General features: G+C 42.2%; 1 protein-coding gene across 10 annotated transcripts; it reads left to right on the plus strand.

Moving 5' to 3' along the window:
• The first annotated feature begins 8976 nt into the window (after window positions 1–8976).
• fli1 (Fli-1 proto-oncogene, ETS transcription factor) lies at window positions 8977–93503 on the plus strand. Of its 10 annotated transcripts, none has more exons than XM_078530886.1 (10): window positions 8977–9094; window positions 9746–9829; window positions 16006–16211; window positions 17827–17981; window positions 18433–18636; window positions 34136–34204; window positions 67676–67738; window positions 70386–70445; window positions 71733–71780; window positions 91525–93503. In XM_078530886.1, exons 2-10 carry the CDS (start codon window positions 9791–9793, stop codon window positions 92052–92054), a joined length of 1374 nt encoding a protein of 457 aa, XP_078387012.1. In that variant the 5' UTR covers window positions 8977–9094; window positions 9746–9790; the 3' UTR covers window positions 92055–93503. The 10 variants fall into 10 exon arrangements, with proteins under 10 accessions (XP_078387012.1, XP_078387052.1, XP_078387002.1 ...); XM_078530876.1 differs by lacking the exon at window positions 8977–9094 and adding an exon at window positions 9326–9572; XM_078530926.1 differs by lacking the exon at window positions 8977–9094 and having other exon boundaries at window positions 9323–9829; window positions 16006–16170.
• The last annotated feature ends 50676 nt before the right edge of the window (window positions 93504–144179 follow it).

The following is a 144179-nucleotide window of genomic DNA, read 5'->3' on the forward strand; positions in this document are numbered from 1 at the left end:
CAGAGAGTACCAAAGAATCAAATTCAACGCAAAACTTATTTTTTGCATTAGAAATTTGTGATACTTACCTGCATGGTTTGTCTTTTGGCTTGTGTGCCAAACTTTGCAATAGGAATTGAACAACAGGATTCAGTCACCTGTATTAACGTTACTGTGCATTAAACCTTATGTATGGACCGAATATAGTGAATGCTAAACAGGATATCCTCCTGGACTAAATATAGTGAAACCCAACGGAATTCCTACATGTACTCAGTATAGTGAATTCCAACAGGGTTTCCTCCTGGTTGAGTATAGTAGTATAGTAAACTTCAAGTATCTTTTGGAGCATGGATTCACCTATATCAGGTGATTCATTAAAGTTGAGTCTGGAGACTGAATGGCTACACAATATCACATTTCCAGATCATTAAATCTGACAAAATATAATGTCGCAGTTAAAAATTCAAGAAATGTGATCCTCCTGTTAACAGGCTGGATGTGCAAGGCTTTGCCTGTTGGCACAGTGGCTCAAATTCAAAGCCCTGCAGCCACTAGCTTTTCCATAAATTACCCGATAGATAAGACTGTGCCAAGACTTTTGCAATTCAGTGTCTTCACATTTACAGTGGATTTATAGCTGCATCCTCTAAGTACAAACTCATAGCAGGCATACTTATGCACCTGAATATATGCTCACACAGCATCCAAATATATGCATCGGAATCTACATCACACACAAGAATATAAAATATAGGAACAGGAATACTGTACATCAATGAACACAGCAAAAGTAAATGCATGATTCAATTCTGGAAAGGCCCAGCGAATCCAGTTTCACAGCCTAATTTGGATCAATGCTGGATGAGCCACCAATTTTGTTATGATTATTCTGGTGTCCAGCAAACTAACAGAACTGAATTTACCAAATGATCTCAACAAAAAAAACAGTAGATGAGAATTCACTTTTTATATCTTTTATTTTAACAATCAAACCAAAATCAGCATAAATTAAACATGAATTAACAGGCAAATTGTAGTCAGTGTTAAGTATAACACTTTAAATCGCAAGTGCAACAAAGATCGATCTCATGGATTAACTAGACAGTCCACTTAGCATATATAGCACCATTTTCACCTACAAAATCCTTCAAAGGTCTGAACTTCTTTAGGTAAAATTTTAATTCATTTTCTTCAATGCTTTAGCCACCAATTCCTATCTGATGCCAGCTTTACTTTCCTCCACCCGAGTTCCATGGGTATAATTTTCACCAAAAGGCCTCCTTGGTCTTCTTTTCCAACTGAACTATGACTTTCTTCTCTTTCTCAGCACACCTGGTTACGTGGGCCAATTTTGGCATCAGCTGGTGTCATGTGGGCCTTTTTGCATCCCACAGCCTGGGTCAAGAGATCACCGATCCCCCAAACACACTATTTCCCCTTGAGGAATCATCTCCAACTACTGCCTGGCAAGTGCTTTTGAGCCCTGGGTCAGGGACCAGCACAAGTGGCTGTGACTGCTGCCTCTAGGCAAGCTCCAGCTGCTCGCTCCTTAGCACATGCGCCACTGCCACCTCCAGCCATTTGGCTAACTCACAGAATGGTGCTGATTCCAGCCCACCAAACACCATCATAATATCCACTCACAGCAGCCAAACATACAAACATCAATATACAGTTGCTCAGCACCCAAACATGTACACCTGAGTATCACTCACGCAGCATCCAAAAATATTGTTACGATCCCTTTGGGGAATAAAAAACCAAAATAACCAAATTTATTGAATGACCATCAAATGAAGAAATTACCAACAAGATTCCATTTTTTGTAGCTTTTACTTTAGCAGAGATCAGAATCAACACAAATTACAAATGAATTAAGAAGCATATGATAATTCAAATAAAAATGTAAATTTCACTTTAAATAGTTAAAACATCAAAGATACATTTTACATGACCACAAGCATTTTCTTCACTCCCACACAAATGCGGCATTACATAGCTGCATAGTTCCACAATATGCTGCTCTTTATTCAAGCAGGGTAGGTCAAGAGACCTATCTGACAACAGCTTTCACTTTCAAGTTTCATGGGTAGGATTATCATCACTAAGGCACACTTCTATGAATCCTCTCTCTCTCAGGTCACAACAGTCCTACTTGTGTAACTTTCCAGAGTTCCTTTTTAACCAGCCAACCAATAGTACCCAATTCATGGTCTGGTCAATTCTCAGAAAGCATCCAGCTTTTTAGCTCTCTGAGCTATTCACACAGCTTTCCAGATTTTAGGCCTTTTAGCCAGCTCACACAGTTTCACCAAGAACTCTTATCTTCTTTTCTGCCAAACAGAAAAACTTCTTCCTGAGCGATTTGCTTCTTGTCACAAACATTAACTGTGTTCCTCTTTCTTTCTCTGTTTGATTTCTCTTCTTGTCTACATCTGTGCACTGATCGCCTTCATCCTCCAGGTCATTTTCTTGTAGCTCTACTTTGTGGCTACAGCTCTCTTTTGAATCTGGCTACATGGCTTCCTTTTTAATTTCCTTCCTGTTAGTACTGCTTCCAGGTCAAGGGTTGCCAGGTCACATGAACCAATGTTTCTTATTATCCCAAAAAAGTTACAATTGATTCCTTAATAATTAATGCAAACTCTTTAAAGTTATACTCAAACATACTTAAAACAATAACAGATTCCACAGAACTTTTAAAGAAATTACAAATTATTCTTAATGTATGCTTCTGCATCAAATGTCATCACACTATACACACTTGAATAACACTCACACAGCACCCAAACACATCCAAATATCACTCACTTAGTACTCACTTATATACACACACCCGAATATCACTCTGAGCATCCAAATATATAGACACCTGAATATAAACTGGCACTGCACCCAAACAGATACACACATAACATAGAAACTTACAGCATCCAAACAAGCACACACAAATATTCTCTCACAGAGCACCCAAAAATACACACATGAATACCCACTGACACAGCACTCGAACATATGCATTCCTGAATTTCTACTCACAATATCCAAATGTCCCATCAATAAACACTGTTACAATCCCCATGGGGATCTGTAAATTAAAAGAAACACATTTACTGAACAACTTCTGAATGCAGAAGTTACCAGACAAGATTTCAGCTTTTATAACTATTTTGACATGAATCAGAATCAATGCAAATTAACAAGAAAATAATGGTCTGTACAAAGTATAAATCACACATGGAATAGCAGATTATCTCAAGGAGATTGTAGGCAGTCTACTCCACATATATGGTCCCAGTTTCAGCCACACACTTCTTCCAAACAGTTCTTTTTGGAACTTTCTGAATGCTCAGTTCCTTTCCTCTCTTGGTCTCTGTTCTTGGGCCACATGGCCTCCATATTTTAACTTCCTTCCTGTAAGTACTGCTTCCAGGTCAAGTGTCACCAGGTCACATGAACGAGTATTATTACCCAACAATTACAATTGATCCCATTACAAGAGATACAAACTCTTAAAAGTCCTTTTCAAACATTTTTTGAAAAAATCAATTACAGATCCCCCAAACAGTTTAAAGTAATTACAAGTTTTTCATGTTGATACTGCTTCAGAGTCAAAGGCCATCACACTTCAGTAGGCTTCTGTTTGAGTTTTTCTCCCCATGGCAACTGGATCACATGGGCATGTCTCCATGCTGAAGTGTTTTTTTCTGGAATTCTCTATTTTGCTTTGTGTTAAAGGTACATTTCAAAGCAACCATCTTGTAAGGTTCAGCATTAATGACAACACTCACAGATATACACATATACATCCAAATATACATTTACACAACACCCAAACATATACACACACAAATATAAACTCACATACCACCCAAATATACGAAAACCTGGACATATACTTACATTACCCAAGCATATACATGTAAATATACATTCACACAGCATCAAAACATGTATATATACAGAAATATCCCTCATTCATCTCCCAAACATAAAAATACTCATCCAGCAGCCAACCATTTATACATCCGAATACACATTAACACAGGAAAGAAAAACTTGCATTTATAAAGCACCTTTTGCAACCAGCCTACATCTCAAAGCGCTGTACAACCAATGAATTACTTTTTGATGTATAGCTACTGTTGTGATGTAGAAAACGCTGCACCCCAGTTTGCGCACATCAAGCTCCCAGAAGCACCAAATATGATAACGAACGTTTTAATGATGTTTTTTATGGCCTTTTTTAATTACATTGATTGAGGCATAAATGTTGACCAGAATACCGGTCCTGCTTTTCTTTGAAATAGTGCCACCATTGATCTTTTACACCTACCTGAAAGGGCAGACCAGGCCTAGGTTCATCCGAAAGACACACCTCCAATAGTGCAGCTTTCCTTCGGTAACGAACTCGTGTCCCAACCTCAGTTTTTGTGCCCACGTCCTGGAACAGGACTCGAAAGGGAATCTTCTGACTCAGAGGCGAGTGTTCTCCCAACTGAGCCATGGTTGATACCGCATGCAAACGTGGCGCAATTTTCTCTGCCCTGCGAATTTGAGGGTCAAAGGAGCCGGAGAAATACGGAATAGCTTCTTCAGGAAAGCTGCCGATGCACTGGCATAGCAGGGAACTTTCTCAGGGGCCACCTGGGAAACGGATCACAGACAAGAGGGCTGCCAACTAAGACACTCAGGATCCCAACATTTTCAGTGATTTATTAGACAGACCGGGTGCCGAGAAATCCAGATCAGACCATGGCCGCAAGAGGAATATGTTTCAAGAGCAGTGAGGTTTAACCCCTCTGTGCAATATTGCGTGCTCTTCGGATAGTCACATCTATGGTACTTTGGCCATATTGGAATCTGTAATAGGAAGTTACTATCACACCTCACCATTTAGATATTAACATGAAAAAACATATGTTTCTATCACAGAAGCGGAATCAATATGCTTTGATCCAGGGAATTACAGTACTACGGCAGCATTGATTGACACGGCCTGGGTTTGCTTTGTCCGTGCAGCTCTACGGTTCGATGAGATTCAGTACACAGAAAGCTCTGTTTCGGGTGAGCATATACTTTGAGGATGAGACAGTGGTATATAGCATATCCCCATTTAGTCCAGCTACACGGGTCATCTCTTGCTGTTGTGTTGGCAATGTTAGATGGGTAACATCACTCTGCACCCGGCGGGCAGCTCCTACATCAGTTCCAAACATTTCTTATAGCTGAATTCAGGATTTGCATTTTTTTTTAAAAAAAACACTGGATTCGGGAAATTAATACATTTGCAAACCAACCGTATTTTGTTCTTTAGATGGCTTTGCACAAATTGGTAACTTTCTTTGTCTGACGCAGGTAAGTAGAATATTTAAATAAATGCCTGGGGATTTTGTTTAGACTTGCAGCCAGTTCAGCGGCCTCCGTTTCAGGTGCCAGTAGATTATAACCAGCGGAGTGTTGCCTAAAACATCAGGGATACACCAACATAAACAGAAAATGCTGGAAATACTCAGCGAGCCGGGCAGCATCCGTGGAGAGAGAAACAGAACTAACGTTTCAGGTCGATGGCCTGTCACCAGAAATACTAAAACTTCAGGCTACCGTCTTCCTTGTCAATTTGGTAAAACCATGTATGGAAGTAAGGAGCTGCTTATAGTCGGAATGGTGCAGGTTGGAGGGGACGGGGCAGGCTGTGTTATTTAAAGTTCTCCTCCTGATAATCATCAGCCTTCTGTTACGATATATCTTTCAATTTGAATCTAACATATTTCAATACAAGTTTTCTAAAAATGGATGCAATTTCATTTGGTTCTTCGCCTTTGTACCAGCTCCACCAGTCCTGTTAGTTGAATTGTAGTATAATTGCGGACCGGGCCGACCGATATTTCTTTAAATGTTCGTTTTTATGAAATGTTTGTCTCCTGAAGCATTAGTCTGTCTTTTTCACTTTTACATCCAAGTTGGCTTACCGAGTATTTCTTGTATGTACTATTATTTCATATTTTCAACGTGTTTATCTTTTGATTTGTACCATCTTTTTGTGAAAGATGGACACTTTGGTCCGTTAGAAGAACGGGCTCTGTGAGAGGTTTCCCTTACGGGCATGTCGCAGTTTGCTGGCTTAACGAGTCTATTAAAGAGAAATAACTTTTAGCTGGAGCACGGTTCATTGACGGTTTCCATATACATTTGGATTACAAATTATCCTAAGGGACAACAGGAGGGTGGTGGTGAACGGATGTTTTTTTCTGACTGAATGAAGTATGCAGTGGTGTTCCCCTGTGGTTGGTATTACCAGTACTTGTATTATGTATAAATGACCTGGACTTGGGTTTAGAAAATACAATTTAGAAGTTTGTAGATGAAACAAAACATGGTAATGTAATGCTAGATAGTAACAAACTTCAGGAGGACATAGATTGGTGAAATGTGCAAACACATTGTAAATGCAATTGAATACGGGTAAATGTGAGTGTGAAGTGATGCACTTTGGGAGAAATTACATGGAGAAGCAGTATTTTATTAAATATATTCCCTAATCGCCCTAGAACTGAGTGGCTTGCTAGGCCATTTCAGAGGGCAGTTAAGAGTCAACCACATTGTGTCAATGCGTCAACCACGTTGTGGGTCTAGAGTCACATGTAGGCCAGACCAGGTAAGGATAGATTTCCTTCCCTAAAGGGCATTAATGAACCAGGTGGGTTTTTTTTTTACAACAATCAATAAAAGCTTTCAATTCCAGATTTATTGATTGAATTTAAATTCCACCAGATGCTGTGGTGGAATTTGAACCCGTGTCCCCAGAGCAGTAGCCTGGGCCTCAGTTTTACTAGCCACTAACCACCATCTCCCCTTCAGTGCAATAGTATGAATCATATTATTTTGAGGGACTGTAGGAACAGAGGGACACGGTGGTGCATATTCATAAATAATTGAAGCAGGTGAGGCAAGTTGATAAGGCTGTTATAAAAGATTATGGGAGATTTGACTTTGTAAATATGGACATTGAATACAAAACAAGGAGGTCATGCTAAACTTTTACAAGGTACTGGTTAGGCTTTGACTGCAGTACTGTGTAAAATTTTGAAAACCACATATTCAGAAGGATGGCAAAGCCTTGGAGAAGTCACAGAGAAGGGTTTTCAGGATGATATCAGGGATGATGGGTTTCAGTTACGGTGATGAAGTTGGAATTGTGCTCCCTCGAGCAGAAAATGTTGAATGGACTACCTAGTGATATTAAAAATCATATGGGGTTTTGATAGAGCAAGTAAGAAGAAACTGTTTCATTTGACAAATGGCTTGAAAATAAAAAGTAGCTAAAGATTTGAGATAATTGGCAAAAGAACTAGAGTAGAAATGAAAATAAATTATTTCTCATAGAGGGTTGTTTAAACCTGGAAAGCCCTACCTGAAAGAGTGCTTGATTCAGATTCATTGGAACTTTCAAAAGGCAATTGGACGTGCATTTGAAAAGAACTAATTTGCAGGGTTATGGGGAACAAGCGGGGCTTTGGGATTAAATTGGACAGCTCAGTAAGGCACGACAACCGAAAGGCCGCCTTCTGTAAGATTCTGTAATTCTATGATTCACAACTTTCTTCAAAACAGATATACTACTTTGCGAATTTCCTCTTCCCCAAACTACAATAACATATTTCTTGTTAACACATGTTACCGCTTTTTGTTTATATAAGATTCGAGTGTGCGGTAGATTGTGTCTGAGAACTCATGCGCCAGATGCTGTATCTCAAATTCAACTATTCTTATATCAACTATTTACTGAATTTCAATCGAGTTTACAGTTTAGTGAACAAAGAGTGAATAGATGCCTAGCAATGATACTGTGAAAGCGATGCAGTGTGAATACTATTATTGAATTGACTCGTTTCCCTTCACTCGGTGTGGGAGTTGGGGGGGTGGGGGGTGGTGGAGGAGGTGGGTCTGTTTGTAAGCTTGGTGTCTCCGAATTTTTTCATTGCATTCTTTTATTTCAATGGTTGTTAGATTGGCAGATTTAAAAATCTGCCGGACCTGGTGGTATTGCTTGTTTTCATTAGCTGCAGATCTCGGCTCTGCTCCAGGTCACGGCCTTCACTCACTCACTTCAGTCATCTATCCATTAATTTGCGCGAATGAGTCTGTGTGTGTGTGTGTGTGTGTGTCTGTTGCTTGAGCAAAACCACACATCAAAAACCTAAAGAAGTAAAATTATTCTAATGTATAACGCATTATGAATATGATGTGATTTCTGAAAGAGTGAGGTGAGCGTTCTTTCTCAATAATACTTTCGACTTCCTTGTAAAGTCATGAACTAGTTAACTTTGCATTGCCCAGAAATTTAAATACCTTCATCAGTTCCGTTAGTGTATAATTGAACGGTGGAGCTGAACACAGACAGAGCGACCCGTCTGGCCCCTTTCACCCCGACTCTTTATATGTTACTGTTCAGAGAAAAATGTTTCAATATGCTTGAGTCTGGATCACCGTGGGGGAGGGGAGACTGGCCGACTTAAAGAGTTCATGACAAAAAGAGGATAAATGAATCCTAAATAACTGTTTACAACATAACTTGGTGTTTTCTCTTTGTTTTGTTGCTAAAGTTAGGACTGGGTCTTTTAAAGTTAAACCCAATCCCTTCTAAAATAACTTCGATTTTGAGTTGAAGTGACGGACGGAGCTGGAGCTCCACTCAGCGTCGCTTCTTGGTTTAGCTCCTTTCAAAAAAGTATGGAAAAAATATCTGATAGCTTTTCCCCTTTGGGTCTATGGTGAAAATTTAAGGAGGGGGCATTATCCACGGGGATGGGCTTCAGATTCAGTCTGACAGAGGAGGATTTCCATTTCACAGTCATTAATTAAAATTAATCTAAGAAATTGATCAACTAAACTAAGACTTAAAAAATAACGGACTGTTAATAATAATTCCCAGAGGCTTTGCTGAACTCGGTCTGTCTGGAGTTTCTGAGGCCCACAGTCCCCACTGTACCACAGCATGGACTGTCTTGTCAAGACTTTCCTACAGACAGTGTTAGAGTAGCAATGGGCTGCTAACCCTCCTGTCTCGCTAGGATCAAAAATCCGACAGGTCTTTTGACCAGCGTTAAGGGTGAGTACGTCTTTTTCCAAAGAAAAAACCCTAACATATTGAAATGCGACAGGATTAATAAAAAAAACACGAGCCAATGAGCAGTTGAACAAAACTTTAAAACGAAAATATATCAAATAGTGATGGGGAAGGGCTGAATGAGTCTCTCTGCTTAATGGACCCAAAAGAACAATCCGGGAAGTTCTGGGAGATCACAGAGAACACGAAAGTGAAGAGAGGAAGAAAGTCAAAAGGAATAAGAGGGAGGGAGAAAAAGAGAAGTTAAGGAGTAAACCGAGGGGCGTGGAGGATATTAAAGGAGAGAAAGAATTGGTGCTACAGAAAATATTAACCCTACAGCAGAGAAACAAGGAAGGAAGGGGGCCTGGGTACAGAGACCGTGATAAATAGACAGACTGGCGAATGGCTAATGAAGCAGCGGTGAAACAATTCTTGAGCAGCATCACTTGTAGGAGTGTCTGTTGTGGATTAGGAGAAAGTAATTTCCTATTTGAGTGAATTTGGATGTATTTTATGTCCGCGGTGTGCGGTTGGACATGGCCAGGCAGTCGACAGGAAATGTAGAGGGGTCAGGGTATGGTGGTCTGGGTGAAAGGGGCACTGACTAAACCCGACTGCTGTGTGCACTCTCAAATGTGGGACTCCTTTCAGTAGGTGGACGCAATCGGAGCGGGACACAGGGCAGCTTGGAGGAAGATGTTTCAGACTGTTCCGGACACCTCGTCTTACGTAAAGGTAAGATTGAGGCTGCAGTGTTCCAGCAGAGCCATCCAGTGACCTGAGACTAAATTCATTCGACATGCCCAGAAAGTGATCTTTATTGATAGGAAGTACTGAAGATCAATTGGAGCATACTGGAAAAAATTTGTCCCTGTTTCATTCGCAGTTAACTTCTTCTCTCTGATTGAATTTCCAACTGCAATTTGCTTAACTCCAATGGTTCAGATACAACTCTGTCCACCTAATGTGTTGCACTTTCAGAAACTGACTGAATCTGAAAAGCAAAACCCGGCCTGCCATTTTGGTTAAATACTGATGTTATTCGTTCCTTACCTTCCACGAAATCCTTACTTTCGCCCATTTTACCCTTACTGCCGAGATATTACCTGTTGGGAATGCCGCCCCCTCATTCCCAGCTGGAACCCAGGTCTGCAATGCGGCGTGTAACTTCTAAAAGGCGATACCCAGCTGGATTCATGAAAAGAGTTTTAATAGTATTGGAGATTCTCATTGTCGCTGTTGAATCTCTCTTTCCCTCCCTGTTTATCCATGTTTTTAAGTCTAATATAAATTTTAAATTCCAAAGTCCAAGTTCAGTAATAGATATGTAATTGAAACGAAGACTAATTAACCTAGCATAATAATTCTATTTTGCTCAGAAACTCATATTCTGTGGCAGCCACACTTCGGGCCTAGTCACAGCGTGTGTGAAACTAATTCAATATATATAAAACTACAGAAACGAGTTTTGAATGTTATCTTCGGGATTGTATATAAAGTGAATGTGGAATGACTTCAAATCTGCTTTGAAAGAGATTTGAAGCTGGTAGGGATCGGAGAGGGGAATCCGCGGTGGTGAGCAGCTATACGAGTTTTCTGTTTTTATAGTCACATGGCCAGTGTCTCAACTGTATGTCTGTAGAAAGTGTCTAGCCAACTCCAAGCTGAAATCTTCTTTGCTTCCTCCTTTACCCCCTTTTGGGCAGCGGATTTCTTCATAGGACCCAGACGTTTTAAATGCATTGAATCCCCCAAAGTCGAACAGACAGGCTCCCTCAGACGGGAGAAATCCACCAGACGTTAATGCAACAGTTAAATAAATCATCTGACATGAAATAAAAAAGCACATTCGTAGCGCCCACCTTTGATTCGTTAGATCATGTAATAAGGTCACTGTGGATATGATTTGTGTATGTACCTAATGTAAAAAATATGAGCTTGCGCTTTTTAAAATTTAATCTTATGCAAAGTAAATATTCTGTACATTTTGCATTCATTGGGGCGGTTTGTAACCTCTATGTCGTGCTTTTTCAAAGTGAAAACCGTGCAGTTACAGGTGTGCAGAGGTCTGGATTTATTTATTTCAGACACTGTGGGCAGCTAACACTCAATCAAAAGGGAAGCAATATCACAGAGGCTTAAAACGCGCCTCAGATTTATTAAAGACCTTTAGAAAACATTTATGTCTCTAATATTCTGCGACGGTATTAAAGAATGGAGTATGCGGGCCTCGGGCTTGTACCTAACGCCCTTGAAATAGCATATTTTTTCATCCAGTCATAACGTTTGTGTTATTTCACAAAGGCTGGTTTTCAGACAGTCTCCAACCAAGGGGGAGAGGTCTGCGAAACTGGAACAATTCTCAGTCTGTTCCCTGCTCACTCTCCTAGCCAGGGTTCAACCAAAGCTCACCAAGTGAGAGAGACTCAGCGTCAGAGAGAAAGCCCCCTCCATGGGGCTCACATGGGGTAATAATCGTCCCCTTTATTATGGTGCTCTAATTACAGCTCCAACATTTATTACTTTCTAAAGATAGCTATGTATTAATTTTAAGCACTCCGAGACAAAACCCGAATCAGGCAAGAAAGAAATACTTTGCACTTATATTATGATTCATTCAAGCGCATCCAGGTCTTCGTTGCAGACTTGTTTTGCTAAGGTCAGCGGAGACTAGGAGTTCTCCAATAAAAATAAATCTCAAATTAATTATGGCCCCGAGCAACGGCCCAGACAGCTTGCTTGTGTGTTTGGAGTCGCAGATTTTTTCCCCTTTCACCATTTTCCGTACGGCCCTTGTAATTGTGGGAATTTGACCGCATTCTTAAAAAGCAAAGTTGATCAGGTTGGTTTTATTTTAATGTCTAATGTTGTCGCCATCAGTCCCCAGCCCCCTCCCCCCACCGCCGCCGAAAAGTAAAATGACATATTAAAGTTCACCTCCATAACTGGCCCATAAATTACACGTAACCTTCTTGTTGGTTTCAAGCTTTTAACACATGCATTACAAGTTCAAACTCTTTCCCCAGGCATTTTTTAAAAAATCACATGCCAGGAGCAACCTGAGGATTTGTTTGCTGTGTTCCAAATTGTCAGCAAATATTGATGTTTATTTGCTTGGTCTTAATTCCAATGTGATGACTATCTAAGTTTCAGGAGCCCCGACTCTCTTTTGGGGCCCAATCTCACCGTTCTCACGATCTGATGTATCTGCACGCATGGGTCGTGGTCTGTATGTATAGTAGCTGCAGTCGGGTTGGGGCGGAGGTGGAGGTGGGGGGTGGGAGCGTTGGTGGCGTTGGGTGATGGATGGAGCCTAGTGCAAGGGCTTCATGACTGAGAGGTAGGAGGCAGAGGCTAGATACCTCGACAGTATGGTCCCGAGAGACAACAGGGAGGATTCCGGGTGAAAAATTGGATTTCTTAGGACGACAGAAAATTCGGTGACTGATCTGGTATGAGAATCTCCGTTACCTGGAGAAAAGATCATTCATTAGAACTCTGAATAACTACATGTACAGAAAACAAACGAGAAATAATTAAAACGTTCTGTTGATCAACAACAGCATTCCTCTAGACTCGGAAAGTGCCGAAATGTTCCTGCACGTGTATACCCAGGTTTAAACACTTTCAAAGTGACTCATTCCAGCAAAACGTTCTTTGGGGCTTAGGATACGAGGCCAGGTTTCAGTTAATGAGAAAAAAGAAACTGCCCTCAGTGTATGTACAGGAGCGAAACCTACAATTACCGGTGAAAATAACCCCATTGGCGAGCACACCACGACTCCCCGGCGGTCTCCTCACGTTCCTATCTGCAGCTGCACTGAAATGCTGACTGGATTGATGAGGATAATTTCAGAGGGGGGAGGGAACTGCAATCTTAACTCGCCAATTTAGTCAAGAGAGAGAAAAAAAAACGAATACGGGGACTGAGGACCTGTGAAAAAAACGGGAGCGCAACGTCTGGACTTAACGGGAAATTTCAAATAAATACATTTAAATCAATAAAAACTTCACCTAACCAGGTAAACTCTTCATTCTGACTTATACCTTTTCAGTAAAAGTTTCTACCTTTAGGTTTTATGTAAAGATTACCGATGTAACACTAACCGGCTGGGATGTGCACTGCGTTGAATGGTTAGGTGGTGACTGCCCGGTTTTGTATAACTTATAACTTTCGGTTTTGCCGAAAACGGTGTGTTGTTTGAGATTATGTCGAGGCTGGGATTCTCATGCTTGTCTTTTTATAAGTAAATGCCAGCGTGTTCTTCAAACAGGGCGCAAACAGATCCAGGTAACGCCAAACGTGTCAATGTTAAGGGGAAACTGCAAAATTACTCTGTGACATGAGCCGTATCCACAACAAGCGTTGATGTTTTATTTTATAACTAAAAGAAAGGGACGGGTGTGTTTGTGTGTATGTGTGTGTCGATGTATGTCTGTGGAGTAAGAACAGAAAAAGCTGAGGGTGAGGGGCGCTTCGACAGGAAAACGCGTTTGAACCACGGAAAAGAGAATTCGCTATTGTTTCTTTTTCCTTATCTTGACGGCCAAAATATCCTGCTTAAACAAATGTGTAATGAGCCCCCACCATTGGTTCAGCGGCTTCCTCTCGGACGGCTGACTTCACTTCCCAAAATTGCCAATCTTTCATCCGGTTACCTCGCCTGTCCGAGCAAGAATTGCGGTTGTAATTACCTCCTGTCCGTGTCATGTTTGGGATATTGTTCCGATTTGGGGAAAAGGGAAGAAATCGGGTGAAATGGACGGCACGATTAAGGTAAGGAGAGCAGAGGGGTGGGGAGTGCTTTAGAGGCTGTCCGTCCCAGGCGTTTCGCTCCCGTCCCCTTTCCTTGGGGGTGACGCGACTTTTTCACGAGTTTCCAAACTAACACAGTGATCCGATTTGTCAGCTTTCCATCTCCTTCTAAATTTCCTTTTCCTTTCAAGCGTTGAGGCCGCAGTCGGAGATGCAGTTTCAGTCAGTGGGACGCTTGAGCTAGAGAGGGTTGTTGAGGGAGCCCTGGTGAGTGTTACTCTTTCTGCACCACATTGACTTTGCTTCTGTAAGTCACTTGGATGGCATTGTCCCAAAGTGGACGCCGCTCGGACTGTGGATACTCTGTAAACCTGGCTAACACTAACCCGAGATTAAGCAAGGAGATTGAGGGGTCCAAAGGGCGGGGGGGGTGGGGAGGTGCTCCTGAGGGGACTTTCAGTGCAAGGGTGGCAGGAACTTGCCCGCGGATCGCCCGGACTTTCACGAACTGCGCAATGTCGCATGGCACAGCGCCCGACAGCCACTCCGCAACTTTGTGAGCCTCCTGCCATCTCCAGGAGCAACAAGCGTGCGGCGAACACAACTCAGCAACCATGGAATGAACCAATTAATGTGACTAGAATGTACTAGGATGTCCTTATAACGAAACCAATCGTGTAACTTTCCGGTCTGTTGTGCTGCCGGGACCTCGCAGCTCATTCCGTTACAGCACGTTCCCTCCATCTGTAACTTTCAGACAGAATTTATTTCTCTCACGTGCTTCAAATGTGTCTCCAGGATAGCGATCAGAGGGTCCCATAGTCTATAGAATAAAATAGGACCCACTTTAAAATAAACAATGTTACAGATTGGTGAATTCACAACGGGAGAGGGAGGTGAGCGCTCCAACAGCAAACCGTTTAAAATGAAGGTTTGATTGATTCATAACTGAACACCAGGTTTGTCATCAATCCCCCTCCCTTATCGAGCCAGCATACACTTCCGCTCTTTACACTCCTGTTTCCTGACAGATTTCCTTTTCCCTTAATACAATAAAGATGAAAAACTATAGCTTCTTTTTCCCATTGTTCTCTCTAAAGGACTGTGATTTATGTTTGTGTTTAATGTTTGTCATTTATTTATGTTTTATGTTACTTATTCTGGGCTGGACTGGGGTTAGACCACTCTCCCCTTCTTTCCCCTGGCTCTACCCTTTCGTCGAACCCAGTGCGCCTATGGTTTCTGAGAGCTGGTAAGTGCAAACAATTGAGGGAAAATAAGCCGGCAGGACCAGAGCATGTGAATGATATTTGCCACTGCCCCTGGCTCGCCCTCTGCAGTTGTGGACAGAGGCGGAGGCTACTGACTCCCACAGTAGGAAACAGGACAACAACAACCGCTCTCCAGCACCTTTTAACCTTCGGATCTGCTTCAGACCTTATCACTGTTGCTGCTTCTTTCAAATGCTGCGGATCTATTCAGTCTACAGGCTGCCACAGACACTCATGATTTGCCATTCACACAGCATTTCTCCCAACTGTGTGGAAATCCCGATCATTCCCAGAGATTTCTGGGGGTTTTCTGAAGAGTTGATCTGTGGCAGCGGCGCCATGATTCCATATTTCAAACGCAATATTCCTACAGTCGGTTACATTATTGTCCCTTTCAGTTTTAATTGAAATACCATGGCCCCTCAGTTAATAATGATTCATTTAATGGTGTGAGCTCCAAATGATAGACATCTCACACCCATAAACACGCACCTCGTGCCCCCTCACCGGTAATCAAATACATACACAGATGTACTGAAACCCCAAATCCTATATGTCATATAACACACACACACATTATATATATAACTCCTCTATAATGTGACGGTGGATTTAGAAATAGATGTGCATGATATAGATCAACACACTTACTATTTTATGTGATTGCATAGTCGTAGTGAGATAGAGTGATTTTAAACAATTAACCTGTTGCTATTACGATAACATATAATCTAACTTTATTCTGGAGAGGAGTGCTGTATCATGAGTATATTGTCCAGTGTGGATCTGTCTTATGTTAGAGGGTGCAGTTTCTGGAGTTGTGTTTGCTGTCCGTACCTATAACTCTCTCACTGTTTGCCCTCTGTTGTTCCCCCTGTTTTCAGGAGGCCTTGTCGGTTGTGAGTGACGACCAGTCCCTGTTTGACACCTCGTACGTGGCTTCACACCTCCCCAAAACGGATATGACGGCTTCAGCTGCCGCCGACTATGGACAAACGCACAAAATTAATCCCTTGCCTCAACAAGAATGGATCAACCAGCCTGTCAGGGTTAATATCAAGAGGGAATACGACCATATTAACGGGTCCAGGTAACATCGGATCAGACAGCCCTTCCACCCAAGGCAGATCCCCCGGGCAGAACGGGGGCAAGAGGGCATCATACACTCGATACGTTGCATTCAGCCCCACTCAGCATGTTATAAATGCCCCACAGTCCTAATGTAATGCTCTCCGAGAATTCCCTAGCCTCGCCTCATCTCTTCAGATCAAATGACCCAGCGATGTTTGTAAAGAACAGCACTAAACAAGAAACAAAACGGCAAACACTGTCTTTGGGACACATATATAACAAGTATATTTCGATACATAACATTAAATAACATTTAATAAAGTTCAAATAACGTTTAGAAATAGCATTTGAATACTGCCATTGTATTTATAATACAACACACAAATGACTAGCAAATACTATTTTTGCACCCGACTTGTTGGTTATTCATTGCAGCCAACACGAGCACAGTGCAGAGTGAGTAGGCCCTTCGTGCTTCCCGGGGGCACCTTGCCTCTAGCAACCCCCAGTCTCCGGCATTGTCCGCTGGGAGATGCTTGGGGTTTGATTGTGATCTGTTCACTCTGTACCCAAAGGGAAGGGTTGCCTCTCGGTCTGTAGTGATGGCGGGTGATAATGCTAATCATCTAAATGAAATGTCTTCTAACCACAACTCGTGTGCCTTCTGTGCGTGTCATGGTTCAGATTTGTCCTGATGGAACTGTGTAAGATGCGATCTATTATTATGGGATGTGGCTCATTTCTAGTTGGCCGGAAAGGACGCCGTGGCCTTTTATACAACTGAGTGGATTGCTCGGCCATTTCACATATGGAGTCATATTTAGGCCAGAGCGAGTAAGGACGTCAGGTTTCCTTCCCAAAGGACATTAGTGAACCAGTCGGGTTTTATAACAATTCGACAGATTTTACTGATTCCAGATTCTTTTAAAATTAAATTCAAGTTCTCAAATTGCAATGGTCGATTCAAACACACGTTCTTTGGATTACGAGTGCAGCAGTATAAACAGCCACTACACTACCGTGTCCCACCCTCTGCAAGACTGCACTGAGACATTTGAAAATCTCGGGTACATCTTTTCCTTTTTGCCTCGACTTTACTTATTAATTCACTTTCTTTTCTTGCCCACCTTTCTCAGTCTCTTTTAAAACAATTGACATGTGTATTCTAATTGTGTACCAGGGTTGATTTTGTCAGGACACAACAGGTCTTGTATTTGGAAAATCGGAAAGGTAGGAACATTGAAGGTTAAAAGCACAACGAGCAGGACGCTTCGTTTAACTAAACTGTAAACCAATTTAAAAAGACATTTCGTTTACATCTAACGCACACAGGAAATCTTGTCCATTTTGCTTCAGGAGATGCCATGTATGCAGTATTCATTTGAACAATGGACAACCTGCTGTTGACCAATATACACAAAGAGATGTAATTAAAGTGACTCACAATGCCGAGCCCTGGTAACTGCTGCCCATATTTTCAGAGGAAGGTTGTTAAGAGAATGGTACGTTCTAATATGTCCGAAAGAATGTAAGCAAAGGGCGAGGTAGGGGAATGGAGAGAACTAACTGCTGCACCTGTGGCTCTTGTATCAGTATCTTCCTTTCTCTGACGCCTCTCTTCTTAACCCTGACAGAGATTCACCTGTAGACTGCAGCGTGGCCAAATGCAATAAGCTGGTGAGCGGCACCGACACCAACCCTATGAGTTACAGCAGTTACATGGACGAGAAGAACGGACCTCCCCCGCCTAACATGACAACCAACGAGAGGAGAGTGATCGTCCCGGCAGGTAACTAGGCCCCTTGGGGCCCGGGTGAGGGTGCAAAAGGTAGCATCGTGGTCTCTCGGTCCAGCTAGGGCCGGACCTTCACATGAATGGAAGCCTCTCTCAACATATACTCACAGACCCAGATGTGCTCCTATCTGCATTTTTTAAAACTGTAATAAGTTGAAATACCAGTGATAAGACTCGACCACATCGCTAACGCTGACTGAATTTGATCCAATTATGCACTCAATTGCTATTACCAGAAATTAGCCGAGTCGGTTGCATACATCTGGATTGAGTAAATCGACTGCTAAAGCGGCTGGTGGGAGCTAAGCCTCAGCATTTACTGCATGTAGAAATGACACTGTCCCTTTAACTAGAACAACGTGTGGATTGGGGAGTTAGTTTTGTGGAGTCGGTGCGGTTTGTTCAGGATTCTGGATGAGTTACTTAAATGACTGCTGCTTTGCAGATCCGACTCTTTGGAGCCAGGAGCACGTCAGACAGTGGCTGGAGTGGGCCATCAAGGAATACGGGCTGCTGGAGATCGACACGTCCCTCTTTCACAACACGGACGGCAAGGAACTCTGTAAAATGAACAAGGAAGACTTTCTCCGCCTGACCTCCCTCTACAATGCCGAGGTCCTGCTCTCACATCTCAATTACCTCAGGGAAAGTAAGTGCGATTCCAGTTCTCACCATCAGTCTAACTGAAAGTGTCAGTGAGTCAGTGTTGCTAGAATTAGGGTTGTCAAGATTTAACTAAAGTGATGTTCACTTTTTCTGGATTTCATGAATGTCAGTAAGAGTGTAATATACTCCTAGTTCTTAGTCGCCAGCACTTCCCAATATAATTGTATTTAACCAATTAGAAGAAAAAAGTGAAGCATTTCACTGACACGTCCTGTGTGGCCCTAATGTTTTGAAATGTTTATAGCTTTTAAAGATGTTTTGGTAGTTTCAGTGCGAGTTGCAATATGTCTGTTCAGGGTCTTTGAGTGTCCACTTGATGCTCAGTGAATCTCGTGTCTGTGGAAAAATCTCACATCACATCACTAGAGTTTCAGAAACTTTGAATCGATGCCTATTGGATTATTGGGCATTGTCGCGGGAGGGAGTACTGTACCTTCCTTTCTGGTGTAAAAGCGTGTGTGTGTGTTTGTGTATATGAAAGAGTAGTGCTGGTTTGCAGGCTGCTTATATTTTCATTGTTACTGTAACTTTTTGAACACATTGCCTTATTTTCGATCTGATGCAGTCATGGTACCTGAGGGAGCACCCAGGCCAGACAGGAATTTATTATACCAAAAACAGGAATGTTCGTTTCTTGTATCAATCTATTGATGCAATAAACCAAAACAGTCTGATCAAGAATTAATCAATTCAATTTCACTTTATTGTCCACACTGAAATTTATATCGGGTACATTGCTTGTTCGTTCAAAAAATAAAAATGAATAATAACAATAAAAAATACTCTATCATAGAGATCTAACAGTTAATTAAATATGTGTTAATAAAAACTATTCCAACGTATGAATCTAATCAGTCAGTGAGCCCCACCCTGAGTGCATATCCTCGTCCGTACATCAAACTCCTATTAAAAGTTCGTATAGAGAAGGATACAAACAAGTTCAGGAACCAAAAATAAAAACAAAAAACTACTGCGGATGCTTCAGGAACCGATTTGTCCTGCATCTGAGGGATTGTAGCTTTTTCCCTGAACAGTAATTCTGAGACAACGGGTGATTCTTTCTCATTGTTCATGACACTCTTTACTTTCGTCAAAATTCTTCGAGAGCAGATTTCATCAAGAGAGATCTGCCCATCAATTATCCTTCCTGCCTGGTTCAATAATCTCTGTACCTTTAAACAGTTTGCTTTCCTTAGACAGCAGTGTAAAGTGCCATTTATATATAGGCTGCCGCTGCGGTAAATTATGCACTGCACCAACAATGCGACATAATGTATACTTATGCGTTATATAACTATGCTAATTTATTTTATTCAAATGTAATCGAATAAATATAATTAGATAACTACACTGTACTGGAATGGATTGGCGAATCATTCGATTCCTTTATCCTTTGCGTGTAAAAGGAATCTCTCTAGGCCTTGCCTTCGCTGGTTATGGAGAGGAGATGCTGAATTATATAAATGAAACATATACATTCTATATTACATTAGCTTTATGTAAGAAAGCGGTATGGGATGGTCGAGCCACAGACAGTGCGTGAATCTCTGTCTGCAAGAAGCTGAGGAAACGAATCCCCCTTCCCCCTGCATCATTCCCCGTCCTGAATATTACAAAACAGAAAACTCGGTGCGATTATCGGGTGAATTATTTCCTTAGCCCTGAGCGAAGATGAGATCTTCCGGTGTCTGCAATGACGTGGGTTCTCAGATTTTGAAAACCTGGCTTGTTTTCTATGCTGTGTTCAGCTATGAATTTCTGGGTATTTTCTAACCCAGAGAAGTTATAGACAGAATAGGAGATTTTCCGGAGTTGGTTTTAATGGAGTTAGAACTGGGCTCGATGGGATGAAAGTTCGGGATAAGCAGATTAGACTGCCCATAGGGTCCTTCATATATTTGAGTTACAGTTTAAAAATCCCGCTTTCAAAGTTTGATTTTAACATGGCTCCCGGTGACTTGCGATGTTGGCTAGCCACTATGACCCCTCTCTGTCACTTTCTATCCTCTATCCCTCACATGTTGCTTACTTCCTGACATATATTTAAGTGTAGATGGGAAGGGATAGTGGGAGTGTAACTCCTACAGTGGCCAATGTCCCTATTCTAATAGATACCACGACAGTTGTTTGGTTCGTTTTTGTGTTAAATACCTGATCCTAGAGATTCCAATCCTGAATGGTTCGGAATTTCTAAGCGAACGTTTATTTGTGGAAAATAATAATAGAAGTGGAAGAGATTCAGTTCCAGATATGAAATATTACAGTAAATGGTGGGTTACATTCTTGCTGCTCTCCATTACTCAGGAGATGCACAGCTTGTATGGTGCAGACATTCGGCAAGGTGCATGTTACGAAAGGTTTGATGATGCTCTGGGAGGCTTGTTACAGGATCTGGAGACCAGTCTCCTTCTCTGGGCAGTGTCAAAGCTCGTGCGGGCAGCTTGGCCATAAAGGCTGTAAGTTTAGTAACGATGTTCGTTGTGTGTTGCGGCCCTCTGAAGGACCAGTCCCACACCTGAGGGCTTTCTCATGGAATTACAGCCCAGACGTGACGTTGGAAATCCACATCACTCAGACGTGAGGATAGTTGGTGTACTCGGTGCGGGACTGGACACCCTTAAACCTTCTTTCCCAGTTACTTACATGCCAGAGCCCATGATGGCCGCTATATCGTTCTGCAGTTAAGCCCGAACTGCCTTTGTGTTAGTGTATCCCATAGAAGGATGGAAATTCATTCTCAGAATGCCTCTAAAATCCTAAATAAATTGGGGTTTAGGGCTTGTGAGACTTAAAAGGTTTAAGATGAGAAAATATGCCATAGCACCAGAGAATGGACTTTGTTCGGACTATACTGGAGCACATCCCACCTGGTTTTCCCAAAGTATTACAGCTTCAATTTGAAGCGATTTTATGATCACAAATCCTACCGGGGAGCATACAAGGGATGAGAGTTAATTAGAGTAATTCTAGGCATTTTCAAACTAAAGCTGGGATTTATCAAATATATTGAGGTTTACATCTTGTTCAATGATTAAGCTGAGCGACCAGACAATCCTCTGGTTAAAAAAAGTTAATAAATCCTCCTGCCCCTATAGTTAGCCCTTAGGGGCAGGGTTTCCGTTGTCAGCTCCAAAATATTAGCTGACCTCCGCCCTCTACCCTCCCCCACACCCAATACACAAACACACACATGCATACAAACATACTCACAAAACACACATGTAATAAACACACATGCATGTGGCGATACACACAGCTACACACTCTTACAAACACACACATAGGTGCCCATCCAAATCCACACATACAAACACAAACATACACTGACATGGAGTTCAGGGACCGCCTTGATTCCATTCCAACTACGTTAAAAATCTAATCCAGTGAAATCTTCCAAATTATTACAGAATTTAAGAACATTTTAAACCAATATAAAACGATGCAAAATGTTAAATCAACATAAAATGAATAAGATTTGGTGGACAGTTTTTAAAAAGTTATTAAAATATTTGGACTAATATTTAGTGTCTGAAATGTATTCTTTACGTCATATTCTGCACAATGGTTAGCGTTGTACAAACACTTCGTTTACTAAGATATGCAAAATTTAATTGAAATACAAGTCTTGGGTAACTATTTTAAAAAGTAGTAGTTTCGGTTTCCCTGGACTAATCTTTACCTCCTATCTGGCAGATTAAGCAACACATTGGCTCCTTGTAACCGTACTCTGAAACACTTCGCTGCAGAATTCGCTAGTGTACTCTGAAGTTTAGTGTTCCCCGAAATATTGAGAATCTTCCAGCTTTGCAGCTCTATGTATCTCTGTAAACATCATCTAACTTGGAGAATGTGGAATGAACTCGGGTGGGGGGGTGGGGGTGGGGTGGAAGCAGGAAAAAAGGAAAGGGATGAGAGGGGAAAATAAACTAAATAATAAGATTAAAGAAACCAAAGGAAGAAAAATTCATTGAGGCTTTTGAGGTGACGTCTGCTCTCGCGTTTTACTCAGACTCCATTCTCTGCACCAGAGCCAAAGTACAAGCAGCAACTTTTCAGTGCTGTAAGATTGTCCTTACACCCGAACAAGGTGAGGAGAAATAGGCAGATCAGCCCCAACCGAGAAGTCACACACACAGGGTGGTGCTGCAGAATAGGAACAAGTACTGCATTGTACGCGAAGCGGCCTACGACGTTTTCGCCACGCGATAAGGCACTGTGCAAACGCTGTTCTGATGCGCTCTCCGTGCCTCAAATGGGCAAGATTCATACTAACGCCCTTTGTTTCAATGTCTGACTGTTATAATACGACGCTGCTGTTTGCCAAACTCTGTCTCAGGTGTCCCAGCGTTTGAGTGGCTTTAAGTGATACCAGCTGCCTTTTTGCTTGCTCTCTTCTATTGTATTTACTTTAAAGGTGATTGTATTTCGCATTATTGCTGGTGCACGCATTGGTTAAATGGTCTGAGTCTTCTCCATCTTTTGAGGCATATTATTTGTAGATTATAGTGAAATCCAATGATGTTCGGAATTAAATATTAGCAGAGCTGACGCTTGTGGTTCCTGATCTGAGGGTGAGGATTGAGGTTTTCATCCATGGTATCTTCTAAACTTTAAATATGTTAGATCTTGGGCTTTTTTCCGCCCAGAAGTAGTCAGGGCCTGCTGTTCAGTTCGCTCGCTATTGATGTGCGCGGATGAGCCACGCTTAACAGATGTACAAGTTCCCGCGTAAACCCCACACTTCTCCACTTCTGCTGACATATTTCTTCTCAGCTGTGTCCCCTAACCTGAGGGTCATTTAACCTGATAAAACAAAACGAATCAGTGAACGTCTCAATGTCAGTATTTTCAACATGAAATATTTGATAAAAACTCATTATAATCATAGTCTTCTGAGATCTAATTTTAAAGAGACGGGACCGGTCAGCTACTGGGAGCTCGACTCAATAGAAGGAGTGTACTCCCTGGAAAACAAAAAAAAACTTAGTTAGGGAGAGAGGTTAATTAAACAGGGCAGAATCATAAGTTTTCACATCTGGTGTTGTTACAATATTATTCTGATAGTTCTTTCAGTAAGTTTAGTACTACAGAGGCTCCAGTTGGATTGGCTTCATTTAAAGGATCAGAGCTTTTGTAGAATTATATTCATAAAAGATTTAGACTTGGTAAAATTCAATTCAAAATACATTGTAGAATTACATGTAACTCTAATTGTAATTACATAGAATTGTAATTGAGCCCAGCAGATCAAAACCAGTGTTTGTGCTCCACAGGAGCTACCTCCAAGCTTCCTTCATCTCACCCTGACAGCAAACCCTTCAGTTTCTCTCTCATGTACTTCCCTAGCTTCTCTTTATCAATACCAGGGAATATTTTTGTTTACCTGGATGTTCTTAAGGTGAATATGATGTAGTAATTGGGTGCTCCTCTCTCTCTCCAGCATGAAAACCTGCTTCTCTAAGTAAATTCTTACCCTTTATATTGGTGACAGCTCCTACACCTAATCTATTTTAGATTGGAACTGACTGCCTTCCCCACAGTGTAGCTCTTTAATAACTCCTCCTGACCTCAGCCAAGCCAGCTTTCCCTGATAGTTGGTGACTCACTTGTTTTGGGCCCAAAGGCATGATAGGCTGAATGACTTTCTTCTGTGCTGCCATATACATTGTGATTGCTGTGTTATTGGTCGATGATCATTTTGTTATTTAAATGTTTATGTCACTTGTCTTTTAAAGGGGCTATTTTCCCATTTTATTATTCATCAATCGCATTACATTTCTCCTCCACCACATTCCAACCAAAAAAATGTTTTTTAAAGTCCTCCAATGTGTGGATGCCAAGACAGCTCTCTATCCATTCCATTATATCTACTTAAAGCTAACATTTACAACTAAGAGACATGTTAAAAATTAAAAGGTCATGGAAAAAAACACAAAACTGTTCATGGGTTTGTTCATTCCAATTTTCAATCATGACAATAACTTGCCACCTTGAGGCTGATACAGGAAAACCAAACATCTCAGACTACAATTTCCAGTGCCAACACATGGCTCCATGCTCACAATCTCTCTAATCTCTGTCTCTGACCCCTCAGTAGCTATAAAGTTCCACAGTTCATTCTGTCTTCTTACACCTTACTCTGTTTGCTGCTTGCTGTCAAATTTACTTACCAATTTATTGGTCCATTGACTCTATTCTCCTCTCTATGTAAAAAAGGTTCCAGCCTCACACTCCTGATCTGAGCTTCACCCCCCATAGCTCACCTCCGAGTTGAACTCTGGGCCATTTAATGTTCTTGGCTGCCTGCTGCCATGAATGTGTTACTAGATAATCTGGGAATGTGGATCAGGCATATTAATTGCTTTGATAAAAAGTTGAAGAGATTCAATTCCAAATTATGCTGTTTAAATATATAATTTTACATGCTTTTAAAATAGATTGGTGTATAAAAAGATGATTGTGATTTTCTTCTGGATATATTTTGAAGTAAGAGGAGGAATCAGGATGGATTTATATCAGTACAAAGGAAACTGATGGTTGCAAATCAAATTCTAAATATAAATTGATATGAAACCAAACAAATAACCTAGAATATTATAAATTATTTTAATATTCTGTTACATATTTTACAATTATTTTTCATATTACCTGAGGCAAAATCAGATTACTTGTAACAGTGATTTCATATTTCGGCCTGAGATGAGCTTTTGAACTCAGATCTCATCCATCACAAAGACCTTCTACTTCGCTCCATAACATTGTCCATCTTCACTCCTGCTTCAACTCATCTGCCACTGAAACTCTCATTCATGCCTTTGTTACCTCTAGAGTCAACTACTCCAATGTGGCTGGCTTCACAGCTTACATCCTCTGTAAACTTGAGTTTATCCAAAATTCTGTTGCCCATATCCTAACTTATATCAAGTCCAGTTTTCCCTTCACCCTTGTGTTTGCTGACCTATACTGACTCCCAGTCCAGCAACACTTCAATTTTAAAATTCCCATCCTTGTTTTCAAATCCCTCCACAGCCTTGCTAGGAGGTCTTGGGCTCAGTAGGTAGCACGCTGCTTCTGAGCTGGAAGTTCTGTGTTCAAGTTCCACTCCAGGACTTCTTAATGATGGATGGAGTTTTCATGATGTAGTTCAACAGGTTGATATCAACCTTCCAACACTTGCCCACCATTCTCCAAAGTGGCGGGGTGGGGGGGGGTGGGGGGTTGGGGGGAGGGTGGGGGGTGGGAAAGTGTGTGTGAAGATAATAAACGTAGTCTTACCTTCCCTTTCTCTGTAACCTTCAGCCCTACCATCTCACGCTATCTATGAACTCCTCTTATTCTAGCCTTTTATACATCTTTAATTTTTCACCACATGGCCATGGCTTCAGTTGTCTAGGCCCTTTGTTCTGAAATTCCCTTCCTAAGCTTCTGCACTTCTCTCACCTCCTTTAAAATGCTCCTTAAAGCTACTTCTTTGACTAAGGTTTATGTTCATATCTCCTAATATTTCCTTACATGGTTCAGCATTACATTTTGCTTGATAACACTCCTGTGAATTTTCTACTACATTAAAGCACTGTATAAATGGGACATGAACAGTATCACAGGGCATCAACTATTCCATAAATATTAGCTTAGAAGTCAAGCTGTATGCTTTCAAGAAGTTACCTCATTTGCTATTTTTACACAGGTAAATCTATTAATTCTGCCCTAAAGAAATTTCATATAATAGCATTAAATATTTGTACCTCAAAATGGCACAGTGCCACTAGTTTGGAGTTAGTTTGGTGAAAAGGTTGCTGTGCTAACAAGATACACCTGTTTGAAAGTCTAGTTTTAGCACATGGTTTTGGTCTTAATTGCTGATTACCATAATTTGAATTTGCCTGGAGGTGTTAATTCAAACCCATGCAGGTTTAGCATTAGATGCAATTTTCATGGAGGAGTATTTGTGGAGTGGGCTGGCTGACACACAGTGACAGGTTTCAAGATGGCTTAGGAACTGAGTGAGAGAGCACACAAGCTCTCAGGTATGGCAAGGGAGATCTCAGTGGAGGAGGAGGGGTGTTCTGTACCCACAAGGGGGCAACAGCCCACCTTGCTCTTCTATTTCCCTTGTCTCTCACTCCTGAAGCAGCTGGCATTGCTCTACCTACCCTCATATCCTTCCATTCATGACCAAGCAGTCTCTTTCAATTGGTGAATCCTATAAGGTGCCCAGTAAGGTAGGATAGAACAGCACTAGGTGACATCCTCTGAAAATTTGCAGAATAAATGTTAATAGAATGTTGGTGGAGTTAGAAATGACACCTTATTTGACTATGGTAAAGGTAAGTTATCCGTCCATATCCTTCTAGACCTGTCTTTACACATGTTCCTCCAATGCTTCTCTGCCATTTTTCAGCAGGGGGGGATTGCACATACCTTGTTCCATTCTTATCTATCTAATCATAGCCGGAGAATCATCTGCAACGGCTTCTCCTCCTGCTCCTGAATCTGTACGTCAAACTATTCTTGACCTCTTCCTATTTCTCATCTACATGCTGCTCCTCAGTGACATCATCTGAAAACGCAGCGTAAGTTTTTACATTAGCCAGCTCAGCATTACCACCACCTATCTCGACTCCTCCACATTTTTCTAAATTTTCAGACTGCTCGTTCAACATCGAATACTGGATAAAGAAAAATTTCCTCCAACATTGGGAAAACCGAAAGCATAGCCTTTGGTCCCTGCTACAAATTCTGTTCCTCAACCACTGGCTCCATTCCTCTCCCTGGCAATTGTCTGAGCCTAAGTCAGACTGTCACAACTTTTAACCTAAAATGAGCTTCTACCCCTGCACCCGCGCCATCACTAACACTGCCTATTTTCACCTTGGTAACAATCTGCCTTTGTCTCAGCTCATCTGAAGCCCTCAAGTATACCTTTGTTATCTCTAGACTTGGCTATTCCAGTACACTTCTGCTCTGACTCCCGCATTCTATCCTCCATAAAATTAAGATGACCCCAAATTCTGATGACCATGTTCTTACTGGCACCAAATCCCATTCGCCCATCATTCCTGTGGTTGCAGGTTAACTAATGCCTGGATTTTGAAATTCTCATTGTTGTTTTCAAATCCTGCCATTCCCTCAACCCTCTCTATCTCTGTAATCTCCTCCAGTCCTACAATCCTCCAAGATAGCTGTGTTTCTTTAATTCATTCCTCTCTGCCTCTTTCCTCCTTTAAGATGCTCCTTAAAACCTATGCCTTTGACCAAGCTTTTGGGTTGCCATAAAGTCATGGCTTGGTGTCATATTTTGCTGTGAGAAGCCTTGGGACATTTTATTATATTAAAGTAACTACATAAATGCATGTTGTTATTGTTGATGAAGGAGTGTCCTAGAAAGTCTCCTGATGTGTTTCAAAAGTCCTTTTCAAATCTCCAGCAACAAGTGAACAATTAAATGTGATATACTTTTAAGTAGTGCTCAGAATTCTCGGCAATGACATGTTTACTTCTGTTTAGCTAATTGCTGTTTGAAGTGGTGATTAGATGAAGTGTTATGACTCTTTTTGTATAAACCAATTAAACTAAATTAACAAATTAAGGGACAAATCAAAAAGCAGAATGAAGTGTTATGGGTGCAGCCTCTTTAATAACTGCTAGCAAGAATTTTAATTGTTAACCAGTAATAATTCTCTGGGCAACTGTTACTGGTACTGGCTTCAACTTGTATAGCAATATGGGAGTAAAGCCCTTGCACTAAATGCAGAGTAAATCTTCACTGCACTCAAGGCTGCATCTTTACCTTTTTAGCACTTAAAGTTGGTTGGTTCCACTTTCGGCATTTCCAATGTTCCATGAGGTCTTCACAATGCTGGTTGATCACTGTTCATATCAACCAACACTTTTAAATTTGGTGGGTGATTTACAGCTGGATGCACCTCCTGCCACTGTTTTTTAGCACCTAAAATATTAGGCCAAAATTGCCCTTATTATCTTCTATTGCCGTGCTTATAGTCAGTTCCAATTTCAGTGTGTGTTCTACATGAGAAGATAAATCAGAGGTGGAAAGCAGACCTGGGATTTAGAAAGAATTCTGTGAGAGTTATACTTAGAGATAGTGAAGTAAGTGTGTTTTGTTTCAAGCAACAATTATTAGGTCAGTCCTGCCGAACAGTCATTCAATACAGAATAAATTGAATCAGAGGCAGAGCATTCCCAGACAGCATTACATCAGGACTGAGGCAAATTTAATGAGTTTTTTTTTAAATTTAGCTGGATCTCTATGCAGTCTAGGAGGTGTGTGATATCCCTATACTCACATATCACCTGGGTGAGCTGCCAGGCATAGAAGGGGCCGACTGACCGAATGTTACTGTGAGCTACTCATTCTTTTCTTATGTTCAACTGATGGGTGAGTTGGCCCTCTCTAGTTGAAGCATGCACTTGACAATTTGGAAACAATACTGTAAGAGATCTGCCCAAAATACTGCTCAAAATTAGTGGGTTCTGATGAAAAAGACAAAGAGAAATAGATATACAGAGGGAAGATACATAAATAAATGAACTATTTAAAAAAATATTCTTTTCCCATATTTTGATTTCATGTTGCATTATGATGTGTTAGTCACACTCCCCCTTCTGGACAAATCTGGTAGTTATATTGGAAAACCATCGATAGAGATTTCAGTCAGGTTCCATGTCTGGAAGCCATTTCACTGTCCACTGGGAATCTAGGCTAGAAAAATCTGGAGAGTGTTGCAGCAGATGGAAGATTCACGCTCAGAGGTGGGAATCTGTGTGTGGAGCCGGAAGAAATGGGAGAGATACTAAATGAATACTTCTCATCAGTATTCACCAAAGAGAAGGACTTAGCGGTCGATTTGTCTAGGGAAGAGTGTGTAGATAGCCTGGATCATGTTGAGATAAAAAAAGAGGAGGTGTTAGGCGTCTTGAAGAACATTAAGGTGGATAAGACCCCTGGGCCAGATGGGATCTACCCCAGAGTACTGAGGGAGGCAAGGGAGGAGATTGCTGTGGCCTTGACAGAAATCTTTGCATCCTCACTGGCTACAGGTGAGGTCCCAGAGGACTGGAGAATGGCCAATGTTGTTCCATTGTTTAAGAAGGGTAGCAGAGATAATCCAGGAAATTACAGGCCGGTGAGCCTTACGTCAGTGGTAGGGAAATTATTGGAGAAGATTCTTCGTGACAGGATTTACTACCATTTGGAAGCAAATGGGCATATTAGTGAGAGGCAGCATGGTTTTGTGAAGGGGAGGTCGTGTCTCACTAACTTGATCGAGTTTTTCGAGGAAGTGACAAAGATAATCGATGATGGAAGGGCAGTGGATGTTATCTACATGGATTTCAGTAAGGCCTTTGACAAGGTCCCTCATGGCAGACTGGTACAGAAGGTAAAGTCGCACGGGATCAGAGGTGAGCTGGCAAGATGGATACAGAATTGGCTTGGTCATAGAAGACAGAGGGTAGCTGTAGAAGGATGCTTTTCTGAATGGAGAGCTGTGACTAGTGGAGTTCCGCAGGTATCAGTGCTGGGACCTTTGCTGTTTGTAGTATACATAAATGATTTGGAGGAAAATGTAACTGGGTTAATTAGTAAGTTTGCAGATGACACTAAGGTTGGAGGAGTTGCAGATAGTGAAGAGGATTGTCAAAGGATACAACGGGATATAGATCGGTTGGAGACTTGGGCGGAGAAATGGCAGATGGAGTTTAATCCGGACAAATGCAAGGTAATGCATTTTGTAAGGTCTAATACAGGCAGGAATTATACAGTAAATGGCAGAACACTTAAGTGCATTGACGGGCAGAGGGATCTGGGTGTACAGGTCCACAGGTCACTGAAAGTGGAAACGCAAGTGGATAAGGTAGTCAGGAAGGCATACGGCATGCTTGCCTTCATTGGCAGGGGTATTGTGTATAAAAGCTGGGAAGTCATGCTGCAGCTGTGTAGAACCTTGGTTAGGCCACGCTTGGAATATTGGGTGCAATTCTGGTCGCCACATTACCAAAAGGATATGGAGGCATTGGAGAGGGTGCAGAGGAGGTTTACCAGGATGCTGCCTGGTCTGGAGGTTATTAGCTATGAGGAGAGGTTGGAGAAACTCGGATTGTTCTCACTAGAGCGACGGAGATTGAGGGGCGACTTGATAGAAGTTTACAAAATTATGAGTGGCATGGACAGAGTAGATAGTCAGAAGCTTTTTCCCAGGGTGGAATAGTCAATTACTAGATTTAAGGTGAGAGGAGAAAACTATAGAGGAGATGTGTGGGGCAAGTGTTTTATGCAGAGGATAGTGAGTGTCTGGAATTCACTGCCAGAGGAGGTGGTGGTGGCAGGTACGATAGTGGTGTTTAAGAGGCAGCTTGACAAATACATGAATAGGATGGGAATAGAGGGATACAGACCCTGGAAGTGCAAAATGTTTTAGTTTGACAGGCAATATGATCGGCGCAGGCTTGGAGGGCAGAAGGGCCTGTTCCTGTGCTGTACTCTTCTTTGTTCTTTATTCTTTGTTCTTTGACTCCCTATGGTGCCAGATATGACCCAGTGATGACTCTCTATGGTGCCAGATATGACCCAGTGATGATTCCCTATGGTGCCAGATATGACCCAGTGATGACTCCCTGTTGTGCCAGATATGACCCAGTGATGACTCCCTATGGTGCCAGATATGACCCAATGTGACTCTCTATGGTGCCAGATATGACCCAGTGATGACTCCCTATGGTGCCAGATATGACCCAGTGTGACTCCCTATGGTGCCAAATATGATCCAGTGATGATTCCCTATGGTGCCAGATATGACCCAGTGATGACTCCCTATGGTGCCAGATATGACCCAATGTGACTCCCCATGGTGCCAGATATGACCCAGTGATGACTCCCTATGGTTCTCCTTTACTGCAGCACATCTCCAGACAGCCAGCCCAAAATAGCAGTATCCATGGGTCAGGATCAGGTTGGCCCAGTTTCTTAGTAGTGGGTGTTGACTGACTTGGATAGGAAATTACAATCTCACAGAATTATAAAAATAAAATTCAAATAAGCATTTAAGGTGCAGCATTAAGGTAAGTGTTGTGAGCATCTACTTTACTGTCAGTAACATTCCCCAGACTCCAAAATATGGCCTCAAATGAAACAAAACACACTCCAGCCAGAGTTACAATTTATTTCTACTGTGCAAATAATTCTACGTTAAGTGATTGGAATGCACTGATTGAAGTGCTGAGTCAAGTGACTGTTGTAGTAGGTCCTAGCTCTCCAGTAACTGTATTAATTGTGAAAGGTGCAATGTGGAGGTATAATGATGTGTAAGGAATTGTGGAGATCTAAGAGGCAATTACAAGCTTTAGAGTGGAGTTTCCGATAGCTTTTAGCCTGAGGTCGGTTTGATGTATTATGGCTATCTGCTCAGCAGAAGTGATGATGAATAAATCAATATAAATTCAAGAGTGGGTAGGGGAGCAAGTGTTGTCATTGGCCATTTGTGGCGAGTAGTTTTGTCAGTTGGATTAAGTGATAGCTGGGATCGAGCAGGCTAGCTCGATCATGTAATGCTTGGTTTATTATGCAGTGATAACAACAATTACTCTAATCTTGCCAAAATGGGGCATTTTTTCCATTCACTAACTTTTTTATGTGGAAGGATACATATAGCAAAACGTGCATGTATGTGCCTCTGTCATTTCCAGTGGCTGTATGATGGAGTGTGAAACAAGGTAATTTACTCAGTGTCCTAACTGTCATTACCTGTGCAGTACTCTGTACTCCTTCACTTTAACTCCTTTTTGAAAAAAAAACCTTCATTGTATCATACCCAGTAATCCTGATGTATTGTAAATGTCTTCATGCAAATGCTAAGGTGGCTTAGGAAAGAAAGTTAAATTACCTTTTATTTTAAAACAAGACGATTTACCCAATGGAAATTTGTTTAGCAAAAATAAATAGAAAAATTGATTGGGATTCAGGAGATGAGGGTTATTTAACCTGGTATAAACCAGTTGATGCTTTACCATTGGTAAGTTCTCTGATGCCTGTGCTAGTGTGAAACAGCAGGGATGTGTAGTGTCAGATAACCTGGAACCACAAGTGATTTCAATGAAGGCTGAACAACAAAGCCAGAAAAATTGAAGGGAATTCTCTATTTATTTAAATATCAGCCTGCTTCATTTCTTTGGTAGCCCTCTCAATTCAGAGTCAGAAGATGGTGAGTTGAAGCACCAGACTAGAACCTGAGTAGGCAATATAAGCTGATGGATCAATAACAAAAACAGAATTACCTGGAAAAACTCAGCAGGTCTGGCAGCATCGGCGGAGAAGAAATCAGTTAACGTTTCGAGCCTTCATGGCCCTTCGGCAGAACAGGCCATGAAGGCTCGAAACGTTAACTGATTTCTTCTCCGCCGATGCTGCCAGACCTGCTGAGTTTTTCCAGGTAATTCTGTTTTTGTTTTGGATTTCCAGCATCCGCAGTAGCTTTTAGCTTTTTGTTTTTATCTCTGATGGATCAATGCATGACTGAGGGTGTGTTGCATTGTTGAAGGTGCTGCCTTTTAGATGAAACACGATTAAACCCTGTCTCCTTGTTCAGGTAAACATAAAAGATCTCATAGCACCCTTTGAAGAAAATCAGAGTTTTTCCAATGGCCTAATCTACAAGCTACCCTCAACCAACATCAGCAAAGCCGAAATTGGTGAAATTGGTCTGTGCCAGTAGCAATTAAATAACAAATCGTCAGCCCGTTCTACAACATCCAGTTTTTGTTTACATTGATTTCAACCTGGAACAGTATAAAACAAGTGGCCAATTTACTATGAACTAATTTCGTGCTTCTAGCAGAGACCAATTTTGCTCCATTAACAGCTTGTTTGTATGATATTCTTTTTCTGGAACTTTACTACATGCAAGTGGGCTGCATTGAAAATAAAGTAATTTCTTGATGCGAAGCACTTTGTGACACCAAAGCCATGTGTAGGATGCTGTATAAATACAGCTTGTTTATTTTCATCTTGCGACTTAAATTTTTTAAAATTATAACATAAATCTAGATAAAGTACAAAATCATAGGTGGATTATAGTTAGTCTCCTAGATGATATTTATCATATCACATTGCTTGCCATTGCATATCTGACTTGACACTTGTAGTACATTTTAAGCAGGTAAAATAATTTTAAATAGTATTTTTGAAGCTTTAAAGAAAGCCGTTTAGTAGCTTTGTGGCTTTATGTTGTCATCTGTTGAAGCACTGAGACTTTTTTGATTTCTGCCAGCAATTGCCTATGCTGTATCAGCGATGAGATGTTCATGATTTGCAAATACTATGAAGTGTTTACTCAGATGTCGACTGCATGCAATCAGTGTGGTCCTGCCAATTTGGGAAGTTTTACAGGATGATACTGTAACCAACTTGCATACTATTGGATATTTGTTGTAGGCCTTTAATTAACTGGTTACAATATCTTTTGTAGGTAGCTCTCCATTAAGCTATTCCACGTCATCTCACAATGATCAGTCAGCACGTCTCCCAGCCAAAGAAGGTGGGTTCAATTTGCTTCTTTTAAGCATTTTTGTAAGTGATTTTGAAATAAAGCTGAAATGGACTTCTGGCTTTGTTAAGGGTGAATGCAGTATCCCTGTGTTAAACATAATATGCACTATTTCATTAATGTCCACATGTTGTTTTGTCAAAACAAATCTCCAGTTAAAGAAAACTTCAGCAGAGAGTCTAATGTGCAGGCTAATTTCCAACATCTTCATTGTGCTTAAACCATGGATTCACTGTGGTAGATTCTCAACTTACCACCCATGTATGAAAACTTACACCATGGATCATTCTTCATTATAGAAACTGTCTGATTTGTATTAGAAACATAGGACTGGATTTTATGCTCCCCAGCTGGTAGGTTTGAAGGTGACGGTCACATAAAATCCATCGGCTGTCTTTCCTGCCACCTTCTTACCTGCTACCAACATGTCTGAAAGTTTATGAGGGGTGGGGAAGGTGTCAGACGGCCTACCCACCCTTAGGCCTATTGAGGCCCTTAATTGGACATTTAAGGGCCTCATCCCACCCCTGCTTGTATTTTTCTCATGGCAGGGGGAGGCCCATGCCATCCAAGAATCCTGACAGATTTTAACTGTGTGGGTTGGTAACAGGGGGTATGTCCTTTGTGGGTCCCCTGGGCCAATTGGAGACACCCGCCCTAAAAGTCACCCTCCCCCTTTAACTCTTTCCCTTTCTCCCTGGACCCAGTCCTCACCCTTTCCTTTGCTGAGACCCCCAACCCTGGACTCAGGGCTCCTTGGTTTGATGGGACTGGCTGTAATCCCAGCAATGGCCACCACTCCCAGCTGGTGGTGCTGGGACTACAGAGCTGCTGGCCATCTGATTGATTGGTAGCTTTCTAATATGGAACTTCCTTCTAAGATAGAGGTGGAAGTCTTGCCTTAAAGCAATTAAGGGTGATGCCCAATTTAAAAAAAACTGACCTTTTCTTCAGAGGGTGACTCCATGTTGAGGCATCCAATCTTTCTCCATCACAAATATGCAGCTCCCTCCTTGGCTGATGGGACTGCTGCTGTGTCAGTGCTTGCTGGTCTTCCTTTGGCCCTCCAGCCTTCAGAGCCCACCTAAAGATGGCGAGCCCATGCCCTACCATTAATTGGCCTGGCCTTTTAAAAATCCAGGTGGATGTGTCTGGAATGTGCCGTGTGGGTTCCTGACCCAGAATTAAAAGCGCCAGCCTCAGGAAATTCCAGTGTGAACAATGTAAATTTATACATTATTTCATAAGTTGGATAGCAAAAAATCTAGCCTTTTGAATAAGGATGCTGTATACTCAGGGTTTAGGTGGGGCAGTGAATAAGCATGCAGATTTCAGCCTTGGAGATATGGGCCCAGAATTTCTTCATAGCTCTTCCTCCCCCACTTCAAACTTATTGGAAGAGCAAGAAAAATCATATTTATGCTCACAGCCCTCCCACAGTAATAGCTGTGTGGGGGCAACATGCTATGGTTGTATAATCATCCCAGAATGATTGGATGAAAGTACCTCTATTTCCTTTGGTTTTCAGGAGAACTATGTGAATAGATGGTGCTGGTGGTATGTTATACATTACTCAGGGGGCTTATGTTGCTGTGGCAACATGCACTTTTTACATGCATGTCTGGAGCTATAGATAGTGATGGTAGAGACTCCATCACATGGTTAACCAGAAATCTCTCCTGCTCTTATCTTCTTGGCCATCAAGTCCTAGGCTTCTGACGCAGGGGTAGGGATGCTACCCACTGCGCCGCAAGGACTTTGTGAAATAGATGAAATGTGGGTCCACAACTATAAATAATCAATGATGGCTATTTTGTTTAGAAAAGCTGTACAAGTAGTTGATAAAATCATAGAATAGTACAGCATATAAAAAGAAGCATTCGGCCCATCAAGACTGTTTCTTGAAGAGCAATCCAATTAGTCTCACTTGCTGGCTCTTTCCTCATATCACTGCAAGTTTTCTCATTCAAATATTTATCCAATTCCCTTTTGAAATATTGAATCTTTTTCTATATCCCATCAGGCAGTGTATTCAAATCCCTAACCACTCATTGCGGAAAAAAGTTTTCCTGTTGCCTCTGGTTCTTTTGCCAAACACCGATCTAATTATTGACCTCCAGCCATTGGGACTGTATCTTGCATCCACTTCCATTGGAACTCTTTACTTTACTTTACAGAGATGGATGGAGCACTAAGCAGGGGAGTCAAAAACTAAGTTTACAAATATATGAGGGTAACTTACACTCCCCTATGCTGATTTCCCTAATCTTAATGAGCAAATTAAAATGACTATGATTAGCTTGGCAAGCACAGATGGATGAGTTAGTCAACTTGGTAGCAGTCTGTGTTTACATATTTAGGATTATTTTGACCAAAGGATGAAAACAGGCTACAGTGCTAATACGTCATGCCTTTGTAAATAAAATACCACACAATTTTGGTCCTAATTACTGAATACCATAATTTGAACTTGCCTGGAGGTGCTAAACCAGAAACTTGCATGTTTTGCACTGAAGTGCTGATTAGACATTATTTTCATGGAGCAGCACATGTTAGCTCCATACATCCACTTCCATTATAGATGTGGAATACGAGCTCTGGCTGGTACACAATGACACATTGCAGGATGGGATTGAAGGAGAGGGTGCACAGATTTCCAAATGCAACACTGGAATTTTTGGTGGAGGAGGTTCAGAGGAGAAGGGATGTCTTATATCTGCAGCAGGGAAGGAGGCCACTCTGCCCCGCTTAGCCTGGCCTTATGTCCTCCTCCCAATCCTCGTCTAGACCAAGAGTACCTCTAGCAAGATGCCCATGACCAAGCTGTGGGGAGGCAGTGGTGTAGTGGTATTGTCACTGGACTAATATTCCAGAGAGCCAGGATAATGCTCTGGAACTTGGGTTTGAATCCCACCATGGCAGATGGTGAAATTTGAATCCAGTAAAAATCTGGAATTAAAAGGCTGATGATCACCACAAAACCATTGCTCACTGTTGTAAAAGCCCATCTGGTTCACTAATGTCCTTTAGGGAAGGAAATCTGCTGTCCTTACCAGGTCCGGCCTAAATGTTACCCCAGAGGTTGACTCTTAAATGTCCTCTGAACAAGGGCAAATAGGGATGGGCAATAAATACTGGCCTAGCCAGCAATGCCCACAGTCCATGAATGATTTAAAAAAACACTCCCTTTCTCTTGGTGACTCTTATAAGGTTTAGTAGCACAGCGCTTACGCTTTTTAGATGGCATCTTTAGCAAATTTCTAGAATGAATGTTGCTTGAGCGTTGGTGATATTTCAACAAAATGTCCCAGAAAATGTCACAATATATTTCAGAGGCCCTTAGCGGCAATGAACATGAAATGGTGTGTATCCCTTTAAGTGGCACTTGAAATTAACATCAACATTGATGCCCTAAGTGGTCAATGTTAGGAGGGTGGTTGTTGAAACATTAGCCACAAAAATGATGTGCATCCTCTTTAATGAGTGCTAACAGGCATTTTAATGGCAATCAGCTGTTTAACATCCCTCTGGGTGGTTGTTACTTATGCTGGCTTCAACTCCTTTACCAAGATGGCATCTTATGCTAAATGTGTGCTAAACTAATGTTGCAGCTTAAGATCCAATTTTGGCTACTGCGCAGACTGTTTAGCATCTGAGGTACATTTAGTGAAAATCACCCCCACAACCTTCAATTAACTTTCACTACAAAGTACAATTGAACCAACACCAGGTGGCAGGAAGTTTGTAAATACAAACAATGTAATATTGACATAGAGTGAAAGACACTGAAGATCTGAACAGAGGTCGTGCAGTTTAACACAAGTGATAGCACAGCCAGTGGCTGCTTCCTTACAAATAGTTTACATTATGGTAGGGCATCTAACAATGTGTGTTATTACAAAAATAAAAATACCTGGAAAAACTCAGCAGGTCTGGCAGCATCTGCGGAGAGGAACACAGTTAACGTTTCGAGTCCATATGACTCTTCAACAGAACTAAGTAAAAATACCAGCATCTGCAGTTTTTGTTTTTATCTAATGTGTGCTATTAGTTAGACTTACCCTGGTATTTTAAGGTCTTAAATGTTTTTGTTTCACAAGTTGTTGAATGGGTGAGCTGCTCATAGCACAGTGAGGGAAATGGGTACCTGGGATCTGAGTGAACGGGGAAAGAAACTGTGCATCTCCTTAACTAATCAGATTGAAGCAATATGAAATTAACAGCATAAGGACTGAGAAGGAAGTGTAAATTAGAGAGGGCGAATTCAATGTCAAGCTGTCTTGTGGTGCAGAAGCTCCGGGTTTAAGTCTTGCTTAAAGACTTAATAGCCATGGAGTATGTGTTCATAATGTGGCCAAGTGTCACAGGTCAACAGGTTGTAAATCCTTCCAATATACCTGATGGCAGGTGGTAAGAGTAGGAGAATTTCCTGGTCAGCCATACTGCAGTACTTTGCCAAGCATAATCATAGTCTAATCAAATGGAAGTACATGGTTGCCAATGCCCTCTTAGGACATGATACCAAAAGGAGAAAGAGAAATTCACTGTCTAAAAAGGCACATAAATAGAGAAAGAAAGATTGGATGCAAGGAGTTAGAAAAATTAAAAAAAAAAATTGACATTTTAACATCTCCAACAAGAATTGAAATGCAAGGAATGAGATTCCAAACTTGTAATAGTAATTTTCATGGCTAGAGAGGTTGATTAACAGTAATTAACATACCTTACATAATTAGAGGTGTACTTAGACTGAAATGGAAAAGGCCTAACTTTCTGTAGTAAACTTAGTTTGTGTTTAAAATGCAAATAGAGCAGCTTCATGAATTTCAGTGGTGAGTCAGACAGCAAGATGCTATTTTACAAACCTAATGGTAGAGTATATCAACTCCGATAGCAACTTTTTGGACATCTGTCTGTAATCTCACATCAGCACTTCACCTAAAGTTTCTATACCATTTGCACATAAACAATAGTGAAGGCCATTAACCCCATTGTTACCTTTGTTGTGATTACCAGGCCTGTCAGTAAACACAGTTGTAAACACATGAAGCTCCCCTTAATGGTTAAATTGGGAAGTGCACCACTTCATGGGGTGGTGCTGCTGAGCTGCACACATCAGAAGTTCCCAGGATCACTTCCTGGTCTGTGCTGAGATCGCAGATATGCAACAGGGAAGTAATTGGCAATATCAGTCGGTCTGAAGTTCACTTGAGCTGAAGAGGCCCAATTTAAGCAGGGTTCCCATTCCTGATCACTAATCAATGACTTTGCTGTAAAGTGGACTTAGAAATTGGAATGTGATGCTCTCCATGTAGAATAGCCCCACAACACTCACTTGCTTGACTCACTCGTGAAAAATTGTCAATGTTCAAGTCAACAGAGCGTAGCAGGACCCATTCAAGAGCATGATCATCGGGATAAAACACTGATGGTGAGAGAAGTAGACACTTCTACTCAGATCGACAACAACAAGGACTTGAAGACCGTCAGCAGTCATTTTTGTCTGTAAATTTTGGAACAATTCAGGATCCCTATTGAAAAGTACCAAAAGACTGCGCACTGCTGCAGTTCTCCCATCTCAGTAGTGTAAAACTGAGGCTATAGCCAATGCAAAGCTTAGTTAGTTGAACTTTCAGTTGCCTGTTTCCCTGATACATTTAATCAGAATGTGGCACGCTTTGCTCCTGATTATCTCACAAAAACTGCAAGAGTCACTGGGGATGTAGATTCAAATTTACTCAACACTAGGAAACAGTAAACAGCTTTAAATATAGCTTCCCTCCCAAGACAGATAAGTACTGGAATGTGGTCCCTCCGGAAATCCCACCCAGCTCTTTAGTCAATGTTTCTGAGAAGTCATTAAGATTCAGATCATAAACATTTATATACATCCAGCAGTTAGAACTCTTCTTGAATGCAGGTAATTTGCTTGTGTGATCTCTATTGCTCTTGTGCTATTACAGTAATGTTGCCAACCCTCCATTTTTGTCCTGGAGTTCCCCAGGATTTATTTCTTGGACATTGCAGAAAAAATTATAGGGGCGTTAAAAATGGTATTTTTTCTTTCATTTTCGTGGATACTTTCATCTATTAGTTATAATAATATTAGAAATGGGAGTTAAAAGCTGTTTGACAGGGTGGGTGGATGGAGGCAGGAAGATCATGTGATGAAATCTCTAGGAATATGTCCAACCAGAGTTGGCAATGCTTTGTTATGGTGAAGGGAGCCTATCACTATCGATCTGATGTTCAAGGATGAAAGTACCAGGCAAATTACATTGATTTCTAAGTCACTTGGCACATTGCCCCATGACGAGTGTGACTGACAGGACTGAGGTCAGTCTACAACTAGCAGCAATGTCCCAATGTCTGTGAATGACATATATTGTAGCTGGTCTATGGCAACCACAAATCAAAACAATATTATGCTGATATTCAGCATCTGGATTGCACCACACCCCTCCTTGTGCAGAATTATTTGCAGAACACACTGACTAATGTTTTCTGGTTCTATGGGTGTGGGCAGTGCTTTGATACTCAGTCAACTGGTCATTTTTCACATGTGAATAATAAAATGATACAGCATGGGACAAGACCATTCAGCCCATCATGTCTCTATTGGCTCTTTGAAAGAGCTACCTAATGAGCTCCACTCCCCTACTCTTTCCTCATGGCATTGCAAATGTTTGAAATTTAGGCCCAGATTTTTGCTCCCGGGTCAGGTGCGCAGAGTCAGGACATTTTGTCGCTCCGCCAACCAGACCTTGGAAAAAGAGACCCAGAAGGTCAGATTTTTGTTCCGAGGTGGCGGGCTGGATTAGAAGTTGGACCTACCACCCTGGAACTGCCTCTCTGCTACGGCACTTTGTTGAAGTTATTAAAAAAATGATTTCAACAAAAAAATATCCCTCATCACCCCCATGCCCACAGGGCTGGGCTCTAGATTCAAGCCTCTGTATTTTTTTGCAGATGGAGATTGACCTTTTTTTGCCTTTATTCTTTCAGCACTGCCAAGGCTAGCATTTGCTGGCCATCCCTAATTGCCCTTGAACTGAGTGTCTTCCCTGGCCGATAAGTGCTCTGAACCTGATGGGTTGCATCCTAGGATATTAAAGGAAGTAGCTACAGAGATAGTGGATGCACTGGTAGTTATCTTTCAAGAATTCATAGATTCTGGAAAAGCCCCAGAGGATTGGAAAACTACCAATGTAATACCCTTTTTCAAAAAGGGAGGGAGACAAAAAACAGGTAACTATAGGGCAGTTAGCTTAACATCCGTTATTGGGAAAATGTTAGGGGAGAATTTTCTTCCCATTGGGGGGGGTTGGGCGGGAGCGGGCGCAGGCGGGCGCGCAGCCAATCGCTGCCTGCGATCGGCTGTGTGCTGCCATTTTGCATGGGCGGGCCAATTAAGGCCCACCCAGCATGACATGCACCCAGAAGCGCTGAGCACTCCCTGTGTGGGCAGGGGGAGGAGGCTGAGTCTAGGCATGCACACGAAAGAGCGCAGAAATCTCCCTGAGAGACAGAGCTGCATCAGGCAGATTAGTTTGATTTTGAAAAATTTTAATAAAGAAAAAAAAAAATTTTTAAACATGTCCCCTCAGGTGACAGTATCACATAAGCTGGGACATGTCAATAAATTTTATTAAAATTTTTTATTAAACTTTAAAAACCTTCATGTAACCTCATCCCGCCCGTGGATGAGGTTTCATGATAAATGCAAAGGCCACCTGGGCTCTTCGCCTGCCCACCAACAGGTCAGTTAAGCACTTTCATTGGTTTTTAAATGGCCTCAATAAGCCTTTGACAGTTCGGCGGGCGCGCAGCTGACTCCGCTGCTCGCCCGCCGAACTGAAGATCTGAATGATGTGCGGTGATGTCAGTGACGTCACCATGCATAATTTTATGCATCGGTGAGTGGGGCCCGCCTTCTTGCCTTAGAGTCTATTATAAAGGATGTAATAGCGGAGCATTTAGAAATGCAGAATATAATCAAGCAGAGTCAGCATGGCTTCATGAAGAGGAAATAATGCCTGACCAATTTGTTAGAATTCTTTGAGGAGGTAACAAGCAGGATAGATAAAGGGGAACCAGTAGATGTAATGTATTTGGATTTCCAAAAGGTGGTTGATAAGGTACCGCACATAAGGCTACTTAAGAGCCCATGGTGTTGCGGGTAGTATATTAGCATGGATAGAGGTTTGGCTAACTAATATAAAGACAGAGAGTTGGGATAAGGGAGGCATTTTCAGGGCAGCAATCTGTAACTAGTGGAGTGTCACAGGGATCACTGCTGGGGCCACAATTATTTACAATATATATTAATGGCTTGGATGAGGGAAGTGAATGTACTATCACCAAGTTTGTGGATGACACAAAAATAGGTGGGAAGGCAAGTGGTGAGGATGATACAAAGAGTCTAAAGAAGGATATGGGCAGCTTAACTAAGTGGGCAAAAACTTGGCGAGTGGAATGTAATGTGGGAAAATGTGAGGTTATGCACTTTGGCAGAAAGAATAGAGGAGCTGAATATTATTTAACTGGGGAAAGACTGCAGAAAGCTGCAGCACAGAGGGTTTTGAAGCATGTGCATGAATCCCAAAAAGCTAACATACGAGTTCAGCAGGTAATAGGGAAGGCAAATGGAATGTTGGCCTTTATTTCAAAGCGAATGGAGTATAAAAATAAGGAAGTCTTGCTAAAACTCGTTAGGCCACACCAAAATACTGTGAACAAGTTTGGTCCCCTTATCTAAGGAAAGATATATTGGCGTTGGAAGCAGTCCAGAGAAGGTTCACTAGGTTGATCCCAGCTATGGAGGGATCTTCTTATGAGAAGAGGTTGAGTAGTTTAGGCCTGTACTCATTGGAGTTTAGAAGAATGAGAGGTGACCTTATTGAAACGTATTCTTAGGGGGCTTGACAGGGTAGATGCTGAGAGGTTGTTTCCCCTTGTGAGAGGGTCTAGGACCAGGGGACATAATCTCAAAGTAAGGGGTTAAGACATTTAAGACAGAGATGAGGAGGAATTTCTTCTCTTAGATGGTAGTGAATCTGTGGAATTCTTTACTGCAGAGGGCTGTAGAGGCTGGGTCATTAAATATATTCACAGCTGAGATAGACAGATTTTTAATCAGTAAGGGGATCAAGGGTTATGGGGAAAGAGAAGGAAATGGAGTTGAGGATTATCAGATCAGCTATGATCTAGCTGAATGGCAGAGCAGACTCAATGGGCCAAATGGCCTACTTTTGCTCCTATGTCTTATGGTCTTATTTCAAAGGGCAGTTAAAAATCAGCCACATTGCTGTGGGTTTGGAATCACATGTAGGCCAGACCAGGTAAGGATAGAAATTTCTTTCCCTAAAGGGCATTAGTGAACCAGATGGGTTTTTACAACAATCAATTAATTTCACTGTCGCCATTACTGAGACTGGTTTTCAATTCCAGGTTTATTAGTTGAATTTACATTCCACGAGCTGCTGTGGTGGGATTTGAACCCAGTGTCTCCAGAGTATTAGCCTGGGTCTCTAGATTGCTAGTTCTAATGACATTACCACCACACCACTGTTGCTGTAATGAATGGAATAAGTATCAGAGTGGGATCTGGAGTACTTCTGCCCCCCTCCCAAGCTCAGAGTTGTTAAGGTTAATTCCAGCATCCTCTCATTCCGTTGTTTGAAATCAACTAACTCAGCACAGATCAGCGATTTAACCTAGTCTCTAAAGCTCAGAGGCTACACTAAATGGACCAACAACCCAGTGAGAAAACAGGTAAATGGATCTACAGCATAATGTTCTGGAACACTGGGGCTGGCTCTGGGGGAGATGGCACCTGTACAAGCCGGACAGGTTGCATCTGAACAGAGTCAGGACTGAGTTCCTTGAGGGGCGTTTTGCTAATGCTGTTGGGGAGGGTTTACACTAACTCAGCAGGGGTGTGGGAACCAGGAGAGAATATAGAAAGTAATACCAGGGTACATGGAATGCTGGGAGAGGCAGATAGAACTAAAATAGAAAATAGTAAGTTAATAGATGGAGTCGGAGTAAGGGAGCAAGTAATGAAGTCTAAATCAGGGTTAAACTGCATGTATGTGAATGCACAGAGTATAGTTAATAAAATTGTGGAGTTACAGGCACAGATTGCCTTATGGGATTATGATTTTGTGGCGATAACGGAGACTTGGTTTAAGGAAGGGCAGATCTGGGCATTATATACTCCTGGTTACAAGGTGTTCAGAACAAATAGGGAAGGGGAAAACAGAGGAGGGGTGGCATTTTTGATTAAGGAGAGTATTGCAGTACTGGAGAAAAAGGATGGGTCAAAGGATTCAAGGACAGAATCAATTTGGCTAGAGCTAAGGAATAAGAAGGGTGCAATTAAATTGCTCGGTGTAATATATAGACCACCAGCTAGTGGGAAGGATCTAGAGGAACAATTCTGCAAGGAAATTACAGAGAAGTGTAAACATCATAGAGTTGTTATAATGGGGGACTTTAGTTACCATATATAGCCTAAGATGGTGGTAGTGTAAGGGGCAGTAAGGGACAAGCGTTGCTAGATTGTGTTCAGGAGAATTTCCTACAGCAGTATGTGTCCAGTCCAACAAGAAAGGAGGCACTGCTAGACCTGGTCCTTGGGAATGAGGTGGACCAAGTGGATCAAGTGACAGTGGGGGACAGTGATCGTTGTATCATAAAATTTAGGATGACGGTGGAAAATGACATTGGTCAATCCAGAATAAAAATAATCAACAGGCGGAAAGTGGACTTCAATGGGGGAAGAACGGAGCTGGGCAGGATAGACTGGAGCCAAAGGTTGGCAGGAAAAACAGTAGCTGAACAATGGGCTACCTTCAAAGAAGTGACAGTTTGGGCACAATCAAGGTTTGTTCCCTCAAAAGGTAAGGGTAGGACAAACAAATCCAGAGCTCCCTGGATGACAAAGGAGATAGAAATTAAGGCTCGGCAAGCAGGGGCGGGACCCTCTCGCTGAGGTGTAAAATGACGTGGGGTGACGTCGGCGCGCATCATTCAGATTTTCAGTTTGGCGGGCGTGCAGCCGACTTAGCTGCACGTCCACCGGACTGTCAGAGGCCTACTAAGGCTATTTAACAATCGATTAAATCATTGACCTGTGCTGCCGTCCAACCTTAAGGTTGGCTGGCAGGTGAAGAGCCCAGGCAGCCTTCGCATTTTTCATGGAACCTCGTCCATGAACGTTTTTAAAGTTTTGGAAACATTTTTATTAACATTATTAACATAATTAACATTAACATGGGTCATGTTCTTAAAATTTTTTTTCTCCCTTTATTCAATGTTTTATACATGCGGGAAAGAGCACACTCCCTGACTCAGCCTACAACCCCCGCTTCCAGGTGGGTGTCACACTGTGTGGGCCTTAATTGGCCTGCCCACATAAAATGGCGGCGCTTAGCTGATCAGAGGCGCCGATTGGCTGCGCGCGCGCCCACGCCCAGCTCCGCACAACCCCCTCGCCGGGGAGAAAATTTCTCCCCTAAGTTAAAGAAGAAAAAGTGTGCTTATGACAGGTGTCAGGTGGCAAACATAATTGGTTACCAGGCTGAATACAGAAGGTTCAGAAGGGATGTGAAAAGGAAACTATGAGAAGCAAAGAGGGATTATTAAAAAAAGACTGGCAGCTAACATAAAAAGAAATCCCAAAGTGTGCTATAAGCACATCAATAGTAAAAGGGTGGTAAAAGGAGGAGTAGGGCCAATTAGGGACCAAAAAGATGATTTACACACAGAGGCAAGATGCATGGCTGAGGTGTTAAATGAATACTTTGCATATGTCTTTCCCTACGAGGCAGATGCTACCTAGGCCATGGTGACAGAGGAGGAAGCTCAGTCATAAAAGGGTTCAAATTTGATAAGGAGGAGTACTGGATAAGCTTTGGTACTTAGCTGACAAGGCACCAGGACCAGATGAGATGCATCCAAGAATATTGAAGGAAGTGAGAGGGGAAATTGCAGACTGGCAATAATATTTCAATGTTCCCTGGATTTGGGGGAGGTGCCGGAGGACTGGAAAATTGCAAACATTATGCCCTTGTTCAAAAGAGGTTGTAAAGATTTGCCCTGCAATTAGAGACCGGTCAGTTTAACTTCAGTGGTGGAGAAACTTCTAGAAGCAATTATTCGGGATAGAGTTTATAGTCACATGGAAAAATGTGGATTGATTTGGAAGAGTCAGTGTGGATTTGTTAAAGGAAAAGCCTGTCTAACGAACTTACTGGAGTTTTTTGAAGAGGTAACAGAGATGGTTGATGAGGGCAAAGCCGTTGATGTGGTTTATATGGACTTCCAAAAGGCGTTTGATACAGTGCCACACAACAGACTTGTGAAGAAAGTTATAGGTCATGGAATAAGAGGGTCAGCCACAACATGGATACAAAATTGGCTGAGGGATAGGAAACAGAGGGTAATGGTTAATGGGTATTTTTTGGGCTGGAGGAAGGTTTGTAGTGGAGTTTTCCAGGGGTCGGTATTGGGACCCTTGCTTTTCCTAATATATATTAATGATCCAGGTCTTCGTGTACAGGGGACAATTTCAAAGTTTGCAGATGACACAAAACTTGGGAGAATTGTAAGCTGTGAGGAGGACAGTGTAGAACTTCAAAAGGATATTGACATATTGGTGGAATGGGCAGATAGCTGGCAGATGAAGTTCAATGCAGAGAAGTGTGAGATGATACAATTTGGTACAAAGAACATGGAGAGACAGTATAAAATTAAGGATGCTATTCTAAAGGATGTGCAGGAGCAGAGAAACCTGGGTGTATAAGTACATTAGTCATTAAGGGTGGCAGGTCAGGTAGAGAGAGCTGTTACTAAAGCATACAGTATTCTAGGCTTCATTAATAGGGGCATAGAGTACAAGAGCAGGGAGTTTATGATGAACTTATATAAGATACTGGTTAGACCTCAGCTGAAGTATTGTGTACAGTTCTGAGTGCCACACTATAGGAAGGATGTGAGCGCATTGTGGAGAGTGCAGAAGAGGTTTACAAGAATGGTTCCAGTTATGAGGAACGATTGGAGGAGTTTGGACTGATTTCCTTGGAGAAGAGAATGCTAAGGGGAGACTTGATCGAAGTTTTCAAAATCATGAGGGGTCTGGACAGAGTAGATAGGGAGAAACTGTTCCTGCTTGTAAACGGATCGAGAAACAGAGGGCACAGTTTTAAAGTGTTTTGCAAAAGAAGCAAATGCGAGATGCGAGAAAAAAAGCTTTTTCACACAGCGAGTACTTAGAGCGTGGAATGCACTGACTGGAAGTGTGGTGGAGGCAGGTTCAATTGAGGCATTCAAGGGGGCATTGGATGATTATTTAAATAGAAACAATGTGCAGGGTTTTGGGGAAAAGGCAGGAGATTGGCACTAAGTTAAAATGCTCAGAGAGCCGGTGCAGACACGATGGGCTGAACGGCCTTCTTCTACACCATAACAATTCTGTGATTCTGTGACACAATGTATTGGAGCAGTACTATGCCACTACACAGAGAATTCGGCCACCACATCACACAGGTAGGACACTGAATGACAGAGAGGCAGGGTATTGAGTGACAGAGGCAGAGCACTGAGCGACAGAGAGACAGGACACTGAGTGACAGAGGCAGGGCACTGAGTGACAGAGAGGCAGGGCACTGAGTGATAGAGAGGCAGGACACTAAGCGACAATGAGGCAGGGCATTGAGTGACAGAGAGGCAGGACACTGAGTGACAGTGAGGCAGGATACTGAGTGACAGTGAGGCAGGGCACTGGGTGACAGAGAGGCAGGGCACTGAGTGACAGAGAAGCAGGGAACTGAGTGACAGAAAGGCAGGGCACTGAGTGACAGAGAGGCAGGGTGCTGAGAGACACAGAGGCAAGGTGCTGAGTGACAGAGAGGCAGGGCACTGAGATACACAAAGGCAGGGCAGTGAGTGACAGAGAGATGAGATGTTGAGTAATAGTGCTGAGACATTGAGTATCAGACAAACAGGATACCAATGAACAAAGAAATGGGACTCTATGACAAGGGATAAATGGGTGCTGTGTCACAGCGAGGTGAGATATTAGCAACAAGGACAGGCCACTGAGCCACCAAGTACCAAGTCATTATTTTTTTTCACATATTCATTCATGGGATGTAGGCATTGCTGATAAAGCTAGCATTAATTTCCCTTGAAAAGGTGGTGATGAGTTGCCTTCTTGAATTGCTGCAGCCATGTGGTGTAGGTACACTTACGGTGCTGTTAGAGAGGGAGTGCCAGGATTTTGACACAGTGATGATTAAGGAACGGTGATATAATTCAAAGTCGGGATATTTGATCATTATTCGGTGTCTGATCTCTGCCAACAAGTGTGACAGCAATATGCTTTGATCATTGAAAGCAGAGAACCTAGTGGAAAAGTAACTCTCAGTCCCTCTCCAGCCCCTGAATAGTAAGCAGCATTGGCTGGACAGGTCATCTGCTCATCCACAAGGCTCCTTCAACAGCACCTTCCCAACCCACGATACCTACCATCTAGAAAGACAAGGGCAACATGTTTGGGAACAGCACCGCCTGCAAGTTTCCTTCCAAGCTACACACCATCCTGATTTAGAACTATATCGCCATTCCTTCACTGTCGCTGGATCAAAATATATCTCAATATATCGTTTTTGTGATATGCTGATGACACAATGCTACTTGCAGAATTAGAAAAAGTTCCACAATATGTGGTTAGTCCTTAATATTTCTCTATAGCCCAAGTGAGCTATTCAGCTGGTCAGCTACAAAAGAGCGACTAGAAATCAGACAGTATGAGAAATAATTCCCTCTCAAACACCACCACTACCTACAGTGGTTCAAGGAGAAGGACAAACAACATTTTCTCAGGATAACAAAACAGAAACAATGGATCCAGTGTTGCCCACATCTTCTGAACAAATAAAACATAAAGAGGAGAACTCGAACCTTGGGTCTTGTAATCTTTTGTAGGTAAGTTAGAATTTTGTAGTAATCAACAGGAGAAAATACACAATATGGAGCATATCCAGTTTAAGCTGAAATGTTGTGGCTTTTCCTATTAAGTGATGTATGAACTTCCATCGTCTTGGTGCTTAAAATAGCCCAGGTGAGTACTCACCAATTATATAGTCTTGAATTTCTTTGGAACTGCTTTTGTTCTGCTGCTGTAAGTTCACTTCAAGTGTGGAAGGAACCCCATTTACATGTGCAAGCAGGTTTATGTAACAGTTCCAAAAGTGCGGGAGCAGCTTCAAAGAAATTCTGGACCTATAGGCGGGCTGTGCTTTTACGTAATATTTACTTGTGATGTATATTATGGATGGGCTGGTATTACTGAATGAACTTCAGATTCAACAGCCATACCAATAATAAACTGTAGTTCAATACATCTGCAAGCTTGTTATGTCCTTGTGATGTGCTGATGACACAGCGCTACTTGTTCTTTGAAAGAGCATGTGCTGTGGATAAAGGGGAACTGGTGAATGTACTGTACTTAGATTTCCAGAAGGCATTTGATAAAGTGCCACATCAAAGGTTATTGCAGAAAATAAAAGCTCATGGTGTAGGGGGTAAGTTATTGGCATGGATAGAAGATTGGCTAACTAACAGGAAGCAGAGAGTTGGCATAAATGGGTCTTTTTCTGGTTGGCAGGATGGGACACGTGGTATGTCACAGAGGTCAGTACTGGGGCCTCAACTTTTTACAATTGATATAATTGATTTGGATGAAGGGACCAAAGGAATGTTTGCTAAATTTGCTGATGACACAAAGATAGGTAGGAAAGTAAATTGTGAAGAGTATGTAAGGAGGCTACAAAGTTACATAGATAGGTTAAGTGAGTGGGCAAAGATCTGGCAAATGCAGTATAATGTGGGCAAATGTCAAATCATTCATTTTGGCAGGAAGAATAAATAAAGAAGCTTATTATCTAAATGGTGAAAGATTGCAGAGCTCTGAGATTCAGAGGGATCTGGGTGTCCTAGTCCATGAGTCAAAGAAGGTTCGTATGCAGGTACAGCAGGTGATTTAGAAAAGCTAATAGAATGTTTTCATTTATTGTGAGGGGAATTGATTACCAAAGTATGCTTCAGTTGTACAGGGCATTTGTGAGACCACATCTGGAGTATTGTGTACAGTACTGGTCTCCTTATTTAAAGAAACATGTAAATGCATTAGAAGCAGTTCAGAGAAGGTTTACTAGACCAATACCAAGAATGGGCGGGTTGCCTTATGAGGAAAGGTTGGATAAGTTAGGCTTGTATCTACTGGAATTTAGAAGAGTAAGAGGTGATTTAATTGAAACCTTTAAGATCCTGAGGGGTCTTGATAGGGTGGGCGTGGAGAGGATGTTTCCTCTTGTGGGAGAATCTAGAACTAGGGGTCACTGTTTAAAAATAAGGGATTGTTCATTTAAGACAGAGTTGAGGAGAATTTTTTTTCTCTCAGAGGGTTGTGAGTCTTTGGAACTCTCTTCCTCAAAGGCGGTGGAAGCAGAGTCTTTAAATAATTTTAAGGCAGAGCTAGATAGATTCTTTATTAACAAGGCAGTTGAAAGGTTATCAGGGATAGGGAGGAATGTGGTTGAGGTTACATTCAGATCAGCCAAGATCTTATTGAATGACGGAGCAGGCTTGAGGGGTCAAGTGGCCTACCCCTGCTCCTAATTCGTATGTTCATATTTATGTACTTGCAGAATTAAAAGAGATCCTACAAAATATCATAGATCAATTGAAATCTAGAACTCAGAATATGAGTTGAATATGAACACCAAAAAGACTATAAAACATTGGTAGTCAGAATGAATACATTAGAAGAAACTAGAGTGAAGATTGAAGTGATGGTGTTACACTGGAACAAGTATATAAGTTTGTCTATTTAGGACAAATGATAACAGAAGATGTTAGATGCTATGCCAAAGTTAGAAGAAGGATGAGATAGCCAGAAGTAATTTTGTGAAGATGAAGGGTACATTAACAAAAAAACTCAAGCTTATAGCAAGGAAAAAACTCATGAGATGCTATATTCTATCCACTTTCCTGTATGCCTCAGAAACCTGGACAATAAGTGGAAGAATCTATGGAAGAAAATAGAGGCCTTTGAAATGTGCATGCTAAGATATATGCTTAATATTCCATATGCAGACCATAAGACAGATGAAAAGATTCTTCAAATTGCAAGAGCAAAAAGAACTCTTAAAAGACTTGACATCCGGAAAAGAAAATGTCAGTATTTCAGCCATTTGATAAAAGCTGAAAAGCTACAGAGATCTTTTATAGAGGCAAAAATGGAGCGCAGCAGAAAGAGCGGCAACCTAGGCATAGTTGAATAGTTTGCTGACGAGCTACAGTGGATGTGTGAGAATGGCATAAGACAAACAAGTGTGACATACCACAACAGCAGATCTCCTGGTAGGAGTGACTACAAGCAGCAGGAGCATAATATATCTGCTATAAATGCTGACCTCAATTGCAAAACAATTTCCTTATAACACCATCCACTACACCCGGTTAAAATTGGTTGCACACAAGCCTCAGAACAATTTGAAACCGTGAAAACCTTTTCTTCAATGTTTGATAGTATTCCATTAGTGTAAGAGAGTTGTGATGAGCATGATGAAAGTATTATTCTGTGCTTGTGGTATCAAAGTGACTTATTGGATGTGTTAGCTGTGTCTCAGTGATATCACTTTTGCCACTGTGTCAAATATTGTAGGCTCAAGCATTGAGCATGTTATTTAGCTGATATTACAATGCAGTACTGAGGGAATGCTGCACTGTCAGAGAGGTCATCTTTCAGATGATATGTTAAACTGTGGCCCTGTCTTCCCCCTCAGGTGGATGTAAAAATCCCACAGCATTAGTTCAAAGAAGAGCAGGGGAGTTCTCCTCAGTGTCCTGGCCAAAATTTATCATGAAAATAGATTACCACAATTCATTACCACATTGTTGTTTGTGGGATATGACAATGTGCTGTGTTTCCTACATTATAACACGCACTACTGAAGTGTTTAATGGAACATAAAAAATTTTGGGATGTTCTGAGTTTGTGAAATCACAACATCTGTCTGTCTGTATCTGTCTGTTACCTACCTATATATTTACCTATCCAACTATCCATTCATATATTGACTCTGGACCCAAGAAGTCTCTGGCAGGGAAAATCCCTGCTGATTGCCATCTACTGCTCTCCTCAGTTGATTAATCAGTGCTCCTTCATGTTGAACACCACTTGGAATAAACAGTGAGGTTAGCAACGGCACAAAATGTGTACCACTTTCGTGTCCATCATCAAGAGCAGCTCAGTAGCAGCACCCTGAACAAACGGGCCGAGTGCTGATCGAAATAGCTGCCACACTAGATGTGCACCAAGTAGTGAGAGAACAAATTAGAACCACTTTACCTCATCCTCACTAATCCGTCTGTTGCAGACACATCTGCTCATGACATTATTGGTAGGAGTGACCACCGCACAAAATAGACAAAGTGCTGTCTTCACATTGAGAATACCATCCATCGTATTGTATGGCACTCCCACTGTGCTAAACGCAATAGATTCAGAACATATCCAACATATGTCAAACCTGGGCATCCATGAGGTTGCTATGAGCAACAGAATTGTATTCAACCACAATCTGTAACCTCATGGCCTGGCACATCCCTGACTCTACTATTACCCTCAAGCCAGAATTTAGGAAGGTAGAAAGCATGCCAGGAGTAGCATTGGGCATGCCTCAAAATGAAGTGCCAACCTGGTGAAGATATTGCACAGGACTCCATCCATGCTGAACAGTGGAAGCATCATGCTGTAGACAGAGCTAATTGATCTCACAATCAAGGTTCAGGTCAAAGCTCTACAATCCTGCCACATTCAGTCATCAATGATGGTGAACAATTAAACAACAAACAGAGGAGGAAGCTTCACAAATATTCCCATCCTCAATAATGGGGGAGCCCAGCACATCAGTGCCAAAGACAAGGTTGAAGCATTTGGAACCAAATTCAGCCAGAAGTGCTGAGTAGATGATCCATCTTGGCCTCCTCCTCCATAATAGGTGCCAGTCTATAGGCAAATTTGATTACCTCCAATGTGATATCAAGAAACAGTTGAAGGCAGAGGATACAACAAAGGCTATGTGCCCTGACAATATCCCAAAATAGTACTGAAGATTTATGCTCCAGAAATATCTGCGCCCTTAACCAAGTTGACCCAGTACAGCTACTATACTGGTATCTGTAGACCTGAGGGGCCTTCGTGGTTCCTTGCAGGCATTACCTGTCATTTACTAGGACCTAATCAAAGTCTGGAACATGGTCTCCTCGCGACGCAGCTCTCTGCCATTAGGGATAGTGGCTATCGTCAGAGAGCCGCTGCTCAGGAATCCTCACTTCTGCCACTTTCGGTGGCTGGCAGAGAAGAGGGCTGTGGCTGCTGGGGTGACCAGGATCAGGGACTTACTGGCTGAATGATTCCACAGACTTGGCGTGTCGTGTGTTGGTGGACGTCCGGCGTGTGGCCAATGCCATTCAAGACCTTAGGACAGTTGTGCTCAACTCCAACATCATACTGGGACTCAAGGTGGTGCAGGTGCGCAGTGATCTTCCGTCTAAGCGTACCCCTGTTCGGACGGAATTCCACATTGGCTCCAAGCCCCGACCCCTCCCTCGGGACCTGGTGCCCCACAACCTGAGTCACCTTGCGGAAACACCCTCTGTGCCCTTTAGCACAGCACAGAGGAGTTTCCTGTATGTGCTGCTGCTCACCCTTCACTTCCTTGCCCTCATCTGCCACCCGGATGTGCCTTGTCGCCATCAGGCAGTGGAGGTCCCCAGTGGGGTGCCCTCTATGGAGGTGTCCTCCCCTTTTCCATCGGGGACCTGGTGTGGAAAGTGTTGCATGCAACAGTCCCATACAATTGTAGGATGTGTTGGTTCATGGACTTCCAAGATGCCTGCATCTTTTGCAGCCTTTTTGAATCTGTGGACCACGTGTATTTGGTTGTTGTAGATTGCACCCCCATAGTTTCTTGAAAAACCTTTACTGTTGTTTTGTTTGTACTTCAGCCTCATGCTCCTGATGTACGGGCACCCAGTGCGGAGGAGAGCTGTCCCTGATTTTGTTAATTTAGTTTATTTGGTTGACTCAAAAGGGTTACAGCACTGGCATCTTGCTGACAATGTGGAAAATTGTTCAGATAACTCCTGTTCTCACAATGCAAGACAAATCCAATCTACCACTCCATCAGTTTACCCTCAATCATCGGCAAAGCATTGGGAGGTGTCATCAACAATGCTATTAAGTAGCATTTACACAGCAAAAACCTACTCACCAATGCTCAGTTTGGATTCTGCCAGGGCCACTCAGCTCCTGACCTCATTACAACCTTAGTCCAAGCATGGAACAAAAGAACTGAATTACAGAGGTGAAGTGAGAGTGACTGTACTTAACATTAAGGCAGTCTTTGACTGTGTATGGCATCAAAGAACCCTTGTCAAATTGCAGTCAATGGGAGTCATGGGGAAAACTCTCCACTGGTTGAAGTCATACCTAGCACATAGGAAAATGGTTGCCATTGTTGTAAGCCAATCTTCTCAGCTCCAAGACATTGCTGTAGCAGTTCTTCAGAGCAGTATCCTTCATCCAACCATCGTCAGCTTTTTCAACAATGACCTGTCCTCCATCATAAGGTCAGAAGTGGGGTTGTTTACTGTTGCGCAATGTTCAATATGATTTACAACTTCTCGCACAATGAAGCAGTCAGTGCCTGCATGCAGCAACACCTGAACAAGATTCAGGCTTGGACTAACAAATGACAAGTAAAATTGGTGCCACACAAGTGCCAGGGCCAGCACCAACAAGAGAGAATGTAATCATCTTCCCTTGATATTCAATGGCAGCACCACCACTGAATCTCCCACAATCAGCATTCTGTAGGTTTCCATTGACCACAAACTTAATTGGACTAGCCATATCAATTGTGTGGCTACGAGAGCAGGTCAGAGAATTCTGCAGTGAGTAACTCAACTGCTGATTCCTCAAAGCCTGTCCGCTATCAACAAGTCTCAAGTCAGGAGTATGATGGAATACTTTCCACTTGCCTGCAGTTCCAGTAACATTCAAGAAGCTTAACACCATCCAGGACAAAGCAACCTGCTTGACTGGGATACCATCCATCACCTTAAACGTTCACTCCCTCTACCATCGGCACATCGTGGCAGCTGTAATTCAGCAACTCGCCAAGGGTCTTTTGACATCACCTTCCAACCCATGACCTCTACCAACTAGAAGGGCAAGAACAGCAGATACATGGAATAGCACCACCTCGCAAGTTCCCCTCCAAATCATAGAGCAGGCTGTCTTGGAACTATATCACTGCTCCTTCATTGCTGCTAGGCCAATATCCTGGAACTCTATAACAACACTGTTGGTATACCACATGGTCTGGACCATTTCAAGAAGGCAGCTCACCACCTTCTCAAGGGTAGTTTTGGATGGGAAATAAATGCTGGCCTTGCCAGTGATGCACACATACCAAGAAAAAAAAATATTAGTTTTGTTTCAACATTTTGGACCATATTATGTGTTTATTTTTAGAATGCCAGATATATTAATAAGTGAAGCATTTATCCATTGATGTTGCCAGTCAAATGTCTGGCTCTAAAAATCTCATAGAGATGGAGATCTGTTCACCACTGTGGTACTGAGTTTAATGCTTCAATATCAAAAGACAGAGAATTTCCTGCTATGAGATCACAGGTGGAGCCTGCCAACAGCCACTGTCTCCTGTATGAAGTTCACTACTTGTTCATGAGGTCATTGGAGCAGAATTTGACAATGCCATTGGAAAGGGAAATACAACACAAAATGTCTGTTCCCAGGCTGTCTCTCAGCAGCTGTTTTAAAGTGTGCAACAATAGAGTAAAGGAGGATTGAGAGACTTCAGTGACTCTGTCGATGTCTCTCTTTTTGCCCCAAGTAGTGACAGTTTAACATTGAAATGTAAAGTGAATCCTCACTGCCAAGATTTCAAGGTTCCCATGATAGTTTATTTCTGCTCCAAAGTTTAAAACCAATTAAAATTTTGTGCTTTTGGTCAGAAAATATGTTTTCCAAATAAGCACTCATTTTTCCAATTAACTTTTATAATGCTAGTACTGTTCAGATAGTAGCATGCGCTGCTGGGTATCCATTACTTCATACCTCATAAAGAATCCCGGACACAAAAGTGGTGCCCTGAATGAATGATTCGGGGTTAGTGCCAATAGGAACTTAATGCCACATGGCAACAAACTGGTTAATGAGCTAATGTAATTCCTCTGTTAACACAAATGGTAGCCAGTTTAAACAAATGGTTAAAAGTTGAATTAAGAAAGTTTTAAGAGAACACATTTACTTACTACTGGAGAAATAAAGGTCACATGTATGTATTGTATAGCAACATTTTTCTTTACCAAACTTCCTATAAAACTTTTCTCTAATGCCCATGCTTAATCATACCCAAATTTACCCCAGTTTAGGCAAATTTTCTCTGTGGCTGGCTAATTCTAATACAAGACTGTCTATCAGACCTGGCCCTCTTAGCTGTCTGCCAACCCCTTTCTCGAGCAACCCCCGTATCACTGCCCTATCCTCCCTTTACTCTCAGTTTTCTAGCTTCCTCATTATTACTAATCCAGTTATACTACTGCAATTATATTACACCAATGTTTGAAAATTGCTCTCCTTTAAGTCTCTCTTACCTTGCTCTTAAGTTCCAGTCGGGCACTTTATGCTTAATCCAAAATGCATGTGTCTGTAAATTGAAAATAAAATAATTTCCTCTCTCTGGAATCTGGCAGGAATTAACACTAGATCCGCAATACTAATGTACACTTCTTACTAGCCCACACTCCTCAGACATGCTCCTCACTCTCCCTCCTAACTCAATGCTTTCCCCCATCCTGACTGAGAACACAGAGTAAAATCTTCCTCTCATGGTTCTGTCCTTATTGCATCCACAGCTCCAAGGTAACAAACATATTCTCATCTCTGCAATTGTTTCCTTTTTCCTGATTGTTTCACTTTCAGATAGCAGTTTAACTTACTACAGTACAGTCTCATGTATTACAGAACAGTTTCAATTATGGTGGAACAGCCTCACTGATTACTGAATAGTTTAATTATTACAAACAGTCTCCCTTATTAGAGTACAATTTCCCTTATTACTGAACAGTCTCTCTTATTGCAGCACAGTTTATCTTCTTACAGCACAGTCCTTATTACCAACAGCCTCAATTACTGCAGAACATTCTCTCAGATTACAGAACAATTTCAATTACTTCAGAATGCCTCACCTATATAACAACACACTTTCACTTATTGCAGTACATGCTCACATATATTACAATTTGAATGAAGTAATGGAACAGTGAGACCTGGGAGTGTGCATACACAAATCTTTAAAGGCTCCAGGACATGTTGAGAATTAGTCTGTTAAAAAAGCGAATGAGGACCCTTGGCTTTAGAAACAGATGCATAGAGTACAATAACAAGGAAATACTGGGTACAGTTTCAGACTCCTTACCAAAGGAAGGATATATTTACCTTAAAGGGTGTGTAATGAAGGTTTACTGGACTGGGCTGAGGAGTATGTCCTACAAAGAGGAATTGAGTCAGCTAGGCCTATATTCCCCAGAATATAGAAGAACGAGAAGTGATTTCATTGAAGGATGTATATTTTTAAGAGGTTTGACAGGGTGGGTGCTGAGAAGATATTTCCCTGGATTAGGAAGTCTATAACTAGGGGTCAATTTGCAGAATGATGGTTGGCCATTTAGAGCGGACATGAGCAGAAATGTCTTCACTCAAATGTTTGTGAATCTTTGGAATTCACTCCCACTGATAATGGTGGATGCTGAGTGATTGAGTCTGTTCAAAACAGAAATTGATGATTTTTATGTACTAAGGGAATTAAAGGGATGTAGGGAGAGTGCAAGATGGCAGAGTTGAGATAGAAGATCAGCCATGATTTTACTGAATGATGGTACAGGCTCGAGGGCTAAATGACCAATCTCTCTATTGCTTATGTTTTTGTTTTCTAAACCTTTATAAACTAATGGTTCAGCCCGACTTGCAGTACTGTGTCTAATTCTGGGCACCACTCTTTAGGAAGGATGTCAAAGCCTTAGAGAGGATGCAGAAGAGATTTACTACAATAGTACCAGGGATTAGTTATAGCTCGTTAAATTAACAAGTGGGCTGTTGAGTTGAGTGGTCAGGTGATGCCCGAGGATGCTTTTCCTTTGAGTTTTCATCCTTACAAATAGGCAGAGGTGCTTGAAACAAGGTGCCATGTGGGACACCAGGATCTCCGGTGACAATAACCCAGTGGTTCAAGTCTTCTTCAGCTCGATGGCTATCATAGAAGATGTTGGCAGTGATTTCATACTTTCTTCCAAACGCTGTCCAGAAGGAGTATTTCTGAAGTGCGGCTAAACTGGAGGTGCTGGTGTTGTTCTCAGTGGAGTAAAGAAGGTTAAGAAGATGTTTAATTGAGATGTCCAAAATCATGAAGGGTTTCCTTAGAATATGAGAAGTATAAGGGATATTAGAGAGACATCGTTTCCAGTAGCTGAAGGATTGGTAACCAGAAGATACTGATGTAAGGTAATCGGGAAAAAGAACAAGAGGCAACAGGGTTAGGAATCAAAACCAAAATACTGCAGATGCTGGAAATCTGAAACAAAAACAGAAGATGCTGGAAAAACTCAGCAGGTCTAACAGCATCTGTGGAAAGACAGAGTTAATGTTTCGGGTCCGTGTGAAGAAGAATCATATGGACTCGGAGGCTTAAGAGGATTCAATGATAATAATAATAATTCAATAATAACCTGAAGGGGAACAATTTGGAAGATTATGAGAAAAGGGTTGGTGGATGGATCTATTGGTTAGCTGTCAAAGCAATAGCACAGTCAGGAGTGGCTGAATGGCCTCTGGCCGTCCTAGTTGTGCCGTATCATTATATGCTTCTGTGAAAGTGTATGGATCAGTCCAAGAGGAGAGGGGCATCCGCCCTTTTCACTGTCCGGGAAACATCTGCCGCTCCCTGTTTAGTCCCAGGTATAAGGATTGACCATTTGGGCGAGGAATTGGTGCGGGGCAGGGGCGAGAGTATTTCTAGCAGCAAGAAGTGACGACAGCAAAAATCACATCTTCAGGAGAAGTGAAAACTGGGAAAGAATCTAGTATTTGTGTGGGATTTGTGAAAATGGAATTCAAAGTCAGACAGTAAAGCTATCAGTTTCACCAGGGGAGTAGAATGCTCTAAACTGACAATCCCCCGCGTTACTAGATAATGGATCAGTGCTTGGACTGGTCCAGAAATCTCCACAGGCTCCTTTTAGCGGGTGATTGGGCTATTAGTGCTGTTTGCAGGTGCGTGTATTGTGTCAGCGACAGAATACACACTCCACTCGCTTCTATTCAGCACGCCTTCGCTTCTACCTGAATTCTAAAATAAAAGGTGCATTACCCGGACAAAAGCTAATCAGAGTCCAACGTTTGATGCTTTAATAGGGTTTCTACAAGCCCGCGTTGTGTTGTTTGTCCAAGTGGAGGCTGAACAAATACTCCATCAGGCGGAGTTGGAATTCATGGAGTCGAGGGGGGCGCTGGCTGTACTCGCTGCGAGGCAGGTGGTGTCCTGTACAAAGCAGGAGTAATCTGCTCCACTCATTATTTACAGCAAAAAATACTCTCATTGTTTTCTTAATTAATAGGAGTGTGCGCGCGTATTGCTGCTGCTCTGTGACAGTCGCGAGTCTCAGCCAAGCAAGGATAGTGGAATAATCAGCTCCAAATATGCACCAACCCTGGGATAAGCGCTTTGCGTGCAATTATTCAGTGATTTAACTGAGAAAAGTGATAGTAACATTTATCCACACCCACTTTGGTTGCAGTTATGCCCAAAGTATTTTAAATAGGTTTAATCAAATAGCAAGGTTTAACGACCAATGTTTGTTGTTTGTTAGATTTATAGAGAATGATATCTCCTCTCCTCGCTGTTTTCCCGACTGAACCAGGTTGTAATTGATGAACTTTCCATTCCGGGGTTTGCTTCTGTTAATCCGAAATAAAGTGAAATTTCAGTTTAGCCGAGACCGGAGTGAAGCTCCGTACATTTTTCCCGGATCAGACGGAGCCGAATTGAACCACGCCGTCCCGGCATTGGACACATGGCGGCATCCCAGTGTGAGAGGAACCGATGTTGAACCCAAACTAAAATATTTAGTGCACTCCCCCCACCCCCAAGCCAAAATTAACCCCCACAAATGTGGTCTGACTCCGTGCTGTGACCTGGGTAGAATGGGGTCAGGCGGCAGTCATGCAAATTCGGGGGACTCCGAATCTGGGACAATACCAGCCGGACTCTTGCGGCCGTTTTGGAGGCAATCGCAGTTCGACCCGGTCTCCCAGATTTTGGCGCTAATCTCAGTAACCGGAGCTGGGGCTGCGCATTACTTCACCAGAGCCGTCCCCTCCATTTCCAGACACACGAACAGGTTCAGTTTCAAACACCCTGGGCCTGCTTTCCAGATCCCAAATAGTTATCGACTCGCGTTACTGCCAGCAACTGCTATCCAATTCTGAGCTGGGACATTTTGCCCAGGGCATCAGTTAAACGGGATGTCCCTGGGTTTTGTGCATTCTATCTTGTTAAACACATTGTTTTTATTTTTCTGCATCCCTAAAATATTTTAACTGGGATTGAACAGTGACACTTTCATCTCAGTGGAAACCTTTTACTGAAGATGCTGACTTTATCTATCGCGCGGTGTCCCCATGCACTAACTCCAACATGCACATTTCCTTTGTGTAGAATGGCTACAGCATAGAGGGAGGCTATTTGACGCGTCATGTTCTTGCGGACTCTGCAAGAGCAACTCAGCTCGTCCCACTATATACTATTACCACACGCTCATTGGCTCGGAGTGTTCATGAATAGAACTTCACTTAGAGGAATCCAATTATTATTATTTTATATGAAAAGTGATTGTACGTATGCGCTTGAAGATCTGAAACAAAATCAAATATTACAAGATAGTTATAGCAGATGTGATAACTCCTACCGGTTGACGCTTGGTTCTGGAATCTTTCATTGCCACGAAGAGAGAAACAGAGTTAAGGTTTCGAGTCCGTATGACTCTTCCCTTATTCCTTAACGTTATGCTGAATTGTTCCCTAAAAGATTTCCCCCAATCTATTTTACCAAAATCTCTCATAATTTTGCATCAAACCCCCTCTTCATTTAATTTGATCTAGTGTAAAAAGCTTCTCTTTCTCCAGTCTATTCTCAGAACTAAAATTTCTCATTCCTGCAAGTGTTTATTTTCTGTTTGTTTTTTGACCATGCCTGTTCAATATTCACATAGTTAATTGACAAGAAAGTGTTCAGCTTTCAGCGCCGAAGATTCTCAATGTGCAGGTTCACTGAGAGGATTGGAGTTTTACCACTTTATCCACTCAGTTTCATAGAATAATATAGCGAAAGAAATCAGTATATAGCATCTTTCACAACCTCAAGGCGAATCAAGCAACTTTGCACTCAGTTAAGTACTGATTAAGTCACTGTTTTAATGTAGGAAATGACAGCAACTTTGTGTACAACAATATTCTACAATCAGCAAGTGATAACGACTAGTAATCTGATTGGGAAATAAGTATTGGCCACAGCAGGGGTTGCTTACTTCTCTGCTCTTCTTCTAAATAGTGTCAGGGATATTTTACATCCATCTGAAGGGGCAGACGAGGCCTCAGTTTAAGTCTCAACTGAAAGCTGGCACCTCTGACTATGTAGCACTCTCTCAGTAGTGCATTAGAATGCCAACCTAGAATTTGTGTTGAATTCTCGAGAGTCAGACATGAACCCACGTCCTAATGTGACTGCCTGTTGGGTGAGTGCTGGGTCTAGATGTAAAAAATATACATCAGAATAAGGAGAGAGCTGCTACTGACCCACAGCTAACACCTTACATTCACTCTTTGGATGTTTCCCCAAAAAGCTGTCTCTTTGACATTATCCATTTTCCTGCTCTTTTCCTATGAACTCTTCTTTTAAAAAAATCACTTAAAAGTTATGAATTTTGCTTCACCCACTGTTTCTGCTTGGAAATCCCACGTACAGATATTTAGTATTTAAAAAAATCCTCCTAATCTCTCAGCAGGCCTAGCAGTATCTGTGGAGAGAGAAACAGAGTTAAGGTTTTGAGTCAGTATGACTCTTCTTCCCTTATTCCTTAACTTTATGCTGAATTGTTCCCTAAAAGATTTTCCCAAAACTATTTTACCAAAATCTCTCATAATTTTGCATCAAATCCCCTCTTCATTTACTTGGATTTCCAGCATCTGCAGTTTTTTTTTTTGCTTTTACCCCTTTTCATTTAATTTGGTCTAGTGTAAAAAGCCTCTCTTTCTCCATTATATCCTCAGAACTAAAATCTCTCATTCCTGGCAAGCACTTAGTGAATCTGTGTACAACCTTAAGAATGAGTGAGAGCAAGGGTCTGTCTGCCTGCAGCTCAGTCACATTACAGAGTCTCATTGACTTTAAGTTTGGGTCTCTCAAATGTTCTTTCCTTTCATTTAAATTTATCTTGGGCATTACTCGCAAGGTGGCATTTATTGCTTATCTCCAGTTGTCCTAGGAATCTGGCAGTGTGGCTTATTTTATTCACAGGACAGTTAATCAACTAGAATGGCATTGGACTGGAGTCACATGTAGGTCTCACCAGGAAAGGAGGCTTTCTTTAAAGGACACCAGTGAACCAGGGGGATTTTACCATAATATATCTTCAAACGTTACTCTTATTGATACCTGACTTTTATCACAGAATTGTTGGGCACAGAAGGAGACCGGCTCTCTGAATGAGCAATTCACCTAGTCCCATTCCCTCGCTTTCTCCCCGTTGCCCTGCACATTCTTCCTTTTCAGATAGCAATCTAATTCCCTTTTGAAAGCCTCGATTGAACACTCTCAGACAGTACATTCCAGATTCTAACCACTGACTGCGTGAAAAAGTTTTTCCTCGTGTGGCTATTGCTTCTTTTGACAATCACCTTAAATCTGTGCCCTCGCCTTCACGATAGTACCATATCTTTTTCTATACAAATTTAAAAAAATCAAATTCATAAACTGTCATGATTTGAATTTATGTTCTTTGGATCACCAGTCTATAGCATAAACACGACGCTACCCAAAACCTACAGTGCCCCAGGACTTAAAAGAGAGTGAATTTCATTTGATCATAATTCAGCCCCTTCCAACTCCAAAATAACTCCGAAAGCTAAGGTTTTTTTTTTGCCATTCATTGCAATTGCATTGTATATTATAGGGACGCAGTGAGGCTGTGAGTCGGGATGGAGGTGTCTGCTGGCCAGAGACAAAGCACAATGGCAGCAAGTCGGAACGGTTCTGCCCTATTTTGTGTTTTGTCTGGTTTAAATACTCGACTGCAAACTTGCGCCATGTAAAAATAGTGAGAGAGAAGGAGAGAGAAACAAAGAGAAGGCTGTGTGCGAGCCCACGGCTCAGGAAGCGCAACTCTTTGGGGACCCCATACAACCTCTGGAGCCCGTGAATCAGGCCAGTTTGGGGGATTGGATCTGATGACTTTCCCGGGGCACTTTCCTAGTGATTGCAATGCGACTGACAGAATATTCTGTTCAATGTTAGAAGCCGACACCGAACATTTTTAGCTTGATTTTGGTGCCTAATAAAACAAGCTGAAATATATTAAACAAAATGATTTATTGCATTCCCCTAACCAATATTTACTCGACTAAAGAAGATATTTATTTGAATTAAATACTTTAAATATCCGTTTTCAATAGTTGAATCTCACGGAGCAATTTTATATAATTTATTGAAAATTCTAAACTCATATTACAATTTGGTCTATATCATATGGGAGAACTTGAAGAAGTTGATTAATTTGTAAACACCTTATATTCTCTTTTTGTTCTGATGAATAGCTCTGAATCTTTCCGAATACAAGTGAAGCAAAACACAAATCATCTTTGGGGAAAAATTCAGAAAGTTTTTTTAACGAATCACGAACTAGTTGACTTTTTGGGTGCACGCCCAATAATTATGCAATTGTACACTGTCAGCGTGTTTACAATGAAATGATTAAATCCCGGCCATTTCCTAAGTCTTGTTTGTGTATTGCTTCTTGCAGTCTGGCTACTAACTAATTATTTAAACCCGTGACCTCGCCTCTTCTTGGCCAACGTACAAAACCTCAGCCAGTAAATTTGAACAACGCCCCCTTCTAGCTCCATTTAAGTTTTCCACATTTAAATAATTTTTTTGAAAGGCCACAGTTTGCTTTGGAGAGCTGCGGCACATTCCATGCCTTCATTTATACAGCTGACCTTAAACTTTCTTTTCGGGAGTAAAACAAACTTAAACATTCACAAATAATCATGTGTAGATACTTTAAATACTGGCCTAACAACAGGCTCAGTGTACGCAGTTGATTCAAATAGTGGAGGTGCAGTAGTTTACAGAGTTAAATTAGGGACTGCTGGTCTGGTGCCTGATTTCTAAGGCATAGCATCATGCAACAGAGAAGGAGGCCATTCAGCCCATTGTGCCTATGTGGCTCTTTAAAAGAGTTATCTAATTAGTTCCACTACCCTACTGTTTCCTTATATTCTTGGAAATTTTTCTTTTTCAAGTATATACCCGATTCCCTTTTGGGATTAACGACTGAATCTGCTTCCGGCAGTGCAATCCAAATCCTAGTAATGAGCTATGTAAAAAAAAAGATTCTCATCTCCCTGAGGCTGTACTCAACTCTACCTCACCACCACTTCTCCCGACCCCTCCAGTGTCTCTAAATTATCAGACAGCTTGTACAACACCTAGTATTGGAGGAGCAGAAATTTCTGCCAATGAAGCATTGGGAAGAATGAAGCCATTGTCTTCAGTCTCCACTACAAACTCTGCTCCTTCGTCTCCAACTCCAGCCATCTCCTTGGCAACTGTCTGAGACTCAACTAGACTGTTCACAACCTTGGTATCATATGTAAGCTATGCTTCCAACCATAAATATGCACCATCACTAAAATTGTCTATTTTCAGCTCATGAACATTGTCCCAAACCACCCTTGCCAAAGCTCATCTGTTACTGAAACATTCATCCATGCCTTGGCTATCTCTAAATTTGAATATTCCAATGCATTCCTAGCTGGCTTCCCACATCCTACCCTTGGTAAATTTGGAGTTCATCCAAAACTCTGCTGCTCATGTCCTAAATTTATACCCAGTCCCATTCACCCATTGCCCCTGCCCATCAGATCCAGTTATGCAATGTCTTGATCTTAAAAATTCTCACCCTTGTTTTCAAATCCTCAACCCTGTGTACCTCTGTAAGTTCCTTCAACTCACAATCCTCCCAAATGTTTGTGCTCCTCTAATTCCGACCTTTTGAACATCCCCAATTTTATTCACTCCACCATTGGTGGCTGTGCCTTTATCTGCCTAAACCCTAAGCTCAGGAATTCCCTCCTAAACCTCAGCATCTCTCTTTCCTCCTTTGTGATAATCCTTAAAACCTACCTCTGAGCAAGCCTTTGGTCATCTTCTCAAATATCCAGTGTTCCAATCTCTCCATTGTTAATGTAATCCATACCTTCCTGGATTTCAGATTAAAGTACAACGCAGTGAATGGCCAATGTTGATTTCCATATGAGCTCCTTATCAAAAAGACAGAGTGACTCTGATAGGTCATTCACTGATTATATCTTGCTGCAAATTTCACAGTTAAATATTGAATGGATGCTTTGAAATCAGTCAGATTCTTTATAAATTACTGTGTGGAACTGCATTGCAACCCAGAAGAAATCAGTGGAACTGATGTAGCAGGAGCAACAGGAAATCTGGGACCTTAACAAATGATAGTAAAAACAGTGTATCTCCTTAGGCAATGAGACTTAAGGTTTGAGAAAGAAACAAAGGAACAATGGAGAAGGAAATTATGTGAATTAGAGTCAAATCAGGTACAGAAAGAAATAGAGGGGGAAAAATTAGATTAAAACGGAGTGAAAAAAGATACAGAAAGGAAAAGAAAGGAAAAAAATGATAGTTAAAAATTCTCTAGCAACAATTTACTATGTGCAAGAATTAGATTGAACATTTTAAATTGTTCTCTTTCTAGATCATGGAGTATGATTGGCACTGCATTTATTATCACATTGTTAAAAGAGTGTTAATGCTTTTAATTGCCAGACTTACATTTCTGAGATGAGGTCAAGGGATTTTTAACGTGTAATTTCAGCAGATTCTTAAAAATAATTGGGAAGCTAAACCAAGATGCCACTTGAGGAAAAAAAAACATCTTGCTGCATAAATCAACCGCAAGGTTTGAAGATTCATAACTCAAGGCATATCTCTTTGTCTCCTGAATTTGATGGATGATTTACAAATTTTTCATAGCATGCATTATTTACATACTATTATTTTTCCAGCAAAATCCAGAAATTTTAAGTGGCACTGTGGCAGCAGCATGAAAAATGGCATTAATTCTGGAAAGTGGCGATTGGTGTTATTTGGGTGGATGTGTGGAGCTATGATAAGTAACTTCTCACTGTTTTCAGTAAAGTTAATGTTTTTTATTGATGAAAAATTTCTAACAAAGTATGACATGGCAAAAGTAATGGAGAGGATCACACGCTCTGTAATTTCTTCTTTTGTTGTACCGTTCAAGAGTCCTTACATTGTAGATGTGCCACTATAGGATGATGAGTTTATTTGTGCAGTAAAATATCAGTGTATCACACCATACTGACTGCTGCTCACACTCATGCCAGCGATATCTCATTAGACTAACTGCTCATGCTTAAACCAGCCTGTGTAGGGACTAGAAGATTTTATGCAGATATATAAGAGTTTTTGTAACATCAGCCTATTGTCCTGCTGACAGGAACAAACTGACGGTGTGTTTGAGGGAGGGAAATCTGTTGTTGCTGTGGTCTGGGTGTTGTATGTTGCAGAATTAAAAAAAGAACAAGCATTTCAGTACTCTCCAGTGCATTGCAAAGCCAATGGAGTATTTTTGAAATGTAATCACTGTTGTAATATAGGAAGTGCACCAGCCAATTTGTGCACAGCAAGGTCCCATAATCATGAATGAGATAAATGAGCGGATAATCTGTTTTAGTGATTTGCAATATCGCAATTCACATATAATTTGATGACCCACTGAGTCCTGAAGCTAGCCTGTTAATCCCATTTGGCATTTGTCCAGCTCCAGAGTAAATAGGCTACAGCATTGACAAAGCTGGAAGCTTGCATCAAATGCTGGCCTCTATAATTCTGTTGGAATGTTGGTAAACTAAGAACTGAGTTGGTCCAGGATTGATAAATTGTTGGCTCACTCAACTCAGTCTCTTGTTTCTTTTAGATCCATCGTACGATACTGGCAGGAGATCTGGATGGGGCAATAATATGAACAATGTGACAAAAAGTAAGTACCTTTAAATATTTTTAAAATGATTGAAAAATGAGGATTAAGAGCCAATAATATAGGACATCAGCAAGTTTGAACAAAGTTGAAGTGCTGATTTTCTGAATGCACACCAGTGGCAGGAGTCCACAGTTATTAGGAAACCCTGGAGGTGAACAGATAATATTTCGGTATGTGTGCTGACAAGGGAGGCTTTCCATATGCAATTTCAAAATGTGGTCTCAAGAATATTGACCAAGTGAGACAAATCTTGGGTTTTACAGAGGGAAGTCAAGAGTTTTGGTCTGAGATCTTGAGAAAAAATGTATGAGTTTGAGATGGTGCCATGAATTTTGATTTCAACACAGTGAGGATCTTATACTGGTGGAGAAAATAGGAGAGATTTTCTGGCTCTGTATCCAAGTGTACTGGATTCATTGGGCATCATTTATGTTGGAAATTTGTGCAGGTCAGATTGCAACCCTGTAAAAAATCCACAGAATTCCATGATATTCACAATGCCCAAGTGATCTATATGGTGCAGGTCCAGGAAAATCTCTGTTGGAGTGTGGAAACGGTATATCACAGTTTATGAAGAACAAGAGAGGAAAGTTGAGAGGAGCACTGACTGGATGATGTGAAAATTTCTGAGTCATTGGGTGGAATATTTGGTGAGAAATATGTCTGGGCCCATTAAGTGACACAGGAGGCCATGCGTCAGTCTGGCGCAAAAACCTCCTGCAATTAAGTCAGAAGCTGAAAGGGGCTGATGCGTGCAACACATCCACTTGCAGCAGGATATCAATGAGGTTCATCAATGAGCCACTTGACACCAATTATCCCTGAGCCCACCAGAATTTAGTGGTGTCTCAGGGATTAAATGGGAGCTCTCCTGTGCTTCCTGAAGGCTACTCAGCAAACCTTGTTGGGGCTGCCTGCGACCTTGTAGGAGGGGTTTGGTCCCTTGTCCACAGGGACTCAGTGCTCAATTGAAGTACCTTGCTTTGGGAAGTGTGGGGGTGGTGGTGGCTGTTGAAGCCCACCATCCCCTTGCCTTTGACTCCAAACCCTCCGTCCTCCCCTCCAATGACCCGCTCCCTGCTTCACCCATCCTGGCCCTCGTATCTCTGTCCAGGGATGCAGCAACAATCTATGAATGGCAGCCCTTGCTGTTGGTGGGCGGGGGCGGGGGTGGGGCGGAGGGGGAAGCTAGTGTGGTAGGATTTCCACCCCTTGGGTCCTAAATCCCAGGGAAGGCCAATCATTTCACCAGGAAGTTGATGCAGCTTTCCCACTGGTTCTCCAACCAGTGGGTGAGACCCTCGCCATCCACATAAAATCCCAGCCATTAACTTTCAACTCAGAATTTAACCATAATAGTGAAAGCATCCTCTAAGTCTAGCTGTAATTACTACATATTTAGGAGCACATCCAATTTACAGCCATTATAATCTTAGTTTAGTGTCAGAATTATTTTAAAAATAAGAATTAAAGAATAAAAGCCAGTGAACTTGTAATGCTTCCAAACCAAGCTATTGTATTATTATAGTGCTGTTCTATAAATTTTAACATGTTCTCTTTTTTATGTTTCCTTTTCTGCTTAACTGTTCCTGTGTATTTAATGTGATGAATAATTAAGATAGCTGACACTATATTGTCTTCTAAACTTTCTGCTGCATTTTCTGCCCTCCTCTCTTGAAGACAGCTCATACTGGGTGCAGTTTCACAGATGCCAGTAGCTCTCAAGCATTTTGCCCAACCTTCCATTCTTCAAGAGTTTAGTATTAGTTTGACATATAGTCATGAGATATTCCATAATCAAGCATGATTATGCATTATAGATGCAGGAAGGATGTTCCCGGTGGTGGGGCAGTTCAGAACCAGGGGTCACAGTCTGAGGATACGGGGTGGACTATTTAGGACTGAGCTGGGGAGAAATTTCTTCACCCAGAGAGTGGTGAGCCTGTGGAAATCGCTACCACAGAAAGTAGTTGAGGCCAAAACATTGTATGTTTTCAAGAAGAAGTTAGATATAGCTCTTGGGTCGAAAGGGATCAAAGGATATGAGGAGAAAGTGGGAGCAGACTATTGAGTTAGATGATCAGCCATGATCATAATGAATGGGGGAACAGGCTCGAAGGGCCGAACGGCCTACTCCTGCTCCTATTTTCTATGTTTCTATGATCCAGTCCAATTCTACCCACCTACAATAGATGCTTGAAGGCCAATTATAGTGTTCTTTTTGCCGTTAGCTGAGTCATCATAGACCAGAGATCAATCACACGATCTTCTGGATCTATATGGCTCTGGAATGTAACGGTTTTGCATTTAGTTCTGAGTTGTAAAGACAGTTGTCTCATTCCAAATTTTACTGGTTGAGAAGCACATTGATGATAAAGTGCACGGATAGTGGTTAGTTTCTAAGATACGCATTGGAACAAATGTTTTTCAAAGGTTAGATGATGAAAGATTCTTTAGCCCATCCACTCTTCAGAATGCCAACCCTACCACCTTCTTAATACAGTATCGAGCTGTTTTTCAAATGAATCCCATCTCCTGGCCATTTGCACCCTTCCTTGCAACCCATTGCAAATGTTGCTCGACCTCTTTGCAAAGAACTACTTTTAAGAATAGTTTTATGAAATAGTTTATGAATCTATTTTTTCAGCTTCTCCTGGAGCAACGCAGAGTGTGACTAAGAGTACAGAACAGCCTCGGCCCCAACCAGGTAATAGTGAGGAGTGAAGGAAAGATTGCGATGGATGTACAGATAGTTGTATAGATATGGCAATGGAAAGAAATAGGGATGAGATGTAAGCGAATGTAGAATATTCATTCTACATATCCTTCATTTATTTCCACTTTCTTCCACACATCTCTCATCTCATTTTTCGCTGGATGCACATCCAAAGGCTTTAATTTTCCTCTGTGCTGCTCTGTCCAAGTGGCCAAAACAGTGTGTTGAAAGACGACCTCAACAACTGACCCTGGTGCTGATTCTCACTCGTGCTCTTTCGAACAGGAATCACCGGACAGCAAGCTAAGACGAGAAACCCATTCACCAATTAATGATAACAATTGTTGCCTCCTCCCTATTCATCCTCCGGCTGAGATCAGCTGACTGAGAACAGACTAACGATTGATCTGGGCTTTTCCAGATCATTTACGGCCCATAACCTTCTTGGAACTGTACCCGCTCTGCCGCCGTAACTTTGCTGGAAGTTGGTCGGAAACCGGAGTGGCAGAGTGGGATTAGTTCCGAAACCGGCAAATTACGTGATACTAGCATTTCGGCAATGAGTGTATATACGCCTGTTCTTTTAAGTTTCATTTATTTCACAGCTTTATTTATTTTTAATTTGGACGCACTGATCAAAAGATGTCATGTGTTTTCAATTTTAACGATGAGAATAATGTCGTCTCCACTCAGCCAGGGAATGTTTTCTTCCTTAAAATCAACTGCTCGCAACCCGAGTCATCTAATGGGCTGGGCCAAACATTTCCATCAGCTCCGACTTTCCCACTTTCAGAGCACCAGCCCTTGATGGGCTGAGAAATAAAGAGAGAATCTTATCGAAAACTGAAAAGATGGCTTTGTGCACATGGAATCAGACTTGTTTCATGCAGGCGTATAGATACTGTAATAGAAATCCGAATGTTTGTGTCTGCTGTCCCGGTGTTCAAAACTGCCCGCAACCTCCTCCAAAAGTAGACTGTCAAGTTCAAAACTGGATGTGTAAACTCCCACGGCAGCATCAGTATCTCTCTGGTGTAATCGACATGTACCCGGTACATTCTCTGAGGCAGTGTGTGCACGGCAAGGAGCAGAGGCCAGAGTGAATTAGAGGGTGGGTCTGAAGGAGGGCAATTTTGACATATTTCTTACAACTTTCTATTTAGATGAATGCTTGTTATAGAATTCCAGCATTTGATTTGAACTTCCTTTTAATTTAAATCCATTTTTATTTAGTTTTCCATTCTGGTGAATACTGAGGAGAGTGCTTCTGTATTTCAGATCCTTATCAAATTCTAGGACCCACCAGCAGCCGGTTAGCCAATCCAGGTAAGATGATGAATTGATAAAAGGATAAAATTCTGCAAAAATATATGTAGAATGTTGTTGAAGTGTAACCTGTGTTCACTATTTGTACTGAAATTATAAAACAAAATGTATTAGCAGTATCACCAGAGACAATGCCACTGGACATACACTCTTGGACTTAAAAGGCACAGGCTGATCTATGTGCTATTTGCTTTCTGCTATCTCTGCTCTGCTATTTATATCAAAACAATCACCAGAAAATTCCATCACTTGGCAAAAGAACAAAGTGCTTTTCAGTTCCTCTTTACAATCATATGTAGAAAACATTTATAGAAAATGGTTTTACAGATGTTTAATAACAGGGCAACATATTTTAAAAACTGAAAGGATATATTGTATTCCAGCAAATATGTTGAGTTACAATCTGTCTGGTTCCTTTGATTCAGAACTGTATAATATAGTGAATTGTAATGTGGTGCAGCTTTGTAATGTGGCACAGAGTAGTATGGTGTGTGTTACAGTGCAGCATATTACCGTGTATATTGCAGTGTGGAATTGCAGTATATTGGTGTGGTACAGTATATTGTAGTATTGTGTCATATATTATGTAGAATCATAGAATCCTATAAGCACAGGACATGACCTTTTGACCTGTAGTGCCTGTGCTGGATATTTGAAAGAAGTACCCGATTTGCCTAATTTTCCCACTCCTCCCTTACATTTCAGTGCAGTATTGAGGGCGTGCTGCATTGTTGGAGGGGTTGTCTTTTGGATGAGATATTAATCTGAGACCCTGTCCGCTTTCTCAGGCGAACAGTGTGTACAGTAGCCTGCACCATCTACAAGATGTGCTGCTGGACCTCACCAAGGCTCCTTAGACAGCACCTTCCAAACCCATGACCACTACCATCTAGAGGGACAAGGGCAGTAGACACATGGGAACGCCACCACCTGAAGTTCCCTTCCAAACCACTTACCAGCCTGACTTGGAAATATATTGCCGTTCCTTCACTGTTGTTGGGTCACAATCCTGGAACTGCCTCCCTAACAGCACTGTGGGTGTACCTGCAGCACATGGACTGCTGCAGTTGAAGGAGGCAGCTCACTACCACTTTCTCAAGGGGAATTAGGGGTAGGCAACAAATGCCGGCCTAGCCAGCAATGCCCACATACCATGAATGAATAAAAAAATCACAAAAGATCCATGTTCAAACTACATTTCAAACTACATGGATTTAAGGTCTTTTAGGAAAGGTGCTATATAAACGCAAGTCTTTTTAAATAACAGTCCTGCAAATATTTCCTTTTCATGTATATACACAATTTGCTTTTGAAAGTTACTGCTAAATCTTCACCCACCACATTTTCAGATAACGCATTCCAGATCATAACAACTCATTATATATAAAAAATCTCCTCATCTACCCACAGGGTTATTTGCTGTTATCTTAAATCTGTGTCATCCGATGACAGACTCCGATGTCATTGAAAACAGTTTCTCCCTATCTATTCACCAACAAGCTTCATCATTTTGAACACCTCTATCCCCTTAACCTTCTGTGCTCTAAGAAGGATAATCCCAGTTTACCTAGTCTCTCCACATAATAGAAGACTTTCTCTTCCCTGATGTTATTCTAGTAAATCAACTCTTCAGCCTTTCCAATGCTTTCACATCTTCCATAAAGTGTGGTGAGCAGAATTGTTCACAGTACTCCAACTGAGGCCTAACCAGTGAGGTACAATAATTTAGTGCAGTGCCGTTTACTAATGTGGTTAGTATTTTAAAGTGGTGTAATCAGTGTAGTTTATCAGTTACTTCCACCTCCATAACATCAATCATCTCTGCCACTGCTTCTGAAAATCTGCTGTTGAAAGCTCCATCCATGTATTTGGTACCTTTAGACAGGACTTTTCTAATGCTTTACTGACTGGTCTCCCACCTTGCGTCCACCATAAACTTGAGCTTATTCAAAAATCTCCTGTCAAATCCCAGTATTCACAAATACCCTTCACCCATCAACCCATTGCTCACTGACCTACATTACCATCTGGTCCAGAAATGCCTCGATTCTAACATTCTCATGCTTGTTTTCAAATTTCTCCATCGCTTTACACTCCCCTACCTCTGTAAACTCCTCCAGCCCTGAAACCCTCCAAGACTTTGCACTCCTCCAATTCTAGCTTCTTGCATATATCTGTTTTTCTACACTCCAGCATTGCCTGCGTGGGCTTTCAGTTGTGTAGGCCAGTTGCACAGAAGGACGATCTAAGTCCAGGAAACCAGAATGTAGAAGCAGCTTGGGTTGAGATGAGAAATAATAAATGCAAAAAGTCTCTTGTGGGAGTGGTATACAGGCCCCCTAATTGTAACTACACAGTAGAACAGAGTATAAAGGAAGAGATAATGGGAGCTTGTCAGAAAGATACAGCGATAATCATGCAGGATTTTAATCTACAGATAGACTAGAAAAATTGGATGGGCAAAGCTAGCCTAGATGAGGAGTTCATAGAATGTTTTCAGGGTAGTTTCTTGGAATAGCACATTTTGGAGCCAACCAGAGAGCAGGCTATACCAGATCTGGTACTGTGCAATGAGATGGGATTAATTGATAACCTCATAGTGAAGGCACCCCTGGGTCCCTTCAGCGATCATAATATGAATGAATTTTACATTCAGTTTGAGGGAGAAGAGTGGGTCCAAGGCTAGTATTTTAAACATAAATGAGGGCAATTATGACGGCATTAAAGCAGAGCTAGCTGGGGCGAGCTGGCAAATGAGGCTAAGGGAAAGCTCCACAGAGATGCAGTGGCAGGCTTTTAAAGGGATATTTCAGAATACACTGAAAATATACATTCCAATGAGAAAGGAAACATCCAATGGGAGAAACCACCATTTGTGGTTAACTAAAAAAGCTAATGACAGTGTCAAACTTAAAGAAAAAACATAATTGTGCAAAGATAGGTGGCAGGTCAGATGATTGGACAGAATATAAAGAGCAGCAAAGAATCACAAAAAGATTAATAAGGAGGGAAAATTAGAGTACGAGAGAAAGCTAGCTAGAAATATAAAGATGGAGAGTAAGAGTTTCTATAGATAATTAAATAAAAAATAGCTAACAAAGTGAGTATTGGTTCTATAGGAAGTGAGTATGGGGAATTAATAATGGAAAGTAGGGCAATGGCAGATGAATTGAATAAGTATTTCGCATCAGTTTTCACAGAGGATACAAGTAATATCCCAGAAATAGCTGTAAATCAGGAAATGGAAGGGAGGGAAGAACTCAGGAAAATTACAATCACCAGAGAAGTGGTAAGCAAATTGTTGGAGTGCAGGTTGACAAATCTCTGGGTCCTGATGGACTTTATCCTAGGGTCTTGAAAGAAGTGGTTAATGAGATAGCTGATGCATTGGTTTAAATTTTCCAAAATTCCATAGATTCTGGGAAGGTTCCATTAGATTGGAAAATGTCAAATGTAACTCCTTTATTCAAAAAGGGAGGGAGACAGAAAGCAGGAAACTACAGGCCAATTCACTTTGCATCTGGCATAAGGAGAAAGTTAGAAGCTATTATTAAAGATGTTATAGCAGGACACTTAGAAAAGTTTAAGGCAATCAGGCAGAGTCAACATGGTTTTGTGAAGGGGAAATCATGCTTAACCAATTTATTGGAGTACTTTGAAGAAGTCACATATGCTGTGGATAAAGGAGAACCATGGATGTACTGTATTTAGATTTCCAGAAGGCATTTGATAAGGTGCCACATCAAAGGTTATTGCGGAAAATAAAAGATCATGGTGTAGGGTATAACATATTGGCATGGATAGAAGATTGGCTAGCTAACAGGAAACAAAGAGTATCCATAAATGGGTCTTTTTCTGGTTGGCAGGATGTAACAAGTGGTGTGCCACAGGGATCAGTGTTGGGGCCTCAACTTTTTACAATTTATATAAATGACTTGGATGAAGGAACAGATGATCCATAGATCCCTGATGGTAGCAGGGCAGGTAGATAAGGTGGTTAAGAAGGCATATGGGATACTTGCCTTTATTAGCCGAGGCATAGAATACAAGAGGAGGGAGGTTATGCTGCAACTGTATAAAACACTGGTTAGGCCACTAGTGCTGTGGTAGTTCTGGTCGTCACATTATAGAAGTGATTGCACTGGAGAGGGTGCAGAGGAGATTTACCAGGATGCTGCCTGGGCTGGAGGGTCTGAGCTATGAGGAAAGGTTGGATAGGCTGGTGTTCTTTTCCTTGGAGCAATGAAGGTTGAGAGGGGATCTGATAGAGCTGTATAAGATTGTGCATATGAGGGGCATAGATAGGGTGGATAGGAAGGCACTTTTTCCATTAGTAGAGGGGTCAATAACCAGGGGACATAGATTTAAGGTAAGAGGTAGAAGGCTAAGAAGGGAGTTGAGGAGAAATTTTTTCATCCAGAGGGTGGTGGGAGTATGGCACTCACTGCCTGAAAGGGTGGTTGAGTCAGAAACTCTCGTAACATTTAAGAGGTATTTAGATATTCACCTGCATTGCCATAGCCTCCAGGGCTGGAAAATGGGATTGGTGTATTCAGATCTTTGTTGACGGGCATGGACACGATGGGCTGAATGGCCTCCTTCTGTGCTGTAGGCGTCTATGAGTCTATGATATGGTTGCTAAATTTGCTGACAGCACAATGATAGGTAGGAAAGTAACTTGTGAAGAGGATGTAAGCAGGCTACAAAGTGACATAGATGGGTTAAGTGAGTGGGCAAAGACCTGGCAAATGTAGTATAATATGGGAAAATGTGAAATTGTCCATTTTGGCAGGAGGAATAAAAAAGAGGCGTATTATCTAAATGGTGAGAATTGCAGAGCTCTGAGATGCAGAGGGACCTGGGTGTCCGAGTGCATGAATCACAAAAGGCTAGTATGCAGGTACAGCAAGTAATTAGGAAAGCTAAAAGAATGTTTGCAAGGGGAATTGAATTGAAAGTAGAGGTTTTATGCTTCAGTTGTACAAGGCACTGGTGGGACCACATCTGGACTACTGTGCACAATATCAGTCTCCTTATTTAAGGAAAGATGTAAACACATTCAAAGCAGTTAAAAGAAAGTTTCCGAGACAATTGGAAAATGGGCAGGTTGTCTTATGAGGAAATGTTGGACAGGTTAGGGTTGTATCCACTGGAGTTTAGAAACCTTTAAGATCCTGAGGATGTTAACAGGGTGGATGTGGAGAGGATACTTCGACTTGTGGGAAAATCTAGAACTAGGGGTCCCTGTTTAAAAATAAGGGGCTGCTCATTTAAGACAGAGATGAGGAGAAATCATTTCTCTGAGGGTCATGAGTCTTTGGAACTCTCTTCTTCAAAAGGTGGTGGAAGCAGAGTCTTTGAATATTTTTAAGGCAGAGCTAGATAGATTCTTGATTAACAAATCAGTCATCATCTTATTGAATGGTGGAGCAGGCTTGAAGGACTGAGTGGCCTACTTGTGCTCCTAGTTCATCTGTTCATAGGTCCTTAGCTCTGAAATTCCCTCCCTAAACCTCTCAACAATTCTACCTCTCCTCCTTTACTATGGTCCTTAAAATCTACCTATTTGACCAAGCTTATGGTGCCAGATTTGTTTCATAATAGCTCCTGTGAAATGTCCTGGGAATCACATGCAGCAAAGCCTGGATAACTTTCAGGCTTGAGCTGGTAAGTGGCAGGTAACATTTGCAACATACAAGTAACAGGCAATGATCATTTACAATTAGAGAGAATCTAACCATCTCCTTTGATATTCAACAGCATTATCATTGCTAAATCCCCTACCATCAACACTCTGGGGCTTGACCAGAAACTTAACTAGTCCAACCATATAAATACCCATGGTTACAAATACCAGTCAGAGACTTGGAACTGTGCAACAAATAACTCACCTACCTCCAAGCTCTCCAAAGCATGCCCACCATCTACAAGGCACAAGTCACGTGTATGATGTAATAATCTCTATTTGCCTGGATGAGTGCAGCTCCAACACTCAAGAAGCGTGACACCATCTAGGACTAAACACCCTGCTCAGCACATGCCAAGGCTCCTTTGGCAGAACCTTTCAAACTGGGGACCTCTACCACCTAGAAAGACAAGGGCTGCAGATCATCAGCTGCAAGTTCTACACCAAGCCACAGTCCATCAACTTGGAACTATCGCTGTTCCTTTACTGTCAGTGGTTCAAATTTCTGAAATTCCAGCATTATCACCGCATTCCCAAGAGTATTTAGGGATAGGCAATAAACATTGGCATCACCGAAAACAATCACATACCATGATCCGAAAAATAAAAATTACAATGTTAGAGTGCCATATAAAGGCAGGTTGTTGTTCTTGATGTATGGTATAGATTTTTAAGTGTGGTGCAGTGTAACACGGAGCAGTAAAGTATTTTATTATGGAGTGGTTTACTAGTGTTGTGTAATACTTTAGTATAACATAAGTCATCATTCTGTGGTATAGCATGTTAGTGTGGTTCAGATTTTTAGGTTGTGATATAATTTTTTTTATTGCGGTTCAGTTTATTACAATGTGTATAGTATTTCATTCAGGTCCTATTCATTACAGAGTGGTACAGTATTTTATTTTTCAGTTTATTACAGTATGGTTCAGTACCTATGTGTGGTACAGTTTATTACAGTGTGGTACAGTATTTTACTGTGGTTCAGTTTATTACAGTGTGGTATATTATTTTATTGTGATTCAATTTCTTGAAATGGGGTGCAGTAACTTATTATGGGTCAGCTTATTAGTGTGGTACAGTATTTTATTGTGGTACAATTGATTACAGTGTGGGATACAGTATTGTGGGTCAGTTTATTAAGCATGGTGCAGTATTTATTATGATTTAGTTTGTTACAGTATAATATAGTATTTTATCAGTTTATTACAGTGTGATGCATTCTTTTATTGTGTTTCAATTTAATGTATTGCAGTGTGGTCAAATTTTTTTATTCAGTTCATTACAGTGAGATACAGTATTTTAATGTGATTTGCTTTTATTACATTGTGGTTGAGTATTTTAGTGTGCTTCAGTTCATTAGAGTGTCTATTTATAGATACTATTTTTTGTTAGGTTTGTTACAGTCTGGTGCAGTATTTAATTGTAGGTGAGTTTATTACAATGTGGTACAGTATTTTAATGTGGTTCACTTCATTGCAGTGTGGGTGAGTATTTTACAGTCATTCAGTTTATTACATGTGGAACAATATTTTATGTTGTAGTTTATTTTAATGTGGCTCAATTTATTATAGTGTGATACGGTATTTTATTGTTCAAGTTATTACAATAGCTTATTTTGGGTTCCGTTATTACATTGTGGTAGATTAGTGTGGTTCAGTTTATTACAGTGTGGTACGGTATTTCATTGTGTTCAGCTTATTACAGTGATCCTAATGTGGTTTGGTTTATTAGTGTGTTACAGTATTTCATTTTGTTCAGTTTATTACAGTATGGTACAGTAGTTCACTGCCATTCAGTTTATTACAATGTGGTATAGTATTTTATTTTAGTTCAGTTTATTTTAGTGTGATACAGTATTTTAATTTGATTTATTTTATTGAATTGGGCTTGTGTGTGTTAGTGTGGTTCAGTTCATTAGAATGTGATAGTGTATTTATTGTTTAGTTTATTAAAGCCTAGTGCAATATTTCATTGTGGATAAATTGAGTACAGTGTGGTACAGTATTTTAATGTGATTTAATTTTATTGCATTGTGGTTGAGTATTTTACTGTCATTCAATTTATTACAATGTGAAACTATTTTATTTTTTAGTTTTAGTGTGGTTCAATTCATTTTAGTGTGGCACACTATTTTGTTCAGTTTATTTCAGCATGATATAGCACTTAATTCTGAGTTTATTACAGCATTGTACAGTTTTCTCATCAGTTTATTACAATGTGGTACAATATTTTATTGTGGATCAGTTTATCACAGTGTGATACAGTATTTCAGTGTGGTGCAGTTTATTATATTGTGGCCCAATAATTTATTGTCTGACACTTTATTACAGTGTAGAATAGTATTTTATCGTGATTCAGTGTCTTACATTGCGGTACAGTATTTTAGGGTGCTTCAATTTATCAGGATGGGATACAGTATTTTAATCCTGGGCAAATACATACATATAAACATATGTACAATGACGGACAACTCTCTGATCCATCCAGATTGTGCCACTCAAATATGATAATTTGAATCAAAATATGTAACCTCCCTCACTGGTCCAGAAGCATGCAGAAAACTAGATAAAAACTATGCCATCTGGAGAAGAAATCTGAAAATACCTTGCTGACCCGTTTAGGCAATGGAAACAGGTCCAGGAAATCATTCAGTGTCTGATTAATGTCACGCAGTACCCAACCTTTTGTAAGTGGTAATCTCTGCCTTAGCCAGAATAAGGCACAGCCATTCCTTGAAGGAAATTAGTGAATTGGTGTGCATTGCCCAAGATGGCTGGCAGTTTTAAAGGTCCGCTATTCATTGGAAAAAGAACCACCTAACCAAATTTAGCCTTATATGACTTGAGTTTGTGACCCCATTATCCTCCATTACCTATTGAGTTGACACAAGTCTATGTTTTAAAAAATTCTTTCACAGGATGTGGGTGTCACTGGCTAGGTCAGCATTTATTGCCCATCCATAATTGTCCTTGAAAAGGTGGTGATAAGCTGTCTTTTTGAACCGCTGCAGTCGATGTGGTGTAGGTACACCCACAGTGTTGTTAGGGAGAGAGGATTTTGACCCAGTGACAGTGAAGAAACAGCAATATGGGGGATTTCAATATGCAGATAGACTGGGAAAATCAGGTTGGTAGTGGATCCCAAGAAAAGGAATTTGTAGAATGTCTACGAGATGGCTTTTTGGAGCAGCTTATGGTGGAGCCCACTAAGGAACAGGCAATTCTAGATTTAGTGATGTGTAATGAGGCAGATTTGATAAGGGAGCTTAAGGTGAAGGAACCCTTAGGAGGAAGTGACCATAATATGAAAGAATTTACCCTGCAATTTGAGAGGAAAAAGCTGGAATCAGATGTAACGGTATTACAGTTGAATAAAGGCAACTACAGAGGCATGAGGGAGGAGCTGGCCAGAATTGACTGGGAGATGAGCCTAGTAGGAAAGACAGTGGAACAGCAATGGCAGGAGTTTCTGGGAGTAATTTGGGAGACACAGCAAAAATTCATCCCCAGGAAGAAGAAGCATACTAAAGGGAGGACGAGGCAACCATGGCTGACAAGGGAAGTCAGGGACAGCATAAAAGCTAAAGAGAAAGCATACAATGCGGTGAAGAGCAGTGGGAAACCAGGGGATTGGGAAGCCTACAAAGACCAACAGAGGACAACTAAAAAAGAAATAAGGAGGGAGAAGATTAAATATGAGGGTAAACTAGCCAGTAATATAAAAGAAGATTGCAAGAGATTTTTTAGATATATAAAGAGTAAGAGAGAGGCAAAAGTGGACATTGGGCTGCTGGAAAATGGCACTGGAGAAGTAGTAGTGGGGAACAAAGAAATGGCGGAGGAACTGAATAGGTACTTTGCGTCAGTCTTCACAGTGGAAGACACGAGTGACATCCCAAAGTTCAAGAGAGTCGGGGGGCAGAGATGAGCATGGTGGCCATTACCAAGGAGAAGGTGCTAGGAAAATTGAAAGGTCTGAAGGTGGATAAATCACCTGGACCAGATGGATTACACCCCAGAGTTCTGAAGGAGATAGCTGAAGAGATAGTGGAGGTGTTAGTGGTGATCTTTCAGGAATCACTGGAGTCAGGGAGGGTCCCAGAGGACTGGAAAATCGCTAATGTAACCCCCCTGTTTAAGAAGGGAGTGAGGCAAAAGACGGGAAATTACAGACCGATTAGCCTGACCTCGGTCGTTGGTAAGATTTTAGAGTCCATTATTAAGGGTGAGATTTCAGAATACTTGGAAGTGCATGGTAAAATCGGGCAAAGTCAGAATGGCTTCATCAAAGGGAGGTCATGCCTGACAAATCTGTTAGAATTCTTTGAGGAGGTAACGAGTAGGTTAGACAAAGGAGAGCCAATGGATGTTATCTACTTGGACTTCCAGAAGGCCTTTGACAAGGTGCCGCACAGGAGGCTGCTCAGTAAGATAAGAGCCCATGGTGTTAGAGACAAGGTACTAGCATGGATAGAAGATTGGCTGTCTGGCAGGAGGCAGAGAGTGGGAATAAGGGGGTCCTTCTCAGGATGGCGGCCGGTGACTAGTGGAGTTCCGCAGGGGTCAGTGTTGGGACCACAACATTTCACTTTATACATTAATGATCTAGATGAAGGAACTGAGGCCATCCTGGCTAAGTTTGCAGATGATACAAAGATAGGTGGAGGGACAGTTAGTATTGAGGAGGCGGGGAGGCTGCAGAAGGATTTGGACAGGTTAGGAGAATGGGCAAAGAAGTGGCAGATAGAATACAATGTGGGGAAGTGTGAGGTCATGCACTTTGGTAGGAAGAACAGAGGCATAGACTATTTTCTAAATAGGGAGAGAATTCAGAAATCTGGAGTGCAAAGGGACTTGGGAGTCCAAGTCCAGGATTCTCTTAAGGTTAACTCGTAGGTTGATGCGGTAGTTAGGAAGGCAAATGCATTGTTGGCATTTATTTCGAGAGGACTAGAATATAAAAGCAGGGATGTGCTGCTGAGGCTTTATAAGACTCTGGTCAGACCATATTTAGAATATTGTGATCAATTTTGGGCCCCGTATCTCAGGAAGGATGTGCTGGCCCTGGAGGGGGTACAGAGGAGGTTACCGAGAGTGATCCCAGGAATGAAAGGCTTAACATATGAGGAATGTTTGAGGACTCTGGGTCTATACTCGATGGAGTTTAGAAGGATGGGGGGGGATCTGATTGAAACTTACAGAATACTGAAAGGCCTGGATAGAGTGGACGTGGGGAAGATGTTTCCATTAGTAGGAGAGACTAGGACCCGAAGGCACAGCCTCAGAGTAAAGGGAAGACCTTTACCAGAGATGAGGAGAAACTTCTTTAGCCAGAGAGTGGTGATTCTATGGAATTCATTATCACAGAAGGCTGTGGAGGCCAGGTCATTGAGTGTATTTAAGACCGAGATAGATAGGTTCTTGATTGGTAAGGGGATCAAAGGTTACAGGGAGAATGGGGTTGAGAAACTTATCAGCCATGATTGAATGGCGGAGCAGACTCGATGGGCCGAATGGCCTAATTTCTGCTCCTATGTCTTATGGTCTTAATAAAGTTCTAAGTCAGGATGTTGTGTGGCTTGGAGGGAAACTTACAGGTGCTGGTGTTCTCATGCACCTGCTGCCCTTGTCCTTCTAGATGGTAGAGGTCGCAATTTCGAAGGTGCTGTCAAAGGAGCCTTGGTGAGTTGCTGCAGTGTATCTTGTAGATGCTACACACTACTGCCATTGTGTGCCGGCGGTGGAGGAAGTGAATGTTTAAGGTGGTGGATGGGGTGCCAGTCAAGTGGGCTGCTTTGTCCTGGATGGTGTTGAGATTCTTGAGTGTTATTGAAGCTGCACTTATCCAGGCAAGTGGAGAGTATTGCATCACACTTCTGACTTATGCCTTCTAGATAGTGGACAGACTTTAGGGAGTCAGGAGGTGAGTTAATCTTCACAGAATTCCTAGTCTCTGGCCTCCTCTTTTAGCCATAGTATTTATATGGCTAGTCCAGTTCAGTTTCTGGTCAATGGTAATCCTCAGGATGTTGATAGTGAGGGATTCAGCAATTGTAATGACATTGAATGTCAAGGGGAGATGGTTAGATTCTTTCTTGTTGGAGATGGTCATTACCTGGAACTTGTGTGGTGCGAATTTAAAGATTTAAAATGACTTGCAAAAGAAGCAAGTGCAATGTGAGAAAAAATGAGTGGTTCAGGTCTGGAATGCCCTGCCTGGAAGTGTGGTGGAGGCAGGTTCAATCGAGGCATTCAAGAGGACATGAGATGATTATTTGAATAGAAACAAATGCAAGGATATGGGAAAAAAGCAGGGCAATGGCACTAGGTCATATCGCACATTTGGAGAGCCAGTGCAGACATGATGGGCCGAATTGCCTCCATCTGTGCTGTTAAGATTCTGTGATTCTGTGAACGTTACTTGCCATTTATCAGCCCAAGCCTGAATGTTGTCCAGGGCTTGATGCATAGGGGCTCGGGAGTCACGAATGATGCTGAATATTGTGTAATCATCAGTGAACATACCCATTCCTTATCTTATGAGGAGAGATTGAGCAATTTAGGCCTATACTCGCTAGAGTTTAGAAGGATGAGAGGAGATCTAATTGAGATATATAAGATGCTAAAGGGGATAGACAAAGTAGACATGGAGCGGATGTTTCCCCTTCTGGGGCATTCTAGAACAAGAGGCCATAGTTTTAGGCTAAGAGGTGGTAGATTTAAATCAGAGATGAGGAGGAATTACTTTTCTCAAAGGGTCGTGAAAGGGTGGAATTCACTACCTCAGAGTGCAGTGGATGCCGGAAAGCTGAATAAATTTAAGGAGGAGATAGACAAATTTTTAATTAGTAACGGGCTGAAAGGTTATGGGGAGAAGGTTGGGAATTGGAGTTGAGGCCGAAATGACATCAGCCATGATCGTAATGAATGTCGGGGCAGGCCCAAGGGGCTGAATTGCCTACTCCTGCTCCTAGTTCTTATGTTCTTATGTTCCTGAGCTTATAATGGAGGGAAGGCCATTGATGAAGCAGCTGAAGATCGTTGGGCTTAGGAGACTACCCTGAGGAACTCCTGCAGTGATGTCTTTGGCACTTAGATGATTGACCGCTAACAACCACAACCATCTTCCTTTGTGCTAGGTATAACTCCAACCAGTGGAGCGTTTTCCCCAATTCCCATTGACCCCAGTTTTGCTGGGGCTCCTTGATGCCGCACTCAGTCAAATGCTGCCTTGATGTGAATCAGCACTTGTTCAGCAACAACCCTGTTCACTGACGCTCAGGTTGGGTTCTGCCAGGGCCACTCAGCTCCTGACTTCATTACAGCATTCATCCAAACATGGACAAAAAAGCTGAATGCAAGAGGTGAGGTGAAGGTGACTGCCCTTGATATCAAGGTAGCAGTTGACCAAGTGTGGCATCAAGGACCCCTAGCAAAACTGGAGCCAATGGGAATTGGGCAGAGGGGGGAAACTCTCCACTGGTTGGAGTCACACCTAGCACAAAGGAAGATAGTTGTGGCTGCTCCTGGCGTGCCCTCCTGCACTCTTCATTGAACCAGGGTTTGTCCCATGGCTTGATGGTAATGGTGGAGTGGGGGATAAGCTAGGCTATGAGTTTACAGATTGTAGTTGTATACAATGCTGCTGCTGATGGCCCACATCACCTCATGGATGCCCAATCTTGAGTTGCTAGATCTGTTTGATATCTATCCCCATTTATCACGGTTTTAGTGCCACACAGCATGATGCAGCCAAGGCAGCCTCAATGTGAAGATGGGACTTTGTCTCCACAAAGACTGTGCAGTAGTCACTCCTGCCAATACTATCATGGATGGGTGCACCTGCAAGATTGGTGAGGGTGTAGTCAAGTAGGTTTTTCCCTCTTGTTGATTCCCTCACCATCTGCTGCAGGCCCAGTCCAGCAGCTATGTTCCTTAGGACTTGGCCAGCTTGGTCTACGGTGGTGCAATTGAGCTACTGTTGGTGACGGATATTGAAGTCCCCCACCCAGAGTACATTCTGCGCCCTTTCCACCCTCAGTGCATCCTCCAAATGGTATTCAACGTGAAGGAGCTCTGATTCATCAGCTGAGGAGTGGGCGGTATGTAGTAATCAGCAGGAGGTTTCCTTGCTTATGTTTGGCCTGATGCCATGAGATTTCATGGGGTCCAGAGTCAATGTTGGGAATTCCCAGGGAAACTCCATCCCAACTGTCCCGACTGTATACCACTGTCAAACTGAGCATATCTGGTGGATATTTCCTGTCTGTGGGACAGGACATATCCAGGGATGGTGATGGTGGAGTCTGGGACATTGTCTGTTAGGTATTATTCTGAGAGTATGACTATGTCAGGCTGTTGCTTGACTGGTCTGTGGGACAGGTCTCCAAATCTTGGTACAAGCCCCCAGATATTAGTAAGGAGGACTTTACAGGGCTGGGTTTGCTGTTGTCATTTCCAGTGCCTAGCTTATTCGTCCAGTTTCTTTCCCTTCTGCTTGCTTTGTAGTGGTTTGATACAACGGAATGGCTTGCTGGGTCATTTCAGAGTCAAACACATTGCTGTGGGTCTGAAGTCACATGTAGGTTACACCAAGTATGGACAGCAGATTTCCTTCCCTAAAGGGCATTAGTGAACAAGGTGGGTTTTTACGACAATCGACAATGGTTTCATGGTCACTATTACAAAGACCTAGCTTTTTAATTCCAGATTTATTAACTAAATTTAAATTCCAGTAGCTGCTATGGTGGGATTCAAACCCATATCCCCAGAGCATCAGCCTAGGTCTCTGGATTACTAGCTGACATTACCACTATGCCACCGCCTCACCTTCTAAGTATAATCTACTCAGTTCATCATCTTATGAACCTCTATCAAATCATCCCTTCTTTAAAGTGTACAGTTCCAACTCTCAGCTCATCTTGATAGCAAGGTACTTCAAATTGGCAAATTTTCAGCATGTGGCTCTCCTCTACACCCTTTTCCAAAGCCTGAATATCACCATGTGAGTGAATCAAAACTGGACACAATGACCATGATTTTGTCAGATCGATGGGGGTCTCACCCACTTGTTGGTTAACCAGCAGCGAATCCCAATGGCAGAGGCCTGAAGGAATCAAGTCCCTTCAGGTACTTAATTGGTCACTGACAGGCTTTCCCTAAAGTTGAAGTCCTCGGAAGCAGAAGTCCCGCATGCTGAGTGCTGTTCACCAATAGAAGCTGGCAGATTTTCATTACTGGCAGTGCCAGCGGGAGTGGTGGCTGCTGGCGGCCCAGCTGATGCTCAGGATTGCAGATGGTTCCCAGGCTACAGGTGAGTGAAGGCAGGATGAAGGTTGTGGGGTGGGGGCTAGGGTCAGGGGAGGGTGTGGAGGGGTGTCAGAGGCAAGGGTAGGCAGGTGGCTTTCAGCAGCCACCCTGCTGCCCAGTGCTGGTCCCTTGATCAGGGACAGAGTGCCTGATAGTGAGGGGCCCACTGCCCCCCACCTCATTTGCTGGCAAACCCAACAGGCTTTGCTGGGTGGTCTTCTGATGGCACAGGTGTGGCCTCCATTTAATCCCTGAGCCACCACTAAATTGCATCTGGCCCTTACACCCTCTGATTTAATCGGGGGAGGTTGTCCCGCCACTGGGAGACTGATGCCCACTATTAAGTAGGCCTGGCTGCCATTGTTCCTGCCATGACAAGCTGCATTAAATCCAGCCCAGGATTATAACTGACATTGAACCAAGGGCTTGTACATGGGCAAAACCTTATGGTTAGTCTTGTAGTCAATCGTCTTGTAAATATACAGCAGCACCCTATTTGCCCTTGCTATATCACAGTATTGGTTATGCATCCTTTTATACTGATGCACTAGAACAACCAGGCCTCTTTTTCTCCATCTGCTTTAGTACTTTTCCCTAAAGGGTATGATCAGCATTTGAGCTACCCACATTCACAGCACTACACTTTTTCAATGTCATTTGCCAATTATAGAGGTCTACAGCACAGAAAAAGGCCCTACGGCCCATCGATTCTGCGCTGGTCAAACAATTACCTAACTATTCTAATCCCATTTTTCAGCACTAGGCCCATAGCTTTGAATGCCATGGCATCGCAAATGCACATCCAAATGCTTCTTAAATGTTATGAGGGTTTCTGCCTCTACCACCCTTTCAGGCAGTGAGTTCCAGACTCCCACCATCCTCTGGGTGAAAATAAGTTTCCTCACATCCCCTCTAAACCTCCTGCCCGTTACCTCAAATTTATGCCCCTTGGTTTTCAACCAAGGGGAAAAGTTCCTTCCTGTTTACCCTATTTATGCCCCTCATAATTTTATACACCTCAATCATGTCCCTCCTCAATCTCCTCTGCTCCAGGGAAAATAATCCCAGTCTATCCAATCTCTCCTCATAACTAAAACTCTCCAGCCCAGGCAACATCCTAGTAAATCTCCTCTGCACTCTCTCTAGTGCAACCACATCCTTCCTATAATCCGGATTCCAGAACTGCATGCAATACTCTAGCTGTGGCCTAACCAGTGTTTTATACAGTTCCAGCATAACCTCCCTGCTCTTATACTCTATGCCTTGGTTAATAAAGGCAAGTATCCCATATGCCTTCTTAACCACCTTATCTACCTGTCCCGCTACCTTAAGGGACCGGTGGACATGTACTCCAAAGTCCTTCTGATCCTCGGTATTTCCCAGGGTCCTACCATTCATCATGTATTCCCGTGCCTTGTTTGTCCTGCCCAAGTGCATCACCTCACACTTATCTAGATTAAATTCTATTTGCCACTGATCAACCCATCTGACCAGCCCGTCTATATCCTTCTGTAATCTAAGGCTATCCCCCTGACTATTTACCACCCCACCAATTTTCGTGTCATCCGTGAACTTACTGATCAACCCTCCTACATTCAAGTCTAAATTGTTTATATATACCACAAAAAGCAGGGGACGCAATACCGGTCCCTGTGGAACCCTGCTGGACACAGGCATCCAGTCACAAAAACACCCCTCGACAATCACCCTCTGCTTCCTGACACTCAGCCAATTCTGGATCCAATTTGCAAAATTGCTTTGGATCCCATGGGCTCTTACCTTCATTATCAGTCTCCCATGCAGGACCTTATCAAAAGCCTTGCTGAAGTCCAAGTGGACTACGTCAAATGCATTGCCCTCGTCTGCACACCTGGTCACCTCTTCGAAAAATTCAATCAAATTGGTCAGACATGACCTCCCCTTAACAAAACCATGCTGACTGTCCTTGATTAATCCCTGCCTCTCCAAGTGTAGATTAATTCTGTCTCTCAGAATAGCTTCCAATAGTTTCCCCACTACTGAGGTTAGACTGACTGGCCTGTAGTTCCCTGGTTTATCCCTTCCTTCTTGAATAATGGCACCACATTGGCTGTCCGCCAGTCCTTTGGCACCTCTTCTGTGGCCAGAGAAGTATTGAAGATTATTGCCAGCGCCCTGCTATCTCCTCCCTTGCCTCACTAACAGTATGGGACACATTTTATCCGGGTCTGGAGACTTATCTACTTTTAAGCCTGCCAGACCACTTAGAACCTCTCATGATCGTAATTCTCCAATGCATTAAGATCTTCTTAAGGCAGTTGAGCATTGTCTACAATCAGAACATCTGCACAAACTTTTGTATCGTCTGCAAACTTGTAGGTCAAGCCCCCATCACCCACATCCAGATCATTAATCAAAATTGCAAAGATCAATGGCTCCTGTAGGACAGAAGCTTGGTTCCAAACAAATCCAAATCCATCTCCATAATTTCTGTCTCTGGGTTTTCAGCCAGTTTTTAATATACAGTAAATTGCCACTAATACCAGAATATTATTCAAAACCTTACCAAAAGCTACAGTCAGATATATATGGCAGAACCTCCTTTTATTGAAGTCATACTGGCATCAATAATATGTCCTTCTTTGTCTAAATAGCCATATTTTACATCCCTCATGATTCCATCAAGCATCTCCCCTATTACTGACATCGAACCAATGGGCCTATAGTTAGCTGGATCCATCTTATCTCCTTTTTTAAAGATTGGGAATACATTACCCACCTTCCAGTCTAAGAGAACCAGCAAGCTATTAAAGATACAGGCAAGGGGTTCGTACAGCACCTGTCTCATCTCCATGAGGATGCTTGGGTGAATATCATTTGGACAGCTGCCCTACCTATATTAAGGTTCTTAATTTTACCATAGTGTGGTACAGTATTTTAGAGTGGTTCAGTTTATTACTATGTGGTACAGTATTTTAGAGTGGTTCAGTTTATTACTATATGGTACAGTAATTTAGAGTGGTTCAGTTTATTGCTGTGTGATACAGTATTTTAGTTTGCAGTTCATTACAGTGAGTACACCATTTTAGTGTGCTTCAGTTTATCATAGCATAATACAATTTATTAATGTGGGTCAGTTTGTCACAGTGTGCTACAAAATTTTATTTGATTTAGTTTATTACAGTGTGATATGATAGTTTAGCACATGATGCTAATGGGCTTCAGTTTCTTGTAATGTGTGGTACTGTAGTTTAGTGTGGCTCAGCTTATCATATTATTGTGCAGCATTTTAGAGTGTTGGTGTTTATTACAATGTGTACACTACTTTAGTGTGGTGTTTATCACAGTGTGGTATTGTATTTTATCATAGTGCTCAGTTTATCATGTGGAATGGTATTTTACTGTGGTTCAGTTTTTTCAGTATACTACAGTTTATTATTCAGTTTTCCAAGTGTGGTACAGTATTTTACTGTGGTACAGTGTTTTGGCATAACATAGTTTATCACAATATGATACAATCTCTTCATGTGGTGCACTTTTTTATTGAGTAATTTAATTTTCATTTTCTATTTATTTTGCTGCAGTTTATATAGTGCATTAATTTAGTGTGTTTTCAATTTATCACAATGTTGTACATTTTTTAATGTGTTGCAGCTTATCATGGAGTAATACAGTATTTTAGTGTGTTTTAGTTGATTATAGTATGGTATTGAATTTTAGCATTGTTCAGTTTTTCACAATGTGGTACAGTAGTTTGGTATGTTTCAGTTTATTACAGTATGATACAGATTTTCCTGTGTATCTTGCCACAAATTGTCAAAATGACATCAAATTGTTGATAGTGTGCACTGAACATTAACAAATGTAAGTTTTTTTCATACACCAGATAATCACAGAATTGTGTGAGAGACTTGAGAAACTCATTCTATGGTAACACTTACTAGCTAGATCAGGCAACTGCATATTGTTCCAAGGAATCATTACTCTTAAAATGCATGCCATCCTGTCATTGTTAATTGTTACACTGTATGATTGTAGGTCTTTTGGTTTCTTCAAGCTTTATCTCAGAAGCTGCTTAAAAAAACAGATTTGCAAAAGCTTCATTGTTAGTACATGCCTTCATAGCTATACTTTGTCAATGTTACACCTTGCTGTTCTGAGGCTGGAGCTATAGGCTTCACTGATTATTGCATGGACTATGTCCTGCTTCTCAGATTCCACAGGATTCAGGTTAACAGAGTCAGCAGCTGACCAAACATTGATGTCAGTACTAATGTGCTCTTGCTCTCGAATCCATCACTTTCTGCATCAGTCAACTCTCTGCTGAAAGCCAGCCTGCTGTGATGAGAATTCCCATCCCATTGCTGAGCCCACATGTCACACCAGTATTTGTTCCTTCTGGTCAACACAAGGATTCATTAACATTTTAACCAATGTCCTTAATAACATTAGACATGTAGGATGCTAGTATGAACTAGTTCTGTTTTGACATGGCCGAAATTTGTAAATAGCGGATTACTGGAAGTAGAAGATAGCTCTGCAGCTTTCCTCCCATCACACCTTTGGTGTTAGCAGTGGTAAAATAGTCTGTAAGGCTCAATTCAGCCCTGAGCAATGAAGTTACTGAATGAATCATCAAGAAGGTTTTAATTTCTCCATGCATCATAGAATTAGAGTTCCATAGGTTAGGTGGGAATGAAGTGTGAGTTAGCTGTTTCCATAGCATTGCTGACCTGCAAATAACTTATACAAAGCTCTCATTTTCTTACAGGAAGTGGACAAATACAACTTTGGCAGTTCCTCCTAGAGCTGCTGTCTGACAGTTCTAATGCCAACTGCATCACCTGGGAGGGAACCAATGGCGAGTTTAAAATGACAGACCCGGATGAAGTGGCACGGCGCTGGGGAGAGAGGAAAAGCAAACCCAACATGAACTACGACAAGCTGAGCAGAGCTCTGCGCTATTATTACGACAAAAATATCATGACCAAGGTTCATGGCAAACGTTATGCATACAAATTTGACTTTCATGGCATTGCACAGGCTCTCCAACCACATCCAACAGAGTCTTCTATGTATAAGTATCCCTCAGACCTTTCCTACATGTCCGCCTACCATGCACATCCGCAGAAGATGAACTTTGTGTCCCCTCATCCCACCTCTATGCCAGTGACGTCCTCTAGCTTCTTTGGAGCAACCTCACCATACTGGAGTTCTCCTACAGCGGGCATTTACCCCAATCCAAATGTGCCCCGTCATCCTAATACGCATGTTCCCTCTCACTTGGGCAGCTATTACTAGCATTAACCTTCGTTCCTTCTTGCTTGCCAACCTAGGTGGATCTATACCCAATATTGGAACTCTAGGGATCCTGGAACTTCATATGGCCTTGGAACATTAATGAATGCAAGAATTGTTACCAAACTGGATTTCTGTCCATTTCTGAATCGTTAGCTAGCTATGGGCCTTTAGTCACCTCTAAAGTCTCCAACTGTTAATCTGTTATCTCAAAGTGAACATTGACCTATTGTAAAAGTGTTGAGCATCAGTGGATTTATAACCATTTTGATCAGCAATCAATGATCTTCCATGAAGTCTTGGACATTTGCACCAATTAAGGGCTTGTAGTCAGTTATTGACATTGGCCAGTCACAGATGTTGTTCCTTTAATCAGTTAGCAACACTGGATTACTAACCAGTCCTCTAATGTAACCACAGTCAAAAATAACTGTGGATCTGCCAATATATTTGCGGTTGGATGACCAGCTGTGGGCATTTGACCAGTTGCAGGACTACTGGAACTGGTCTTCCCCCCAGCTTTTTATTTCACTGATGATGCTTTCTTCCATAAAGGACCTCTGTTAAACAGAGACTCCTCCTCAGTGAAATGAACTGAAAGAAAGGGGTATATCTGTTTTGACTTCTGACCTGAAAAACTATGCTAACAAGTGAAGAATATTGCTACAAAGAACTGTGTTTTGTCCTTAGGAACACTAAAGATAATTTGATTACACAGGATACGCGAACGCTGTGCGTTTGTAAGAATTCAATATTGGATCAACCACGCATCCTCGTATAAAGCAAGTTACTGTATAAATTATGCAGAAAATGACAATTCCTTTAAGTTACAGTATTACACGAGTTGACCTCGGTCACAGATGCAGTTTTACTATCAAGTCCATTTTGACAAAATATAGTCATTTTGTAGCCTGTAGAACTTCTATCTGTACATTTGGCTCTGCCTTTTTACTGAGTAAAGGGACACATAGGGTAGTAATTGTTGAGAAAACTTTATTCCTATAAAGTGTTACTAATGACAGAAGCACTGATACAGCTATTTTCTATAAGATGCAAATAGCTGGAAGCAATTTATTTCCTAGTTCTTAGAGCTTTTTGGACTTTTTTATGTAGCATTTTTAAATAATCACCAACACGATTTTCCCATTAAAATGGGACATCGCCTACTATATATGCAAATAGTTCTTGATGATGATTATGTAACTTTGCAATTAATCCCTTGCAGCATATTAAGTATTAAACCAAAACACTTATACAAGGGCTACTTCTGACATTAAACCAACTGCCATGGACTATTTCCTCAGACAGATGGTTCTGTTATTACATGCATGAATTTTTATGTGAAAGAGAACTGTGTACTATTGAAGAAATGGCATGTGTAACAGTTTCTTACACTATGTAAAATGTTCAATAAACGGTGGCAATAGGGAGTGCCTTAATAAATCCCTCTCACGTACAGCAACTTGTTACTGATGTAGCTTCTGAGAGAGAACCCAATTTTCAATTGTTAAGTGTGAGGAGTTTAGGGCACCTCATTTTCTTTTTCCTGTTGTTTTCCTTCTCTCTTAACTTTTTTTTCATTTTCAAACACGGTTCCCATAACCTAAACTGATATTGACTTGTATAACAGCTTTGTAAAGATAGACAGAGCTGCCAATTTCAGTCAAAGGGCACAAGACTTTCATTTGCAAGTTGTATGTCTGAGGTACCACTTTGCACCAAAAAGGGGTAAGTTGAATGAATTATTTATGCTAGAAAAGACAGTCAATGTGCATGAAGCCGTTACTGTGCTATTTTCACGAACAGATTAATATGTGTTAAAATAACACAGATTGCAATTTATGTGAATGCATTAGCAGCTGTTGTAAAACTAATTTGGTGCTGGAATCACAACAAGAACTTTCATTTAATGTAATAAAATGCCCCAAGGCACTTAACAGGAGCTTAATCATATTTTAAAAAATTGACACTGAGCCAAAGAAGGAAACATTCAGGCAGGTGGCCAACAGCTTGGTTACATAGGTAAGTATTACAGAAAAGCTTAAGGGTGGAAAGGGAGGAGGAAAGAGATTTAGAGAGGGAAGTTCAGAGCCTAAGGCATACACAGCTGAAGGCACATTGTCCAATAATAGGCATAACAGACCAGATTTGGAATAAAGCAGAGTTCTCGGAAGGTTGTAGAGCTGGAGAAGGTTACAGAGATAGGGGACATGGAAGGATTTGAAATATATTCTTATTTCCATTTGTCTTACCCTGTTTGATTCTGCCTGCCTTTTCCTTTTCACAGCCTACTGGACTTTGTAACTATGGAGACAAAGCTGTCTCAGCATTCATAGCAGCAATGATATACTCTAATAAAACTACAATATCCACAATGAATAATAGTAGAAGGGTTTCTTGTTTCTTAGGTATCCCTCCCTTGATTGGAATCTTTTTTTTCCCTCACTCTCCAAACAAGGAAATTGTGAGAAATTCTTTGGCAAGGAAGTTATGATGAAGCTTCATAAAACACTGGTTTGGCCTCAACTGCAATATTGTGTCTAATTACGGACCCCATATTTCAGGAAGGATGTAAAGGCATTGGAGAGGGTGCAGAAAGGATTTATGAGAATAGGTCCAGGGATGAGGCACTTCAGTTGGATTGATAGATTAGAGAAGCTGGTGGTGTTCTCCTTAAAGAGAAGGTTGAGACAAGATTTGATGGGAGTGCTCAAAATCGTGAGGAGTGATTATGAAATCATGAGTAAATAGAGAGAAACTGTTCCCATTGGTGAAAAGGCCGAGAAGCAGAGAACAACAATTTAAGGCGATTGGCAAAAGAACTAACAGCGACATGAAGAAAAACTACACAGCAACTGGTTAGGATCCAGAATGCACTGCGGTGGAGGCAGATTCAATCGTGGCTTTCCAAAGGAAATTTGATAAGCACCTTAAGAGAAAAAAGTGCAGGGTTATTGGAAAGGGCAAGGGATTGAGACTAGCTGAGTTGCTCTTCCAGAGGGCTGGCGCATATACAATGAGCTGAGTAGCCTCCTTCTGTGCTGTAAAGATTCTACGATTCTGTTAATCATTAGCACTGTGAGTACACATGTGAGACTGACATGCTTGGGAGGAGAGGAAGAGATCACAATCTCATTCATTAATCTGCTGCCTGATACAAGAGAATTGGAAATAAAACTAGCTCAGGTTTAGATTAAGGGAAAGTTTACAAAAGACAATGGCCAGGATTTTCTGTGCCCACCAGCATCGGGCGCGTTCGGTGGCGTGAGCGGACAATATGGCGATTGGTTTCATGATGGCGTGAAGCCAGTTTGCAATCGTCTGCTCAGCCGCCATTGGACATCAGGAACCTCATTGTAATGCATCTGCATATCATTATTAGGCCAGCCTGCCGGAATCGTCGCCTCCCCCCTGCTGGATTGTCCATCCCACCAACATGTTTCACAACAGCATATAAAAGGTGTGCACTTGGCAGGCTGCACTTTGAGGGGAACCTGGAGGTGAGTACACAGCAATGATGTGCAGCGCACACCAGGGCCAGGGTCGCATGTTAGAATTCAAGGAGGGGGTGGGAGGGGGGGGCAAGGGCTGACTTACGGTTGAGGAGACTCGTTGGGAGGGGGCAAGGGCAGCCCTGCCGTTGAGGTGACTTGGGGAAGGAGAGCCACAAGGGCTGCATCGCGGTTGAATATAGCGCACAAATATTCGGAGTCGGGGGTAGGGTGGGCATTAGTGACCATTCCTCTACAACTGAGACAGTTCAAGCACAGCCATTGACATGATTGGAGTCGGGCTTCTGCCCACTCAAGCAACGCAGAGGCATCAAAGTGCCAATAAGTGCTCCAGAGCTTTTCAACCTCCCACCCCGCCCCCACCCCGGCACAGACTGCAAAGTCATGAGCATTTTAGTGGACAGCAGAACAGTCATACGACTCCATACATTGCACTATCTCCATGCTAAAGTTGGCCATGTAGCAGTCACTGGTGGAGATGCTCACAGCCCTTTGCAATGCCAGCATCCCGGTTTGGACCAATCTCCCCGATGGTTCAAGCTAACAGTGCAACCTTGCAATGCAGGTTAGGAGAATACCTGCATATGAAATGAGAGCACAGCACACAACCCAATGGGCAAAGCTGCAGACAGTCGGTTGGGTAGAGTGAGGTGGAGTCTCAGGCAGCCATGCAGTCTAATCTCTGGCCATCCAAGTGGTGGCCAGCACTCTCCGGGAAATGTTAAGGGGCCTTCAGACTTAACCAGGACAGGTTCTTAGTACACCCATGCTAACCCACGTGTCTCTTTCTTTGATTCTGCAGGAGGAGTAGATCAGGAGCATGGAGCCTTGTGAATTAATTGTATGCCCGATGGCCTACAGAGAGCGAAGATGACAGAGGAGAGAGTGACTGAGGCTCCTGGCTACTCAGAGAGAGGAGCAGCACCCTCTGAAAGAAGTGGCAGCTGGGGCTCCCATACACGCCACAGCGATTCATCGCTAGTCAGTGCCTAGCAACACCCAGGGCCTATAGATGCCGCCTTTTATTCCTGCAGACGGCCGAGAACCAATGTCGCTGAAAAGTGCGCATGTCTAGGGAACTGGTCGGTCACATCCGACACCTGCTGCAGGATTTGGTGCCACAGGGACATGGAGTCCATCCACTGCCAATGGCTGTGAAAGTGACAGCGGCGCTCAATTTCAACAGCAGTAGTTCCTTTCAGGGCTCCACAGGTGATCTCTGCTGGATCTCACAAGCCTCCACCCACAAATGCATCCATGAGATCATGGATGCCATCTTTGCAAGGGCACACAAATTTGTGCATTTTGCCTGGGGCCAGGACAGCCAGGATGCAAGAGTGATTGAATTCGTCCAGATCCCGGGTTTCCCACAGGTGCAGGGTGCGAGTGACTGCACTCACGTGGCGTTCAGGTCTCCATTGCAACACATGGTCAATTATGTCAACTTCAAGGGATTCCATTCGCTGAATGCACAGCTGGTGTGCGACCACCATACAACCATAGAACCATAGAAAAGTTACAGCACAGAAGGAGGCCATTCAGCCCATCTTGTCCATGACAGCCCAAGGAAACCCAGGTGCCCTTTCTAATCCCACCTTCTTGCACTCGGCCCATAGCCCTGCAGCTTACAGCACTTTAGGTGCAGATCCAGGTACTTTTTAAAAGAGTTTAAAGTTTCTGCCTCTACCACCAACTTGGGCAGTGAATTCCAGACACCCAGTACCCTTTGCACATAAAAGTTCTTCCTCATGTCCCCCCTACACCTTCTGCCACTTATCTTGAATCTAAGTCCCTTGGTTCTAGAATTCTCCATCAAGGGAAACAATTTTATCCTGTCCACTCTATCTATTCCCCTCATAATTTTGTACACCTCAATCAAGTAACCAGAAATGCATCCTGCAGGTGTGTGCACAGTTTCCAGGGATGGTACATCCTCAATCACTCATAGGTTGCTGAAGTCTTCCAGGGTCCACAGAATCCACAGGGATGGCTCTTCGGGGACAAGGGCTACCCACAGAGGCGGTGGCTGATGGCACCCATGCCAAAGCCTCAGATTGCAACAGAGCAAATGTAAAATGAGGCTCATGCTCAACTTGGTGGAGCAGACCATCGGGATGCTGAAAATGTGATTTCAGTGCCTGGATCGGTACGGTGGAGCCTGTAATACAGTCCGCAGAGGGTGTCACGCATTGTCGTTGTCTGCTACACCCCTTACAACTTGGCACTGCAACTGGGAGGGCAGCTGGTTGAAGAGGACATAAAGGAGCTGAAGGTCTCCTCCAATGAGAAAGATGCCGACGGGGATGAGGGTGAGGAGGTCCTCGAAGACGACGATGAAAACGATGAGGCCCTCGCACTGGCTAGACGAGGCAGGCGCACTCGGTAGGCCCTCACAGCTGCTAGATTTGTGGAGGATGATGGTTACATGCAGTGAGAACACTCCATAGATCCTCACATTGCAACTGTGAACGTTTGACTCCAGTCTGGCTTATGGCAGCACACATACCCTCTTTAATAATATTCCCGTCATGGAGATGCAATGGAGGACCTAATAGTCACTCAATTGCAGAAGGATGATGACAAAATGTAGCACGGACAGTCCATAGATCTTCACATCGCTCCTGAGAATGCCTGACTCCTGTCTGGCCGAGGGCAGCTCGCTTGTGCTCTGTGATCAGGCTCATATCATAGAGACGCAGCTGTGAAACTTTAGAAGCATCTGACCCTTTGTCTACCTTCAGCACCTGAGTCCTTCAAGAGCACAGCATCACTGGTCACAGATGCTGAAGAGATGGGGGCCAGCCCCACCTTAAAGGTGTTGAGAGCACACAGAGAGAATGACGGAACTCTGTGGTGCCTGCCCACTACATTCTGGCAACAATGACAAGCACCATCGATGTGCAGGCATCAGTAATGTGTCCAGGGAGTGTGAGGCTGGACCATTATTTTGTCTGAAGGTTGTACAAAGCACAGGGAAGAGGCCTGGACTAAGACACCTGCCTTACCATGTGCAGTAAGGCTTCACAACTGAGTTACGCGAACATTGCTCTTGAGAACAAGGAGCCATAGGCAGGGAGACATTCTGGGGAGTTTATTGATAATAGTGAACACCTGTGCCCAGGCTGTGCAACGAATTCTTCTTAACTTTCCTAACCCTGCTGCTACATCTCGGTGCTCCACGGACATCCACAGTGGAGGTGGAGGCAGCCTGCTGACAGCAATGTGCTGTCTGTGATTACCTTGGTGGGCATCCTCTGGAGGGCTGAGACCTGGAGGGCCCAGCCCACTTTCGGGATCCTGCTGTGTGGCAATGACACCCACCTCGGACTGTAGAGCTGGAGCTACTGAGATTACAGATTCAGGATTCAGATGGGCCGGACACTCCCGGAGTCACCTGGATGGATGGGCCCGGAGTGTGGACCTGCTGATCCTCCTCCCTATAATAGCCTGAGGCCCCAGGCTGACTCCTTGAGGAGAAGGGGTAGCTGGAGTGAGATCAAGCTGCCTGGCATCCCTCTTACTTACATTTTGTTGGAGGCCAACTATGGCATGAGCAATGGAGCCCATGCAGCAGTGCAGGAGTAACGTCCTGGATCAAGGTCTCCATGGTGGCCACCACCCTCGTGTTGAGCTCAGTGCATTAGCATGCCAGTGCCATCACCTCAGAGTGAAGGCAGGTAGACTCCTCCATCGTGCCTTGCAATCAACATCCTTTCCTCATGTTCCCGAGCTTGCCTTTGCAGCTCCAGCAACTGCGACATGACCAAGTCCAGAGGCTCATCATCTGACCCGGACTCAGGAAATTTCTGGCCTCCAGCAGTCCTTCAAGTGCCGGACACCTGTGGATCAGACAGTGCGATGTGCTTACCAGATTGTGATCCCAAGGCTATTCTAAAGCTAGGTTCCAACGAGGTGTATGTCTCTGAGCTGATGGATAGGGTGAGCGCTGTGACGGGACTTTAAAGAGGGTGCCTCCAGATTCCTCTCCACTGGTATATTCAGGGCTTGTTTGGAGGCCCTGGGTCATGGACTCTGTCGGCTGTTTCCCAGATGTACCTGCGAAAGCAAGGGGGGATAATTAGTGCATGACAGTGGCCTATGAAACAGGATACATCACTTACAGCATGGTTCTCTGATGGATGTTGCACTGCTGGACCCTCACTTGTTGGAGCACCGCTGACCTCACAATCAGCACTGGAACAGTCCAGATCCTCATTGGCCAGCTGGATGGCTCTGTTTTCAAAGTCTGTGAGAACCTTGATTTCAGGCATTCCTCCACTGGTCTGCGACCTCTCCCTCTTCTTGTGTGTCAGCTTTCCCTGCATGAATAGAGATGGAGAGAGTGTAAGCAGCACGCCTGCCAGGCCAGATGATAAGCATGCCCGGCATGTGTGGGTGGTGGATGGTCAGGATGAGGACAATGATGGTGAGTGTGAGAGAGTGAATGGTGATGTCCCTTGAACTGGCAGTGAGTGGGATCCCTGTGGATGCGTGATGGGTTTGTGAGTGTGTGAGTTGAGAGTGATGAGAAGAGTGACTTACTCTGGCGGAACTGAGGAGATCATTTGTCCTCTTGTGGCACAGGGTGGCTGTCCTCTTTTGAAGGGTGTTGGCGCTGATCACTGCTGACACCGCCTCTCAGGCCTGGTTTTTCATGCAGCTGCCTGTTCTGCGGCCTGAATGGGGTTGGAGGACATCCTGGCAGGCCTCCATGGCTTCCAAAAGGCATTCCAGTGAAGTGTTGCTAAATCTGGGAGCTGCAGCTTCCTTGCCTTTCATGGACATCTTCCCTGCAGCAGTCATGGACTGGAAGCACTGAGATGTGCGCATGGCTGGACTTTGAGTGATCGAAACGGCGTGTTTCCTAGGAACTCAGAAATAATGTGGCAGGTTTGGGACGATATACCGTGAAAAGCCGCCATTGCAGCCAGTGAGTAAAATGTTGTTTTACCTGCCCACTACCCCACTTAGTGGAAATCTGGGGCGATTCCACCCAATGTCTCAGTAAATAAATGCGCTGACTGTCGCAGCTCAGGGAGATGCAGAAGAGAAAGTTGAGCTAGCTGATTCCAACCTGAGCTTTGCGTGGTTGTGCTACAACTGATCTGTCTGTTCCTGGGTTCAGGAAAGGTAAATTCATCCAAGATTCCAATTGCTGATCACCATCTGAAGATTCCTGCTGGAAGTGTGTATGGATGTCAGTTCAGGGTAAGATCAGGTTTGCCTGTGAGATCCCCATTGTTGATTAACTTCTAACACTCATTGCTTGGGTTTACACCTTACAAATGGTCATTTGGGTGAGTAATAAAAATGAGAAACTAAATCCATCTCAATTGGACATTGAGCATGCCATCAGAAAAACAAAAGAGAATGATGGAGGAGAAGAACAAAAAGAGAGTGCAGAGTGTGGGAGGAGAAAATCAAAGAGAGTGGAGAGTGCGGAGTATGAGAAAGATGGAAATGCAAATGGAGGACCCAGCTAAGTTTAAATGAGTGACATATGTAGTCCAAGAATAGGGTTGAAGTACCAAAGGATGAAGTCAAAATACTTGTAGGAGACTCAACTTTCTGTATGTCCAACCAACATTTTTCATTCATAATGAATATTAAGTTAAATATTGCTGATTTAAAATCATAGTTCTAGGGTACTTCTCAGTTTTTATTTTTAGCATCAAAAAACAGAAGATCAGGGGAGAGAAAAATTTAACCCTAAAGGAAGGATAAATCGAGAGAAAATCAGTAAAATTCTCCTTTTATTTTGAATTGCCAGATATCTAGCAAATGACTAACAAGGGCATAGTTATGGTAAGTGATAATCACAATTCACAGACAAACACAGGGGGTAATTTTAGCCAACTATGCCTGATGGGAAATTGATGGGATCAAATCAGCCGCCAATTTTACACCCATTGCTTGTGTTTCAGTACATGATCCAACTCACAATGAACGAGGGCACAACAGTTCCATTAATCAACTTAGAAAAAAAATCAGGTCCGAGTTCCACTAATTTTAGTCTCCAGCTTCTTTAGGACTCTTGATTGTAAAACGGATCAGATATTTGGTCCGATATCAAAACATTTAACCTTTTTATAACCATATCTATTGTGTGAATATTGGTTTGTTCCTTCATTGTTCCTAGAGATCAGATTCTCAACTTCTCTTTTTCTTCCTGATTAAAAACAGACCTGAAGTAACTATTTAATGACTGATTTTTTGTTTTTTGAATCCCATTGCAAATATATTTTGTCTGTTGTTTATGTATTTGAGAAATCTTTATTCTTATTCCAAGATGTTCTCAGCAATCTTCCATTCAGTATTCTCATGACATCATTACTATTTTAGCTTGCTTTTGCTTGTCTTTAAAATTGATCCAATCCATTGTCTTTGTTTTGAAATTTGGCTGTTTATTCTCATTACAACTCTTTACATTCCGGTTAAACTAGATTGACCTCTGTTGTTCCATAATCTATTTTCATTTGATCAAAAATTAATTTCAATGGTTGCTTTGCCAACATTTTTTCAACTATTTTTCATGTTTCTAATGTGGATCTCCCAATCACATTTACAGCCCAATTCATCTTGAACTCTTGGAAATATTGGACTTGCTAGACAGAAAATGTCAAGGCTCATCAAGTTCACCTCCTACTATCCTGACAGTTGTGTGATACAGCAGTAATAGTGTTGTTGACTAATGATAGCAATCAATCTCTATCAATTAATGTCCAATAGACCCAGATATGATGTGAGGAAAACTGCTTTTACATTCCTTTCAGTTCTTTATTTTTAAGAGAAAATGTTCTATATTTTTGCATTTATCTGATCAGCAAAGTGAGTATTAATATGTGTAAAATTTTAATGTACATGCTAGTCCAAAATATTACCATACACAGATTTTTCACAGGTGTCTGGAGCAGTAAAGAAGTCTGCAGTTGTGTTTTAATCTTACACAGATTAATAATTAAGAAAAAAAGACAACAGAAATCTATTCGTAAAGCTTAAGCTTTCATTTGGGAACAACACATATTGGAAAGTTTTTAGATCTTAAACAAGAATATTCTATTAGGCTGTTCTTCATTTGGTAGTTTTTTGAGATACAGATCAGTGAATGATCATGTAGAATAATGATCCACAATTTTTAATTATAAGTTTTAAGCTGCAATACTTACTAATATTTTCATTCGCATCCTCTTATAAAGTGGTTTTGTGTAATTGTACAAAATCTGGGGAAATAAGAAAGGCAAGACTGATGTTGTTTCCTTTACATATTGCATTGTAGCACAATTATATCTGTACATTTTGTTATGCCTTGCAGTGTATAGGGCAAAATAATTAACTTTTTTTAAAGATATGAGGGGAGTTTTCATGAATTTGCACTCCCAATAGAGCTTCATGTGTCGTAGTGTGTATTGAGGATTAAACACAAATCCAATGACCAAACAAGATTTTTTTGTCCACCAATTTTAATGGCGGCATATTCAATGGACTGCAAGGAGCTCTAGCATGAGCGTAAAGCAGAAGTTAAGTAGCTGAGCAAATGCACAGCTATAATTAATGATAAGCAAATGAGTAAGTGCTACAGTCACATGCACAGCACAATGAGCAAAGTTCAACTCATTCAGTACACCATTAACAACTTAATGAGTGACTAGACAAAATTTTAGCAGGTCCATATTGGTTAGATTTTCAGATAGTTATCTACAATAACAACAATAAGCATTCATTTTGTGCTTTAAATGTATAAAAATATCCCAATGCACTTCATGAAGACATGATTAGAAACAAATGAACATCCAGACCACATAAGTCAACAAAGTCAAGGTAATGGTTGAGAAGAAGTTGTGTGTGATGGGATATAGGCAACAACGCTATACATGACATTTGAGTGTGGGTGGTAGCTTTCGCCTTACCAATGAAGAGTTGGAGTTAATTGCGGCATTCAGACAAGCAATTTATTTTTCTATTTGTTCACAGGCTGGAGGTATCACTGACAAGGATGCCATTTATTGCACATTCCTAATTACCCTTGAGAAGGTGGTGGTGAGCCATCTTTTTGAACTGCTGCAGTTCATGAAGTAAAGGTACATCCATAGTGCTATTAGGGAGGGAGTTTCAGGATTTTTACTCAGTGACTTTGAAGGAATGTGATATAGTTCCAAGTCAGGATGATCTGTGACGTAGAGGGGCACTTGCATGTGGTAGTATTCCCATGTGTCTGCTGCCCTTGTTCTAGGTGGTAGAGGTCATGGGTTTGGAAGGTACTGTTGAGCTTTGGTGATTTGCTGTAAATGGTACATGCTGCTGCCACTGTGTGCTGGCAATGGAACTAGTGAATGTTTAAGGTGATGGATGGGGTGCCAATCAAGCAGGCTGGTATGTTATGGATGGTGTTGAGCTTCTTGAGCGTTGCTGCAACTGCAATCATCCAGGAAACTGGGGGATATTACATTTCACTTCTCATTTGTGCTGTCGATGACAGATAGCTTTCGGAGAAACATGAGGTATCTTACTACAGATCCCAGCCTGAGACCTGCTCTTATTGCCACAGTGTTTTTATGGCTGGTCTATTTAATTTTCTGGTCAATGGTAACCCCAGGATGTTAATAGTGGGGGATGCCATTAAATATCAAGGGAAGATGATTAGATTCTCTCATTGGAGATGGTCATTGCTTGGCACTTGTGAGGCAGAAATGTTAGCTTGCCATTTATCAGCCCAAACCTGAATGTCCCACAGGACTTGCTGTATGAGGAATGGACTGTTTCCACATCTGAAGAGTTGAGAATAGTATTGAACATTGCAATCATCAGCGAACGTACCCATTTCTGACCTTATGTTTGAGGGAAGGTAATTTATGGTTGAGCCTAGGACACTACTTTGAGGAATATCTGCAGCAATGTTCTTAGGCTGAAATGATTGGTCTCCAGTAACAGAATCATCTTCCTTTTTGCTAGAATAAAAGCAAAATACTGTGGATGCTGGAAATCTGAAATAAGACAGAAAATGTTGGAAAAGCTCTCTCTTCAGCCCTGAAGAAGGGTCATATGGACTCGAAACATTAATTCTGTTTCTCTCCACAGATACTGTCAGACCTGCTGAGTTTTTCCAGCATTTTCTGTTTTTATTCCGTTTTTCAAGGTTTCACTCCAACTAGTGGAAATTTTTCCCCATGATTCCCAATGACTTCAATTTTGCTTGGGCTCCTTGTTGGCACGTGTGGTCAATGTTGCCTTGATGTCAAGGGCAGTCACTCTCACCTCACTAATTGAGGATAGCTCCTTTGTCCATGTTTGAATGAAGACTGTAATGAGGTCACGAGCTGAGTGGTCCTTGCAGAACCTAAACTGAGCATCAGTGAGCAGCCTAGTGCTGTGTAAGTGCCACTTGATAGCACTATCAACGTCACCTTCCATCACTTTGCTGATGATCTAGAGTAGACTGATGGGGCGACAATTGTACAGATTGGATTTTTCCTGCTTCTTGTGGACAGGGTATATCTGGACAATTTTCCACATTGCCAGGTAGATGCTGTACTCGAACTGCTAGGCTCAGTGTGTGGCTGGTTCTTGGGCATATGCCTTCTTACTAGAGCTGGAATGATATCAGGGTTGATAGTATTTGCTGTATTCAGTGCATTCAGCTATTTTCTTGGTATCACATGGAGTGAATTGAATTGACTGGAAAGTGGCATCCATGATGGAGCAGACTTCAGAAGGAGGCTGTGATGGATCATTTACTCTGTACTTCTGGCTGAAGTTGGTTGTAAATACTTCAGCTTTGACGTGCGGGGCTCCCCCACCATTCATGACTGGATATGGCAGGACTATGGAGATTTATTTGAACCTGTTGCTAGTGGGATCGCTTAGCTTTGTCTATAGCATGCTACGTCTGCTATTCAAAATGCATGTTGTCCTGTTTTGTAGTTTCACCAGGTTAGCACCTCATTTTTAGGTATAACTGGTACTTCTCCTGGCCTGCTTCTCATTGAACATGGTTGGTTCCCTGGTTTGATGGTAATGGTAAAGAGAGGGATGAGCCCATGAGATTACAGATTCTGGTTCAATACAATTCTGCTGTCATTGCTGGTGGCCCATAGCGCTTCATGAATGGCCAGTTTTGAACAGCTAAATCTGTTCTGAATCGATTCCATTTAGCATGGTAGTAGTGCTAAACAACAAATGGAGGTATTCTCCATGGGGCGGGACTTTGTATCTGAAAGGACTCTACGGTGGCCACTCCTACCAGTACTGTCATAGGCAGATGCATCTGCACAGGTAGATTGTTGAGACCAATATCAATTAGGATTTTCCCCACTTGTTGGTTCTCTCACCACCTGCTGCAGGCCTAATCTGGTAGATATGTCCTCAGTACTTTGCCAGCTCGATCACTACTGGTGCTATCCAGCCACTCTTGGTGATTGACACAGAAGTCCCCCATCTAGAGTACATTCTGTCTGACAGGTAGAATAATGGGGACTAGGTCAAGTAGATTTTTCACTCATGATGGTTTGCTTACCAAGTGCTGCAGACACAGTCTGGCAGTTATGTCTTTCAGGACTCAACTGTGTCAGCCAGTATTGATGCTACTGAGCCACTCATGGTGATGTATATTGACCCAGAGTACATCCTGTGCCTTGGCTCTTGTTGTTGGGTGTTGGATACAGTTTGGTAGGTCTGAAGAAATCTTCATAGTCATACGTAGGTTTACTGTTTACTTCTCTTAGAACTATTTATAGATATACAGTAATGTCCAACACTAAACTGACCACTAGGTGTGTGTCATGTGCCTCTTGCATCTACTATGTGGGTGGTACTGTACTTTAGTCCCACATTAACCCTATATGTGCCAGATCCTTATACTACACCTTCCTCCAAAGCTTTACCTGATACATTTTATGTAACTATAGTTTACCTTATGTCTTACATTGTTATTACTGTCATACATTTACATTGCCATTACTACATTATCACTACCCCAAAGGTTCAGATTGTCTGGAGGCCTTATAACCCTTCCATAGACTACTGTCAGAGGAGTGTTAGGCTCTGTCACTGCTGGTTCTTTCTGTAGGTTTGGAGGTTGTTCTGTTACCTAGGGTACGCTTTCATCCTTTTCCCCCATTCTTTCGTGTTGAATCGCACTTGGTTGATTTGACTGCTATGGTGGTTGCTACCCTACCTTCTTGTGAGGTGGACAAACATTGTGCTTATCTCTTTGTTGTTTCTTTTGCTTCTTCCCTCTGTGGGTTATGGTAATGTTCTCTGAGGCGGAGGATGAGCATTCCTGTGACTAGAATAAGGTTTGGTGGTACGCTCACCTCTGCGTTTCGTTGTTGGCAATGGACGGCTGCTACCAGGTTCCAGCATCTTCTGTGACTTTGGCATGTTGGCTGTGAGTTGCAGCGTATGTTCAGTGGTTGGAATGTTGACCTACTGTATCTTCGTCGGGGCCAGAGGTTGAGGCTCATCAGACTGCTGGTCGCTCTTTTTTACACCCTCTACTGCAGGGGTTGTGGTTACCTCCTGGGTGGTTGGTGGATCTGACCAGTTAAGGTTTTACGGCACCTGTAACGAGAATGGACAAACCTGCTGCACAAAGAGAAAAGCCAGTTCAGAGCTGACTTCCCAGTCAGGATACTCTCTTTTGCTTGAATACTTGGGAACTTGCTGCTCTGTATGATTAATGACAGAGATTGTCTTGACATCTTCTCCCGTTTTGAGGAGATCCAGGGCTACACTGGCACCTCTGCTCAAGAGAGAGAAAGGCTGGTTACAGATGATGTACATCAGCTCCAAGATTTGTCTGCTGCCATACCTTAGTGATTCTAGAACCCTGCCTATGGCTGGAAGTTGGGTTCCTCCAGGCCCATTGAGTGATGTGTCTGTTGTTTGAAGCCAGTGGTCTTTTAGCCACGGTTCTTTGTCCGACAGGACTGTTACACTGGCTCCTGTGTCTAATTTAAAATTTGTTGAATAGCCATTGATTAAAATGTCCACATTCAAAAATGAGAACCAACATTTTTGACGTCACTCTAGAAGCATGACTGTGTGTCTTCCAGCCTTGCAGTCGTCACCTCGTGGGTAATCTTTGGGCCTTTTGTGCATTTTAGAGTTTTTGCCTTGCACAGTTTGCTGAAGTGTCCAATTCTGTTGCACTGAAAGCATTGGGCTAAAATTGTAGGACATTGATCTCGCCTTGGAGGTACTTTACTCGACAGCGTTGGCATGGTTGCTCTGCTGGCTGGTTCAGGCATTGCTTTCCCTGGCCTGGTGCGTCCCAATGTCTTTGCTGCTTAACTAGCTGAACAGTGGGTCAACCTCTGCACTGTGGTTTATTTTCTCCTCTTAAAATGGTTCTGTGCTGCTCAAGGAGTTCTAACTGCCTAAATCCTATATGGATTGCCTTTTCCAGGGTTAGATCTTCCTTCGCTTGAATGGGTCAGAGTCCATTGTCTGCTACTTCTACCACTATTCTGTCTCTGATGACAACATTCTGCCATCCTGTACAGATCATTGATAAATAAATTGGCAGGTTCTCCTGGCTGCTGGACTCGCTTGTTAAATTTAGTTCTTTCGAGTATTTTATTGCTCTTGGATTAAAATCATGTTAAATGATTTTAGTGCATCTTCAAATTTAGCCGATTATTCTTTGATTCCCTGTCTTGCAATGATGTCTTCTGCAATTGGGCCTACTGAGTAAAGCAGTGTGTTAACCCACTCTGCTTCTGACTTTTTGTCTAAACCTGAAGCGATGCAGTATCTTAGGAATATTTTCCTCCAAAGTCCCCAATTATCTGATTGTTCTGGGCCTTGGATTAGTCTGAATTGATTTATAAGTGTGGAATTCTGATCCATGATTAAATTTTTTAAAGTGTAAGTTCTGCTTTAAGAGTTTTCTGAAATTCAAGATGGCCGCCCCATTCATTTGAAGACAAAGTGTTTACCAGCACTTGTCAGTTTTGGCGGGCTCCTGCTGCAATGGCGCTCATGTTCAGCCTTGAAAAATTTCTAAACAATGGCTGCTTGAATCGACTGGCTGCAGATTCTCCATTTCAGCGCCATGCTTTAGGGTCACGAAAGCATCGAATCCTGGCCTTTGCTGGTCATCAAAGCTGATTCTTTGGATGCAATTCTTCCAAATTAATTAATAAAATTCTGTTTTTCCTTCTTGAAGTGAATTCAGATGCCACAGATTAAGGCGCCAATTCAGGAATCCGGCTTTTCTGACAGAGTTTTTAATCAGCAATTTCTGACTACTAAACTATTTGAAAGCTTCTCAAGGCTTCCTGTACCCTGGAATTTTAAAACTATTAGCTCACCCCTGCTTGGACAGCTGACTTTGCACTCTGGGATTAGAAGCTGGACTTCAAAAGGAGATTCAATGGAGTTTTAATGCAGTAAGGAATTTTAAATTTCTGACCTACTTCTAAGCCTTTCATTGGAGCTTTTTCCTGGCGATGTTTTTTTCCCCTGAGCCTCTGCTTCTGAAGCTTCTTTTGCGGTCGCTTTTCTGAATTTTTCCTCGTTCTTCCAGCATTTTAGTTTTTCTCTGCATTTTTTGCGAGGTCTTGAGTTTTTGCACAATCTGCCACCACGTTTTAGGTTGTTGGATACAGTTCGGTAGGACTAAAGATGTCTGTGTAGCAATATGTAGGTTTACTGTAAGTTTTTATTGACTCTTAGGACTATTTACAAACATACAATAAAGGGTACAAGCTGGGAGCTGTCTCCATGCTTGCTGGTACACACAGCTCTGTCCAACACTAGACTGACACCTAGGTGTGGGTCACGTGCCTCCGGCATCAGTGTGTGGGCGGAACTGTACTCAGTCCCAAATCCTAAATGTGCCAGACCCTTATAGTACAACTCCCTCATTGTTTGTCCAGCTGGTGTTCAACATGGAGGTGACCATTGAGCAGAAATTCAACTGGACTTGCCACATAAAGCCATAGCTTCTAAAGCATGTCAGGTTTTTGGTATTTTCCACCATGTACAATTCACATCAGGAGTGAATTATCCTCCATTTGTCTGGATGAGTGCAGCTCCAACTCAAGAAACTCAGCATCATCCAAGACAAATTGACCACTTGATCAGTACCGCGTGGACCAGTTTAAATCTCTTCACCTGGAACAGGTGTGAAGCTGCAGGTGAATTGTCTACAAGATACTCTGCAGCATATTGCCAAAGCCTCTTTAGCAGCACTTCTTAAAACTGCCTTCTCCACCATCTAGAAAGACATGGGTAGAAGGTGCATGGGGTATTATCCCCTCCAAGTTTCACACATTCTGGCCAGGATTTTCCCGACGGCGATTTGGGGGTGGGGCCCACTCACTGACGGGAAAATGATGCGGGATGATGTCAGGAGGAACCCCCGATGTCGTCCCGGTCCCTTTTAAATTTTCAGGAAGGCGGGCGGACAGTGAAATCAGCTGTCCGCCCGCTGACCTGTCTATGGCCAATTAAGGCCATTGACAGGCTAATTAAGATTGTTAAAGACCCTGCCCATCCAACCCTAAGGCTGGCGGGCAGGCCAGTAGCCCCAGTGGGCTTCTGATTGATTATACATGAAACTTCAACCACTGGCGGGATGAGGTTTCATGTCCATTTTTTAAAAGTTTCATAAAGTTTATGTGTTTCTTATTAACATGTCCCATCTTGTGTGACATTGTCACATGAGGGGGAATGTTAAGAATTTTAATATTTTTCTATTTTTGGAGTTTTTTTACCTGTCAGTAATCTCCCTGAAACAGGACTTGGTCTCAGGGAGCAGTGCGCTCTTTCACGCGCATGCGCGAAGGAGCGCACTTTGATAGATGGGGAATCCCTCCCCTCCCCCACACAGGAAGCGCATATCGCTTCCTGTCAGGCAGGCCGCTGGGGCGAGCCTTAATTGGCCCGCCCACTCAAAATGGCGGCGGACCCCGTTTCAGCAGCAGAGTTTGGCTGCCCGCCTGCCGCCGAGCCGGTGGGGTCCGCCTGCCCACCAAGGGCAAAATTCTGCCCTCTGATTTTGACAAACATCAGTGTTGGGTGAAAATCTTGGGATTGCATACCGAATAGCAATGTGGGAGCAGCTTCACCAGCTAGACTGCAGCAGTTTAAGAAGAAAGCTTACCACCAACTTGCCAAGGACAACTAGTGATAGTTAATAAATGCCAACCTTGCCAGTGGCACACATATCATGAGAATTAAAAAAAAACACACACAGAGCCTTTTAAAGAAACTGTCAAACGAAGGAGTAATTTCCATTTTGCATTAGAAATGAGTGGTGAGAATATGGAATGCAATACCATGTGAAATAGTTCAGGTAAATAGCATAGATGCATTTAAGTAGAAGCTAAGTAAATACATGTAGGAGAAAGGAATAGAAGGATATGCTGATACGGTGAGATAGGAGGAGACTCGTGTGGAGCATAAACACTGGAATAATAGTGTTGGCCGGAAGATAGTTAAACTGGCACAGAAATGTTTATTGCAGTACTAGTGTCTCGGATAGCGATACAGAAATTATGGATTACTTGTAGAAGATCTTTGTTTAGGCTCTTTAATAAGGGCATACTGGTGATTATTTGATGGTTCAGATCTAAGAATGTATTAGCAGTGGACATTTATCAAATCACAATTTTCGTAGGATGTTCTAAATGCCACTAAGGCCACATCTGTTGCCCATTGCATCGTAGTGGATCTTGTTCTTGAACTCCACTGGTGGTAATTGTTTGGTTGCTGCTCTTCACCTACCTGCACTACTGGTGCTTTTATTGTTTATTTTGTTCTCTGGATGTGTCTGTGGAAAAGCCACACTTATCTCCCATCCCTTGTTGCCCATGAGAAGATAATGCTTTGCTGCCTTCTTGAACTCTTGTAGTTTTTGTTGATGATGGTGTGAGGCTTATAAATTCCAAGATATTGATCCAGTGATGATGAAGGAGTTGTGATATATGACCAAGACTGGACAGAATGTAACTCAGAGGGAAACTTGGAGGTGATGATTTCTCACATCATTGTTGCTCCAGCTGCTTGGTTGTACAAGTTAGAGGGTTGGGAGGTACCTTGGTCAATTGCCGTTAATAGTCCGCATTCCAATTATTGTTGTGGAAGGTGTGCTTATTGAGTCCATTGTCAGGCACAATCAAGTGGACTGTTCTGCACTCATGTCAAAAAGTGAAACATTCATCACAGAGTAACCAGCCTCTGCCCAACAATTCCAGTTGATTTGGCTGGCCCAGTACAGTTTCTGGGGAGTGATCACCCTGAAGATGTTGAAGGTAAGGGACTATCCTTCCTGGGGAGAAGGAATTAATATGAGTCTTTTTAGACTTGGCATCAAGATGATGCCAATGATGGTGATATACTGGGACAAAGCCAGCCCTCTGTGCCAGACATGTTAATCTGATAACTGAGCCAGTCATCTGAAGTACCCAGGAGACTAATAGTACTCAACTCACCAACTTGACTCAATTTTGTGGTCTGGAGAGGCTGATGTTGGGATGCAATACTTCTGATTTGGTTCCAAATAACTCTCTAAGCTAAGATCCTAATCCTTATGGTAATTAGAGCTGGACAAGCAGTTTAAACTAAACCAGTGCTCTGTGCTGGTAACCTTACACCATGCAATTGCTTTTCGTGTCATTCACGTGATTGAAATCTCCAGTTCAAGGAGGCTAATGGAAGCAAAACCCATTCACCTGTTAAGAAAATTATTTCAATATTGAATATACCTAAACTGCAGCTTATAAAAATATGTAAACAAATTCAAAAATGCCTGACTGAAGTAGGAAACAGTTAAATCATTTAGGGATGACAGGACTCTTTCAGATAATGTCCCAGACACTACTATAACCATCCCTGAATAAGTCCTGTCCCACCAGCAGGACGAGCCCAGCAGAGGTGGTGGCACAGTGGTATACAATCAGGAGTGAGTTGCCCTGGGAGTCTTCAGCATTGACTCCGGAAGTCTCATGGCACCAGATCAAACATGGCCAAGGAAACCTCCTGCTGATTATCACGTACCGCCCTCCCTCACCTGATGAACCAGAGTTCTTCCATGTTGAACACCACTTGGAGGAAGCACTGAGGGTTGCAAGGGCACACAATGTACTTTGGTGGGGACTTCAACATCCATCACCAAGAGTGACTCAGTAGCACCACCACAGACCGAGCCAGTCGAGTCCTAAAGGACATAGCTGCCGGATTGGGTCTGTGGCAGGTGGTGAGGGAACCAACAAGCGGGAAAACATACTTGACCTCATCCTCGCCAACCTGCCTGCCATAGATGCATCTGCCCATGACAGTATCGGTAGGAGTGATCACTGCACAGTCTTTGTGGAGATGAAGTCTCGTCTTCACATTGAGGGTACCCTCCTTTGTGTTGTGTGGCACTACCACCATGCAAAATAGGATAGATTTTGAACAGGTATAGCAACTTAAGACTGGGCAACCATGAGGTGCTGTGGGCCATCATCAGCAGCAGAATTGTACTCAACCACAATCTGTAGCCTCATGACCCGGTATATCCCTACCATTACCACCAGGCTGTAGGATCAACCCTGGTTCAACGAAGATAGCAGAAGTGTGATAAAATACTCTCCACTGGCCAGGATGAGTGCAGCTGCAACAACACTCAAGAAACTTGGCACCATCCAGGACAAAGCAGCCCACTTGATTGGCATCCCATCCACAAACATTCACTGCCTCCACCACGATGAACAGTGGCAGCAGTGTATACCATCTACAAGATGCACTGCAAGAACTCACCAAGGCTCCTTCGACAGCACCTTCCAAACCCATGTCCACTACCATCTAGAAGGGCATGGGCAGTAGATAGATGGGAACACCACCACCTGGAAGTTCCCTTCCAAGTCACTCACTATCCTGACTTGAAAATATATCGCCGTTCCTTCACTATTGCTGGGTCAAAATCTTGGAACTCCCTCCCTAACAGCACTGTGGATGTACCTACACCACAGGGGCTGCAGTGGTGCAAGAAAGAAGCTCACCACCACCTTCTCAAGGGCAACTAGGCATGGGCGATAAATGCTGGCCTTGCCAGAGACACCCATATCCCGTGAATGAATAAAAAAAATAGAAGTAGAAGCTTTGATATTTCTCCAGTTGCTTTCTATGTGTTTCAGAGTAGCCATGTTTCTTGGGATATTTCCTGCCAATTTTTATTTCAGTGGTAACAGTGATGCTTGAGCTGGTCTGAGGATTAAAGTCTGCCTTCTCACTGAATAGCAGCCAGCATCAATCATGCATCTCACTGTGTAAATAACAAAAGCTACAAGCACCAGCCTACTGTCATCTTCAGTCCTGAGCAGATTCAGAAATTTTTGAAGCAGTTGCATTTCAAAGCATGATTTTTTTAAAGAAGATCTGTTGAATGGTCCCTTGCTTTGAGCTGAGTTGACTGATCTGAGCTGGATCATGCGGTGGGTGTACAGTTACTCACCTCAATGACCTGGATTATAGAGCCAATGAACAATCTGGAGCTCCCACTCTTGGGGATCAATTTTTACTTTGTGTCTAAGGGGTTTTCAGGTGGGTGGGGAGGACAATACAGACTACCCCTCAACCCCACCCTCCCTGATTTTCTTTGCCATTGAACTCCAGCCAGTGACTCCTAACAGGAAGCGTGTGTGTGCATCTCAGTGTCTGTGTGTGAATTTGTGTGTCTTTATATCTGTGAATGTTAGTGTCCATGTGTGCATGTGTGTGTGTGTTTGTGAGTTTGTGCATGGGTGCTTGTGTATGTGTGCATATGGGTGTGCTCAGGTATGTGTGCATGCGCATGCATGTGTGTGTGTGTGTGTGTCTGTGTATGTGTGTGTGTGTCTGTGTGTGTATTGTGTGTGAAGGCACTGTTGGGCTCAGGGTTAGGTCACTCCATTTCTGCATCATAATTGACAAGCTTGCCTACGCTCACTGCCTTGGCTTACACATGAAGCTTGGTTACTTGGCATCAGTAAACCATTAGAATTTTACAGAACCGAGGGAAGCCATTCAGACCATGATGCCAGACCTTAGCTAGAGCAATCCAACACTACTCCAACTGCATCAATCTTTTCTCATTGCCCCAAGTCATCCTTTATTTCAAATATTTCCCCAATTATACCTTAAGAGATGCAATTGTCTCACAACTCCCAGTACATGACAAAGCACTCAATGCTCTAACTATCCACTGTATAAAGACATTCCTCCTGAACTTTTCACTCTTTCCCTCAGTGTCAACAGAGAGGTGGAGAGAAAATTGGAGGAAAAAAGAACATTGAAAGGTTAAAATAAAAACTTCAATGATAACATTACAGAGAAATAACAGGGCTGATTGTGTCTGAGTGAAAATGGAGAGAGGAAAGGGTCAAAGTGTTTTGGAACTGAGTAAAACAAGAACGTCACCATGTTTTTACAAGTCTTATCCCTTAATAAAATGTTTCCTGTTGCTGCTTTCCCATAATAACAAATGGCATCACATTACATTGTTAATGTACATAACACTTCAGTCATCAAGTTCAGTCATCACAGGGCATATATTTTCCGAGGCAGCCCAGGATTGTATTTAAAATTAAACCAAAGTCTGTAAGTATTTGGATTTTTGTGTTTTCCATTTTCTCTACAGCTTTCTCACCTCAGAGCCAGAGACATTTGCGGAGGGTTCCAGGGAGCAGAGGAATTGGCCATTGGAAATTAAAACTTCCTGGACAATTCCCATTTAGGTCCATGCATCAGGACTTCCGCAGGGCCCGAACATGCATCTTTTGTTGTACATTAAAATTGGCCCTATGTTTCATAGGTGCCCTATGTATATTTCCCACAACTTTTTGAAAGTAGATTGAGAAAAACATGGTAAAATGGGACTGAGATCTAAACTAGTGAGTTGCTTTATTTCACAGAGTGAACATGTAGACTAACAAACAAAGAAAATTCTACCTGTTAAGCTCGACACCATCCAGGACAAAGCAATTTACTGGTTTGGCACCCCATACACCTCCTCAAACATTCACTCCCTACACCACCGACGCACAGTGGCAGCAGTGTGTACCACCCGCAAGATGCACTGCAGCAACTCACCAAGGCTCCTTAGACAGCACCTTCCTAACCTGTGACTGCTACCACCTAGAAGGACAAGGGCAGCAGGCACATGGGACCACCACCTGCAAGTTCCTCTCCAAGCTACACATATTCCTGACTTGGAAATATATCGCCGTTCCTTCACTGTTGCTGGGTCAAAATCCTGGAACTCCCTCGCTAACAACACTGTGGGTTTACCTACAGCATATGGACTGCAGCGAATCAAAAAGGTGGCTCACCACCACCTTCTCAAGAGCAATTATGCATGTGCAATAAATGCTAGCCAGCCAGTGACAGTCACATCTTAGGGACAAATAAAGTAAAATCTCAATTCTGCACTCGAAAATGTAGGAAATTAATAAACCATGAGCTGCATCGCTTTTTCAGGCTATTAACGTTTCCTTCAGGGTACATATAACTGCAAGAACTGCATTTATAGCTTCCAGCTCTGAACTGAGGGCTGTATCTCATCTCAGTCTCTGGTTTTTAAACCCTGTCTGACTATGTAACCCTTTGACCACGTGACAACATTTGAGATGAAACCAAAAGTTCAATCAAAGAGTCAATCAACCTTTGGAATTCTCTAGCCCAGAGAGCTGTGAATGCTCAGTTGTTGAGTGTATTCAAAACAGGGATCAATAGATTTTTGGGCACTCAGGGAATCAAGGAACATGGGGATAGTGCAGGGAGGTGGAGCTGAGATAAAAGAACAGTCATTGTTGTGGGGTGTTGGATACCACTCCAGGTCTTAATGCTGTCTTCAAAGACTTAACTAGGTTAACTCTATATCTTTATTAACTACAAGAACTATGTACATATATAGAGTAAAGGGTTCAAACTAGGAGCTTGACTCCATGCTTGCTGGTGCACATAGCTACATCCAAAACTAGACTGAACCCAAGGTGCGGATCATGAGTACTATGTGGGCAGTACTGTACTCAGTCCCACGTCAACACTATTCAGGCCTGTAACTTCTGAGCTCCAGGCAGTGTATATGGGGATGGGGGTGGGGGGAACCCCAAAGATGCACTGGGGAATGCCCACCCCGAGGCACCCAGGAAAGGATTTCATGCCAATTGCCTGGGAATTTCAAACTTCCTTTTGGCAATTGCCCTGCACTGGGAACTATCCTATAATGTGATTTAAATTGCAAACTTCAGATGGTTCTGACTGTTATAGCAGTGGTTAGCGAGAAAAAATTAGATGAATTAAAACCACCTTTAGCTTCTGGGTAATTATTGTACAGACCCCCACTGGATGCCCCCCACCTCCTGACCACCCACGGAACTCTCCCCACCCATAAGACCACAAGACATAGGAGCAGAAATGAGGCCATTCGGCCCATCGAGTCTGCTCCGCCATTCAATCATGGCTGATAAGTTTCTCAACCCCATTCTCCCACCATCTCCCCGTGACCATTGACCCCCTTACCAATCAAGAACCTATCTATCTCGGTCTTAAATACACTCAATGACCTGGCCTCCACAACCTTCTGTGGCAATGAATTCCATAGATTCACCACTCTCTGGCTAAAAATGTTTCTCCTCATCTCTGTTCTAAAAGGTCTTCCCTTTACTCTGAGGCTGTGCCCTTGGGCCCTAGTCTCTCCTACTAATGGAAACATCTTCACCATGTCCACTCTATCCAGACCTTTCAGTATTCTGTAAGTTTCAATCAGATCCCCCCTCATCCTTCTAAACTCCATCGAGTATAGACCTCAACCGTTCCTCATATGTTAAGCCTTTCATTCCTGGGATTGTTCTTGTGAACCTCCTCTGGACCCACTCCAGGGCCAGAACATCCTTCCTGAGATACGGGGCCCAAAATTGCTCACAATATTCTAAATGTGGTCTGACCAGAGCCTTATAAAGCCTCAGCAGCACATCCCTGCTTTTATATTCTAGTCCTCTCGAAATAAATGCCAACATTGCATTTGCCTTCCGAACTACCACATCAACTTACAAGTTAACCTTAAGAGAATCCTGGACTAGGACTCCCAAGTCCCTTTGCACTCCAGATTTCTGAATTCTCTCCCATTTAGAAAATAATCTATGCCTCTATTCTTCCTACCAAAGTGCATGACCTCACACTTCCCCACATTGTATTCCATCTGCCACTTCTTTGCCCATTCTCCTAAACTGTCCAAATCCTTCTGCAGCCTCCCCGCCTCCTCAAAACTACCTATCCCTCCACCTATCTTTGTATCATCTGCAAAATTAGCCAGGATGCCCTCAGTTCATTCATCTAGATCATTAATGTATAAAGTGAAAAGTTGTGGTCCCAACACTGACCCCTGCGGAACTCCACGAGTCACCGGCCGCCATCCTGAGAAGGGCCCCCTTATCCCCACTCTCTGTCTCCTGCCAGACAGCCAATCTTCTATCCATGCTAGTACCTTGCCTCTAACACCATGGGCTCTTATCTTACTGAGCAGCCTCCTGTGCGGCACCTTGTCAAAGGCCTTCTGGAAGTCCAAATAGATAACATCCATTGGCTCTCCTTTGTCTAACCTGCTTGTTACCTCTTCAAAGAATTCTAACAGATTTTTCAGGCATGACCTCCCCTTGATGAAACCATGCTGACTTTGCCCGATTTTACCATGCACTTCCAAGTATTCTGAAATCTCATCCTTAATAATGGACTCTAAAATCTTACCAACGACCGAGGTCAGGCTAATCGGTCTGTAATTTCCCGTCTTTTGCCTCACTCCCTTCTTAAACAGGGGGGTTACATTAGCGATTTTCCAGTCCTCTGGGACCCTCCCTGACTCCAGTGATTCCTTAAAGATCACCACTAACGCCTCCACTATCTCTTCAGCTATCTCCTTCAGAACTCTGGGGTGTAATCCATCTGGCCCAGGTGATTTATCCACCTTCAGACCTTTCAGTTTTCCTAGCACCTTCTCCTTGGTAATGGGCACCATACTCACCTCTGCCCCCCGACTCTCTTGAACTTTGGGGATGTTACTCGTGTCTTCCACCGTGAAGACTGATGCAAAGTACCTATTCAGTTCCTCTGCCATTTCTTTGTTCCGCACTACTACTTCTCCAGTGTCATTTTCCAGCGGCCCAATGTCCACTTTTGCCTCTCTCTTACCCTTTATATAATCTAAAAAAACTCTTGCAATCTTCTTTTATATTACTGGCTAGTTTACCCTCATATTTAATCTTCTCCCTCCTTATTTCTTTTTTAGTTGTCCTCTGTTGGTCTTTGTAGGCTTCCCAATTCCCTGGTTTCCCACTGCTCTTCGCCGCATTATATGCTTTCTCTTTAACTTTTATGCTGTCCCTGACTTCCCTTGTCAGCCATGGTTGCCTCGTCCTCCCTTCTTCTTCCTAGGGATGAATTTTTGCTGTGTCTCCCAAATTACTCCCAGAAACTCCTGCCATTGCTGTTCCACTGTCTTTCCTGCTAGGCTCATCTCCCAGTCAATTCTGGCCAGCTCCTCCCTCATGCCTCTGTAGTTGCCTTTATTCAACTGTAATACCGTTACATCTGATTCCAGCTTTTTCCTCTCAAATTGCAGGGTAAATTCTATCATATTATGGTCACTTCCTCCTAAGGGTTCCTTCACCTTAAGCTCCCTTATCAAATCTGCCTCATTACACATCACTAAATCTAGAATTGCCTGTTCCCTAGTGGGCTCCACCACAAGCTGCTCCAAAAAGCTATCTCGTAGACATTCCACAAATTCCTTTTCTTGGGATCCACTGTCAACCTGATTTTCCCAGTCTACCTGCATATTGAAATCCCCCATGGTCACTGTAACCTTGCCTTTCTTACACGCCTTTTCTATCTCCTGGTGTATCTTGTGCTCCACATCCTGACTACGGTTCGGAGGCCTGTACATAACTCCCATTATGGCTTTTTAACCTTTGCGATTCCTCAACTCTACCCACACAGATTCTACTTCATCTGACCCTACGTCATTTCTTGCTATCGATTTAACTTCATTTCTTACTAACAAAGCAACCCCACCCCCTCTGCCAACCTGCCTATCTTTTCGATAGGATGTACATCCTTGGATATTTAGCTCCCAGTCCTGATCCCCTTGCAGCCATGTCTCCGTGATGCCCACCACATCATGCCTGCCAATTTCAATCTGCGCCATAAGCTCATTTACCTTATTTCGTACACTGCGTGCATTCAGATACACCTTCAGTCCTGTATTTTCCGTCCCCTTTCTCATTGTCATCCCTTTATCTGATGTGCTTGAAGTTAGATTCCTAGCCCTTTCCAAACACTCTGTCCTATTTTGTGTTCTGGGGACTTTAATATCCTCTCCTGGGCTCTCCTTTTCAGTTTTTTCATAATTTTCCATGAAGTTGAATCCACCCCCCCACACGCTAACCTGCTGCTTTGTTTCCCATTAGTCATACTTGTTGGAGTTTTACCCTTCCCTCCCCCCGCACTTTCTAGTTGAAAGTCCTGTTGACCACCCTATTTACCCTTTTCGCTAGAACATTGGTCCCAGATCGGTTCAGTTCGATACCATCCCAACGGTGCAGATCACTCCTGTTCCAATACTGATGCCAGTGCCCCACGAAATGGAACCCCTCTTTCCTGCACAACTCCATAAGCCACGTGTTTACTTCCCTTATTCTCACGTCCCTATGCCAATTTGTACATAGCTCGGGTAGTAATCCAAAGATTATAACCCTTGAGGACCTGTTCTTTAATTTAGTTCCTAGTGCCTGATAATCCCCAAACAGGTCCTCTTTCCTAGTCTTACCTATGTTATTTGTCCCAACATGGATCACAACAACTGGATCCTCCCCCTCCCTCTCCAATATCCTTCCCTCACCCTGGCACCGGGCAGGCAACATACCATACCAATATACCATTTTGATCCTGCTTACAAAGGATGCTATCAATTCCCCTAATTATAGAATCCCCTACAACTACCACTTGTCTTTTTGCTTCCCCCTCTTGAATGGCCTCCTGTGCCACGGTGCCGTGGTCAGCTGGCTCATCCTCCCTACAGCCCTGTTCCTCATCCACACAGGGAGCAAGTACCTCGTACCTGTTGGACAAGGTCAAGAGCTGAGGCTCCTCTGTTCCTGAACACAGGATCCCTCTACCTGCCTCACTTGCAGTCACACCCTGCTAACCCTGACCACTGACAGAACTTGAGGTACTTAATATACTGGGTGTGACCGCCTCCTGAAACAAAGCATCCAGGTAACTCTCCCCCTCCCGGATGTGCCGCAGTGTCCGGAGCTTGGACTCCAGCTCATCAATTCTGAGCCGGAGTTCCTCCAGCAACCAACACTTGCTGCAGATGTGGTCACTGCGGCTCGCATTGAGATCTGCCAGCTCCCACATCATACAGCTACAGCAAATCACCTGCCCAGCCATCTTGACTTAGATAATTAATTTATTAATTAGCTTTGCATTTTTTTTTTTCAAATTTGGTGCAGATTTCCTACCAACCAATTAGGTCACAGCTTTCCTGTGATGTCACTTTTTCAGTTTTGGCTTCAGTTACTCTGTGCCCCGAGGTCACCGCTCCGGTGCTCCTCCCTCCGAGTCTGCTCCCTGGAGACAAGGCCATGAATCCTGAGGTAAGCTAGATTTATACTCATCGCTCCAGTGCTCCTCCCTCTGAGTCTGCTCCCGGGATTTACTCACCAATCAGCTGCTTTATCTTTAAAATCCACTTTCAGAAGAGTGTCCCTCGCATGCCTGGTGCACTCCTGAAGCCACTGCCTCTTCCTCTCTCTCTTTTATTAGGTTTGAGGAGGAGGGAAGGATGGAAACACTACAGCAATGTAATGTTTGGGGCTATTCCGTTCTTTGACAGTGGGTCCTCCTCAATTCCCTCCTGAGTCGCGGTGTCTACGGTGACTTCTCCCAGAATGCCTCAGTCACTTCTCACCAGCGCCATCTGTTGGATGGTCTTCCTCCTGTTGAGTGCAAGAGTCCTTCTCCTTGATTACCTCCTGAGTTGCAATGGCTGCGGTGACTTCTCCCAGAATGCTTCAGTCACTTCGCACCAGCGCCCTCTGTTTGTCTTGACATCTTCTCCCATTTTGTGCAGATTCAGGGCTACACAGGCATCTCTGCTCAAGAGAGAAAAAGACTGGTTATGGCTGATGTACATCTGCTCGAAGATTTGTTTGCTGCCATGCATTAATAGTTCCTGAATAATATCTATGGTCAGGAGGCAAATTCCTCCAGGCCCATAAAGCGATGTGTCTGCTGTTCAAAGCCAGAGGTCACACAGCCACAGTTCTTTGTCCATTAGGACAGTAACACTGGCTCCCGTGTCCAATTTAAAATTTGTGAGATGGCCATTAACCAAAATGTCCACATTCCAAAACAAAACTCCAGGATCCTGACCTCACCCAGAAGCCTGGCTGTGTGTCCTCTTGGTGTGCAGTCTCGACCTCACGAATCATCTAAGGGTCTTCTGTGCATTTAGGTGTTTTGGTCTTGCAGAGTTTGCCGAAGTGTCCAATTCTCTTACACTGAAAGCATTGGGCTGAAATTGCAGGACTTGATATCACTGTTTCTCCACAGCATTGGCATGGTCACTCTACTGGTTGGTTAGGGTATTGCTCCCTTGACCTGGAGTGCCCCTGTTTCTCTGCTGTTTAACTAACTGGACTGTGGGGTTTCCCTTATACATTTTACTTTCTCCTCTTAAAATGTGCCTGTGCTGCATATAGAGTTCCGAGTGCCTAACAATCTGGATAGCTTTCGAGAGTTAGATCTTCCTTCGCTTGCAGCATATCTGAGAGTGAGTCGTCCACTATTCCTACAACTGTTCCTTCCCTGATAAGTTCAGATTTTAGGTCTCCGTATTTGAATCCTTCAGCCATCCTGTATAGATCATTAATGAATGAGTCAAGAGGTTCTCCTGATGCTGGACATGCTTATTAAATTTAGCTCTTTCAAGGATTTTGTTACTACTTAGGTGAAAATAAACATTGAATGATTTCAGTATATTTTCAAATTTAACATGACTCATTGATTCCTTGTCTAGCAATAATGTCATCTGTTATCAGACCTACTGAATAAAGCAGTGTTTTAACTTGTTCAGCTTCTGTCTGTATATCCAGACCTGAAGCAATCATGTATCTAAGGAATCTTTTTTCTCCAAAGTCCCTAATTGTGTGATTGATCTGGGCCTTAGATAAGTTCAAATTGATCTGGAAGAGTGGGTTTCTGATCCATGGATAAAAACATTTAAAGTGTAGGTTCAGCTGAAATTCAAGATGCCGCTGTTCTTCATTTGAAGACAAAGGGGTTGACCAACACTCAACAGTTTTGGCCGGCTCCCACCGCAATGGTGCTCATGCTCAGACTTGAAAACAATTTAAACAAAAGGTTGTTTGGATCGATTAGCTGCTGGCTTCGCTGTTTCAGCGCTATGCTTTAGGGTGATGAAAATGTTGAATCCTGCCCTATGCTGGTCTTCAAAGCTGATTCTTTAGTTGTAATTCTTTTGATTTAATTTTTTTTTTCTCATCTCGGAGTGAGCTCGGACGTCATGTGTTCAGGCGCTAGGCCATTTCAGTGGACAGGTAAGAGTCAACCATATTGCTGCGGACCTGGAGTCAAATATCGGACAGATCAGGTAAGGACTTCTCTAAAGGACTTTAATGAATCAGATGGGTATTTATGATAATCCAATAGTTTCATGCTCACCCTTACTGATACTGCTTTTAACTTATTCCATATTTATTTAAGCAATTTAAATAAATTTCCCCCGGCTGCAATGATCTCATGTCACTGTGGCATTAGTCCAAGCCTCTGGTTCACTGGTGGATTAACGTAAGCACTATGCTACTGTGCGTTAATGCTCCTTCTGAAAAATATGAACATTCTTATCTGCATGTTGTTTGGACCTCGTACAGTAACACTTTTGTAAATTCTCCACAGGAGAACAAACATCAGGGAAAGAAAGTTCACAGGAGTTAAAAGCAGCTGTCACATTTCTCTACACAACAATTCTAGGTTGCACAAGATGTAATTAGTAACAAAACCCAATGTTAACAGTTGCTTTGATAGAAACTGCCTGCATTCTTTGCCATGATGGGCAAGAAAACGTTAGCGTGGGGGTAAGGGGTGTTAAAGAGTCAAATATGGGGACCACAACTCAGTGTATGTCTATTTTTACAGGCATGTATAATAGGGGATCTGAGTGTTTGATACTAACTATTGATTTCTCTTTACTCTTTGCTCAGGATCCCAACTGACCAAACCCAATCTGCTTCACTCCTATTGCAAATTTCTCCTGATTCACTGATATTGTGTCGGCTCATATTACATACATTCCTATTGCATTCACTCCTATTGCATTGGCTCCTATTGCATTCACTCCTACTGTGTTGGCTCCTATTGCAATCACTCCTATTGTATTGGCTCCTATTATATTGGCTCCTATTGCATTCACTCCTATTGTATTAGCTCCTATTGTATTAGCTCCTATTGTATTCACTCCTATTGCATTAGCTCCTATTGTATTGGCTCCTATTGTATTCACTCCTATTGCATTAGCTCCTATTGTATTGGCTCCTATTGCATTCACTCCTATTGTATTAGCTCCTATTGCATTGGCTCCTATTGTATTAGCTCCTATTGTATTCACTCCTATTGCATTAGCTCCTATTGTATTGGCTCCTATTGTATTCGCTCCTATTGCATTGGCTCCTATTGTATTCACTCCTATTGCATTAGCTCCTACTGTGTTGGCTCCTATTGCAATCACTCCTATTGTATTGGCTCCCATTATATTGGCTTCTATTGCATTAGCTCCTATTGCATTGGCTCCTATTGTATTCACTCCTATTGCATTAGCTCCTATTGTATTGGCTCCTATTGCAATCACTCCTATTGTATTGGCTCCTATTATATTGGCTCCTATTGCATTGGCTTCTATTGTATTCACTCCTATTGCATTAGCTCCTATTGTATTGGCTCCTATTGTATTGGCTCCTATTGCATTGGCTCCTATTGCATTGGCTCCTATTGTATTAGCTCCTATTGCATTAGCTCCTATTGTATTCGCTCCTATTGCATTAGCTCCTATTGTATTCACTCCTATTGTATTAGCTCCTATTGTACTGGCTTCTATTGCATTAGCTCCTATTGTATTCGCTCCTATTGCATTAGCTCCTATTGTATTCACTCCTATTGCATTAGCTCCGATTGTATTGGCTCCTATTGTATTCACTCCTATTGCATTAGCTCCTATTGTATTGGCTCCTATTGAAATCACTCCTATTGTATTGGCTCCTATTATATTGGCTCCTATTGCATTAGCTCCTATTGCATTGGCTCCAATTGTATTCACTCCTATTGCATTAGCTGCTATTGTACTGGCTCCTATTGTATTGGCTCCTATTGTATTGGCTCCTATTGCATTCACACCTATTGCATTCACTCCTATTGCATTAGCTCCTATTGTACTGGCTCCAATTGCATTAGCTCCTATTGCATTGGCTCCTATTGTATTGGCTCCTATTGCATTGGCTCCTCTTGTATCGGCTCCTATTGCATTAGCTTCTATTGTAATGGCTTCTATTGTATTGGCTCCTATTGTATTAGCTCCTATTTCATTGCCTCCTACTGTATTGGCTCCTACTGCATTCACTCATATTGGATTCACTCCTATTGTATTGGCTCCTATTGGATTCACTCCTATTGCATTAGCTCCTATTGCATTCACTCCTATTGCATTCATTCCTATTGCATTGCCTCCTATTGCATTGCCTCCTACTGTATTGGCTCCTACTGCATTCACTCCTATTGCATTCACTGCTATTGCATTCACTCCTATTGTATTGGCTCCTATTGCATTAGCTCCTATTGCATTGGCTCCTATTGCATTCACTCCTATTGTATTAGCTCCTATTGTATTGTCTCCTATTGCATTCACTCCTATTGCATTTATTCCTATTGCATTCGCTCCTATTGTATTGGCTCCTATTGCATTGGCTCCTATTGCATTAGCTCCTATTGTATTGGCTCCTATTGCATTGGTTCTTATTGCATTAGCTCCTATTGCATTAGCTCCTCTTGTATTGGCTGCTGCTGTATTGGCTACTATTGCATTCACTCCTGTTGTATTGGCTCCTAATGCATTGGTTCGTGTTGCATTAGCTCCTATTGTATTATTTCCTATTGTGTTGGCTCCTATCGTATTGGCTCCTATTGCATTCACTCCTATTGTATTGGCTCCTAATGCATTAGCTCCTATTGTATTGGCTCCTATTGCATTCACCCCTATTGTATTGGCTCCTAATGCATTAGCTCCTATTGTATTAGCTCCTATTGTATTGGCTCCTATTGCATTCACTCCTATTGTATTGGCTCCTAATGCATTAGCTCCTATTGTATTGGCTCCTATTGCATTGGCTCCTATTGTATTAGCTCCTATTGCATTAGCTCCTCTTGTATTGGCTGCTGTTGTATTGGCTCCTATTGGATTCACTCCTATTGTACTGGCTCCTAATGCATTGGCTCCTATTGCATTGGCTCCTATTGTACTGGCTCCTATTGCATTGGCTCCGAATGCATTTGCTCCTGTTGCATTAGCTTTTGTTGTATTGGCTCCTATTGAATTAGCTCCTGTTGTATTGGCTGCTATTGTACTGGCTCCCATTGCATTCACTCCTATTGCATTCACTCCTATTGTATTGTCTGCTATTGCATTGGCTCCTATTGTATTCTCTTTTGGACATACCTGTAGACCTGAGTGTCTGCGATATTAGTAAGGCTCCAACAGGTGAGCAATACTGATTGGCTCCACGCCACTGATGAAGCTCCAGGATGAATCTAGGCTCTCAGTCCATTTTGGTGCTGTCATTGGTATCACACTCAATTTGGGCAGTTAGCAAATGTAGGTTTTAGTGTTGCTATTGCTTGATGCTCAGCAACATGGTCCTCTTAAATTCGAAGTCACTGTGATGTTGACCCTGGGTCAAGCTGCTCCTAACCCATCAGGCAGCAATGATGACAGCCTCATGTGCCATCCAAATTCCTCCTTGCTGCTCTGTGCAGCTCCGTATTTTGCATTAACAAAACCCTCCTGCCTTATGTATCTCTGGATTGGTGCCCTCTGGGGTCAGCGAAGGCTTAGTGAAAGGAGCTGGGTGGAGCTGAAGCGAAGGACTGAGGTTTCCGAAGTTTTTTCTCCTCTTGTTTTATATTGGTCTTCCTCTAGGAGGACAAACATGAAGGAGATTGTCCGGGATATCTGAGCTGTACTATGGCCATTTCCGAGCTTGAGGAATGGCACTATACTGGGATTGACAGATTGCATTTGAGTGACATTATTTTAAATTGCTCGTGTTTTATATTGAAAGTGGGATTGCAGATAAAAATGAAAAATGGTATTCAGTGATTTCAACTTAGGAATTCGAAATATAAAATCCGGGGAGTGATACTTAATTTGTATAAGGTATTAATTAGATCCTAGTGTTGTACACAGTTCTGGACCTCCCATTATAGGAAGAGCATTAGCATTATAGAAACTGGATACTGAAGGTTTTGAAAGCAAAAGATTGTTTTCATTGCTGGTGAATTACTAACAAGGAGTCAGAGATTGAAGATTATTGCAATATGGAGCAAGGTAGAAAAATGTTTTTCAATCAGGGACGGGAACACCCAAGAGTAACATTATTTAAATGTGAATAGGTAATAGATTTGAAAAGAAAGAAGATAAAAGAAGCAAAGTAAGGGCAGGGGAATTAGACTACAATAGATAAGGCAAGAAGTTCTATTCAACAATGCAGCATTAGCACAGGCACAATGGACTAAATGACATCCCCAAGTGTGCAGCTCCCTGAAGGAGTTTAACAAAGAACCACACTGCCATCTGATGGTCCTGTTCAGTAACACCAGCAACAGCTCAAGCCATCTTTGTAGCATTGCACCCTATTCACCCCTGTGGTGCAATAACAGAAAAGGATGGTTAGCCTATTTGGCTAGTTGACTAAAGTGTAGTGCAGAATAAAGCTAACACTGTTGGGTTCAATTCCTGTTCTGGCTGAAGTTATTCTTGGGGCCTACCTCCTTGCCTTGCTACAAAGTGATAGTACAGCATAAACGATAATTGGCAACCCTCAGTTAATGAGCAGGTTAAATGAAGAGAGACAATACAGTAACAAGGAAACTAATTGTTGGTGGCTTACTGTCCTATTGATTAGAATGAATGGGGCAATACTGAATCCATGTCAACTAACAGGAGGATGTCACAATACAGCTGGAACCTAACTACAGAGATATCCAGATGTGCACATAGATATACACATGCTCATACAGGCACCTATATAAACATACACACATAGATCCACATACACACCACCGGACTATCCTAAACTTAATACTGCTCTCATCAGCAGGGTGTCTCTCACTTCCCCACTCCCTGTAAAAGTTTCCCATTCCCTAACTTTGGCTCTTTTTTTCCCACATTTGCCTTTTCTCCCTCCTCTCATGATTCAATGCTCCCTCCCACAGCTCCATCCACTCCTGTGATGGCACTGCACATGTGAACTTAGTTAATCTATTTTTATTAATTTCTGTTTGTTCAATGACACAGTGAAGTGATACAAAGGGATTTATCTGTTTTATTAGGAACAAGGTTCTCTTCAGGTTCTGCCGCTCTTTTCCTTGAGTTGTTTTATTTACAGCTTAATGAGGACCTGATGGCAGAAACCTCTGCTTCTCCACAGCTGGCATGTACTCACTGAACCATCCAAAGACAGCACTAGGTCACAGGACATCAGAGGAAGCATTGAATTACCCCTGGAATGAACTACTCCCAACAGCAAAGACCTCTCCAACAGTATGGCTTCAGTATTTAATACTTATCATATGTTACGTAGAGAGGATTCCCAGTAGGAAACAGCAAAATGCTCAACACATTCCAGTTAAAATGGTAATTGATTTGAGCTTTCTACAATGCATTACAATAACCACCGCAACAAAAGTTCTGACCCTTACCCTGGATAAACATCAACCCCAGTTACCCGATGAGTCACTCTTACATTGTTGAATAAATAGATATTCTGTTTAGTTATACAGTGAGTAACTCTTAACCTGGATAAACAGTGACTCAAATAGTTGCACAGTGAGTAACTCTTAACCTGAATAAACAGTGATTCTGTACAGTTACACAGTGAGTAACTCCTAACCTGAATAAACAGTGACTGTGTACAATTACACAGCGAGTAACTCTTAATCTGAATAAACAGCGACTCTGTAAAGTTACACAGTGAGTAACTCCTAACCTGAATAAACAGTGACTCTGTACAGTTACACAGTGAGTAACTTTTACCCTGATTAAATAGTGACTCTGTACTGTTACACAGCGAGTAACTCTTACCCTGAATAAACAGCGACTCTGTACAGTTACAACAGTGAGGAACTCTTACCCTGAATAAACAGTGACTCTGTACAGTTACACAGTGAGTAACTCTTACCCTGAAGAAACAGTGACTGTGTACAGTTACACAGCGAGTAACTCTTAACCTGAATAATCAGTTACTCTACACAGTTATATAGCGAGAAACTCTTAACTTAAATAAACATTGACTCTGTACAGTAACACAGTCTGTAACTCTTACACTGAAGAAACAGTGACTCTGTAGTTACATAGTGAATAACTCTTAACCTGAACACACAGTGACTGTACACAGTTACACAGTGAGTAACTCCTACCCTGAATGGACAGTGACTCCACACAGTTACATAGCGAGTAACTCTTCCCCTGAATAAACAGCGACTCTGTACACAGTGACTAACTCTTACCCTGAATAAACAGTGACTGTGTACAGTTACACAGCAAGTAACACTTTCCCTGAATAAACAGTGACTGTGTACAGTTACACAGCGAGTAACTCTTTCCCTGAATAAACAGTGATTGTGTACAGTTACACAGCGAGTAACTCTTACCCTGAATAAACAGTGACTCTGTACAGTTACACAACGAGTAAACCTCACCCTGAATAAACAGTGACTCTGTACAGTTACACAGAGAGTAACTCTTAACCTGAATAAACAGTGACTCTGTACACCATGACTAACTCTTACCCTGAATAAACAGTGACACTGTATAGTTACACAGCAAGTAGCTCTTACCCTGAATAAACATTGACTGTACAGTTACACAGCAAGTAACTCTTTCCCTGAATAAACAGTGACTACGTACAGTTACACAGCAAGTAACTCTTTCCCTGAATAAACAGTGACTGTGTACAGTTACACAGCGAGTAGCCATCACCCTGAATAAACAGTGACTCTGTACAGTTACACAGCGAGTAACTCATAACCTGAATAAACAGTGACTCTGTACACCGTGACTAACCCGTACCCTGAATAAACAGTGACACTGTATAGTTACATAGCAAGTAACTCTTACCCAGAATAACCATTGACAGTGTACAGTTACACAGCAAGTAACTCTTTCCCTGAATAAACAGTGACTGTGTACAGTTACACAGCGAGTAAACCTCACCCTGAATAAACAGTGACTCTGTACAGTTACACAGCGAGTAACTCTTAACCTGAATAAACAGTGACTCTGAACACCGTGACTAACTCTTACCCTGAATAAACAGTGACACTGTACAGTTTAACAGCAAGGAAATCTTACCCTGAATAAACATTGACTGTGTACAGTTACACAGCAAGTAACTCTTACCGTGAATAAACAGTGACTGTGTACAGTTACACAGCAAGTAACTCTTTCCCTGAATAAACAGTGACTGTGTACAGTTACACAGCGAGTAAACCTCACCCTGAATAAACAGTGACTCTGTACAGTTACACAGCGAGTAACTCTTAACCTGAACAAACAGTGACTCTGTACACCGTGACTAACTCTTACCCTGAATAAACAGTGACATTGTATAGTTACACAGCAAGTAACTCTTATCCTGAATAAACATTGACTGTGTACAGTTACACAGCAAGTAACTCTTTCCCTGAATAAACAGTGACTATGTACAGTTACACAGCAAGTAACTCTTTCCCTGAATAAACAGTGACTGTGTACAGTTACACAGCGAGTAACCCTCACCCTGAATAAACAGTGACTCTGTACAGTTACACAGCGAGTAGCTCTTAATCTGAATAAACAGTGACTCTGTACACCGTGACTAACTCTTACCCTGAATAAACAGTGACACTGTATAGTTACACAGCAAGTAACTCTTTCCCTGAATAAACAGTGACTGTGTACAGTTACACAGCAAGTAACTCTTTCCCTGAATAAACAGTGACTGTGTACAGTTACACAGCGAGTAACTCTTAACCTGAATAAACAGCGAGTCTGTACAGTTACACAGCGAGTAAACCTCACCCTGAATAAACAGTGACTCTGTACGGTTACACAGCGAGTAACTCTTAACCTGAATAAACAGTGACACTGTATAGTTACACAGCAAGTAACTCTTTCCCTGAATAAAGATTGACTGTGTACAGTTACACAGCAAGTAACTCTTTCCATGAATAAACAGTGACTATGTACAGTTACACAGCGAGTAACCCTCACCCTGAATAAACACTGACTCTGTACAGTTACACAGCGAGTAACTCTTAACCTGAATAAACAGTGACTCTGTACACCGTGACTAACTCTTACCCTGAATAAACAGTGACACTGTATATTTACACAGCAAGTAACTCTTACCCTGAATAAACATTGACTGTGTACAGTTACACAGCAAGTAACTCTTTCCCTGAATAAACAGTGACTGTGTACAGTTACACAGCGAGTAACTCTTTCCCTGAATAAACAGTGACTGTGTACAGTTACACAGCGAGTAAACCTCACCCTGAATAAACAGTGACTGTGTACAGTTACACAGCGAGTAAACCTCACCCTGAATAAACAGTGACTGTGTACAGTTACACAGCAAGTAACTCTTACCCTGAATAAACAGTGACTGTGTACAGTTACACAGCAAGTAACTCTTACCCTGAATAAACAGTGGCTGTGTACAGTTACATAGCGAGTAACTCTTACCATGAATAAACAGTGACTGTGTACAGTTACACAGCAAGTAACTCTTACCATGAATAAACAGCGAGTCTGTACAGTTACACAGCGAGTAAACCTCACCCTGAATAAACAGTGACTCTGTACGGTTACACAGCGAGTAACTCTTAACCTGAATAAACAGTGACACTGTATAGTTACACAGCAAGTAACTCTTTCCCTGAATAAAGATTGACTGTGTACAGTTACACAGCAAGTAACTCTTTCCATGAATAAACAGTGACTATGTACAGTTACACAGCGAGTAACCCTCACCCTGAATAAACACTGACTCTGTACAGTTACACAGCGAGTAACTCTTAACCTGAATAAACAGTGACTCTGTACACCGTGACTAACTCTTACCCTGAATAAACAGTGACACTGTATATTTACACAGCAAGTAACTCTTACCCTGAATAAACATTGACTGTGTACAGTTACACAGCAAGTAACTCTTTCCCTGAATAAACAGTGACTGTGTACAGTTACACAGCGAGTAACTCTTTCCCTGAATAAACAGTGACTGTGTACAGTTACACAGCGAGTAAACCTCACCCTGAATAAACAGTGACTGTGTACAGTTACACAGCGAGTAAACCTCACCCTGAATAAACAGTGACTGTGTACAGTTACACAGCAAGTAACTCTTACCCTGAATAAACAGTGACTGTGTACAGTTACACAGCAAGTAACTCTTACCCTGAATAAACAGTGGCTGTGTACAGTTACATAGCGAGTAACTCTTACCCTGAATAAACAGTGACACTGTATAGTTACACAGCAAGTAACTCTTACCCTGAATAAACAGTGGCTGTGTACAGTTACACAGTGAGTAACTCTTACCCTGAATAAACAGTGACTCTGTACACAGTGACAAACTCTTACCCTGAATAAACAGTGACACTGTATAGTTACACAGCAAGTAACTCTTTCCCTGAATAAACAGTGACTGTGTACAGTTACACAGCGAGTAACTTTTTCCCTGAATAAACAGTGACTGTGTACAGTTACACAGCGAGTAAACGTCACCCTGAATAAACAGTAACTGTGTACAGTTACACAGCAAGTAACTCTTTCCCTGAATAAACAGTGACTGTGTACAGTTACACAGCAAGTAACTCTTTCCCTGAATAAACAGTGACTTTGTACAGTTACACAGCGAGTAAACCTAACCGTGAATAAACAGTGATTGTGTACAGTTACACAGCGAGTATCTCTTAATCTGAATAAACAGTGACTCTGTACACCGTGACTAACTCTTACCCTGAATAAACAGTGACACTGTATAGTTACACAGCAAGTAACTCTTTCCCTGAATAAACAGTGACTGTGTACAGTTACACAGCGAGTAACTTTTTCCCTGAATAAACAGTGACTGTGTACAGTTACACAGCGAGTAAACGTCACCCTGAATAAACAGTAACTGTGTACAGTTACACAGCAAGTAACTCTTTCCCTGAATAAACAGTGACTGTGTACAGTTACACAGCAAGTAACTCTTACCCTGAATAAACAGTGACTGTGTAGAGTTACACAACAAGTAAATCATTCCCTGAATAAACAGTGACTTTGTACAGTTACACAGCGAGTAAACCTAACCGTGAATAAACAGTGATTGTGTACAGTTACACAGCGAGTATCTCTTAATCTGAATAAACAGTGACTCTGTACACCGTGACTAACTCTTACCCTGAATAAACAGTGACACTGTATAGTTACACAGCAAGTAACTCTTACCCTGAATAAACAGTGACTGTGTAAAGTTACACAACAAGTAAATCATTCCCTGAATAAACAGTGACTGTGTACAGTTACACAGCGAGTAACCCTCACCCTGAATAAACAGTGACTCTGTACAGTTACACAGCGAGTAACTCTTAATCTGAATAAACAGTGACTCTGTACACCGTGACTAACTCTTACCCTGAATAAACAGTGACACTGTATAGTTACACAGCAAGTAACTCTTTCCCTGAATAAACAGTGACTGTGTACAGTTACACAGCAAGTAACTCTTAACCTGAATAAACATTGACTGTGTACAGTTACACAGCAAGTAACTGTTTCCCTGAATAAACAGTGACTATGTACAGTTACACAGCAAGTAACTCTTCCCCTGAATAAACAGTGACTGTGTACAGTTACACAGCGAGTAACCCTCACCCTGAATAAACAGTGACTGTGTACAGTTACACAGCGAGTAATTCTTTCCCTGAATAAACAGTGATTGTGTACAGTTACACAGCGAGTAACTCTTACCCTGAATAAACAGTGACTCTGTACAGTTACACAGCGAGTAAACCTCACCCTGAATAAACAGTGACTCTGTACAGTTACACAGCGAGTAACTCTTACCCTGAATAAACAGTGACTCTGTACACCGTGACTAACTCTTACCCTGAATAAACAGTGACACTGTATATTTACACAGCAAGTAACTCTTACCCTGAATAAACATTGACTGTGTACAGTTACACAGCAAGTAACTCTTTCCCTGAATAAATATTGACTCTGTACACAGTGACTAACTCTTACCCTGAATAAACAGTGACACTGTATAGTTACACAGCAAGTAACTCTTACCCTGAATAAACAGTGACTGTGTACAGTTACACAGCAAGTAACTCATTCCCTGAACAAACAGTGACTGTGTACAGTTACACAGCAAGTAACTCTTTCCCTGAGTAAACAGTGACTTTGTACAGTTAAACAGCGAGTAAACCTCACCCTGAATAAACAGTGACTGTGTACAGTTACACAGCGAGTAACTCTTAACCTGAATAAACAGTGACTCTGTTCACCGTGACTAACTCTTAACCTTAATAAACAGTGACACTGTATAGTTACACAGCAAGTAACTCTTACCCTGAATAAACATTGACTGTGTACAGTTACACAGCAAGTAACTCTTACCCTGAATAAACATTGACTGTGTACAGTTACACAGCAAGTAACTCTTTCGCTGAATAAACAGTGACTCTGTACAGTTACACAGCGAGTGATTCTTAACCTGAATAAACAGTGACTCTGTACACCGTGACTAACTCTTACCCTGAATAAACAGTGACTGTGTACAGTTACACAACAAGTAACTCTTTCCCTGAATAAACAGTGACTGTGTAGAGTTACACAGCGAGTAACTCTTTCCCTGAATAAACAGTGACTGTGTACAGTTACACAGCGAGTAAACCTCACCCTGAATAAACAGTGACTGTGTACAGTTACACAGCGAGTAAACCTCAACCTGAATAAACAGTGACTGTGTACAGTTACACAGCAAGTAACTCTTACCCTGAATAAACAGTGACTGTGTACAGTTACACAGCAAGTAACTCTTTCCCTGAATAAACAGTGACTGTGTACAGTTACACAGCAAGTTACTCTTACCCTGAATAAACAGTGACTGTGTACAGTTACACAGCGAGTAACTCTTACCCTGAATAAACAGTGACTCTGTACACAGTGACTAGCTCTTACCCTGAATAAACAGTGACACTGTATAGTTAAACAGCAAGTAACTCTTTCCCTGAATAAACAATGACTGTGTACAGTTACACAGCGAGTAACTTTTTCCCTGAATAAACAGTGACTGTGTACAGTTACACAGTGAGTAACTCTTACCCTGAATAAACGGTGACTGTGTACAGTTACACAGCAAGTAACTCTTACCCTGAATAGTGTAGTGGTAATGTCACTAGATTAGTAATCTAGAGGCCCAGGCTAATGTTCTAGGGACATGGGTTCAAATCCCATCATGGCAGCTGTTGGAGTTTAAATTCAATCAATAAATATGGAATATAAAGATCATCTCAGCAATGGTTACCATGAAGCTATTCATTGATTGTTGTAAAAAACTCATGACTGATTAAAAATTTACAGATCATCCTTACCTGGTTCTAGCTTACATGTGACTCCAGGTTCACAGTAGGTGTTGACTCTTAATGCCTTCTGCAATGACCTCAGTTAAGTTCAGGGGAAATTAGGGATGGGCAACAAATGTTGACCTTGCCAGTGTTGCCCACATCCCATGAAAGAATAAAAAAGATAAATTATCCCCTCTAGTGGGTGACCAGACAAGAGAGAATCTAACAAACCTCCTTGTTGATATTCAATGATATCATTGCTGAATCCCCCACCAACAACATTCTGAGGATAACTACTGACCAGAAGCTGAGTTGGATCAGCCATATAAATACTGTAGCTACATGAGCAGGTCAGAGGCTGGGAATTCAGTGGAAAGTAACTTACCTCCTGACTCCCCAAAACCTGTCCACCATCTACAAAGAACAAGACAGGAGTGTGATGGAATATTTTCTATTTGCCTGGATGAGTGCCGCTCCAACTACACTCAAGAAGCTCAACACCATCCAGGACAAAGCAGCCTGCTTGATTGGCACCCCATCCACCATCTTCAACACTCACTCCCTTCACCACCGATACTCAGTGGCAGAAGTGTGTTCCATCTACAAGATGCACTGCAGTGACTTACCAAGGCTCTGTTGACAGTACTTCCCAATCCAGAACCTCTACCACTTAGAAGGCAAGAGCATGGGAACACCACCATCTGCAAGTTCCCCTCCAAGTCACACACCATCCTGACTTAGGAGTATATCACCATTCCTTCATCGTCACTGGATGAAAATACTAGAACTCTGTCTCTAACAGCACTGTGGGAATACCTACACCACATGGACTGTAGCGGTTCAAGAAGATGGGTTCACCATCTTCTGAAGGACAATTAGGGATGGTTGCAGATCAAGGTGGGTAGGTGACTTTGAGGTACAGATCAGACATGATCTAAATGAATGGTGGAGTGGGCTTGAATATCTTAATCTTATTTACATGTGCCACTGTACAGTTACACAGTGAGTAACACTTACCCAGCTGAACAGGCATGACAATAATCACTCCCAAATTAAATTGTTAGTCCTTCACTGAGAAGAGGTTGGACATTACTTTCTTTGGGGAAGAAAAGCTGTGAAGATTTGATTGATTGCTGTATTTCAGATTAGGAAGGACGCATGATTTAAAAAAAAAAATAAAGACTTGCATTTATATACCTCCTTTCCTGACATAAGAACATAAGAAATAAGAATGGGAATAAACCATTCAGCCTTTCAAGCCTGCTCCGCCATTCAATAAGATCATGGCTGATCTTTTTGTGTTTCAATTTCCACATTCCCATCTAACCCTGATAGCCTTTGATTCACTCGCCTAACAAGAATCTATCTACCTCTGCCTTAAATATATTCAATGACCCTGCCTCCACCACCTTCTGAGGCAGAAAATTCCAAAGTCGCACAATCCTCTGAGAGAAAAAAATTCTCCTCATCTCTGTCCTAAAAGGGTGACCCCTAATTTTAAAACAGTGCCCCCTAATTCTGGACTCATCCACAAGAGGAAACATCCTTTCCACGTCCACCTTGTCAAGGCCATTCAGGATCTTGTATACTTCAATCAAATCATCCCTCACTCTTCTAAACTCCAGTGGAAACAAGCCCAGTCTGTCCAACCTTTCCTCGTAAGGCAACCCACTCATTCCAGGTATCAATCTAGTAAACCTCCTTTGAACCGCCTCCAATGCATTTACATCCTTCCTTAAACAAGGAGACCAAAACTGCACACAGTATTCGAGGTGCAGTCTCACCAATGCCCTGCACAACTGAAGCATAACATCCTTACTTATATGTTCAATCCCTTTGATAATAAAGGATAACATTCCATTAGCCTTCTTAATTACTTGCTGTACTTGCATACTAACTTTTTGTGACTCATGCACTAGAACTCCTAGATCCCTCTACACCTCAGAATTATGCAGCCGTTCTCCATTTAAGTAGCACTCTGCTTTTTTGTTCTTCCTACCAAAATGAACAACTTCACATTTTCCCACATTAAACTCCATTTGCCAGATCTTTTTCACTTACTCAACCCATTTATATCCATCTGTAACCTCCTCAAGTCCTCTTCACAACATACTTTCCTGCCTATCTTTGTGTTATCTGCAAATTTAGCTACCATGTCTTCACTCCCCTCATTTAAGTCATTGATGTAAATTGTAAAAAGCTGAGGTCTCAGCACAGACCCCTGTGGGACTCCACTCATCACATCCTGCCAATCAGAATAAGACCCATTTATGCATACTCTCTGCTTTCTGCCAGCCAGCCAGTCTTCTATCCATGGTAATATGTTATCCACTACACCATGCACTTTTATTTTCCGTAATAATCTTTGATGTGGCGCCTTATCAAAAACCTTCTGGAAATCCAAGTACAGCATGTCTACAGGCTCCCCTTTATCCACTGCACATGTTGCTTCTTCAAAAAACTCCAATAAATTGGTTAAACATGATTTTCCTTTCACAAAACCGTGGTGACTCTTCCCAATTACCTCGAGCTCTTCTAAGTGCTCAGCTATAACCTCCTTAATGATCGATTCTAACAACTTCCCCACAACAGACATCAAGTTAACTGGCCTATAGTTTTCCGTTTTCTGCCTCCCTCCCTTTTTGAATAGAGGAGTTATATTTGTTATTTTTCAATCTGATGGGATCTTTCCCGAATCTAGCGAAATTTGGAAAAGTAACACCAGTGCATTGACTGCCTCATTAGCTACCTCTTTTAAGACCTTAGGATGTAGTCCATCAGGGCCCAGACCTCAGAATGTATCAAAGCACTTTACAGCCAATGAAGTACCTGTGATGTGCATCACTGTTCTTGAAGTAGGAAGTGCTGCAGGCACACAGCAAACTCCCACAAACAAAAATGGGATAATGGGAAGATAATCTGTTTTTTTTCTCCGATCATTGAGGGATAAATATTGACCAGAATACTGAGGATAACTCCCCCTTACTTCATGGAAACAGTGCTGTGCGATATTTTACATTCATCTGAAAGGATAGACTCATATTTTAACATTAACATTTCATCCGATAGATGGCATCTCTGACAGTGCAGCATTCACTTAGCATTACACCGGAGTGTCAGCTGACATATTTGTGCTCAAGTTCCTGGAAAGTGCTTGGTTTAATATGGACTGGAATCATTACAATATCCCACTCAAGAAACTAGTGGTCAGGGTAAGCCTGGACCAAGAATATCAGCTGCAGATTCCACTGTGAGGGGGAATCATGGCTGATGCTGACCCCAATCTTGTGCCCATACACATATTGTGTTCTAAGAAGCTTTTTGAATTGTGCCAATGGAAGGAATGGCTCAGTTCATGGCAAGGAACTCATTTATAGGTCAATATGTGAATTTCTACTCCCTGCTTTCCACACTGGGAACATATCTAACTGAGGAATTCAGAGTTAAAAGTCAGATATCCAATGGAGTGGAAATCCTGTGAATCTCATAGTGTTTCAGGCCAATTACGAATTCACAAAACTTTTTTGTGGATAATACAAATTCTTAAAGTGTCCCCTCTAAAGTTCTTTAATAAGATGAAGTTACCAAGCACTTTGAGGGACATGGGTTAATAAATAATAATAGATTGATGACCATAAGCAAAAGGTAATAGTAATTACATGCTTTCAGGTTCATGTGATGTGGCAGTTACATTTCCAAGGATCTGTGCTGGGATCTGATAGGTTTACTGTTTTGATTATAGACACTTGATGAACAATAATGGAGTTTGCTGATGATACCAAAATTAAAAGAGTCCAGGGGGGAGATAGATCAACGAAGTGGGCAGATAGGTGGCATTTGCAGTTTAATGTAATAATGTGAGGTATTAAAATGAGTGTTTGGCCCTGTGATCGCACAAACCAATCTCCTTTAGGCTTTGCTTCCCACTGGTTACAACTACATAGGATTACATAGGATATACAGCAAAGAAACATATTGCTGTGTGTGTTTGCTTGCATGTGCTTGTATGCGTTTATTTGCAAGTACATGTGTGCATTTATGTGCATGTTTGTGTGCGGGTATGCATTTGCATTTGAGTGCATGTACGTGATTGTGTGTGGGTGTGGTTGTTTGCATACGGGTGTGTTTGTTTGCTTGCATGTGCATGTGAGGGTGTGTAAATATGCCATTCACATATAACCTCAGTTTATGTAAATGTGGACAGATACTATAACTAGTTAACTTGTCTAATCAGATTGTGCACACTGTCCATTCATTCAAACAAATGATATTTCTCATTCGGTTGCTGCTGAAATGGGTTTATAAAATCGTAGAAATTACATCACAAAAGAGGCTGTTCAGTCCAACACATCTGTACAGGGTTTTTAGAGAGTGTGGAGTGTAGATTCGCCAGGGATGAGAAACTATAATTATGAGGAGAGACTTGAGACACAAGGATTGTTTCCATTGGAGCAGAGCTGGTAAAGAGGAGATTTAATTGAAGTTTTTAAAATACTAAAGGGTTTTGATGGAGTCAATAGGTGAAGACTATTTCCTCAGTTTGGAGAGCCGGTGGTGAGGGGTCATCGATTTAATATTGTCATTTATATGACAATACAATATGATGTATACATAACATATTTACAATTTCCCACATAAACCACAGCCCATTGCACGTTTGAAGGGAAAGGCAGATATATATTTGATGGAAGAAGGCAGTGAAATTAGTTCTTGATTGTTCTAGCAAAGATCTGGCACAGACATAAAGGGCCAAATAGGCTCCTTCTATGTTGTAAACGTCTCAAGTTCTCTCATTGATCTGGGCCTGCCTACTCAATTTCTATTCCCTTGCCCTTCCTCTTTATTTTTATATATTCAATCTTTGTACTGCTTCTATCAGTTTATTGAGCACAGCACTACTTTCACTTCAATACAGAAATCTTAGTCCCCATCCTGTGTTTGAGAAGGAAACTGTATGATGCAGCATTGTGTGTGAAGATGATTAAACACTGCCAGCTGATATGAAGGTTCCATGCTTATCTTGTGAATTATTACTTGTGTTAAGCCTTATCTTTTTGGGTGATGCTGATATCACTTACCCATAGCCTGAAGAACAAATCTGGCCATTCTTCATTTCATTGTGTTAACCCAATTGTTCCTGAGCTGATTGGCCCAGAACCTGCTTCCAAAATAACAGCAGTTTTGATACACATGCTGTTATGAGCATATAGATTATCAGCGATTTGTGGAGAGGGAAAGATATTCCATTGTTGTGAATCACTACAAATTGCTGAATGATTTGTGCTGTTCCTCTGTTAGCTTCCCAAAAAATGCAGCTTGCTATTAATGTCTTCCTTAAATACTGGTTAAACAAACTGCAGAAAGATAGGGCTACTATTTAACAGCATAAATACATGATGAAATTTATGTTCCTGAAATACCAGTCAACCTCTCAGGCCCAGAACGGGAGCAATTGAAGCTATAGAGTTTCATTCCTGAAGGCAGTAAGTTGTTGTTGAAGATTTAAAAAATATAATCTTTTTTTAAACTTTTCCTGTCTGCCTCTTTTTTCTCTCTCAATCTAATCTTTCTTTCTCACTATTTGCTCTCCTGTGCTTGATTTGACTTTAATTCACCCAAATTCCTGTCCCATTGCTCAGCTGTTTGTTTCTCAATCCCTAAATCTCAATTGTTAGAGAGATAGACTGTTGCTCCCACTGTTCACCATGGTCCCAGATACCCCCTTGCCCTTGCCATGTATTTATAAGCTCACACATCCAGCAACAAATTACAAGGACATATTTTTATTGGAGTGATAGCTGAGGGAAAATGTGTAAGTAATGGGGTTCAATATGAGATTCCCTACGCAAGCAAATCCTGGGCCAAATAAAGCTTATTTCACACTTTGGACCTAACACAGCAGAATGATATTGAGTGTGCTGCCTCTATACCCTGATTCCTGTTCCATTAAACATGGGAGCCATGTGAACACAAAGTGGAATTCTGAGCTGTAATGACAAAGCGATCAGCATCACCCACAGAGGGCCCCAAATACTTAGCAGTTAGGATGACATATAGTATGGCTCTGAAGGCTGATTTTCAAGAGGAAACAATAGTGAGCAAAGCACTGATTGTCCATGTGACATACATATGCTGATATGTTAAATACATATGCTGACATTTATGCAGAATTTCAGGCTGCTAAAACACTACCCATTACAAAATTATCACAGTGACTATATTTCAAAAGTACTTCATTGGCTCTGGAGCGTTTTGGGATGTCCTGAGATTGTGAGGGGTGCTTTATAATTGCGAATCTTCCTTTTAACTTTAACATTGTACAGAATTGACTGTAGAGGGCACTGCTGACTATTCCAGGAACAAAGGATAGCACATGACACCCAACAACCAATCAATAACTTTTTGTCCAGAACTCAGTTTTGATTAAGTCTGATGATTGAGATTGATTCCTACGTGTGTGTTGCCATGGTGATGAGTGTTGACACTGGGTGCAAACTATTTGTGGTTTGCTGCTTCCAAGCTGCCAATGCCTAATGGTATCATAATTACAATTAATAAAACCAACCACCTCCCCATTTAAGGGTCTCATTTATAACACACCTCATATTTATGATTAAATATGCCCTCTGCCCTCTCGCCCAGATCAGAGGACTGAATTTTGGTTCTTAAGATTAAGGGGGGGAAAATCAATGAGTGGTGGGGATCGCAATGCACAATTACCCAGTGCCTGAATTCATTGAAGCAGCATGTAAACTTCATACTGACTGCTCATCAACATGATTGCAGTGTGCAGCCTTGTGCAACATTCACTGCTGCCTGGCTGCATGATCTGCAGGAGGTTTAGTGGTGTCCGTGGCAAGTACAACATACAGCTAGCCTGAACTTCTTAAAGGCAGCTTGCTATGGGCACAGATGTGTTAATAAGCCTGGCAACTGCGACCTATACGTTGTTGTTAAAGAACGGATAGTGTGGTTTAGTTGTCAGTAGATGAAGAAAATAACATCTGTAACTTAACCACTGACTTTTGCAATACAGAGATCAAACGAGAACATGATGAAATTGTCAGAATGGAGCTTGCCCAGTATTTGCTATTACAGATGTTGATATTTTGATATTGATATTTTTTGTAGTTTGTTTCTTTGATTTTTGAAATGATTTATGTACTGTTTTCCATTGTATAAGTCATGCCAAATGTAGCATTAGAGATTGAACAGGCATTGACCTAGGCGCCGGAAACAACGGCAAACTCAGCCCTGTCGACCCTGCAAAGTCCTCCTTACTAACATATGGGGGCTTGTGCCAAAATTGGAAGAGTTGTCTCGCAGACTAGTCAACAACAGCCTGACATAGTTATATTCACAGAATTATACTTTAGAAATAATGTCCCAGACACCACCATCACCATCTCTGGCTATGTCCTGCTCCACTAGCAGGGCAGACCCAGTAGAGGTGGTGGCACAGTGGTATACAGTCAGGAGGGAGTTGCCCTGAGAGGCCTCAACATTGACTCCGGACCCCATGAAGCCTCATGACATTAGGTCAAACATGGGCAAGGAAACCTCCTGCTGATTACCACCTACCGCCCTCCCTCAGCTGATGAGTCAGCTCCTCCATGTTGAACACTACTTGGAGGAAGCACTGAGGGCGACAAGGGCACAGAATGTACTCAGGGTCAGGTCTCCAATGTTCATCACCAAGAGTGGCTCGGTAGCACCAGCACTGGCCGAGCTAGTCAAGTCCTAAATGACATAGCTGCTAGAGTAAGTCTGCGGCAGGTGGTGAGGGAACCAACAGAAAGGAAAAACATACCTGACCTCATCATCACCAACCTGCCTGCCACAGATGCATCTGTCCATGACCGTATCAGTAGGAGTGACCACCACACAGTTCTTGTGGAGACAAAGCCCTGTCTTCACATTGAGGATAGCCTCCACTGTGTTGTGTGGCACTACCACCGTGCTAAATGGGATAGATTTCAAACACGTCTAGCAGCTCAAGACTGGGCATTCATGAGGTGTTGTGGGCCACTAGCAGCAGCAGAACTGTACTCAAACACAATCTGTAACCTCATGGCTCAGCATATTCCCCACTCTACCAATACCATCAAGCCAGGGGATCAACCCTGGTTCAATGAAGAGTGCAGGAGGGCATACCAGGAGCAGCACCAGGCATACCTAAAACTGAAGTGTCAACCTGGCGAAGCAATGACACAGGACTACTTGCATGCCAAACAGCATAAGCAGCAAGTGATAGACAGAGCTAAATGATCCCAGAGCCAATGGATCAGATCTAAGCTCTGTAGTCCTGCCACATCCATTTATCAATGGTGGTGGACAATTAAACAACTCACTGGAGGAGTAGTCTTCACAAATATCCCCATCCTCAATGATGGGGGAGCCCAGCACATCAGTGTAAAAGATAAGGCTGCAGCCTTTGCAAAAATCTTCAGCCAGGAGTGCCGAGTCGATGATCCATCTCGGCCTCCTCTGGAGGTCTCCAGCATCACAGATGCCAGTCTTTAGCCAATTCGATTCACTCCACGTCATATCAAGAAACAGCTGATGGCACTGGATACTGCAAAGGCTTTGGGCCCTGAAAACGTTCCAGCAGCAGTACTGAAGACTTGTGCTCCAGACCTTGCTGCACCCTTAGCCAAGCTGTTCCAGTCCAGCTACAACAGTGGCATCTACTTGGCAATGTGGA

This window comes from Cetorhinus maximus, chromosome 2 (genome assembly GCF_964194155.1).
Source record: "Cetorhinus maximus chromosome 2, sCetMax3.hap1.1, whole genome shotgun sequence".
Classification (NCBI taxonomy): domain Eukaryota; kingdom Metazoa; phylum Chordata; class Chondrichthyes; order Lamniformes; family Cetorhinidae; genus Cetorhinus; species Cetorhinus maximus.

Coding starts and splice junctions, on each gene's coding strand:
- fli1 (XM_078530855.1), top strand. CDS start 15,314: ATGCTGCGGATCTATTCAGTCTACAGGCTGCCACAGACACTCATGATT. Junction 34,205..67,675: donor ACGTCTCCCAGCCAAAGAAG/GTGGGTTCAATT, acceptor TGTTTCTTTTAG/ATCCATCGTACGATACTGGC. Junction 71,781..91,524: donor CAGCCGGTTAGCCAATCCAG/GTAAGATGATGA, acceptor ATTTTCTTACAG/GAAGTGGACAAATACAACTT.